Source organism: Hermetia illucens, chromosome 2 (genome assembly GCF_905115235.1).
Source record: "Hermetia illucens chromosome 2, iHerIll2.2.curated.20191125, whole genome shotgun sequence".
Classification (NCBI taxonomy): Eukaryota; Metazoa; Arthropoda; class Insecta; order Diptera; family Stratiomyidae; genus Hermetia; species Hermetia illucens.
In genome coordinates, this window is record NC_051850.1 from 3,396,621 (window position 1) to 3,540,799 (window position 144,179).

Genomic DNA, 144,179 nt, shown 5'->3' on the forward strand with positions numbered 1-144,179 from the left:
AATTGGCCTCACAATTCAATTCTTGATTGAAATTAAATTGAAAAAAAAGAAGATCAGCCAATACAAAGTATAAAGATGGCACGAGGCAAGCAAACATTGAAAAATTATCGATTGTATCTTGCCCAAAGTAAAGCTCGGTTCACCACATATTCATTCAATGCTCTCTATTCAAGAACGTGACGTTTTACAACTTACCGCATAAAACGTGGATAAAAGTAACTCAATAGAAAATTGAAAGAAAATGGAAAAATTCCGCTGATCTATATAATGGCATGACCAGCAACCTAAATAAACCCAGAAGGATACTTATGCATATATAAGACCGACCTAAGAGTAGCTTCATCAGTATCCATAGCTCACGGAACTCGAGCTTCAGATTCAACCGTGTAGGGTAGTTTTTAAGGGTGCCATCTTTAAATCACTCAAAATGGAACTGAAGTGCGTTACCGTCATTTTCTGCATATTGGGTGCTACTGCTATTGCTCTTGGTAAGAGGTTTCAAACGGCAAGGACGATCCTATTAAAAAGCCTTCAAAATCCCATAAAAACTGAGACTAGCCTCGGTATCGTCATGGAGCGATACGTGACCAGCAACTGAGGGAGGCATAAACAGGAGTATCGGGAGTTCTCCCAAAATAGATCCTTTTTTAACGCCACTTTTTAGTCCTTCTTATCCCGTTTTAATGACAGGCTTTACTAAGAAATTTTATTAATTTTCAGCATCAGTAGAAGAACCTCCGAAATGGCCCCCAGTTTATATAGTTGAAGGCAGTCTCCATGTTCCCACCAGTGATATTGAAGAACCTTTTAAAGCGTGGTATGACTCCATTGCTGGTCGCTCCCGCATCGATTACTACGGAGGAACAGTGAAAACTTATCAAGTACCTGGTCAGCCTCATGGAGAGATCGTACATATTGAAGTGATGCCAGTGAGTAATGGAACAGTGAACATTATGCATCAGTTCTACGTAGAAGACCCAGGAACTCTTGACATTCAACCAGCTCTACCAGAAACAAAAAATATGGAATTTGCTGGTAGTGAAACCTTCATGTCAGTCGAATGTGATCGATACACGATGAAAATAAAGGCGGGGAATAAACTGGAGATTAACACATTGTGGGTGCAGTACATTAATCCTGCAAATCAATCAACCTTACGTGTTCCAGTCCCTAAACGGTTTGATAGGAAAGTCTATACGGACTATAATGTTTTTGAACATTTTTACATCGATTATTACTACCTTGATCCAGGTCATATTCCAGCGGATGTTTTTGAAATCAGTATAGGTAAGTGTGGTTTCCTTAGTTTCCTTTCTGGTTCTTGAAACCAATTGTGACCTAAATTTAAAAATTCAACCTTATTTAGGAACTCGTCGTCCTGTGGAATATTATTCACTTGAAAAAGACCCAATCCTGGATCAGTGGATTCCTTCATAAAAGCAACCTTGGTTCATGCCTATGTACCAATTAACTTGTAATGAAATGAATGGAAATAGGTGATCAGGTCGATCATCCTGAGTGGCCGCTAACGACCTAGAGGGCAGAGCTATCCCAAAAATCTAAACAAATTGGCTAAATTGACCGTGAAGGTCCGCTCACAAAGATTGAAGCTCCATCAAAGTGCTCGCTCGACACGTTCTTGCACGCCTCTGTGCTAGCCAGGCTCGGAAATGTGGGGGGGTCCTTTGAGCGCTTTGATCCCTCACGCTTCATTACTCAAAACAACGTGCCTTTTCCGATGCATGGGTCCGCACCGGATTTTAAATTCGACATTACTACGAATTCCGCGACGGCCTATCGAAGGACAGCTGACGGGACTAGCCACTCGACAGTAGGCAGAGTGTCAGCTGACATCCTGGTGAGGTTTCGTGACCAATTTGCCACTTCAGATGAGTCCCCGTGCAGACTTGGGTCTGATCGCCCTAATTAGGCCTTTGGAGCATTCACCTACTGCATCACGGCCGGCAAGCCAAAGTGAGTACAGTGTCTCCCAGTGCCATCACTATCGAGGTTCTCCTCGGCCACATGGTTTTGGTTTGGCCGAACTGGCATGGGTTCCGTCCGCACCAACTACTGTACATGCCAAACCATCGCGTCTGAAGCCAGCACCCGACCTAGATCAAGAACAGATCATTGTCAGCACCCGATTTTGTATCACCAGATTATAGGTTTCAGGATTTCGTTCTTTTAGCTTGAGAAGTTCTTTGGGTGGCAAGAGGGGTCTTCTGAAACGGAGTGGTGGCTCCTTAGCCAAAGCAAAAATCTGATGCAAGGAGGTGCTCTGGTCAGCCCCAGGCATCTTCTCAGAATACAAGTAGATATTTTTTTTTTTTTTTTTGTTCTTACACGGAGGTGGAAAATCTTAGAAAGACACGTCCGCCGCAGCTCCGCCGCCCGAACGGCGGAACAACAGCGGGCGCGTGTGGGATTCACACCCACTAAAAACCACCCCCGGTCTCTCCAGCCCCAGCCCCGCGAGACCACCATTGAGGTATTACTTCGCGGGGTAGGTTTGCTCTTAGGCACTCATCCTTCTCCTATTTGCAGCTTTCCTCCTTCTTTGTTCTTTCAGCAACTCCTCCTGCATTTGGATGATTGCGGAGCTAACCGCAAGCCACTTCTCCTCGGACTCCAGCATCTCAGTAACCAAGCTCTTCGGGGTCCCGCTCCTGCCCAGCACCTGGTTTAAGCTCCTTCTTTCCATCGCAAATCGTGGGCAGTGAAACATCACATGCTCTGGATCCTCCGGTATGCCATCGCATCTGGGACAGTTCGGAGATTCATCCAACCCAAAGCGGTGCAGATACTGCCTGTAGCAACCACCGTGTCCCGTGAGGAACTGGGTAATGTGGTAGTTGGTATCCCCATGTTTTCGCTCAAGCCACACCCTAATGTTGGGAATGAGCCTGTGCGTCCACCGACCTTTCGCAGACTCGTCCCATCTGCATTGCCAGAGATCAAGCGACTCTGACCTTGCCGCATTTCTACGCTGTGCATGCCCCTCCATATGTCTTGCATTGTACAGGACACTCATTTCTTTGGCCAGAATGTCAACCGGGATCATGCCTGCCACCACCAATACTGCCTCATCTGATCTGGTTCTAAAAGCACTGCAAACCCTCAAAGCCATCCGCCGGTAAACCGCGTTCACCTGCTTCCGTCTCTGAGAGTTTGAAAGCGCCTCTGCCCACACAGGCGATGAGTAGAGCAAGATGGAACGCACCACACCGGCTAGCACCAACCTCCGGCAATGTTTCGGCCCACCAATATTTGGCAACATTTTTGTAAGTGCCGTGGTGGCACTGGCTGCCTTTTGGCATGCATACTCTAGGTGCTCCCTAAAACTCAATTTGGTGTCAATTACCCCCAGGTATTTGATAGCCGGCTTTGATGTCCACCGACCTCCACTTTTACAGTATTATTTTTCCTGCGTTTCGTTATCAAGACCGCTTCCGTTTTCGCGTCCGTCAAGGTCAGCCCGGCCTTTTCTAGCCAGGACTTTACCGCTCTCACTGTTTCCGTTGCGTAAACCTCCACATCTTCTGGGTGTTTTGCTGCAACAACCACAGCTAGGTCATCAGCAAAGCCGACGATCGTAGTCCCCTCTGGGACGGGAAGAGCAAGCACCCCATTATACATGATATTCCACAACAGGGGACCAAGTACCGATCCCTGTGGTACCCCGGCTGTGACAATGTACTCTTTGGGGCCCTCATCCGTCCCATACCAGAGAGTCCTCTCTGAGAGGTAGTTTTCCACCAAATTCGCTAAGTATCCGGGTACACCTGTGTCAGCCAACGCCCGTTTAATTCTATTCCAGTTGGCCGAGTTGAATGCGTTTTTGACAACCAACGCCACCACGGCACAGCAGCCGCCAGAAATCAGTGCACTTTTTACCAGGTTTACCACCATGCCAATTGCGTCCACCGTAGAGTGGGCGCGTCGGAAACCAAACTGGCGTTCCGACAAACCATTGTTGGCTTCGACGATGGGCAGGAGTCTGTTGTAGATGACTCTCTCCATCATCTTCCCCATTGTATCCAACAGGCAGATAGGACGATACGACGCTGGGTTTCCAGGTTGCTTGCCAGGCTTCGGAAGCAACACCAACTTTTGCTTTTTCCACTGGGCAGGGAATATTCCTTCTTTTAGGCACGCCTCGAAGGTGTTGGCGAAAAGGTCGGGCCTAGTCTTCACTGCCAGTTTCAAAGCTCGGTTGGGGATGCCATCCAAACCTGGGGCCTTGTTGTCACCGAACCTACCACATATTTCCCGCAGCTCCTCCACAGTTACAGGCGGTATTATGCCGTCATTTGACTGGACAAAAATTTGCCTTCCCCTATTTTCGTGGTGAGGGAACAGAGTGGTAACAATCTGTTTCAGGAGGCGCGGACAGGTCACCTGGGGTGATTTCCGCAGCCTTTTCATCACCACTCTGTAAGCCTCGCCCCAAGGGTTTATGTCGGCATGGTCGCACAGCTGTTTGAAGCAGTTCTTTTTGCTCCTCCGAATGGCTTCCTTTAGGCGGCCACGCAATTGCTTGTGTGCCTCCTCTCGACCGTCGCCACCGGGTTTTCTCCTGAGCCTCTGGCAAAGCCTCCTTGCCCGAAAACATGCGGCTCGCAAACTTGCGATTTCATTGTTCCACCAGTAGTTGGGTTGCCTACTGGGAACAATCGCCTTCTGGGCATAGTAGCATCGCATGCTTCCGTCACCCATCGAGTGATCTGGGTGGCTTTCTCTCCAGCCGTACCATTCAGGGATATGTCGGATTTGAGCACCGCGGAAAACGTGTCCCCCTCGAAAGCTTTCACTGTCCAGCCAAGCATACCACCCGGCATTTTGCGAAAACTCTTTTTCGAGCTCGATCCGCCCTTGATCTCTATGCAGATTGCCTGGTGGTCGCTGTGAGTATAGTCCTCACTGACATGCCAAGCGATTCTACTGGCTAAAGTGGCACTCACGTATGTCAGGTCCACTATAGACCCCAGGCCCCTTCTCCGGAAAGTGTACGAAGACCCAACATTCGCCAGTACCACGTCCAGCTCCGCGAATGCTTCGAGGAGAACACGTCCCCTCACATTAGTTATCCGGCTGCCCCATTCAAGAGCCCACGCATTGAAATTGCCTCCTATTATGATCGGCCAACGTCCTCTTGCATCCAAAACAAGAGCAGCAAGCATCCGCTCATACTCGACGAGTGTAGCGCTGGATGGAGCATAGCAGCTGTAGATGTGGATGCCCTTCACCTTCATTCTGATGAAGCCCTCCTCCGGGTGCTCCATTATTTCCTGGAAGGCTTGTTCTCCACAAGTCCACAGCGCTGCTTGGCCCGTTTGGTCTTTGACCCAAACGCTACCACCGCGGTTTCGGTATGGTTCACTTAGTATGGCCACATCGATGTTTCTCTCGCGAATGGTTTGCGCGAGTAGATCCTGCGCCGCCTCGCAGTGGTTGAGGTTGATTTGTATCACCCTCATCTGCGATTTGTGCTATGGGCTCTCCTGTATTCCGGGCACCTGCTGCTGCCTGCAATGTGCCGATGGTTCACACCCTCCTTTCCTTTGCACAGTAGACAATTTGGGTCAGCTCCGCAGTCCTTGCTGATGTGGCCCTCCACTCTGCATCTCCTGCATTGCTTTGACCTGTCATTTGGGTTAGTGCATGACTTCGCAATGTGACCAAAGCCAAGGCATCTAAAGCACCGTTTTAACGCCACCTGTTCCCTAAGGCGACACATAACCCAGCCTATTCTCACTCTCCCTGCTGCTAACAGTTTGAGTGTGTTCTCCACTGGTAGGCTGATGATGGCGGTTTGTGTTCCCCCATAGGCTTTCCTTAGAGTTTTTACCGCTGACTCTTGTAGTCCGGCAAGATCGAACTGTTTCTCCAACGCTTCGCGAACCTCCTCCTTCGTCGTGATTTCATCTATATCTTTGCAGATTATAGTGATCTCCGGCCTGCTAGCTCTTATGTCGGCTTCCTGCCCTAAAGTCTTCCCGATTTGGCTTAAGAATTTGTCCGCGGTTACATCCTTGGATTTCTTAAGTTCCAACATAAGATCTCCCTTCTGCGACCGTCTTATACGGCTGACGTTGTCTCCCAAATTGGTGAGTTCGGGGTCTGCCTTCACTTTCCTGAGTATGTCGGCGTATGACCCTTCGCCCCGTTTGGAAATGAAAATCACCTCCGGTCTAATCTTCCTCCGATAAATTCTTTTCCGCGGTTCTACCTTCCTCCAAGCTTCCGCATCCACCATTGAAGGTTCGATCCCTTTTCTCGAGGTAGCCACTGCAATATTTTCACTGGCAGCTTCAGACGTACTTTTCATGAACTCCGCCTTTTTGGGAGTTGAGTCCTTTTTTCTTTTCGGGGTTTGCTGGCCTGTTGAGTCATTCAGCTTCCCGCGCAGCCTCTTCCCCGGTTTCTCCCCTTTTGTGTTTTGAACCGGCGTTACTTGAGTTGCCTGGTTCACTTTTCCAATCGGCGACTTGCCTACTCGTTCATCCTGGGCCTTGCCGTACGTCAAACGGATGCCTCTTATCATGGCCCTTATATTTTGGTGAATGTAGAAGTAGATATAGAGTTAAGGTTATTTCCAAAGTATCTGGGCGGATTCTTAGTGGACGCAGCTCCATACTCTAAGATAGACCTTACGATCTATAGAGATTGACGGCCTTCTGGGGTGTGGGTCCCCAAGAGAAACCAGCTGCAAAATTAATCAGCCTGCCAGCCTTTAAGGTTTTCCGGATAATAGAGTCCAAATGATCTCTGGCCGAACAAATCCTCTTTATCTGCCTGCCTAAGAAGGTGATGGACTTGACATGAGCATCGTGCGATTATTTACTTTACTGAGCAGGGGTGTGACACCACTTCGCTTAAAGGATATATATTGCGGCTTGGGTATGATGATTGGTAGACCCAATCTGGGGGATTCATCAACAAAGAGATTAACCTGTCTTTGTAGTCATTTGGGGTTTGAGCTCCAATTGTCACCAGTTGCCAAAATAAGCAAATCGTCTGCCTATTGGTAAATCTCAATACTATCAGAACATTTATTATGTAGGCATGCTGTATCAAGGTTGAACAATATTGGATTTAAACGCATCCTTGGGGGATCCCGTTACTAACTTGAACGTTGTCCAGCCCTAGTTGAAGGCATCGATTGGACATTATCCTTGACACCCATAAAACAATTTCCGCAGGAAAACGGAAACAAGACATTGTGTCATACAGAGTCGCGAGATTCACCTTCTTACAGACATTCTTCACATTTAGCACCACAGCCAGATTTGCCTGAACAGTTGGCCGGCAGAACTTCATATTCATCAATAAAATTATTGATACGAACCTTGATTGTCAGTATCAGGGGCAGAGGCATGCTTGTGCTTGAGAAAAACGGCTGTAAGCTCTTCTGAAAGAAAGGCAGAGACACTATGGGATATCTGAAGACATGAGAAAGAGAAGGGGGCTGTACTGCCCAGCTAGATAGTCGAGATATTCAACATTCTTCCTAGGATCCCAAGTCAGGGGTCTGCTACTAAGATAGCCACGAAATCCCCGCATGGGTTTCCAGAAGGACATAATATGTTTTATCTTAGATAAATTAGACCAAAGTTCACGTCAATACTTCCGGTTAGCGTTCGCAACCACCATCCTCCTCAGTCGTCCTCCTCAAAAAGGAGTTGTAGTTATAGTGTTGGACCTACTCCTAAAACGCCTATACGCGATTTGTTCCCTTTTTAAGTAAAACCTAAACCCCGGGGATCACCATATCTTTGGTTGGCAAGTGTGACTAGGGCAAAGTCTAGGTTCCTTAGAGTAGGAATACCCTCTGAGGTTTTATTACAATTGAGGGTCATGTTTTCCCACTTGCCCACTTCCTTATTAAGGGCCCTCACTACAACAAAGTAAGTAATTGTTGAGGAAACAGACTGGAGAAGTCTGAAATCCAAGGATGAGACATGGAGACTGAAAGACGGAATCGATGTCGTTCCTCCTTATCCCGTCGTTAACGCAAAATCTTTACCTCGGAGCTGATTTTGTGCGCAAGTTCCATCTCGTACAGGACTTATTTGTACCGTCCGTTTGTTCCATCGAAAATGTTGAGAACGTCAATCAACACCAGTTGACGACACACCAGCGAGCAAGGCTCGAGGCTGTCATTGGCAGTTTTCCATCTTTCGAGTCGGAGGGCTTAGGACGTACAAGTCTCACGACACACGTCATCGATGTCGGCGGTAATAAACCGATTAAACAGAGACACTTATCAGTCTCTCCCGCCATCGAAAAGCTCCTCTACGAAGAGATTGATAGGATGCTGGCTTTGGGAGTCATCGAAGAATCGCAAAGCGCCTGGTCTTCGCCAGTTACCCTTGTGGTGAAACTTGGTAAAGTGCGACTTTGCCTTGATGCACGTAAAGTGAATAGTGTAACAGTGAAGGACGCTTATCCTTTGCCTCTCATCGAGGGGATTTTCAGTCGTCTCCCGAAGGCTAGATTCATTACGAGTCTAGATCTGAAGGATGCATTCTGGCAAATTCTTCTGGATGAGGCGTCCAAGGATAAGACTGCCTTCAGTCTGCCAGGTCGGCCACTCAGGATGATCGACTTGATCACCTATTTCCACCCATATCATTACAAACTCCTGCAAAGCTTCTTGCTTAGATTGACCACCTTTTCTCTATTTCTCGAGAAGCTTACACTCTCTCCTTATTGTTCTGCGAAATGTATTTATAGACTACGCTTCCCAAATCTACAAATTGGTCGGCGCCTTTTGCTGTGGAAGGAGATAAATAGGGCCGATTCAGTCATTAGCCCCAATTTGCCACCTTAGACAAAGCAAAAAAAGAACTGACAATCAGAACACGTCCTTCAAGGAGAATGCTGAACTTATGTTGACAGCCCTTAAAGCTAGCGATCGTAGTATCATGCGTAGAAGCTGGGCCGCCTGGCAAAAAGATACTCCAAACTAGGTTCTTCAATGAAATTGAAAAAGTAAGAAGGCAGCTCCAAACATTTCAATTTTGCACCAAGGTCCACCAATATCCTTAAAAACTGTCTGGCGCTCCGGCCTACGTCATAGTTCCATCTGAGGCACGATCTGCCAAGTCTTCCTTTTCAACCCGGGATAGATGATTCTCATCCATACGGATTAAGCGACTTGTCTACTGCAATCTGTTATACAGACTATCGGAACTGTCTATCTCCATGTCGGGTGCCAAAAAATTTTGGAGGATTCTTCTCTCGAACATGGCCAAAAGTTCCCAGTTTTTCTTGCTAAGAAAACAGGTTTCCGAGGAGTACACCATTGGCTTGTACACTAAAAAATTGGAGTCCCTAAGCTCTGTTAGCTGTCAACAACCGTACGCGGACCTCATCATCATAACTGTTCTCGGTTGTAATTTTTCATCCTAGATAAGGGAAAGTACCATCATTTGACATTTCTTTCTTCTTCTCTTTCTTCTTTGATTTACAAATCATTAGTCACTTTTTGTGGCCAAGTCTACTGGGCTACCCTGGAACAGTTTGTCACATTACTTCGGGCTAGCTCCCGAGCTTTCCCACCTTTTGGAGCCTTCGAATCAGGGAATACTTTCCACCAACCAGGAGGGGAGAGAAGGAACGGATCTGTTAGTTCCAGTCGCTCCACTGGTCAAGCTCTATCTTCTTTGCAACGAGAAGAACCCGAACCTAATGCACAACACGACTCCACCTGTCAGAGCCCTCAGCATATCCTCGACAATGTTGTCTGGAAACAGATCCTCTCCTCTGAAGAATCCTATTCCACCTTACGCAAGGAAACAACGTGTGATGGGCGTCGTCCACAACTCCATTGCAAAACACACAATCCATAGATCGTGCCCTTACAATCTTGTGCAGGTAAGACTGGAAACCTCCATGCCCACTTAAGAACTAGGGAAGGAAATAGTCAGTCTCACCATGTTTGCGATTCAGCCGCGCACCTAGGTTGTCAAAGAGCTGCGCAGTCCATCTGCCTCTAGTTTCATTTTGCCAATAGAGTTGCCTCTCATCTAGGATGCGTTGTTATTCTTCACGAGCAACCACCTCGCTTGGCAGTTCTCCCTTGCGCTTGACGCTCCTTAGCAAGAAGGGCAACGGAGATCACCATCACGGCTGGTTCGGAGACAGTGCGGTACGCAGATGCCACCCGCTTACCCGTCGCATGAATATGCCGAGTCTGCTATGCGCCATTTCGACAGTGCACCCAGCGCGTTATCATCTGCATAACCAGGAGCGACACTTTTGGCAACTTGAGTTTATGTAGACTATCATAGAATGGATCCCTTCGCTACGACCGACGTGACTTCCATCCTCCTCTGACCATTTAGCGTTTCATTGAGCAGTGAGCGATTCCTCAGATAGTCCTTCAATATCCGTAAGAGATAGTTCGGCATGTGGAAACTATTGTCTAATGTGCCTAGAATATCTTGCCATCTTACGGAATAAAAGGCGTTTCTGACGTCAAGCGTTACGAGGAACGCCACCCATCGAGCTCGCCGGCTACGCCCCTTCGCTCGACGAACGGCATCCACGACTTGCATGACAGCATCAACTGTGGATCTGTGCGAAACCGAACTGCCGTGGAGATAAGTCTCCGGCTGGACGTATCGCTTCAGCCAGTCTACTTTTGATGAGCTTCTCGAGCACTTTTCCAGCAGTGTGAAGCATACAAAGTGGGTGATTTGAAGACGGCAACTTAGGATCGCCTTACCCTTTGCTGTTCAGCGCAAACCTCGCCACTTTCCAACGAGAAGGGAAAATGGTCTCTCTCTGGCAAGCGTTGAATGCGCCGAACAGTAGGTCTGGCCGATGTTGGAATACCAGTTTTGTATAATTCTGCTGGAATACCATCGGGTCCTGGCGCCTTCTTGTGTTTCATAGAGAGGACTGCTTGTTCCAACTCTTTTATTGAAAAAAGTGGTTGGTCCTCGGAGCACTCCGTGCCGACGTCATCATTCAATACGGGGTACGCAGAGAATAGTGCTCGTCCAATGTGGTCCATTTATTCGGCCGTAAGTATACAGGGTTTTTGCATGGCCCCGATTTTTCGGGTTACCAAATTGTAACCGAGTCCCCACGGGTCCGCATTCACCTCGTCAACCAAGTCCTGCCAGCTTCGCGCTTTTGCTCCTGCTTATTGTGCTGGGGAGTCTCCTTTTGGCTGATCAGTACTCTGTCATTATGATACATGCCTCTTCCCGGTCGTTTGTTAAGAGGCGGAGTCTGTAGCACTCCTTCCGGAGTTCTGCAATTTCCGCGGTTTACTAACACATAGAAGGTTTGCCACGTCTTGATGCCCTCCTGCGCATGGAAGCTCCGCAAGCCGTTGTTTTCAGATTCATAAGTGAATTTACGACAGTATAAACTGCAGCGTCACCATCCCCAGGAGCACCCTCCAACATGGCCCCACTTGTTCCAAGAGTTTCGACAAACCTCCTGCTGTTCACCTCCGCGACGTTCTATGCACAGAAAGAACGCCGTTGTGTCGCGCACCGAAAGTTTGGGTCAATCATTTCTAAGGCAATGTATCGATGGTCGCTTGGCGAGAAATCTTCCAGAACACGCCACCCGTCCACCAGTAATACAAGTGATTCCGACGCGAAGGTTACGTCTGGAATGCTTCCCTCACAGTATGGGCGCCAGAACGTTGGGGTGGATCCAGTGTTTAAAATTACAAGTCCTGTTCTCGCCACCACTTCGAAAATTCAATTCCCTCTGGAGTCTGGATGAGGCATACCCTATTCAAGTGCCCTGGCATTGAGGTCACCCCCGACCAGGATCCGTCCCTATGTTGCGAAGATAGCGTATTCCACAGAGCATCAAGTCTGCGTTGAAAGTCCGGCATCGTCTCATTTGGTGTTAGACACTGAAAAACGTTACTCCTAAACACCGAATCCAGACAAAGTTGTCCCCTCAGTCTTGGGCAAGAACTCTAAGGTGGGTGCCTTCCCGAACCCGGATCACAGCGGTCCTGATATTTCGAGGTGTTGTGAAGTTGGGTCCTTATTTCATTTCGTCCTTTTCGTTGCAGGTATTTCCTTTATGGCCTCCCTGACCGCATTTGGGAATGTTGCCCTTTTGTCAGGTCCCCGATAGGTTACAGACGTGTGCCCATAATCCAAACGGGGTTATCAGCCCTACGAATTCCCAACTTGGAAGACCAGTTCGTACAATTTGCGGTCACTTGGAGTTGGATATAGGGTTTGGTGCCAATCCACGTTTCGTCCTTGGACCTAATATTACACTTTGACCACCGAAATCGTTAAACCATATGCCATGTGCTGTCTTATCCTTTCCAGGAAAAACTGAATATCAGACTCATCTACGTTGCCGTCAGGAATACCGCTTTCTAGGAAATCACAGAGCTGTTCGATGAACTCACTTAGCTAGTGACCCTACAGTCCTTATGTCACATGATCCGAGACTTTAAAGTCCGGTACTATGGCATGATAATTCCGTTAGAGACTGGATGAGGATGTTGTGCGGGTTCATTTGGATCCGAGTAACTTATCCAGTGAATGCCATAAGGTCGACTCAAATTGCGAGCCTTGGCCAGTGCTAGCAGAACGCTTCTCGAGGAATTTTTGGTCACCCATCTAGCAAGCAAATCGTAATCGCTGAGTAGACTGAGGCTCCAGTAATGTTCAGCCGGAGTGATATTTGTTGGCACTTGTGATGTTGATCCGGGCCCGTGTCAATTAAAAAGTTTGAGCCTGTTTAGACATCGAAAACATAAAGGGGATCTGAAGTGGTTTGCTGTCAACCAACGAATTTGGAAGCACTCTTAGTAGTTTCTTTCCTAATCCGCCATAAACATGGATCCAAGTGCACTGTGGTAAGAGCACCACGAAAGACCTTTAAATTTTCATCCTGGCATTTGCATGTTTAACAGTTGACAGCAGCGCTAATAGTGAATATGTGACTGTTGTACCTTGGAAAGGGGGCGGCCAAATATCGTATGTTATTTCTTTCCACGAATTCGAGTGCCACCAGGAGCCTCGTTGCGCTCAGAACCTCTTACTCCTAGACTTTGCCGCCAAGTGTTGATAAAAATTAATTTAACGTGATCGTTGGCAGAAAGCAGAAGTGCAGTCCAGGTAAGGTACCAGTCTGAGTTAGAACCCTGCTTGATTAGCCCGGGCGGTTAAGGTTGCCACCTCATGGGGAGGATGTGTGAAAGCTTTTTCAAAAACTTTTGCACTCTCTGGGGTCCTAGGAATCTCGAGGTACTAGAGAAGGAACCAGGCCCAAGGTTTTTCTAGGCTTCTTGGTATCCACTAGAATAAAGTCCACTAAAAAGGGGACCAGTTTATGCATTAAGGGCCTGACGAAGCATACCTTCTTTGCATACTTCAAGATACTAAATAATCGTGCGCCAACTTGGTGGATTTACTCTTCAGCCAATTATGGAAATCCTTATCGAAGCGAGGAACACTTATATTGCTTGACACTTGGGTACTAAGCCCCAAAAGAAGGGGGAGTCAAAATAGTGGACCAAGTCGCTCTGCATTTGGTCCCGGCTCGACATCGATCCCCTTGGTGTCTGACCGGACTTGATATCCCCAATGCTTGATGCTTTTCACAATTATAATATCTGAGGTATTATCCTTACAACAACAGTTCATACTTACTGAGGATACCAGCCTTAGCGGAGCATCAACTTGCTATTGGAGCTTACCACACTTAGACCTTGGAACTCCTAGGCCTTACGCTTAGTATCCTCCCACGTCTTGCTCCTAAATGGACTTGGAATCTGCTATGACGGAGTTAGTGTGTCTTCAGGGTAACTTGGTTTTGTTTGTGTTTCAGGAATCAGCGATTTACTTCATCAGTTCTGAAGCGCTTCCTAGAAATAGCACCAAAAAATAACTTGATTTTTTTTTTATTTTCATTTTAGAAAAAGATGGACAAATTCTCAATTCAGGACTCGACTTCGGTATCAATCCCATGGGGAACTACATTCAATATGATAGGGATCATCTGAGCCGGAGATTTCAACAGTTCCTGTTTGAATACAATAAAAGTTATACAACTGCAACGGAAGCTGAATACCGCAGAGATATCTTTTACCAGAACCTCCTCTACATCCAATCGAAAAACCGGGCCAACCTAGGGTACACTTTGGCAGTAAATCGTTTCGCTGACTTAACACAGGACGAAATGAAGGCTTTCCAAGGTCGTCGGCCTTCGACCAGGCCCAATAGTGGAAAGCCATTTCCCTACCAAAGAAACGAGGTGGAAGGTAATTTCCCGGAACAGTTGGATTGGAGAATAAGCGGAGCTGTAACCCCAATAAAAGGTAAGATACTTTTACAATAACGCAAAGATAGAAATCTAGTTAAAGTATTTAATTGAAATTTCTAGATCAATCGATGTGTGGGTCTTGTTGGGCATTTGGGACTGTAGGTGCAGTGGAAGGAGCCTACTTCATGAAGACAAACAAGTCGCTTCGGCTGTCGGAGCAAGCTGTAATGGACTGTTCTTGGGCCTATGGACCGCGTGGATGTTTCGGTGGCTCTGAAGTGGATGCTCTCTCCTGGATAAAAGCGGTTGGTGGAATTCCGTCGGACGAGGAGTATGGACCCTATCTAGCTATGGCTGGATACTGTCACCTATCAAATATGACTTTGAGGGTTCCTATTGCTGATTATTATATCGTTCCTCGCAACGACCCAGATGCACTTAAATTCGCTCTATTCAAACATGGACCAGTGGTAGTTGGTATCGAAAGCGCAAAGATGGATTTCTCGTTCTATAAAAGTGGGGTCTATTCAAGTGGCTGTTCAAATATGATAAATCATAATGTTCTTGCCGTGGGTTATGGGGTCTTAAATGGAAAACCATACTGGTTGGTGAAAAATTCATGGGGAATAGACTGGGGAAATGGGGGCTATATATTAATGTCCGCAGAAGGGAATACATGTTGTATTCTACGGCAACCAGTTTATGTTACTATGTGATGAAATAGTAAAGGAATCATTGTGATTAGCAGCGAATTAAATAAAATCAAAATTTTAAAAGGAATTGTTTCATTATTTAAACCACACCAAACCGCAATCGTTCGCAGTTACCTGACTTGCGCATCAGCTCCCTCCACCATTTCACGAGACGCCTGAACTCCATCTCTACTGTTCTACCCCAAGAACCTTTGGGACGATCCACTAGTCGGCCATTTTGAGAGAGTGGATTTCAGACAGATGTTCGCCAAGGCTTTGAGCTTTCGAGTAACAGTGTGGTTTACTTTCCACGCTTCCCATATAGCAACACAGAAAGAATATTAGAACAGAGGAGTCTCAATTTGATCTTGGTGTTGAGATGAGTGGATTTAGATAAAGCAGCGAAAGATAATCTTGCACTGTTAATGCGTCGGGCAACATCCAGTTCGATGCCACCGTCGGCAGAAACAACGCTTTCTAGATATACAAATTGGTCGACGCTTTCAATGCTTTGCTCATTAATGCCCGTCAGATTGAGAACCTTTGTTTTGGTGGCGTTTCCGTTTACGTCCAATTGCCTCCCTTTCCAAATCCAGAGCCATTTGGTCAAGATCCATGACCCTGTAAGAAACCAAACAGGCGTCATCAGGGTAGTCGAGGTGTTTGAGGAAAGATGTCATCGTCCATTGAATTCCCCCACATCCTCTGGACAAAGCAGCGTGAAGAACGTCACCGATGACAAGAAGAAATGCTATCGGTGACATAATCCAGCACTAGCGAACTCCGCTTCGAACCTCAAAATCCTCCGAGATTTTACCTCAGTTTAACACGTGACATTTTGCGTCATTATATATCGCTCTGATAATCGCTATTAATTTCCCCCGAATGCCCCTCCTGCGTAGAGCTCGCCAGATACACTCCCTATTCACGCTATTGAAAGCTTTCTCGAAATCGATGAAGAGTAGACGCTGCGAAGATCTAAATGCCGCGCACTGCTCTACGATAGGGTGTTGATGTGATGAAACCAGCATGCTCCTTGATGAACATGCCTTCGAGATGTTCGTTAAAGCGTTTCAGGATTATTTTAGTCATTATCTTTGCGATGGCACGCGGATACCCCTCCAAGTGTAACACTTAAAGTGGGTGGCCTTCTTTGGAATCTTAACGATCATCACCTTCTTTCACTTTCTGGAAAACGTGTTGGACTCCCAAGATTTTCATATAAGTGGAAGTAGCAGGTCTCCAGTAACTGCAGTTGCAGCGATAAATAACTCTGAGAGGAGATGGTCAAGCCCAGCGGCTTTACTCCGTTTGAGTGCATTGATGGGCGCAAAGATTTCTCTTCTGCTTGGAGGAAGAGTCCGTATCCGCATGTTACGGTGAGTAGCCATTTCATTCCCAAGAGGAGGAGCTTCACTGAATGCGATACGATTGAGAACCACGTCTTCAGTTGCTCGTCATCGGGGAGCAGTCGACCGTTGACGTCCTTCAGAGGACCATAGAAAGATTTGAGACCACAAGCTAGGTCTTTCGTGATAAAGTATACACTTCTGAAATCAATGCGTTTTACGCTTCCGCTTTCCTGATCAGCGCAATAACAAATTCTCTCTTGTCATGGCGCACACTACGCTGAATTTCTCGAGATTTCGCTTGGTATCGGAGTTCTGACGCGTCACACCCGCCATTGATGCGGTCAATAAAGCCTTCCACCGCTTCCGTTCATTGATCCGCTTGCACGATTCCGCAGTTAGCCTGATCTTATGACGCCCCTTCGGAACATTTTTGATCAAAGATCTTACTCATTACATCTACCGTCCGATCACCAAGATAGTCCTCCCACTGTCGACACTGTTGACACACAAATGTTCCATGTTGAACTTAGAGAGTCGCACCTCCTCAACCCTGTGAGAAGTGGCGGACCCAACACGTAAGCGACCATCAGATGGTGATCCTGTAGAGTTCAAGTGAGGCCATTTCATCCAATAAATTTAGATCATTTATAAATTATAAAAGAAAACAACATTATAAACGTTAATTATCATTCTCGTACGAACTCCGGACGAATCGTTGCTAATTAGCTACTCCACTCCCAATTCATACCGTACTTCAGTGATAAACCCGACTCCTGGTCCGCCAATTTTAGGGGCGTAGATCTTTGATCTCAATCACACGCCATGCACCACGCTTTCTCCCCGAAACCTCAGCTCCAGAGACTAAAGGTTTTAACCTGGACACGGAGATGTTCTTCAAGCCTAAAGTTCAGCACTTCATATAGACCCATATATGGTGGCTGCAAGGGCCTTCCGGAAGCATCCACGAGAATCAAGACATGTGTGCAGACACCCAGGTCCTTGGGGGTGTCGTCGAAGAATGACGGGATGGCGGGGGTGATTTAAACCTTGTCACGTGTCCCGAAACAAACGGAAAAATCCAGTGGTGGAAAGGGCCGGACTGGAATCGAATACAGAATCGCTGGGGAGTCTTAAATTCTACCACCGCCCCCTTTCCCTCTCCCAGCCTAGGTAAAACGAAAAGCAGGACTTGCGACCAAGAGGAATCATCTTATGTCTTGTGTGTATAGCATCCTCCAGTGCCTTATGTCAGCGTTCCAGCATCCCATTGAATTGCGGGTGGTATGCAGTTGTCCGGTGGCGTTTGAAGCCCACCAGTTTGTCCAACTCCGAGAACAAGGTAGACTGGAACTGCATTCCCTGGTCAGTAATGACTTCGACCGGAACTCAAAAGCGTGGGATCCATTCACGACAGAGGGCTTCGCCGCACAATTATGCGGAAATGTTGGTCAGAGGTATTGCTTCTGACCATAGCGATAACCTATCGTTGATTGTGAGGCACTACTTGAAGCCATGGGAATCTCGCAAAGAGTTAATAATGTCGATGTGGATCGTATCAAAACGCGCGAAAAGCGGCTGGAATATATGGCTTAGGCTTCTTTGAAGAGGTCTATTTCCGAGTTAATTGTTTAGGAGAAGTGAGGGATGCTAAGTCCACAACCACTTGTTGTTGGACCGGACCAAATGGAGAGCAACTTACTCCCACGTCTCTTTGGTCCGCGGATCCCTCGTTTGGGGCATTAAAAAATTATAGCACAAACGGTTTCGTCCAGGGTGAGCCAGCGTCTGACGAGTTGCCTCTGCCCTGGACGAAACCGTTTGTCCTATAATTTTTTTTCTATTTCCGAGGTTGAGCCGAAAAGGGGAAACTATTGAAATGGTTGGATTTGGAGTTGTCTCTGAGGCCCGGAAACACTGCGTCATCGTCATGCTTTGACGATTGCCGAAAAATCGACCGTGGCAGGGATTTTAACCTCTGAAACGCGTGGCAAAGTATAGGCAACACATTATCCTTGCCGAACCCATGCTGGATGTCCGAAGTAAACTGGCTTATGAAGCACAGGTACCGGAGTTGGCGAAGGGACGCTTTATCGGTCTTCTGCTTAAAAGCGACGGTAAAAGGCTTGTGTTCCATGAACACTGTGAATAGCCTGCTTTCTAGGGAGTATCCGAAGTATACGTGGCTCAGACCTACACCGGCTACCGGTTGTTGCGCCGTTGATGATGATGAGGTACGCGGCTAATTGCTCACGATTGTAGGTGGTGGATTTGTTGAGCTATATTCAATTTTTTAGAAAAGAAGCTCAACGACTGCCAGATTTTGTTCATCTTTTGGTGAAGAGCAGCAACTATCGTGATGTCTGAGGCATCCACGAACACGGCTAGGGGTGCATCTGTTTGAGGAAATGACAAGGGTGTAGCGTCATCCAGTTGTCGTTTGTCTAACTCAAAAGCCTAGACGGCCTCTGTAGACCACGCAATCACGTATGAGTTTTTAGTCTTGGGGCCAGACAAGTAGGCATGTGAGGATCCCTTGATGTTGTGCGGCTTTGGCCAAGAAATGACGATGGAAATTTAATATACCCAAAAACCTTCGCATATCCTTCACCGCCTTAGGTTGTGAGAAGTCTATGTTGGTCTGAACTTTGTCTTGTTTCAAGTGCTGAGATTTAGAGGAAGAAGCGACCGAAACATCATCAAAGTACACGAAACAAAAGTTAAGGTTTCGCAAGACGGAGTGGATGAACCTCTGAAAGGTTTGCGCTGCATTGCATTGACCGAAAGGCATCTGTATGAACTCGAAAATTCCGAAGGGAATATTTTCAGGAGCTACAGGGATTTGATGGTACGTCTTGGCTAAGTCCAAGCTCGTGAAAACACGGCAGTTAGCGAGATTGGATGAGTGGTATGGGGTAGCAGTCTGGGATGGTCTGAGCATTTAGACGTTTGTAATCGCAACATGGTCGCCATTCACTGTTGGACTTTGGGACTATGTGTATTGGAGAAGACCAGCAGCTATTTGACGGTCTTAGTTTAGTTTAGTTAAATGGGGGGAGCCGCAGCTCCGAGCACTCAGGCCATTATTAGGCCCATTGTACTATCCCCGTAAGTTGCCTATTCAATGGCTTCCCGCCTACGGTGTTCGCAGGCTTTAGCGAATCTGAGAACATTCTCAAGAGGCAGAGAGTGTGCAGATTCTTCATTGAAGAAAACCTTGCCAAGGTGTCTTCGTCTGAGATCTGAGGATGCCGGGCAGCTGCATAAAAAGTGCAGGGCTGTCTTCTCCTCCTCCTCACATTGGCTGTACACAGCCGAAACCACTACCCCAATCTTTTCCATATGGTAGTTTAAGGGGCAGTGTCCCGTCAAAAGCCCTACTAGGGTTTTCATGTCCCACTTCTTAAGGGACAACAAAAATGCCGCTCTAGTGGCCCTAGGCTCCTTCACAAGGATTTTCGCTTGCCGGCAAGAGTCTAAATTCCTCCACTCGGTTGCGTGAATCCTTGCAATTTCACCCTTCAGAGTAGACTTGACAGTAGATGGTCGGATTCCAAGAGCTGGTTCTGGCCCCACCATTGTGGATCCAGACCCTCGGCGAGCCAGTCTATCAGCCCCCTCATTACCGGCGATGTTAGAGTGCCCCGGCACTCACATCAGGAATGTTTCGTTCAGTCGGCCAAGTTTCAGCAGCACCTGATGACAACTCCACACCAACTGGCTTGATATGTTTGACGGTCTACAAATACACTGCTTTAAAAGTGTGTCAAATTCTTTATTAGCAACAGCGAGCTTCTGGGATGGTAATGGACGCACCTTCGAAAAGATATGAGAGCAAGTAGTGCGGATGTGGTGCCGTACATCATACTTAGTTGGCTACGAGAGATTACTTTCGGTAGTTATGTTGCTATATTTTTGAAGAAACGCACGAATGCGATACCTCTTCAAAAATTATGGTGGTGGCAAGTTTTCCTGAAGACCTGAGCGAAGTTACGGGATCTATAAGAGACCTATTCCGCAGATCCACTAGCAATCCATAGTGGCTTAGAAAGTCAGCGTCTAATAAGGGACCACTGATATCTGCTAAAACGAAACGCCATGAGAACCTCCATCGAAGTACTAGGCTTACGTCCATTTGTCTGTAGCCGTACGTCTATATGGTCGGAGAATTTGCCGCCGCTAATCTGGGTTGATACGGAATCAGTTTGTGATTCCGCGATACCGGGAGGACTGGGACGTCTGCGTTTGTGCCGCTTACTCAAAGGATCGAATATTGTTAAGCTGCGTTCTGGGTAGCTGCCGCCGGACCCCCCAACGAGTTTAATTTTTAGAAGCCGTGAGCGTGCACGGTCTGACACAATTCTTTGCTTTGTCGGCAAAGATACGGTGGTACCAGTAAATTGCAGGAATCGTTGGGGAGCTCGACGCACGACTATCCAATCGTCCATTTGATTTAAGGCACCGCGAACGAGTATCGGACTTACCACCCGAACACAAAGCTTCAACCGTTGCCACGGGGCACCCGTACACCTTGCGGATTTTGTCAGCAGCACATTCAACGATCCGGAATCCGCACAGGGCAAGATGCCATAAATGCTTTCCGGAAGTCGCTGCAACCACAACCTTATCCCCGCCAAACTGGTTCATCCCAGGCAGCAGTTGGCTCGGGAAACGATCGCCTAAGGTGAGCTCCGTCAGCAAGTGCTTTGCTGACTCACTTACCGACAGTGAGTCCTTGAGGGTTTAACGTGAGCACCTGTCTGGACGACTTAATCCCACGGCCTTCTTAAGACACGGATTGATTTTGTGACCACAATCCCGAGCCAGCGGAATGAAAACCAAGAGAACCCAACGGAGGCACAGAGTCAAAAATTCGAATTTAAATAATCAAATATTCAAAATAAATGAATAAAGAATCTAATTCAATCTATAAATGGTTGCAATCTACTTACGTAGTGATAAGCGCTGCACAACAGTACCTTCTTCTTCTTTTTCTTCAACATGCCTGATCTGGGGCTGCACAATAATACTTCTCCATACACGAATAACCTACGGGAATCTGCTTTCATAGCATGCACGACCAGATGCACACACTGGAAACCTGTACGATGTTGACGACGCCGATGCTTGCTGCTCCTCGAGCTGCTGTTGTTGTGAATGGCCTAAAAGCCGGTTGTGACCAAATATTGTAGGAGCAGTCCGAGTGCCTCGAAACCCTTATTAGCGTGCACTAAATGGAAATCTACGGGTACCTTGAATGAGTTCTGTCCCTACGTACTCGAGGAGGGCGATCAGACCCGAGTCTGCAAGGAACTCATCTGAAGCCTCACCGGAGGTTATCTGGTACCATGGGAACCGGGATGGCCCTCTGAGAGCATATGCTCCAGGAAAAATCCTGGAGGATGTGCTCTTGGCCCGGTTATTTGCGGTTGGCCCCCTAGTGGGAGTTTCATGGTGGTTGTGGTTATGCCTACATCGCGGGCAGAGCTCCTCGGAGTTCAAGCGTGGAGTTGCGCTGTACAACTCGGGTGCCGTACCCCTTAGTTGCGGCAGAGGTGTTAGATAGGCCTCGCATCCACTGGTATGAATGCTGAGCCTGCACTCAGTATAAACCAGGACCGCTGTGCTTGCATGGCGGGGCTCTGATTGTAGTCCCAAAATCAATCCGTGTCCGAAGAGGACCGTGGGATTAAGCCTTCACGGCAGGTACTCACGTTAAACCCCCAGGACTTTCGGTACCTTGAATGACTTAATTTACTGATGCTTTTGTTTCTGCTTATAAATTTGTTGTTGCTGAAGCACGACTGACGTTGGATTCACCACCGTATGTAGAGCACCGCAGCAACTGTTGTGCGAAATTCCGGCCAGAGATTGTGGCAATGAATTTCTGTTTCCTGTCTTTACTCCTCCACAAACGAGTGATGCTGGCGATAGTGAAGATGCCGTTGATGTTGGAGTTATATTTACTGTTGAAGATGCATTTCCTCTCCATCCTCTTGACAAACAGTGGTTTCTGTCGCGGTGTTTCTTTGATGATTTATTGCCAAACCTCAATGCATTTGGTTGGCCTTTTCTCGTCGGCTGCTGATTAATTTCCACTGGCTTCATCTGAATCGCCTGATCTTGAATCTGCCTTGAAAACTTGTCGAGAATCTGGCACGGAGTAGTATTTTGGGTCGCTATAATCATGGGGTCATTGGTGGATGGCGGCGATTGTTTTGTCGGTACCATCTTGAATTTGTTGGAATCAATGAAAGGAAGTGCTGTGCTGCTTCCTGTACGGTGTCACCAATCGTGGCTTCATTCAATTCTTTTTCACCGATCACTCTCTATGTTTTTCTACTTCAATGATTGCTCCGGTAATTTCGTGACTTTCAGCCCGCTACCCACAGGTAGGAGAGCCACTCAGGCAGGTGAGTTCCAGTCCGTGGTGAATTGCATCATTCTAGCCTGGAATCCTCCCTAATCAGGTTGCGCCTTCACACAGAAACATTGCTCGCGCTTTAGACGATATTCACCAGTTGTAATTTTAAGGACGATGGTTTAGTTGCAGGATCTATGGACCAAGTGACCGTAGGCTCGACGAACCCAAATTCAACTCCATCTTGTGTGCGCTAACATCAGCCTTATATTGGGATAGGGTATCAGTTAGCTGCTTAGTAGCTCCTATTCTGTCCAAGGAGCCTATATTTAATCGAAAAATGCGGTAATTATTTGTCCTTTTTCTTTGCCAAGTCCGTCATTGTGTATTCTAGTCAGTTTGGGGCACCTTCCTGTCGAATTAGTCAAATAAAATCCATTTGATTTCCAACATAATTTTATTTCTAACACTTAACACAATCATTTTTTTACAGTATCATGTTTACCTTGTATGTTCCCTTTTGTTTTAGAATAGAACGAAGATTGAACAGAATCCACAAATAAAAAAAACACAGAATAAATTTGAAGGCAATAGGAATACAATCAATTCTTTTGATTATTATCTCAACAACAAGACGCAGTTGCAGACTTAATCACAAAACCCCCAAGTTACAATTTCAACTTGCCCAGACCACCCTGAATTCACGCCTTGAATGTATCTTTCTCCTTCCTCAAAGCACCCATTGTCCGGATTGGATCCGTCTCCCCTGCATGGTTCTGTACACTCTTCTCATGTACACGCATAAAAGGATTTATCAACTTCTCATCACGAATCAACGATGGAACGGTTGGCGAGTTCTCAGCTCGTCGATGCTTGGCCCATTCAATTCGATCCAGGATATTTTTGTTCAAAGGTTCGACGTGTCGAGCGAAGGCTAAATTCTGCAATGTGTACTCGTGACCGCAAAATACTTGAGTTTCGTCCGGGAGACTGGAAAGTTTTTCACATAGTGCAGAGTACATTTGTTCGGCAGTGCCCTCGAAGAATCGTCCGCATCCTCCTTGGAATAAAGTGTCACCGGTGAAGACGGCCCTTTCGCCATTTGGAGATTCGACGTAGTAACAGATATGTCCGGTTGTGTGACAAGGCGTGAAAAGGCAAAGAACGTCCAGATTTCCGATTTTCAGTCTGTCTCCTTGTCCTACTTTCTTTGTAAGAGCACCAATGCGGTCGTCCCCTCCGTACACGGTCAGTTCTTTCTGAAATTTCTTAACAAGTTTCTCGTTTCCACCTGCGTGATCCCAGTGGTGATGGGTTGTGAAAACTTTTGTAAGATTGCAATTCTCTTCTTCGATTGCTTTCAGGACACTGTCGGGATCTACCGGGTCCACGATAGCGGCATCACGAGTTTGGGAGCATATGATCTGGGAATTGCAGGGTGGGTTGTATGGGGTGTTAATAAGGATATTTAGGCGTCAATCATTCAACATACCAAGTACATGTAGTTGTCTTGAAGTGCAGGAAGGATGACCACATTCATGTTGGATAAGTTCAATCGTTCTGGGCAGCTGTGAGATCCGTGTAAACCGACTGTGCGTAGTTTTTGTGCTAAAAAAGGAATAAATAAACTTTTCTTCAATTATTTTACTAAGAAATTATTCCCTTAATTAAACTGTTAAAAGGTTAAGAGGTTGACTGACGGTTTCGTCCAGGGCAGAGGCAACTCATCAGATGCTGCCTCACCTCTGCCCTAGGAGCAACGTGACCGAAAGTAACGACAGGTGGTAGTCGCTCCATTTATATATAATCGCAAACACGACATGAGTGCGAACTATATTGAAATGAAATCTGTCGTAATTTTGGACCTAAACCAGGCCGAAGTGAATTTTTTGTTGAGGATGCTGGGAGTATTGAGTCCGCACCCACTAGAGTATGGACTGGACGGGAGCAAAATATTTTATGTGAAGCGCTCTCGACTCCATTCAGATCAAGTCTATGACCGAGAAAAATGGGGTATTTGACCTAGTCTGGCCGACCCCTGCTTCTGACTGGATCAAAGGTCAAAGAAGGAGATTTATACAAAAAAGAGAATTGGCGGATTCGTCGATACTCTTTCCCGATGTCGATACGGTAATGTGAGCTTAGCTTTTGCCAAGGTAGTATTAGTCGAGTGTATTGGGGCAGCACTCTTGGGAATCTGATCGAGAAGTGTGCCTTGCACCGCGTTGCCCGGGCAAGCGTTGATTTGTCCGTTAGTTCCAGAAGTAATTAAGCATAGCTCATGGCTGTAGGAACTGTGGTAGAGGTTTTGTCCCAGAGGGTAAACCCGTTCTTCACTATTGCAGTGCGTTTCCTAGCACACCATGCGTTGGTAAAATCTCCTAAGGAAAACAGAAACAAAAAAAAAACCCAAAAAATCGATAAAGTAGCAGAGAAGGAGAAAGAGTAGTTGACTGCGTTTCGGGGTAATGCGAAAATGCGTTACTCAATGCAGTGCATAGTGAAAGAGGCAGCGAGGGCTGGATCATTGGATGAGACACCGGAGCGCTCAAATAAAGAGGAAGACTTGCAAAATGATGCGGTTGCTGCTGCGGGAACGGTAGTTCTAGTACCTTGTAGTGTTCCTGTTCCGGAAATCAGACAAAAACGCTAGACTTCAGCAGTTGGATTCGGATACGAGTCGAGTGAAAGTGCAATCGACTGCTCTAACTAGAGCTGAAGAGGGAAGGCTTATCGGGAAATAAGCGCCAGTGGTGAAGCGTATGCGTTTGACAATGTTTCTTCAGGAGAACGTAGGCAAAGGTATGAAAAGTGGGCTGAAAGAACCGGAGGAACTACTGAGAAAAAAACAAGCAAAGGAAGGCAAAAGGAAACAAGGTAAGAAGAATAGTAAATCACTAACGGAAAAGAAGAGCAAACGAAAAGGGACTAGATCGTCGGTTCTGTTCATTAGGCGGCATCTCAGTGAAACCCGCTGCAAGATGAAGCCCGAGGACAGCGTATCAGAAGTGTCTTCAATTCGGAAAATGAAGGGTGACGGATTCCTCGTTGAATTGGGCCTGAAAATAACTGTATGGATAAGTTCTGCGAAGCGGTCAAGGGGCTACTGGGAGAGGTTTTGGTTTCTAGCTTAGAAACTACGTACTCTCTGGAAATCAAAGATCTTGATTGCCTCACAGAAAAAGGCTAAGTGGAGGAGGTCATAAAGCGTGTGAATGCATATGGACATCCGTTTGGAACTTGCGAGGGACTCGACAGGAGGACAGCATGCTGTAGATGCGGTCAGGTAGGTCACCAAGCCAAGATTTGCAACGAAAAAGAGAAATGAGTTCTCATGGGAATCCTACTATGTAGTGGCGGACGCTGAAAATTGCCCCAAGCTACTTCTCTGACGATAAAGAGATGCTTAGTTGGTAGTCCGACGGCTGGCCAGCAGTGTGAGGGAAGTACAAAAGATCTATCTAAGAGCAAGCCCCTTGAAAGCCTTCAGTGTTTCAGTTAATGTGGGAACTACTGATCTGACTTTGGTTTTCACCACTTCCCTGCAAAAATTCTCAAATGCAGAAAAGAGCCTCTGCTCAGCAAGGTCCTCCGGCTGTAATGGCCATGTTTTTAGTTCAGCCATGCTTGCGTTTACCAGCCTCTGCCTTTCTCCATCGTAAACCGAACACTCATATAGCACATGAAGTGCCATTTCCTGTGCTCCGCAATCGCAGTAACTGCTTGTACTAAGCTGGAATTGCGTTAACTTTCACTTGAAGTCACCATGCCCTGTTAGAAATTGGCTTAAAAAATGATTGGTTATCATCCAATTCACTTTCAGCCTCTTTGCCATGTCTGGGAAGAATAACCTTGTAATTTGCCCCTTTTCAATGTTGTCCCATTCCCTTCGCCATTGTCTAGTCATGACTGCTCTCAGCTTGATTTTCACGCTTATGAAATGGTTTCCATTGAAAACATCGTCTTCCACCGAGAACCTGATCCCCTTCTTCAGCATGTACAAATAGAGCTTCTCCATTACTACCAGCCTTATCGGCAGCTGCCCTGCTAGAACGCAAAGGGCGTCAGTCGAATTAGTCCAATATGCTCCCGTAGCTGCTAGGGGCGTGGTAATATTGTCTGCGGCGTTCCGGGCAAGGTCTTCAATTTCACTCCGACTTTTGCCCTCGATGAGGATGAGAATGTCATCTACGTAAGCAACCGGGGTAATTTGTTCCGATATACTAGACAGCTTGATGACTAGTTGTACAAAGACAATGTTTCACAAACTCGGCCCGAGTATGGAACCCTGCGGGCAGCCTTTGCTAACTTTTTTTTCTTCCTTCTCGAAATTGTTTTCCATAGCTATCCTGTTGCGCTGACAGGTGGAACTCCTCCAAATGTCAGCAATGATTGTGGAAGTGGAGGATGAGCAAATTCTGCTCGAAATACTTTCGCCATCTATCCGTCGCGGCTCGACGGTTGGTAAGCAAAGTACCGTTCTTGTCATTAACGCAACAGAAGTATTCCATACCCTGGGTACGTTCGTTACGGCGTTGAGCAAATCTATACAGATCTCTCTCACCATCCCGAGTGTCCAGTTTATCGTAAAGATTTTTGTAATGTCATGAAGTCATCAGATGTAGAGAGGCTGATGTCTTACTGGGGTGTCTACTCCTCCTCCCAACAATACCTAGAGTCACGGGCCATACAGGCAGTGTTTCATAGAATCTTTTTTAAAACAGTTTTTTAAAAGAATTCGAATGTTCTCGTTCTTCTTCGAATGCTTTTCGGAATTTTTTGAAAACCCTTTTTAAACTTCCAATAGCGAAAGAGGCGTCTTCGATGGTATGGTCACGTAATTCGCGCTAACGAGAATTCACTTGCCAAGATTGGTCTGAACATTGAAGTCGATGGTAAGCGATTAAAAGACCCTCAGAAATAACGGTTGCTTGATACGCTGGATGGGGATTTAAAAGCCTCGAGATTGCATCCAGATCAGGTATTTGATAGAGCCAAATGGTGAAACCGATCACGACGAGCCGACCCCGCTTGTGAATGGGACAAAGGTTGAAGAATATTAAGGATATTTCTAGGATTATTTCGCTGAAGAAGGCAGCAAGTGGCTACCGAAATACGTGTTCGGAAAATAAACGAAAATCATTGATGTCATAGCGGAGCGCTAGTGGTCTCGTTCAAGAGGGGATACTGTAAAGTTTTGTCCCGACACGGTTCAGTCGCCATCATGCGTTGGAATAGTGAGGAGCGTGCCTTTGCCGTTGAGGTTTACTTTTCAAGCGGATGTTCGGTTATTGCAACACAGCGTGCATTTCGGAATCGCTTTAATTTAGCCCCGTTGGCTCCCGTCCCAGACCACAAATCAATTGTTACATGGGTCACTACATTCAGACAAACTGCAAGTGCGACAAAAGGAAGAACTGGAGTCCCTCGGCCCGTTAGATCACCTGAGGACATTGAAGCAGTAAGAGCGTCAATGTTGCGATCGCCACGGCGTTCTACGCGCAAACACGCATCTGCCCTTGGACTATCCGATCGTTCTGTGAGAAGAATTCTTCGTGATGATTTTCAATTTCATCCCTATAAGATGGCGATAGTGCAGGAACTTTCAGAACGTGACTTCAATTCTCGGATGAACGCGTGTGAGCTTCTTCTTGATGTCGTTCCCGAGGGTGTTATTGTTTTTTTTTTAACGATGAAGTCCATTTTCATTTGTGTGGGTCGGTTAACAAACAAAACATGCGCTACTGGGCTGACACCAACCCGCGAGAATTGCATCAAAAGCCTTTGCATTCACCCAAAGTCACAGTGTGGTGTGCAATTTCCTCAGCTGGAATTATTGGTCCCTGGTTTTTTGAGGAAAATGAGGTTACAGTGACAGTGAATTCGGACCGGTATGTAAACATGCTACAGAATTTTTTTTCCCACGGCTAGAAAATTTGCATTTGAGGGACACTTGGTTCCAACAAGACGGTGCAACAGCACACACTTCAAAAGCATCGATGGCTGTTTTGGGAGAACACTTTCCAGAGCGCCTTATCTCAATTAGAGGCGATTTGGAATGGCCGGCACGCTCTCCCGATCTGTCCCCTTGTGATTTTTTTCTATGGGGTTTTTTGAAATCCCGTGTTTATGTGAACCGTCCAAGAACCCTACAAGATTTGAAGACCAACATCCAAGATAGGTTACATTCAGTCGATGTTACTTTTTATTTCCATTTGTCCTTCGCTGGATGACGTTGATGGGCTCCACTGATGATATTATATCAATCATGAACCCTAGCTAGTTCTAGACTTGAAGAATGCAAGGAGAGGCGGAATATTGGAGTATCAACAAAACCATGGTTTCGATCTGACGGGTAATCACATTCTCCCTCGAAGGTGTGGAACAGTTTGTATATCGAGGAAGAATCCTTTCTGTTCACGGGGCTATTGAAATTGATATGATGAAACAAGCATATCACTGATAGTAGCATCGACCTGCCAAGATGTTGCGTTAAATCATTGGAATATCAAGCAATGGGGTTGTAACCATCCAACCAACCAAATTTGCGAGAGATGTCTCCAATGATTGATTATGTAATTCGCGCTAACGAGGGCTCACTAGCTAAGATTGGTGTAAACATCGAAGTTGATGGGAGACCAATGACCAAGGGGCCGATCTAAATAATGGCTTGATATGCTGGGCGGTGATTTGAGAGCCTCTCGACTCCACCCAGATGACCGAGAAAAATGACGCATTTCATCTAGTCGTGCCGACCCCGCTACTGAATGGTACAAAGCTTAAAAGGAGGAGATTTATAGAAAAAAAAATTGAGAATTCCCGGATCCGCCGCTACTTAGCTTGAATTTAGCTTTTGTCAAAGTGGTACTTGTGGCGTGTATCAGGCGCAGCACTTTCAGGAACCTGGTCGAAAAGTGTACCATTACACCACGTTGCCCCAAGCGAACGCTGATTCGTCTGCGAGTTCTGGGATTAGCTAATTGTAGGTCAGGCCTGAAGGGATTTTAAAGGAGGCCATAATATGTGAGTATCCAGAGGTAACCAATGCCCGAATAGGTATGAATCCTACGAATTCGTGAAGCTAAAAGCTCGCTCTAATGGAAGTTGTCGAACAATACGCGAGAAACTTTCAAAAAGTGGAAAACTTGCATCGAAAAGGATAGTCTATGCAGGGATCATGCGCGTTTGATGAAAGCGCGGCACATAATATAGACTCAGGGCAGTGTCCAGTCTTCAGAGCAGAATTGGAAAAAGTTAAGATGCGGTTGGCATGATTCGCATCCTAGAGATCAAGATGCACTGCACTGCAACCGCTCATGAATTGTTAGCGCAGTAAGATGCGGAGGTAAAGGCTGACCTAGTGCGCATCAGTTAATAGTAACAAAACAAGGACCCAACTTCTTGACATGGCATTGCACCCGCTTTAGTGTTCTTAACTGGAACTTCAGTTTTTAAAAAATGACCAGCAATATTTGCAGTTTAGTTAGCAACTACGATCAACAGCGTGGTTATTCAGAATTTCAATTAAAATAATAAGTGAACAATTGGAAATATTTTGTTAACAGGATAGAGAGTCATCTAAACGTGATAAAGAAAGCTTATTGTCACTCAGCCCGGAGAGTCTATAAGGGCAATATCTATCAGGACGCCAGACAGCTCTTAGGGATATCGAATTAGTGGACCTCGGCGCAAAACCGGAATGTCTGGAGTTCCTTATTGAGGCAAGCTTAGACCGGATACCGGTTGTTGCGCCGTTGATGATGATTGTCACTTAACCAATTGACATAATTTTCTTTCCATTTTGGTAGGAACTTTCGGTCCACTTTGTATATTTTCCTTCAGTTGAGCTAAAGGCATACCATCGAAGACGCCTCTCTCGTAGTTTTTCCACGATCGGTGTAAACCCATATCGGTCGCGGATATCCTCATTTCGTATTTGATCAAAACATGTCACACCACTCATCCGACGAAGATGTTGCGTTAGATGAGTGGCGTGACACGTTTTGACCACATCCGAAATGAGGATATCCGTGATCGATATGGAGTTGCACCGATCAAATCGAGCAAACCATTCACTTGAGTTTTCTCCATGAAGTCATCTTTGTAAACTGTCAACAATAAAATAGTTTCAGCAGCACTTTTACGGAGTAGAAAATAAGATTTCACAGCTACATGTTGCTCACTTAAACTTGCCATCATAAAAAAACGAAACAAAACAAAACGGGGCTAGGGAAAATCATCGTCGCAGATGATCAGATCAAATGTACACGGCCATGAGAGAATTCGGTATCCCGACGAAATTGATAAAACTGACTAGGCTGACCCTGACCAATGTGCGAGGCCAGATGAAAGTAGCAGTCTCACTCTCAAGACCATTCGACATCGATAACGGTCTACGACAAGGAGATGCCCTATCATGCGTCCTCTTTAACCTGACCCTGGAGAAAGTGATCCGTGATGCTGAGGTAAATGCAAGAGGTACGATCCTCTTCAAGTCCACCCAACTACTGGCCTATGCTGACGATATCGACATCATGGGGAGAACCACCCGAGACGTACAAACTGCCTTCATCCAGATCGAGCAGGCGGCAAATGGCGCGAGATGTGGGGCTGCACATCAATAAAGGCAAAACAAAATATATGGTGGCAACGTCAGCACCGAAGACGAATTAACCAACAACATCAAACCACACTGGTCAAGCAGGAAGAATAAGGATAGGAGACTACATCTTTAAGACCGTTGATTATTTCTCCTATCTAGGGTCGAAAATCACAATCGATAATAGCTACGATGATGAAATCCGCGCACGGTTGTTGTCAGCCAACAGAGCCTATTTCAGCTTACAAAGACTGTTCCGCTCGAAACGTCTCACCATAGGGTCAAAGTTCTTACTGTACAAGACAATGATCTTGCCAGTCCTCATGTATTCCTCGGAAACTTGTGTTCTTAGCAAGAAGAATTGCGAACTCTTGGCCGAGTTCGAGAGAAGAGTCCTCCGAAGAATTTTTGGCTCCCTACATGAGGATGGACGATTCCGTAGCCTACCCAATGACGAAATCTAGCGATAGTATGACCGTTCGGTTGTGGATAAAATCCGGGTCAATAGGTTACGGTGGGCGGGTCACTTAATCCGTATGGATGAGGATGATCCCACCCGGAAAGTCTATAAGGGCAATATCTATGGTAGAAAAAGAAGACGAGGCAGATCCTGCCTAAGATGGAGCGATGGCGTAGGTCAGGGCGCTAGACAGCTTTTAGGGATATCGAATTGGTAGACCTCGGCGCAAAACCGGGGTATCTGCAGTTCCTTATTAAGGCAGGCCTAGGCCGGATACCGAATGTTGTGCCGTTGATGATATTATTGTTACCTATTTCTGGTGCTCAGAGGTGGCGGCGAGGAAGATGGGGCGGCAACCCTATCGGCCAAACCAAAACCAAGTGGCCGAGGAGAATCTCCATAGTGGTGGCACCGGGAGACGCTGTAGTTACATTGGTTTGCCGGCCGTGATTCAGTAGGCGAATGCTCCAAAGACCTAATTAGGGCGATCAGACCCGAGTCTGCACAGGGACTCATCTGAAGTGGCGAATTGGTCACGAAACCTTACCAGGGGTATACTGGTACCATGGTACGATGGTATTCCAGCAGAGGTGTACAAACTGGTATTCCAACACCGGCCAGACCTGCTGCGGGGATTTATCTCCCCGGCAGTTTGGTTTTAGGGCAGGGAGATCGACAATTGATGCTGTCATGCAGGTCGTGGACGCCGTTCGACGAGCAGAGGCACATAGCCGCCGAACTCGACGGGTGGTGCTCCTCGTAACGCTTGACGACAGAAACGCCTTCAATTCCGTAAGATGGAAAGACATTCTAGGCACACTAGAGAATACCTTCAGCGTGCCGAACTATCTCTTACGGATTTTGAGGGACTATCTGAGGAACCGCTCCCTGCTCTATGCAACACTAGAGGGTCAAAGGTGGATGGAGGTCACATCGGGGTAGCACAGGGATCCATTTTAGGGCCGGACCTCTGGAACGCTACCTATGACAATCTGCTTAAACTCGACATGCCAGAAGAGTCGCGCCTGGTCGGCTACGCAGATGATGTCGCAGCGCTTGTTGCTGGACGCACTGTCGAACAGGCGCAAAGCAGACTCGACATATTGATGCGACGGGTAAGCGGATGGATGACTACTCATGGTTTTAACCTTGCACTGGAAAAAACCGAAGTAGTCATCCTGACTAAAAAGAGAATTCCGACCCTGCGTCCCATATCGTTCGGCGAGTCGATAATCGAGTCAAAATCGGCGGTAAAGTACCTCGGGTTGACTCTTGACTCAAAGATGAGTTTTTCTGAGCAAATCCAAGCAGCAGCGAACAAGGCTGCGGCTGGAGTTTCGGCGTCAAGTAGGCTAATGGCAAACATTGGGGGTCCTACGTCTAGTAGGCGACGTCTCCTGATGAGCTCAACGCAGTCTGCCCTGCTCTACGGCGCAGAGGTATGGGCTGGCGCTCTTAACAAGGAGGTATATCGTAGACGCCTCGCGCAAGTACAGAGACGGGGAGCTTTACGGGTGGCGTCTGCGTACCGCACAGTCTCTGAACCGGCCGTGATGGAGATCGCGGGAGTTATCCCCGTCGCCCTTCTTGCTAGGGAGCGTCAGGCCATATACAAGCGCAAGGGAGCTGAGCCAACGGAGGTGGTTGCTCGGGAAGAACGGCAACACACTCTAGACGAGTGGCAGCTCTCTTGGCAAAATGAAACTAGAGGCAGATGAACTGCGCGGTTCATCGGCAACTTAGGTGCGTGGCTGAATCGGAAGCATGGTGAGACAGACTATTTCCTTACCCAATTTTTAAGTGGGCATGGAAATTTTCAATCTTACCTGCACAAGATTGGAAAGGCGCGTTCTCCGGATTGTGTGTTTTGCAATGGAGTTGTGGACGATGCCCACCACACTTTTTTTTCTTGTGGAAGGTGGGATGGGGTTCGTCAGCAGCTCTATTTAAACACAGGGGATCTCTCTTCAGACAACATTGTGGAAGAGATGCTGAGGACTGCTGATAGCTGGAACCGTGTTGCCCATTACGTTCGGGCGCTTCTCGTTGCTAAGAAGATAGAACTCGACCGGTGGAGGAGCCGGATGGCAGGGGGTTCCTTGAACTGACAGTTCCCTTACTCCTCTCTTCGGGCCTCGGCGTGGTGTTGCGTATCAACACGGGTGCCGTACTCCATAGTTCGGTAGAGATTTAGGTAATTCTTGCATCCACCAGTATGAATGCTAAGCCATGCATTTGGTATAGACTGGTACCGTTGTTGCTTGTCTCAGCGGGGCTCTGATCGTGGTCACAAAATCAATCCGTGTCTGAAGAGGACCGTAGGATTAAGCCTCACGACAGGTGCCTACGTAAAACACCATGGGCTTCACTGTTACCTATTTCTTAAAAATGAAAATGATTTTAAAAACAAAATCAAAGCGATAGTGTTGCGATAGAGCGCGCAAAATCGTAGCTCAGCGGAATGGGGTATTGATCTGGTAGCTATAAGGTCTCCTTTCGCCATTGGGTAGCGAAGATCAACAGCTATTTGAAGTTTTGCAAATATTCTGTTTAAGAAGTTCTTTCCGCTCAACTGCCAGCTTCTGCGGTAGTAATGGACGCATCTAGCTCTCGTCATGTTCAGAGAGACTATGCTCGATAGTGACGTTGCGGTATTTTTGAAGAAGTACGCGAATGTGTGGATCCTCAACGATGGAAAGAGTGTTGGGCAGGTTGGGATTCTTCTAGATGACCTAAGGGAGGTTGTAGGGGCAATGTGTGCCTAACATGGGAGTGCTGATATCCACGATAATGAAGAGCCAAGAAAACTATCCTCGAAGTCTTAGACTCAAGTCTACCTGCCTGTAGCCATAGGTGGGGATCGACAAGGAATCTGCTGTTGCGGGTTTTAACGTATGGGAGAAGAACCGAGACTTCAGCGACTGTATCGACTCCTAACCAACCCAACCAACCCAGTGGTCGCACGTTGACCTCGTAGATTTTGTCCGTGGTGACGGCTAACGTGTCCAGGGATCTGGAATCCGCACAGGCCAGGGTGGCCTGTGTGTTCCCAGGAAGTCTCTGCAACCACAAAAAATGTAGCAGCTCGATTTCGACTTTGTCACCACCCAACGCTTCGTTCCGCGCAACAATTGGCTTGGCGTACGGTCACCAAGCGTTAGCTCTGTCAGTAGACGGTTAAGTTTGGTCGTCTTACCCGCGGGGGGTTTGAGGGATTATTTGAGAGATCGTTCTCTGCTTAATGAGATGCTTTAGAGTCAGAGGAGGATGGAAATTATACTGAGGGTAGCATAGGGATCCATCAAAAGGCGAAATTTCTGAATAACTTTCTATGAGTCTGCTAAGCCTCGACATGCCACAGGAGACGCAGTGCTGGACAGGCATGTAGCTTTCTGCAAAGATGATCCTGATGATGATGATCCTTCCCCTGTCTATTGGTCAAAGGAATTCCCTGACTTGAAAGCTCCTTAAGACGAGAGCGTCAGTCCGAAGTAATATGCCGAACGGTTCTAGGATAGTTCTCTGACAACAGAGACATATTTAGTTGGTAATCGTAGCGGGATTCTAACACTCAGTACGTAAATGCGTCCAGCCCTCGTGCGACGACCTTAGGGTTGGGAGGAGCAGCGGAGAAAGAGCTGATAATGTTGCCAAGCGGGACGAGGGGGGAATTTCCGTGTTTCGATCATGATTACGAGATAACACTCGAAGTTCTTCTTCAGGAGAACACCTGTAAGGTTTGTCGTTTGCGGATTCTATGTGGAAACACTTGATTCAAAGTTTTTCTATTCTAAAATGGTTGATCCTTGACGTTATTGATTATTCAATTCCTCCGCTTGCCTGGGAGCGAAAACAATTAACTTAAGTGCTTGTCCAGTTTTTGAATGTCGTCCCTAGGGAGGAGGTACGGACAGTTCACGAAAATCCTGGGGAAGGGACTACGTAAACAAGCACTTTATGGGAAAGAGCCGGACATTGTGCAAGGGGCATCGATGTCCTTGGGCGCCATCATCACTTCTTGTTGAAATTAATGCATAAACGATATCAAAGCCGCCGGCAGGAACGGCCTAATGAGCAATTTTATTCCAGTCGATGGAGTTCCAAGGGGAAACTAATAATAGCCGAAAGTCGCCCTTTTGGGGCTGCAAGAAGAGCCTCGTTCGAAGTCAATCGATAATCGTTCTTTTGAGCTGTAATTGCCAAATGACACGTGCGGAATATTAACCAAACTCACTTTTTACCCTCTTGGATTGCTTGTTCTCGCCGAGAAGGTGCTGGAATTCTACGCAAAACAACCACAACCGGCAAAAAACTTCAATCGCAAAATGACCTCTCAAAGTGACACCTCCAAACTAGGCCTCAACGCCGCCAGCTATCAACTAGCCAAACTAACTGACACCCACCCGCCTCCGCCCCCATTTCACCCTCTTCCCATAACCCACTTGTTTATATATCAAATTCCCAGCAATTCCGCTCGGCAAAGTTCAAAGACCACTCGAATCCCGGCAATTGCAACCTAATCCCGCCGCGAGTTGGCTACTTACCGCGGAAATAAGCCGCCGTGAGATTTAGCGCGAATCCGTTCGAGAGGCGTCCCCAGATCCGTGAGAACATTTGCAAGGCGGCCGCGGGCGCTAATCCCGACTCGGAAGACTTTTTGGCTGGCGGTTGGGTATCACAGGCGGAACAGGTGATCGCTGGACACTGCGGTGGGTTTTGGTCAGACGTCGTCTGTTGGTCGCGTTCACGTGTCTAATTCCACAATTGACCGGCAAAGCGAGTTTGAATGTTTCGCGGAATGAAAATTGTACGAATCGAAAAAACAAAATGAAACGAAAATGCTTGCGACCAGCGCGCGAGAATTTGTGCGAACGAATGGCACTGGCCGTGGGGATTGTGCGGGTGGACGTCAACGTGACAGTTGTTGGGAAGGTGGGGTGCGCCTGATAAGGATTCGTCAAGGTGTGGGGCTAGGCTCTTATCAGGGTTTTGGGGGATTGAACGCACTATTCGTTCCCTGAGAAGCTCCATTCGAAAATTCGCGAAGGTTCACGCCCGCGGTGCTATCAGTCGGCCGACTCTACCCGGTAATCATCGGCGTCATTGAACCAACTCGTTCGGTCCTCCTCGCAAGCCGCCTGGCGGACTGTCATTCAGTCGCGCGATTTCACGGTGGTTGGTGTGTTTTTGGACGTTCGTTTTGGTATCGGCGCAAAATTCCAAGTTTTCCTTGAGGTTGTGCAGTGTCGCGATTCGGAAATCGCGTAAATTGAATTAAACACTTGACGGCGTGACGGTCGGAAGTAGAGTTGGGTGTGTGGGACGCGTAATTACCGCTCGGAGACATGAAGAAGCGGCCAATCAGGTCTGGCACGGAGGATTCGGGCGGCGGTGGCGAAGTCTCTGACTTGGACGGGGGCCCGGCCGTGTACAAGACCACGGCCGACACCTTCATAATTATGAATGAGCGGCCCGTGGACGACATCTCGATGGAGTTCTTCTACAAACCGCACACAATTACGCTGCTGGCGGTGTCGATTGTGTCCGTGATGTACTTCGCCTTTGTCAGGTGAGTAGCCGTTGACTGGTGAGGGCCGCATGCTCCCCGCGGGCACAGGAGCTGCATCGCACACGCTCGGTGTCGCGTGCACTGCACTTGCCTGGCCGCCTCCCCGGGGCAGCCCTTCCGACCCATTATGCAACCTAACCTCAACCGCGTGCAATTTGTCAGCGCGACGACGACCAAAGGCAAAAGTGTGTGACCGGAGTTTTGATGTGAAAATAAATTGCGTGCATCGACAAACTTGCATTGTTTTCTGAATGTAACCCTAACTAGGACTCGCGGGAACGGGATGGCGGCGTTGTCACCGTTCAGATTCCCAAGGATCTGCTGAAATTCCAGGCCTAGGATGGTGCGAAAATCCCGACCGAAATGGACGAGGAGTAAGAGTTTGTTATGGAAATTGTGTTGGAGACCGAGCGGTATTGTCGGATTTTGCCCTGTCCGCGGTCGATTCGATGGTCACGGAGTAATTCGATTTGCGTAGCCTTTCCCAATCGTAATTCAATAAGTGGGACGCATTTCTGCAACGGTTGCACTCGGTGTTCGCTGACTGCACAAATCGATAGTTGGCCTCCCCGCGGGGGCTCTATTTTTGGTTTCCCAATCGGAAGTTGAGGCTGCATTTTGATTAGTTGTCGAAGTGTCGAGTGTGGTCGGAGGCTGTTGGTTGATTCCTGTTTGTTTGGTTCGAGCGAATGAGCGCGGACGAAGTATTCTTTTCGAAGTGAATAAATTCAGAGTTTCTTGCGATTTAATCAAAGTGGACGGTTGGCTTTTGTGCTTTTCTTGAGGGTGGTTCTTGTGGTGAGAGGTATTTAGGGAGTTCGAACCACCTATTGGATGCTGCACCCACGCCAAAATACTAAGAAGGACAAGCTCAGATCTTCCTTTCTTCATCTATGAAGCCCAAATTCATGAAATATCGAACGCCAATTTGTGTAAAATTTTCAAGTCTGAAGGGCAGCCACTAGCTTCCATGAATCAATGGGTTACTGAGGCTTGAAGTAGGGGTAGGACCTGAACAGTGCAGTGAGTCAGAGTGTCAACTAGAGGCTTTCCCGGAGACCTCAACAGTGGGGAAGTCCCGCTCTTTTGTGAAGTATGAGGAGAACATGGAGGTATGAAGTGGAAGTTGATGCCTCTTGGGGTGCACTCTCTGCTGATTTTTTCTCTCTGATTGTTCGTTCTGAAAACGTTCTGAAGGTCTGCAAGACAAAATTTGTCGCGTTGCCTGAACAGATGTTTTTGCAGTGACCGCGTCTACCCATGAACCTTTCCAATCCTGCGATGAAACCCTTTGTAGTCACGTTACTGACAATTTCAAGGTACATAGCCTTGGTTCGAAGCAACAGAAAACCGCGATATAAACCTTTTGTGAACGTTTGCCTCGAACATGGAAGAGTATCCAGACTGGCCCGTAGACATCGACGCTAGCATTAACAAAAGGTCACGGTCACGGTTGCACGCTGTTTGGGATAGGCCTTGTTATAATGCGCGCAGTTATGTGCAATGCTTTTCCTTTTATAGGTCAAAAATGCCGCTTATCATGGGTAGGAGTGCTTGGGGCCTTTTGGTTGTTCACCATCGACTTCGATGTTCAGACTAATCTTGGCAAGTGGATTCTCGTTGGCGCGAATTACGTGACCATATAATCGAAGTTTCAAAATCACCGACAATTCTGCCCCGCAAGCTGCTGCTTTATCGAGCACCAGCGTAGTCTCAGCTCCTGAGATGCCGCTGACTGGCTCTGTTTATACCTCGCCGGCGACTGCAGCCAACAAAACTGGCGCCATACCTAAGTCGCCCCGGTCGATTAATTCTAATTCTCTGCCTCTATCTGCCTCGCTTAATTCCAGTCTGTCCATAAAAGATGGTATCAACCCGAAGACGTCCGCTAGCCTACTGAAAAATCTTCCATCCGAGGGACAAGTTCCCTACGCAACATCGGATGCGCAACGAAGTTCTGGCGTTTATCCTACAGTCGCTACATTAGCACCACCGCACACCTCCTGTGTATCATCGACGCCCGCCACCGCTGAACCGCAGGCCCTTCCGGCCTCATGTCGTCCAAGCGGCCCCCAATTGAACGTCGCCTCGCCACCGAAACAGCTGTTCGTGTCAAGGCTAGCGTACTCCACTACGCCCGACGAAATTCTGGCCTATATCAGAAGCAAAAGCAACTCAACTTTGTCACCTCTTTCCTGTGTGAAGCTGACGAAGGATGGCTCTCCTGACCGAGTGATAGCTTCCTTCAAAGTGACATATCCCCATGACTTCGATGCTATCGTCCAATCCTCCTTTTGGCCACAGGGGGTCTTCGTTAAGCCTTATCAGAGGTCTAAGATTCGCGAAAATTTCCGGCCTGCCCGCCTGTCTCGCCGAATTTGAATGATTTGAATAACTATACGCTATTTTATCAAAATGTAAGGGGTCTAAGGACCAAGCTGTCAAGGGGTCTAAGGACCAACTGTCTGCCTTAGCATTCCAACATCATGTCATCTGCATTTCTGAAACCTGGCTGGATGACAGGATTTTAGATTCTGAGCTCCTCGAAGGTTACTCTGTGTTTCGTTGTGACAGAGACTGCGTTGCGCTTGGCAAGACAACTGGCGGAGGTGCCCTAGTAGCTGTTAAGTCCCCTCTCCGTGCCGAAATCATCTTTTCCTCCTCCTCCGACGATGTATGTCCCTTTATCATATCGTGTGTATATTTTCCCTGCCTAAGCCCGCCTTCTCTGTACGAGGATTTCTTCGACAGATTATCAGAGGCCCTAACCGTTTTGTTTCCCTCACTTCCTTTCATCCTCTGTGGTGACTTTAACCTTCCTATGCTCTCCTGGCCCGTTACACCTGGCCTTCCCTCCCACCCTAATAACTCGACCCACCCTTCCCTTCCTCTATCCACTTTCATGTACACCTGTGGGGCCCTCCAATTTAACCTTTCTAGAAACCAATTAGATCGCACTCTTGACCTTGTCCTCTCTAACCTTCCTGTACGTTATCTTTCCCAATCCCTTCATGCTCCGTTTTACGTTGCCCCTGACGCCCATCATCCTGCTCTCGAGTTCGATGTTCAGATATCCCGACTCCACTCTCCTGTCGCTCGCAAGCCTACCAAGTTCAACTTTCGTAATGCGAACTTCGAAGGTCTGAACTCAGCCCTGGCGTCAATCAACTGGGTCCCCATGCTCTCTCCATTTACATGTGATCAAGCACTCAACATTTTCTATACCATATTATCTGATCTTCTTCCTTGTTACGTTCCCTCCTCTCCTAAGTGCTTACGCTCTTACCCCGTCTGGTTCACCACTGAAATTCACAAAAAAACTACCTCAAAAACAGACTGCGAGAAAGAAGTTCCTGTCTTCTAGAAACGTTGCTGACTTAGTGTTTTTCAAATCCCTTCGTTCCTCGGTCAAATCTTTAATACGTAAGTCCAGACACGAATATTTGTCCAGGTTGGAAGACTCACTAAAGCGCGGAAATCTGAAACCTTTCTGGTCCCACATTCGCAACTCCCGCTGCCCCGCCCAGTTATCCCCTCCGTCCATTAAATTCTCTGGCTTCTCTGCTAACTCCCCCCCAACTATCTTGTGATTTACTCTGCCGCTACTTTTCGTCAGTCTATGTTCCTCCTCCTTTCTCCGAATCCCTCCCGATAGTAGATGTAGCCTGCCCCGCATCGCCTACCATTCCCCTTCTTACTCCTATCTTTGTCGAATACCTCATTGGCGAACTTGATGCCAAGGTCGGACCTGGCTACGATGGTCTTCCAAACCTCTTTTTGATCAAAACTGGTAAGTCCATCTCCCTTCCCATATCTCTTATTTTCAACAAAAGCCTTGAAGAGAATCATTTTCCCAGCTTGTGGAAAGAGGCTCTCATTATCCCCATTCACAAAAGTGGCGATCGTTCGCTTGCCGAGAATTACCGTCCCATTTCCCTCCTCTCCTCCTGTTCCAAAATCCTGGAAAGATATGTCAGCGACTGGTTGTCCGCCCACTTTGGCCAACACATAGTGAAAGAACAACACGGCTTCGTTAAACGTAGGTCTACTGCCTCCAACCTGCTTGACTTTACCAACTTTGTCGCCAAATGTCTAAATTCACGGCAAGAAGTGCATACCATTTACACTGACTTCGCGAAAGCCTTCGACACTGTAAATCACAAGATACTTCTATCCAAACTCTCGTCCTTAAACATTCCCATACCATTTGTTTTATAGCTTGCCTCTCACCTTTCCAACCGTACTTCCCGCTCCTTCTCCCCCTCTTCTGGCGTCCCACAGGGGTCTATTCTGGGTCCTTTGCTATTTTTATTTTTTATTAACGACCTTCCTCCCCTCCTTATTTGTCCCTGTTTGCTCTATGCAGACGACCTTAAGCTGTTTTCCGCTATATCGTCGCCTATGGACTGTGTTTCCCTTCAGAATAACCTGGACACTCTGGTTCGTTGGAGCTCGACTAATGATTTAGCGCTAAACGTCAGAAAGTGTCACTCTATGTGCTACTCCCTAAAATCCTCACCCACTTCTTTCTCGTACTCGCTTGACGGACATTCCTTATCCTTCTTAAATTCCACTCAAGACCTCGGAGTCACTTTCGACAATAAGCTCCGCTTTGACACCCATTGCCTCGATGTCATCAATCGAGCAGCAAAATTGTCAGGCTTTATTCTTCGCTCCTCCTCTGATTTTGACTCCATCCAACCCTCCTTAGCTCTCTTCAATTCCCTTGTGAGGAATACCCTCGAGTATTGCTCCGTGATCCGGTCACCCACTCGTAACTGTGATTGTCTTGCCCTTGAAAATGTACAACGTAAATTCACCCGTTCTCTCTTCTTTAAGAAAAGCTTCCCTCGTGTGGATTATCCCTCCCGCCTCCGCTTTCTAAACCTTCCCTTCCTACAACAGCGTAGATCCTATCTGGATCTATGTACATTCTTTAAACTTTCCTCGGGGCTGATGGACTGCTCCGCCGCTGACGAGATTACCTGCCGTCCTGCGTCTTATAACACACGTAACGCAGATATTTTCAACGTGCCTTTCGCGGAGCTCGAAGTCTATTTTCATTCCCCGATTCCCAGGCTTTGCCGAAATTATAATGCAAAACAGCTTGGTCCTTTTAACTTCCCTACTTTAAGTAGTTTTAAACGTAGGATAAGTTTTTTGCTTTCTCCTCCTCCTGAGGACAATAATTAATTGGAATTCTTTCTGTTTGTTGTCCATTTAATTAAATAAACTAAATAAATAAATAAGACGCCCCTCTCGAAGTTTTTCCACGATCGGTGCAACCCCATATCACCCGCGGATATTCTCATTTCGGATGTGATCAAAATGTGTCACGCCACAAGTTCAAAGCAACATCTTCATCTCTATTACCACAAGACGCCGTTCATTGTCTTTTATAGTCGGCCAACACTCAGAACCATTTGAGAGCGACAGAGCGGACGACATTGCGGTAAATTTTAGATTTGAGACATTCGTTGATACGTCGATCACAAAGAACACCAGTTGTCGAACGCCACTTCATCCAGGTCGCGAAGCAATTTCATAACGCAGTTCTCCATTGGCTGATAGCTTTGACCCGAGGTATTTAAATCGCTCAGTTCTGGGCAGGTCACTGCCGCTGACCGTGATTGTGTATGTTTCATGAGGATCGGTAGTCAAAAATTCAGTTTTGTTCAGATTCAATCTGAGACCGTGTTGCATGAGGCGATCATTCTATTTTTGGACAAGTTTTTCGAGATCATTTTTGCTATTAGATGCCAGGAAAACATCGTCTGCATAAAGCAGTGTATGTGAGGCTGGAACTTGAATGTCCCGCGTGACGATGTCCATAACAAGAACTAATAGGAATGGTGAGAGGGCGCGTTTTACTCTTTTTACTATAAAATGTAGGAAGATGAGGCAATCGTTTGATGAACCATGTGGTCATAAGTACAAGGTCATGGGTGTCCGGAAAATCGATTATACGCTTGCCACCCTCATTGCGTCCTCCAAACCCTTCCCCTCGTGGCATCTGTTAGTGTCTGCCTTTTCACTCACATGACCATTATGGTCGCCGGCAATGATGATATAGTCATCAGCAGGCACGTTACAAGTCCTTTCATCGGGAAGTTGCCAAAAGGCATCTTTCTCGGCATCAAGTCGACCTGTCTGGGGTGCATATGACATGAAGAAGTGAGCAGTGCGATCAGTTGATATAATAGTGAGTTTCATCAGTCGATCATCAAGTTCGCCTTCTTTAATGGCATCACGGAAACCGTTTGAGATGGCAATGCCAACACTATGTTGAGTGTGTGGGTTACCAAAATAGAGAAGTTTATAGCCATTTTTATTGCAGCTTTTGGCACCAGACCACCGGTTTTCTTGCAGAGAGCAAATATCAATGCGCCTTTTCCGAAGGGCTCTTACGAGTTCCTCGGTATTTCCAGTTAGGGTGCCAACATTTAGCGTGCAGACACGTATTTGTTTTGTTCAGACTAACTTACTTACGTCCTGACGTCCTCCATGCGTCAAGAGCCTTTACCGATTTCTCGACAGGACCGGGGCCCGTTCTGCCGCGTCGACTAAGGTGGACGCCCTAGTATTTTTCCGAGGCTTGTTACTTGATCCAATCATGTTGTTTTTAACCACTTGGATGCCTATTCTTGGTCGGCCTGTGGTGAGACCTGTCATCGAGGTCAGGCACGATTTAACATAGTGGAGTAACTCCAACTATACTTTATTTATCTCTTTTCCTGATCTCAGCATTTTATTTTTGTTTTACTGGGTACAAAGTATGTTGCCTCAAACCCTCCTCCTTTCTTGGGCTTGGGATCTGTGTAGGGAGGATCATATGGGATCAAAATTTGATGTTTAGCGTCATAAGACATATTAGCAGTTTGTAGGCGTCCTCCTACCCAAATCAGTCCATGTCCATCGAGGAGTGGATCTAAGAATGGGATGTTACTAGACTTCTCGACGCATTTGTGTTTTACGAGATTTTCTAGTTCTTAATAGAACTTCTGTCGTTGCATGTGCTTTAGGATGAATGTTGACACCTTATGTAGCTCTTGTGCCATTTCTATACTGTCCACTGAGCTGTCACCTTGCGGTTTAAAAAGTGGAGGCCAAATCTTGTTTGCCCCATGGAGAAACTTTGGCCCATGAAACCATATGGCATTTTCAGAGAACTTGCGTGGAGTCGTACCACGCGATATGATATCTGCTTCCATTGCGTTGGTGCGACCAACCTCTGTATGTCCGCAATTCTATTGGCGATAGATCTCTCGTATGATGCTGATGACGAGTTTGTCCAGGATAACCTGGTTTGTCAGTCGGACCACATGTTGACGGTTTCGTGGCTCAAGTTTAAAATTCTCCTGATTTTGTTGGCGAGGTCTGCTGATAATTTCGCCGTGCAGAGTTCCAGTTTGGGCAGCGTTTGTTTCTTTGTTGGCGTAAATAATGAAAGGTGATATACCTGTGCGAGGACTGACTGTGGGAACATTGGCCCTACGCGGTTAGCCATTGTGAAAGTACGGGATAGCTTTGATAAAAGGTTGGTTGAGAGGAGAATTACTGTCCGAGAGGAGAGCCTGCCTGAGTTGCCGTTGGCGTGGGTGATAAGTTTCCGGGAGGGAGGGGGATATCGTTGAGGAAGATGTTAAAAAGTTTAGGGCCTAGAATAGATCCCTGAGGGGCCCCTTAATTTACCGGGACGTCGATGGAGCGAAGCCCGCACGTGGCAAGTTCTGTTGGAGATGAAGTCTCCGAGGATTCTGAATAAGGGGAGGTGGCAATTGGTCTGAATTAGTTTGTAGAGCAAGCGCTCTTTCCAAACTGAATCAAATGCATTTTCATGATGTAAGGCGTAGACTCCGGTGCAGGATGTGGCCTTGCAGATACAGGATTGCCTGCTCGGTGGATCTGAGGTTTCCAAGCCAAATTGGTTAAGTAGAATGATAGGAGAGTAGTGTCTATTGGGGTGACTTAGTAGGATACGTTCCAAGATTTTTCCAATATTGGAAAGGAGAGAGATAGACCTCATATCTTTGAGATCGCCTGAGCACCCCTTCTTAGGAATAGGTATAAGGAGGGCTGATTTCCATGATATCGGGAAGTGTCCGTTGTTCAGGCAGTTGTTGGAAAGGATGGCGAGACGTTCATTGATGGTAGGCAGTTGACATTAGTGGCGACCACCTAGTTCCAGATGGGGTCCGCTGGCGATTTATCTCTGAATAAGTGGCTGAAGTAGTCTACGCAAGCGAATATTTTTTCTTCAGGGGAGTGAAACTGGAAGTTGCCCGGCTTGTTGCAGGAAGGTAGTGTAACCGGGAGCATGTTTTACGTTGGGGGCTTCCCCCAGTATGGTTTCGTTTAGGAGAGCAAGGTTAGGATCGGAATCCTCGAGGAGCTTGTGGAGAGCGAAACGTTTGTCGTGAGAAATGAGCGAATTAATGTTGAGTGTGAGCACCTTCATTTTGGTTGTCTAGCGTTGTTTGAAGAGTAATTGTAAGTACGTATCGGGCTGTGTCCAGGGGGGAGACGGAAATATTTGTGGTAGAAGTCAGAGATTATGTTTCACGGAGAGGAGAATGATATATTGAATAGGGACTTGGCGTATGTTGTTCAATTTCTAGTACTTCAAGGTCTCCTCTGAGTTGTTTCTCCACCAAATCAACTGGAACCTTCGATTGGATTCGTCGACTATGATCAGGCGAAACATTTTTTTTCTATTTCGGCGCTGAAGACGAATCTCGGCATTCTAAAGCGAATGAGCACTGCAAACAAGTCATTCTGGATTTTGGGTCCGGAGTGTAGAATTTCATTCAATGATACGCCAGAACTCGTGGTGGCAGCTGCTACGAACAAGACACGAATTTTGGTGGTAGTGCGCGAAATAATATGGTTGCTGAAAAGACCTGACGTATACCTCCTCTGTGTGCCCCAGGCGCTGGTATTCGTTCAAGAACTCGGCATCTTATTATTTAAGCTCAATGTTATGGTCTAGCTTGTGTTCCAAGACAAAGAACCAGGAGCCGCCCAGTAACTCAGGTTGTTTGCAGAAAGGGAGTTTTACGATGAATCGACCTGTGTCATCGCTTCGTCTGAATTCGAGCCTCACACTTTCTCTCATCCAAGGTCATTCTGGGATTACCATCCTCGACCGTTTCGAGTTGCCAGAATCGTTCAATCCTTTGAGTGAGGCGTCGACGACTGTAGTAACTCCGCCTGCTACAGTCCTGCCAACCAGAGCATTCTGCAAGTGGTGCGATTCTTTCAACTCTACACAACAATATCTCGATTTCACAGGGAGAATGGAAATCTGCATGACCAGGTTGTGGGGGGAGGGAGGGTTGACTTCGATCATGTGGGCTTCAATGGAGACTCGAAAACCACTGGTGCACGATTGTATGGTGAATTGTACGGTGTCCAGTGACCGTTGATTCTGTTGCCCTTTATTTATACACAATTTGGTCTTTCGAATGATGTTGAGTCTCTGGTTATGATGGGATGATCTCCTTGACATAAAGCGCATGATGGAGTTGCTGTAGAAACTATGGAGATCGGGTTCCTGTGCTGTTTGTTAGGGGTTCCCCTTGGTTTGATGCCCAGTGCTTCTAGCTATTGAAATCGTGTTTGTAAGAATTACTGTACAAGACTATGATCTTGCCAGTCCTCATGTATTCCTCGGAAACTTGGGTTCTTAGCAAGAAAAATTGCGAACTCTTGGCCGCGTTCGAGAGAAGAATCCTCCGAAGAATTTTTGGCCCCGTACATGAGGATGGACGATTCCGTAGCCTACACAATGACGAAATCTATGAGCGATACCATGACCGTCCGGTTGTGGATAAAATCCGGCTCAATAGGTTACGGTGGGCGGGTCACTTAATCCGTATGGATGAGGATGATCCCACCCGGAAAGTCTATAAGGGCAATATCTATGGTAGGAAAAGAAGACGAGGCAGACCCTGCTTAAGATGGAGCGATGGCGTGGGCCAGGACGCCAGACAGCTTTTAGGGATATCGAATTGGTGGACCTCGGCGCAAAACCGGGATGTCTGGAGTTCCTTATTAAGGCAGGCCTAGACCGGATACCGGTTGTTGCGCCGTTGATGATGATGATCTATAGATTGTAGTCCTCTGGGGTCTTGCAATGATTCTTCCCAGAGGGAATCTGAAGCTCGATCTAACTTCTTTGCTAATAAGAAGAAGAGATTGGGATCCCAGTTTTCCACGGTAATTTCAAGGTTTTTAAGTCCCAACAGACACTTCTGTACTCAGTCGTGAAGTGACCTGATAGCTGTGGCATTCTTTACGTTGATGTTTTGATGTGTTATAAGCTTGCTAAGAAGCGCGTTGACGAGTGAACACTTGTTCTTATAACGCTCGCTAATGATTTTCCAAGCTGCATAATTGGCGTCAGACGAAGTAAAAGGACAAAGGAACCGTTCTGCTTGCTCAGTTACACTGGATTTCAAATATCACAACTTGTGGCAGTCAGCACTGCTTTGTCTGTGCACTAACTCAATGAAAAATTCACGTAGTCACCATCAAACTTGGGCAATTCTACTCTCGGTAATTTCACTATTGGGCGGCCTACCTGGTCTGTACGCTGGAGGGTTGATCTGTCGATGGGTTAGGCTGTGATGCAGTAGGTTGCGCTTGGTCCTCAGATTTTTCGCAGATGGCGTTTCCAGTATCTGAGGACTGCAGAGTGTCAATTTGGGCTTGCAATTCGCCTGTTAGTTGGAGATAAGCCTTCTGGATCTCCTGGTAATGATCCAATATCATGATCGAAATATGGATGATCCGTTCTGGATTCATACTTGGTCCTGATGATATTGTCAGTTGTCTCGAAGTCGTCCCACAATTTCTGGACGAGGTCTAATCGCTTCGCTAGTGATGGTAGCGTTCTGCGCTTGCTGGATTCCTTCCTATAGTTGGTACGCTGATACCTGACAGATTGTCCTCGGGTCGCTGATTGAGGAGATTCCAGTTAGTGACCTTATAATTAGCACGGAGTTTGAGTTGGGTTTTGGGTAGCTGTTCTGAAAAGTTGGTTAGCAGCACCATCGTGGTCACTGAGGCTCGGGATGTTTGGAAGGTTAACAGGATCGGTAGTGCCATAGGACAGGATAAGAAGATTGTTGTTTACTAGTAGGAGATCGATGTTCGGACGGTGCAAAGACGGTCGGTTGATGCGAAGTAGGGTTAGTTGGAGGGAGAGGGTGTTTCGGGCTTACCAATTGGCACACCTACTGTCGTTCCGGTTCATGGCGGTATTGTACCATGAACTATGTTTGGTGTTTAGATCGCCATCTAATACGAGGGAGGTGAAGGGCCGATTTTGACGGGAGTATGAATTTGTTGGGCTTGAAGGGAAGTTACCACCAACATAGCAGTTCTTGCGTCTTCGCTTGCAGTTCAGTCGGAGCGAAATGTGGTGTAAGTTGGGATGTAAGACTTTGGTCTGGGTTTTGTTTCATAGGAGAAGAAAATCTGGTTTATCAATGTCGAGTAAATTGGATAATTCGTGACGTTTCTGCCTGCTGACTGCTCAGTTGACATTCGGCAGAACGACCTTAGCAGATATTTTCCGCGGAGACCGGAAGGAGGAGGGAGAGTAACCCTAGGCGCTTCTCTATTGGAGAGGAGAGGGTGTCGTAGGTGGGGAGGAAAGAGCTGAGTTGGGCGGCAGGTTGAGAGGTGGATGTATTGAAGAGGGCTTGGATCTCTGAGTTTATATTGAAAGCTGATGGGGAGCGAGTAGCTCTCCTTGCTATGGATGCACAAGATAGAGGGTGGTACTAAGATTTGGGAGCAGGAAATATTTGGCAGCGCCTGCACTGAGGGGTTGGTCTGGTGAAGGTGACAGGGCTAGGATTGAAAGGATGAAGGGATGGACGGAAGTCTAGGCTCTTTAGCGCTGGGAATGAGTTGTTACCGACTTCACTGCTGGTATCATTTCTATATATAATTTCGACTTATCCAATGGAGTATATTCGATTTATTTTTAGATTTCAAACCATGTTTCTTTCGGATTTTCATTGTAACATTGATTATACGACTAATAACCATTTCTTATCTCTCTTCATTTGGCAATGTTCCAATTATTGATTGATTTCAAATGAATCTTATCAAAATTTCGTTCAAAATACGTGAAAGAAAGTTTTCTAGAATAAATCTATGACTCTCTCCATAAGTTTCACTGTAGACATTAAAGCGACTTCTAGCAAAGCCAATGCTTATTTCCTTCTACTCCCGGCGTGCTGTGTTTTAACTGCTCTCACTCCAAATCCGCTTTTGGTTACTATGGACGTAATTTAATTGAAATAAATCACGAGAAGCAGTCATGAATGTTGATAACGTAGAAAACGCATTTGTTGGTAAATGAAAACCCGCATGTTCTATTTGGGCTCTCAATTCAGACGAGTATTTTAATATTCAATAAGTTGGCGTTTGAATCAGGAACGCATTATGGTAATATGATGAATTTATGGTTTGCTGGTCGTTGAGAGTCTGCTTGATTATTGGATAAATAATTCGAGGGCATTTATGGGTCGTTACGTTGTTAATAATTGAGAGAAATGTTGTAATCATAACTTTGAAGTGGTACTCTTATAGGATACCGCATAATGGAGTGGTGCTGCAGGAGCTATGGTTTTTACTTTTCAATGTATATTTTGCAAGGTTGGAATTCTCCGGCAAAATTGTTCTTTGCGCTCCCCTTTATCCGGGGGGAAGAGCGCCGTCACGATATCGAGCAGAAGATGCGGGCAGATCAGTTGTGGTGTTCGCTCTCTCATCTTCTTCATAACTATCCCGTACGCTGTTCCCCGGGGGCCTTGGTCTGCCTCTGCGCAAAGTTCCTTGAAGCATTCTCGCTTGCTGGTCCCTATAGCCTGCTTAAGCCTACCTCGAAGGTTCACATACACCAGCCGTTTCTCGTCGAAGTCCGGTCTTCCTCTAGATCGTTGGCAGATCCTTTTTGCTCGAAAACATGCATCCCGTAACACCGCGATCTCTTCATTCCACAAATAGTTTAAGCGCCTTTTTGCGAGAACTCGTCGCGCATCCCATCATTTCTCTAGTCGCACCACCGGGATTTTGGCCTCCCAATAACATCTCTATGAATGCATTCTCCTCGAACCTTTTCACGGACCAGCCCCGGTTTCCAGCTTCACGGGAACGTACATCGACGCATGGCCCATATTCGATCTGGAGGAAAATCGCCTGGTGGTCGCTGTGAGTATAATGCTCACTGACAAACCATGTCATTCTCCTCGCCAATGTGGTACTCCCATATGTCAGATCGACTATTGAGGCCGACCCTGTCCCACGAAAAGTGGAAACATTTCCTGTATTGGCAAGCACCAAGTCTAGCTCCGCGAAAGCCTCGAACAGGATATGGCCCCTGGTGTTCGTACTGCGACTGCCCCAATCCAGGGCCCACGCGTTGAAATCACCCGCTATGATTTTGGGGTTTCGATTTCTTGCATCCGAGACTAGCATACCTAGCATTCCTTCGAAATTTGCTATCGTCGCGCTTGGTGGAGCATAGCAACTATATATATAGATACCAGCTATTTTTGGGCTGACGAATCCAACTTCCGGAAACTCTATCACTTCTTGAATGGCTTGATTTCTACAAACCCATATTACCGCCTTGCCAGTTACATCTCCAGTCCAGGCACCGCTCTTATTATTGCGATAAGGCTCGCTGATTATGGCAGCTTCGATTACCTTCTCATAGATGGTCTGCGAGAGAAGGTCTTGCGCTGCCTCGTGGTGGTTGAGGTTGATTTGTATCAACCTCATTTCTTTACTGCATTCAAGGCTCTCCTAAACACTAGGCATCTGCTGCTGTCTGCAACGTGCCGACAGTCGACGCCCTTTTTCTCCTTTCAAAGCATACATTCAAGCTCAGCATTGCACTCCCTGAACATATGACCTTCTCCTCCACATTTTTTGCAACTTGTTGACCTGTCATGGTCACCGCTGCATTTCGCCGCTATGTGGACAAATTCCAAGCTTCTAAAGCAGCGCTTGAGGGACACCTGCTCCCTGAGTCGGCAAACGCATTTTTACTTTTCCAGCCGCCAGCAGTTTGAATGCTTATTCAGCTGGTAAGCTTATGATTGCCGTTTGCGTGCCTCTTCCTCAGTTCCCTGATTGCGGAATCTTGCAAGCCAAGTGGCCTGAACTGCTTTTCTAAGGCGTCGCGGATATCCTCCTTGGTCATGATTTCATCAATGTTCTTACATTGTATAACAATCTCCTGCTTTCTGGCCCGTACTTGTGTTTCTTCTTCTAAGGACGTCTCCACCTTGCCGAGGAAGTTTTCTACCATTTTGTCCGGAGATTTCTTCAGGTCCAGCATCAAATCTCCTCCTCCAAGGTCCATCAACTCAGGATCGGATTTGACCTTCCTGAGGATATCGGCGTAAGTCGTATCACCTTTTTTGGAGATGATAATTAATCTTCTTTTCTGTGTCACATTTTTCTTTCGGCCAACCTTGGTCCATGCTTCCTTTGTTCCTTTTTGGGGCTTTGCCTCCCTTGGGTCGATTGGAGCCGACGCCGCAGTTTCCACGATTTTGGTAACTTTGTTTGCCTTCCCTTTCGCAGGTGAGAGGCCTTTTTACCTTTTGGTGTCCTGTGAGGATCCGAAAGAATCGTTCGCGCCCTCTCTACTCCTCTTTTGAAGCTTACCGCCCTTTGGATTTTGAGGGGGTGCCACTTGTGTTGTGCCTGGGTGACACTTGATTTCTTCGAGGCATTTTTTTCGTCCTTGGCACCATTGTATAGTACACGAATGGTATGGACCATGTTTTTGATGGCCTGGTGCACATTGTGTTTGTCCTTTATAAATTCAGAAAACTCTACTATTTTACCTCCGAGTAGGGCAAACGATGATTCGTCCGGATTCTGACACAGCTCTTCTGTTTGGTTTTCCCACTGGGCGTTTACTTATTTATTGGTCTTCCGAGAGCTTCCCTGATTTCCTTTCTTCATCGATGTTGATTTCGCAGGAGATCGCAGGATCGTCGAGCTCTTCTCCTAAATGGATCAAACACTAAGTTCTGCGGCATGTTCTGACCAGGTGTAGTCACCCCACTGTGGGTTAATGAATGACCAGTTTGTGGGGCATCGGGGGCAACGGTAGCCAAGTAATCCACCACCGAGGCACTGCAGTTGAGGGATATCGACGGCCGGGAGCCTGTTTGCCCACTCCTAAAAGCCGCCTTGCACCGTAACTTTATTCTCCTTCTGTTCTCCATGTTTGGTTTTATTTCTGGGTATCCTTCCCATAGCCAATTTTTATCCACTGGTGGGCGTTTACTTGCCGCTTACCCGGCCCGCGCATAAGCATGCCCATACACGTACGCCTCCAAATGCGTACATGTGCATATTCCTACGCATCTGCCGAACGTTCGCTTATCTGCACGAAGGGACGCGCCTGATGGGAGATGTGGCAACTCCGCACAGGTCTGTCTTTTTTTTGAGGAGGTGGAAATCTTCAAAAGACACTGGCCTGGACACGCCAGCGTGTGGGATTCTTACCCACTAAAACCACCCCCGACTCCCTCCAAGCCCCGTGGAACCACCGTACGGTATTTCATCACAGGGCGGAGTCACCTCATTTTAGCTTCGTCACCTTTCGTCTCTACGCGGCGTACGTAACGGCGCTTTTCTGATCTCTGCCTTTCGCAGTTTGCTCTGGATAGATACGACCATGGAGTTGATCGCTTCCTGACATGTTAGCATTCTTCGCATCAGATTCTCTGGCACAAGCACCTCTCCTAGAGTCTCCTCTAGGCTCTTCCTTTCCTCCACAAACCTTGGGCAGTGGAAGAATACATGCTCTGGGTCCTCTGGGACTCCATCGCAGTTTGGACAATGGGGTGAGGTATCCAGTTTAAACCTGAACAGGTACTGGCGATATCCTCCATGCCCCGTGAGAAACTGAGTAAGGTTATAATTAATCTCACCGTGTCGTCTCTCCAACCACTCCTTGATGGCAGGGATGAGCTTGTGTGTCCACCGACCCTTTCCCGAGCGTTCCCAACGCTCTTGCCATATATTTAACGATCTCTCCCTTTCGGCGTTCTTCGTCTGCGATAAAGGAGAGATAGACTTCGCATTATATATATTCGTCATCTCGTTTGCCAAGATGTCAATGGGCATCATTCCAGAAATGACGAATGCTGCATCATCTGAGACAGTCCTGAATGCCGAGCACACTCTTAGGGCTGTTCTTCTGTACACTGAACTCAGTTTGTTACTGTTAAATGCAACCTGCAGTGCCTTTCCCCAAACTAGAGCTGCATTGAGCAGGATCGAACTAAGCAACCTGGAAGCATGCCGTGGCCCTCTCACGTTCGGCATCATTCTTGCCAGGGCCACACTCGCAGTGGATGCTTTGTCATAGACGTACTGCACATGTGCTTTATAGCTAAGCTTCCCATCTATCATCACTCCCAAGTATTTGATCGCAGGCTTAGAAGTGATGATATGATTGCCAATTTGAATACGGGCAAAATTTCTTTTACGACGCTTGGTGATAAGGACCGCTTCCGTTTTTTCCTCCGCAAGTGTCAGACCAGAACTCTCAAGCCAACTCTTAACATCACTGATCGCTTCGCATGAGTATAACTCAGCATCTTCGAGATGCTTTGCGACAACAACCAGTGCTATATCATCGGCGTAGCCCACTACCGTGGCTTCCTCCGGAAGGGGAAGATTAAGAACATCGTTGTACATGATGTTCCACAGCAGTGGGCCCAGTACGGAGCCCTGTGGGACACCCGCGGAGACAACGTACTCTTGGGGTCCGTTCTTGTAAATACCTGTTGATAATAGCTGCAAGATAAGCGGGAACACCAATCTTCGCCAAAGATTCCCGTATTAGGTTCCAATTGGCCGAATTGAATGCATTTCTCACATCCAGGGTCACCACTATGCAATATTTGCTAGTACTGCCCCTTCCGTGGATTGCATTTTCGGCCAAGCCAGTAACCATTTTGATGGCATCAATGGTTGATCTGGCGTTACGGAACCCATACTGCCGATCTGAGAGACCTCCCTGGCTCTCAACAACCGGGAGTAATCTATTATAGATTACTCGCTCTAGCATTTTGCCCACAGTGTCCAAAAGACAAATAGGTCTGTAAGAGGTTGGCTCACCTGGTGGTTTGCCAGTCTTAGGCAATAGCACCAACTTCTGTCGTTTCCATGATGTAGGAAATATCCCCTCGGACATGCACGCTTCGAACAACTCAGCGAACATGTCCGGTCTGGATTTCACGGCAAGCTTAAGGGCACGCCATCCAGACCCGGAGCTTTATTATCTCCTATCCTAGTGCAGATCTCCAGCAGCTCGTCACTGGTGACTGGCGGTATTGTCGTGTTGTTCAGAGGTCGCCGAAAGCTGTCTACGCCCTCCTCTTGCTGAGGGAATAACCCCTGGATGATTTTTAATAAGAGTGTAGAACACGTGATCTACGGAGATGATCGGCCTCTGAATCGCCCCATCACGATTCTATAGGCGCTCCCCCATGGGTTTACGTCTGCTTCTAAACAGAGCTCCTTAAAGCATTCCCTCTTGCTCCGTTGGATGGCGAGCTTGAGGGTTTTGCGGGCTTCCTTATAGGCGCGCTCTTTTTGCCCTTGGTCGATTCTGCCTACCGCTCTTTGAGCCGCTCTTCTGGCTCGGTAACAGGCTGATCGAAGGCTGGCCAGTTCAGCATTCCACTAGTAGTTTGGTTTTCTACTGGGGAATGAGCACCTCCTCGGCATGGACGCGTCACACGCTTCGCGCGATGCATTGGACCACATGGGCAGCTCTTTCCGTAGAGGCGCCTGCTTTATTAGGTTGGTCTAACCACACCTCCATGAAGGTCTGCTCATCCAGAGCTTTAGCGGACCAGCCTGACATCTTTCTCGGTTTCGGGCATGATGATCTTATATCCGGTGACTCCACCCATAGCCCAAAGAAGATTGCCTGGTGATCGCTGTGGGTGTAGTGGTTGCTGACACACCAAGACATACCACGTGCCAGTGCAGGGCTGACAAAGGTTAGGTCTACGATTGAGGTAGACCCCCCTTTCTGAAAGGTGTTTACACCTCCCTCGTTGGCCAGAACGACATCCAACTGTGCGAAAGTGTCTAATAGACTGCGGCCCCTTGCATTTGTTTCTCTGCTACCCCACTCACGGGCCCATTGAAGTCACCAGCTATCATCCTTGGACTTCGACCCCTTGCGTCGAGAACAAGGCTGTCAAGCATTTCCTCAAATTCGGGCAGTGTCAGGCTTGGTGGGGCGTAACAGCTGTACACATATACCCCGTTTATTTTCGCCCACACAAAGCCGCTGTATGTCTGATTCCCAGTACATTGGATGGCTTGTCGACCGCATGCCCATATCGCCGCTCCACCAGACGAATCTATAACCCACACGCCACCGTGACGGTTTCTATAGGGTTCGCTAATGATGGCAATTTCCACCTCGGATTCGCAGATGGTCTGCTCGAGTAAATCTTGAGCGACCCTACAATGATTGAGGTTTATTTGAATAAACCTCATTTTTTCATTGAAGTCAGTGCCTTCCTAAATTCCGGGTATTTAGCACTTCCGGTAATATGCCGGTAATCCCGTCCCTCACTTCCTTCGCATAATAAGCATTTGGAGTCCCTATTGCACGCTTTGGCAATATGACCTTTCTCCCCACACCTTCTGCATCGATCGGACCGATCAATGCCGCTGGTGCATGCCTTCACGAAATGACCAAACGCGAGGCACTTGAAGCACCTTTTTAGAGAAATCTGGTCTCTCAGACGGCAAACAACCCATCCGATTCGAACCTTCCCGCCCGCCAATAACTTTTGCGCGGCGTCCACTGGCAATCGCAATGTGGCCGTCTGAGTATTGCCATAGGCTTTCCGCAAACTCAAAATAGACTCTTCGGCAAGTTCCTCCAACTTGAACTGTTCCATCAAGGCAGTGCAAATTTCTCCTTTGGAAGTCACTTCATCGAGATCCTTGCACTGTATATAGACCTCATGTTTTTGGGTCCGTACTGTGACATTCTCCCCAAGTGAGCTCTTAACCTGAGCTCGGAAGCCATCAGTTTTCCCCAAGCTGTTTTTTTTTTCAGTTCAAACATGAGGTCACCCTTTTGGGTCCTTCGAATCTTGCGGACATTTCCGCCTAGATCTTTTAGGTCGGGGTCAGCTTTGACCTTTTTTAGTATCTCAGCGTAAGACGAACTTCCATTGCTGGAGATTACAATCGCTTCTGGGCGAATCCGCACTTTTGCCTTTTTCTTCGCCTTTTTCCTAACTACTTTGGTCCAACCACCTTTTTCATTCCCCTTGGATTTCGTCGAGTCGATTGCCGGAGCTCGCACTTGGGGGACCTGCTTTCTCTCTTCGGTGCCTTTAGTTCCGTTTTTCGGAACTATTTGTATGGCTTTTTTCCTCTTAGGCGCCTGTTGACTTCCCAGAGGATCCACATCTCCTTCCCGTACTCTCTTGTTTGGTTGCAGGCCGATTGCAACACGATTAGGTGTCACTTGGGTCGCTTGTGACACCGTTGGGGCAACAGATTTCGACTTGCCCTTGGAATTTTGTTCCTCCTGCTGCGATTTGTTGTAGAGCACTCTAATTGCTCTCACCATATTTTTTATGGCTTGGTGGACGTTGTGCTTGCCCTTGATGAACTCAGAGAGCTCCACTATTTTTGCACCAAGCTGTGTGAAGGGTAATTCCTCTGCTTCAGGGCTCTGCTCTCCATGATGATTCCTAACCAGATTACTACTTTTAAATACTCCTTCACATTTGGCATTCATTGACCTTCCCTCCGTTTTATCTTTTTTGATGTTTGGCATTGGCGGAGATCTCAAGTTGACGAACTTCTTCTGAATGGGTCCTTTTCCTGGTCCTAGAGTACCTCCCGTTGCTGCTCCTCTTGAATATGTACGGTCGATGTTGTTGCTGTTTTGTTGTCCAACGATCTGCTTTTAATTCACCCTTCTTCGGTTTTGTTACTGGTGTCCTTGGTAGAGTGATACTTCGCTTGAACACTTCCTTTTCCAAATCTAAAACACTTGTAGCATTAGATGCCACGGTGGCCAAGTTGTCCACCACCGAGGCACTGCGGTCGAGGGATATCGACGGCCGGGAGCCCACTTGCTCACTCCCAAAAGCCGCCGGTACTGGGGTTCCGAGCCCCTGCACCGTAACTTTACTCCTTTTTAATTCGTCCATATTGGTTTTATTTTCGGGGTGTCCTTTCCATAGCCATTTTGGTCCGCGCACCAGAGAGGAGCAAACACTAGCCCATGCACAGTCAGAAAAGAAAAGTGCATGAGCATATATTTACACATCAATAGGTATGCCCCAATCCGCCAGCTGGGGTCGCGCCTGATGGGAGATCTGGCCACTCCTCACAGGCGCACAGGTCTGTCTCTCTGTCCGTCTGTCTGTCCGTCGCACGCATTTTTCTCGGGACGGTTATAGCGATTGACACCAAATTTGGTAGAAAGGTGGGAACTGTGAACGCTCACACATACAGTGAGTTATATCCTTTTACGTTGAATTTAAGGGGGGGGGGGGGGTCCCCATACATGCAAAAGGGGGTGTACAATTTTTTTTTCATCAAATATTGTCATGTGGGGTATCAAATTAAAGGTCTCGGTTAGTACTTTCTGAAGCCGGGCTTAGTTTTGACATTTGTTGGAAAGGTGAGGAGTGCGGCGGATTGAAAGTGATCATTTCTTTAAGGGAAGCGTCCAGCTTCCGATTTCCCGACTTGTTTGAGTTTCACGTTCAAATCCAATCTATTTATGATATTCGATATATCTATAAACACATCTCTCTGGTTTTTCTCTTTACAGAAATGAAGGCGATCTTCACGAGAACATTTGGGCTGGAATACTATGCGTTGTGTTTTTCTTCTTGATTATTTCTGTTTTAGCATTCCCCAATGGCCCATTCACACGTCCTCACCCGGCTGTCTGGCGTATGCTATTCGGCATTTCAGTACTCTATTTGCTCCTATTGCAATTTTTCATGTTCCAAAACTACAAGACGATCATGGGAATCATATATTGGATAGATCCAAAATTGCAAGAGTTTCACATAAATATGGAAAAGGTAAGTTGAGAGATTAATTTGGCATTCACTGGACCAATATCAAATCGCCACACATTAATTTAGATTAGAAACCATTTAAAATCCGAGAACAAATTATCTTTTATTGTAGAAAATACGTCAATCAAGAATTCCAGAATATTTCTCGTATGTTATGTGGTGATGCAATACTATGACCATGGGAAAAAAAATCCTCCAAAAATCGGAATATCTCAAACATTTCTGGTTTTGAATCATTTATTTGTCGAAACAGTTTCCATGAATGAGTGGGACAAGGGTAATTTTCATGACGTTAAATTACTGCCCACCAGACAACAATCTGAACCCCGAATCCAAAGCTATCTCTCAAATTCGTTGCCGCTAATGACCTTTACTTATTTTGCTCGAATTTATATTTTTAAATCCTTTTTTATGCTCACACAATTGCCGGCGTCATAACTTTCAGTTCCGTGTGGTTATCAGACATTGATTTGTGCTACCGATGATTCTTGAACGAATTCGGGATTTAAATCTTATCGGGTTGGCTGTACATTATTAGTTTTTGTGATAACGCATTGAATGTATTGCAATCGAATCAAGTTTTGGTAATAAATTCAAAACATAGTTGAATGGACGGTTATCTGACTTGGAACTATCTCTTGACTAGCGTAATATTTGCAGGAAGCCTGCATTGGGAACATGAGCCCAGTCGAATGTAGATAACCATTTCGTTAATTATCAGTCGTTTCCCTCTTTGGGTTAATCGTAACAAATCGCATGATTATGGTCAAGGTTCGCTGGTCAGTGTTGATTATTATTACTGATAATGCTTCGTGTATTATAGGCAACTTTGTTACTGTCCTACCCCCTACGATTCGTCATGAATTATTGCCTAAGTTTTTGGAGACATAAATGGAGCTTGAACAGTAGCGAAGAAAAATATAAGACAATCTCATCATCATCAACGGCGCAACAACCGGTATCCGGTCTAGGCCTGCCTTAGTAAGGAACTCCAGACATCCCGGTTTTGTGCCAAGGTCTCACAATTCGATATCCCTAAAAGATGTCAGGCGTCCTGACCTGCACCATCGCTCCATCTGAGGCAGGGACTGTCACGTCTTCTTTTTCTACCCTTATAGATTTTCCGGGCTGGATCATCCTCATCCATATGGATTAACTGACCCCCCATCCGCGATACCATAACCGTCTGGTTGGTCGTTATAGAGGCTTTGGAATCTTCTCTCGAACGCGGCCAAGAGATCGCAATTTTTCTTGCTAAGAACCCAGGTCTCCGAGGAATACATAAGGACTGGCAAAATCATTGTCTTGTACAGTAAGAGTTTTGGCCCTATGGCGAGTCATTTCGAGCGAAACAGTTTTTTGTAAGCTGAAACAGGCTCTGTTAGCAGCCAGCAACTGTCGTAGCTGTTATCGGTTGTAATTTTCGACCCTAGATAGGAGAAACTTTCAACGGTCTTAAAGTTGTAGTCTCCTATCTTTATTCTCCTCGTTGGCCAGCGTTGGCGATTCGATCTTGTTTGTTTTTTGGTTTTTGGCGCTGATGTTTTTTTTTTGGTAATGGTATCATAGGCGGCTTTAAAGTCGATGAAAAGATGGTGCAACTGATGTCCATATTCCAACTGTCTTTTCATCGCTTGCCGCACAGAGAAAATTTGATCTGTTCCTGATTTGACTGAAATGAAGTCTTTTTGGTCGATGATGTTCTGGTCGTTTGGAGCTCTCCGACCTAGCAAGATAGCGGAGGTCAGGCTGATTGGTCGAAAGTACTTCGCGCGTTTGAACCAGCAGCTCCAAGGTTTCACTAGAAGATTCCGTCCAGGAGCCTTGCGACTTTTTAAGAAAGGATGGGCTCTGCTGTTCCTTTGACAGAATCTTACTGAGCCTCGCGGATTCACTGGTGCGATGTTCTGACAATAGTCCAGCCAAGATCGCTTCTTGGCGATCCTTCAGGCAGTCCTTGTATGGCTGCCTATATTTATGCCTGTAGCAGATGTTGGAAGATTTCTCTGGTCAGCTTCCTGAGACTGGAGAAATTTTTATTTCACCACACGAGATTTTAAAGGCGGTATCGAATGCCTTTTCCAGAGCCTCCAAGGACCTGCTCCTCCCAACCGTCACAGTTCTCCGAGCTGGGGAAATGGAAGGTTGGTGTATTGCCACTGTTACACACCGATAGGTTTGAAGTAATAATAACATCAAAGAATGATTCACCCCTCTCGTTGATTTTCGAGCTGCCCCAAAGCATATGCCTTTGATTGGTGTCATAGCTTATTAACAGGTTGGTCTTCCTTGGTGTTCCTATGGTGTTCGTCAGATGTTGTAGTTTTTTTGGCGGAGCAGTTCGGCCGTGAGCCATGTAAGCCGAGGAAATATACACGTTCTCTACCCCTGCCTGCTCCAGCTTGATCACGACTAGGTCGCTGGAACTCAGGTCCGGACATAGAAAAGCGTGCAAACTCTTCCTCGCGAGAATACATGCTCTAGGTCTGTCCTGATTAGCGTCGCTTATGCTGGGGAATAAATTAAAATATTTGTTTTGAAGCCTTTTGATGGTTCGGTCGCCTCCGATCCAGGGTCCTGTATTAGTGTGATGTCGGTGTCTGCAGATTTATCTGCGTTACCTTCAGCATGATCTACTTGCGTGGAGGGTTCGTCAGTCCCGTCGGACCGTCGATCGTCATCTCCTCCAACAGCGAGTTGGTGGCATCGATTGGATCAAGGTCGCCGTCCGGTTTTGCAGAACACTTTTTACCTTTGCGTCTGACTTCTGACTTCGAACCGCACTTTATGGTGGACATTTTTCAGTGCCTCCAGGCAACCTTCGTTTATACGGAGTAGAAAAGGTTCTTCCTTCTTGATAACAACTCAGTCATCCATGGGAATCCTGAGGTTTTGAAGGCGCGGATCTTCTTCTTAACCAGATCCTGGGAATCTCGTCGTAAGGGATGACATTGGGCTTTACGTCTTCCTAGGCGTCGCTGATCTTAGCGATGCATAAACCGAGAAATTTCTCAGAAAAATGGTCCTCGCAAGCTATAACGTGGAACCCACGGACCACTTGAGAGGAGTCAAAGCAGGGGATCAATCCCGTGTGTTTGCCTTTGGTGTTCAGAAGATGCTCAAAATCCATCCCTGGCCTCAACACTGGTTTACTGCTGTGGCGCTAGCAGAATTACCATCCGCCAGCGTCATACATAAGTGGCTCCTGACCACGTCGCTGAAGGGTTTCGTGGCCCGTCGGCTGACTATTGCTGCGCATTTTTCTTCGGATGTTGTTTAGCGTCTGAGCTCTTGCCCACTTTTCTCCGCTTGTGATCTTGTTCGACCTTGCCTTGAGATCGATTGCGTTTCAGAGCGATGGGCTTCGTCTTCTGCTCCTTGCGGTTGGTTTCAGCATAGCGGTGCTGCGACTGGCAGCGAATGTACTGCTCTTGACGGCTACTGTCTCCTGGCTGGAAGCCAGCAACTCGTCCTCCGATTATGCGCCTTCTTTGTATTTTCAAAATTGAGCCCATGCCTTGGTCCCACGAGTAGTTGAAGTTGGGTAAGGAAGTAATCAATCTCATCGTGCGTTCTGTTCAACCATGGGTCTAATTTGTCGATGAGCCGCGTAGTCCACTTGCCCCTTGGCTCATTTTGCCAAGAAAGTTGCCACTCGCTAAGGGTGCGTTGACGTTCTTCACGGGCAACCCCTTCTCTTAAGTTTTCGCCCTTACGGCGATAGATAGCTTTGCGCTCCTTGGCAAGGAGGGCAACGGGGATCACTCCCGCAATCACCATCACATCCGGTTCGGAGACGGTGCGATAAGCAGACGCCACTTGCAAAGCTTCCTGCCTCTGCACTTGAGCGAGGCGTTTACGATGCACCTCCTTGTCAAGGGCATCGGCCCATACCTCCGCACCATAGAGAAGGACGGACTGCGTTGCTCCCATGAGGAGACGTCTCCTAGTTGATATAGGGCCGCCGACATTAACCATTAGGCGACTCAAGGCTGCGACCCCTGCTGCAGCCCTGTCCGCGGCTGCTTTGATTTGCTCGAAGAATCTCATCTTCGAGTCGAGCATTAAACCAAGGTATTTAATCGCTGGTTTTGACTCTATAGTCAACTCGCCGATCGATATGGGACGCAAGGTCGGGATTGTCCTTCTGGTCAGGATGACTACTTCGGTTTTTTTCCAGCGCAAGGTTGAAACCGTGAGCAGTCATCCATCCGCTTACCCGTCGCATCAATATGCCAAGTCTGCTTTGCGCCTGTTCAACAGTGCGTCCGGCAACAAGTGCCGCAACGTCGTCTGCATAACCGACCAGGCGCGACTCTTCGGGCATATCGAGTCTCAGCAGACTATCGTAGGAAGCGTTCCATAGGTCCGGCCCTAGGATGGATCCCTGTGCTACTCCCGACGTTATTTCCATCCTCCTCTGACAATCTAGCGTCTCATAGAACAGGGAGCGGTCTTTCAGATAATCCCTCAATATCCGCAAGAGATAGCTTGGCACGTGAAAGGAGTTCTCTAGTGTGTCTAGCATATCTGTCCATCTTACGGAATTGAAGGCATTTCTGACATCAAGCGTTATGAGGAGCACTATCCGTCGAGAACGGCGGCTGTGTGCCCTGGCTCGATTAAACGCACCTACGACCTCCATAACAGCATCCACTGTAGATTTCCCTGTTCTAAACCCGAACTGCCTTGCGGATAAGTCCCCGGCAGCACGGATCGCTTCAGCGAGTCTACCCCTGATGAGCTTCTCGAGCACTTTTTCGGTCGTGTCAAGCATACACAGCGGTCGGTATGCAGACGGGAGCTCCGGGTCTCCTTTCCCTTACTGATCAACGCGAGTCTGGCCACTTTCCAGCGACAAGGAAAAATGCCCTCCTTCAAGCACTTCTTGAACGCTTCGAGCAGCAATTCTGGCCGTTGGCGGAATACCAGTTTGTAAACTTCCGCCGGGATGCCATCAGGACCTGGCGCCTTCCTGTTTTTCATAGTGAAAACCGCTTCTTCGAGTTCTCCCATTGTGAAAAGGGGGCAATCCACGACTCTTTCCGCGCTATTTACATCAACTCGTACAGGGTGTCTGGGGAACAATGCCCGCACAATGCGGTCCATCTGGTCGGTGCTCAATATGCAGGGCTTCCGCAGAGCCCCGATTTTCCGAGTGACAAGCTTATAGCCAAGTCCCTACGGGTTATCATTCACCTCATTAACAAGATTTTGCCAGCCGCGAGCTTTGCTTTTATTTATAGCCCTCCGGAGTCTCCTTTTTGCTGATCTATATTGTGCATTTATGGCACATGCTTCCTCGTTGGCGTACAAACGTTGTGCCAAACGGCGGAGCTTATGACACTCCTTCCGTAGGTCGGCAATTTCCGTCGTGTTGGTGCTCGCCGGCAAGTAGCGTCAAACACTTCGAACGCAATGTACTGATGATCACTTGCTGAGAAGTCTTCTAGGACTCGCCACCCGTCCACCGATAATGCCAGAGATTCCGACGCAAAAGTGATGTCAGGAATGCTTCCTTCACAACCTGGGCGCCGAAACATTGGCGTGGATCCGGTGTTTAAAATTACGAGCCCGGTTCTCGCCATTTCCAGAATCCGTTTCCCTCTGGAGTCTGATTGAGGCATGCCCCATTCAAGAGCCCTGGGATTGGTGTGGACTTACGATTGTCGACCGAGTACATAATTAAGGATGATCCTATATTTGTCTGCGAATATGGAGTAGACAGGCCGTTCTCAGGCTTTTGTTGTTAACATTTTTAAAGATGAGGGGGTCGTGGGCAGTACTATGGCCTGGTTGCGCCAGTTGATTTTTTTATTGTTCCCGGAAAGGATGAAGAGCTCGACAGGGAGTAATTTCTTTGATAGAAGAGAAATGTAGCGACGTGGCCGGATCGAAAAGGGTAGGAATTCAGATGGTTGCTTGTGAGGCTTGTGGCATGTTGGCTTACAGTCCTTTCGGTAGTTAGGTCGAATATGTAGGGGGTGGTGTGATTGGCTTTTAGTAAGATATTTCCAATCTGATTGGTTCCTGTTTCGATGGAGTTGTCCACGGAGTGTGCTCCGGAGAGGAGAACTTGATTGTACTGAGGATCTGGGAACGAAGGATGATTACTCCTTGGTAGTTCATACAACTTAGTGGGATAGTTTGATGGCATACTGCCTGAGCTGCTTCCGCCAACATCAGGATAACGTTGCCAATCTGTACAAAGGGTGGGACGGGTTGAAGGTGGATAACCAACAGTCTATCTGCTAGTCTATGATTGAATAGGTTCTAGTTTGTTGATGCCTAGCTCGGGAGAAGTTTGGGTTGGGTTTTGAGGAGCGGCTCAGAGGTGTTGACATTGAGTACTACACTATTCTGGTCGCTCAGGCCAGGAACCGAGAAGGGTCCTGTGGGGCATTATAAGGTGGAATTGGTTTATAAGATTGTTACTTACGAGCAAAATGTCAATGTATGAAAGAATATTTAAACAATGAAATGTAGGCTGGTTTGGAGGTAACGGGTTAGTTGATGTCGGAATGAAATTTGGGAGTGTCAGTTGGCTACCGTAAGTGATGTTTGGCTTTTAGTCAGACTCGTTTGTTTCAAGTCGTCGGGAGGGGAGCTGTTGTGTTAGTTTCAAAGTCTGGATTTGGAGATTAGTTAGGACACTAGAAGTTACAGAGGAATATAATGGAGGTTTCGTCGATGATTGACACGACTTTTAGTTCGAGCGTTGGTGCGATGACGGAAGCGGGTCTTCCTCCTTATCCCCTACGCGGTCTGTCCGGAATGTGGTATAGTTTTGGGATGGAGATTATAGGATGCCTAGGATTCAATTTAAGAGCCCTTGCATCCTAGCATTAGCAATAAAAGAACCTATGCTTGCGCTGAAGTTGACAATATTTTCAAAAAAAAAACTTATTGAATCCATTTATCAAATGTTGTTCCCTTTAAAAAAGTACTTAATCCTCTTTTATGAATTTCACCATAACACCTTGACCATTTTCAACAAATTACACATTCTCCCTCAAACAACTAATATCTAACCAAAATACTTTTACACATTCCAGGAATACGGTGTAAATTGCTCAGACGTAACGGCAGAACGTATTTGGTCACATGTCGACGTATTCGCTTGGGGCCATTTTCTCGGTTGGATGTTTAAGGCAATTCTCATTCGCCATATGGGAATTTTATGGACTATTTCAGTGATGTGGGAAATCACCGAAGTGGCTTTTGCCCACTTACTACCAAATTTCATTGAATGCTGGTGGGACGCTCTTATTCTGGATGTGATACTCTGCAATGGTTTCGGAATATGGTGTGGATTAAAAATTTGTAAAATTTTAGAAATGAGAGAATATAAATGGACAAGCATAAAGTAGGTTTGGAGTGAATTACTTTCTTCAGAGTTTGGGGAATAAGATTTTGTTGTAATTTGTGTATTTTAGAGATATTTCCACCACAACTGGTAAAATAAAACGGGCTGTGCTTCAATTTACACCAGAAAGTTGGACTCATGTACGATGGCTGGATCCGAAATCGACTTACATGAGATTTGCGGCTGTGTGTCAGTTGGTGATATTCTGGCAGGTAAATGGCTTTTACACTTGAATCAATAGCTCGGCGTTACCCTTTTCCCTTCTCTCTTGCATGTCTACAACAGGTGACCGAATTGAACACGTTTTTCCTGAAACACATATTCGAAATGCCACCTGATCATCCCATTGTGATTATTCGTCTCATATTTATAGGTTTATTTGTAGCTCCGTCTGTAAGGTAAGTTACTCTGCCAATGGATCAGTTTACGGTTTGACACTAATAAGGAAAACTCTCAATCTTTCAGGCAATATTATATTTATGTAACAGATACGCGTTGTAAGCGTGTCGGTACCCAATGTTGGGTATATGGAGCTATTATGGTGTCCGAAGCCATTCTCTGTATTAAGAATGGAAAGGAACTGTTCGAAAGGACGCAAGCTATTAATATTGTGGTTTGGCTTATTGTTCAAGTCCTTATGTCTATACTGTTTGTGTATGGATGTGTGCTGTGGCATCGGTTTATCGAGGTATGAAATTTATTAGATTGTGAAGTTCTGAGGAGGTTTTAAATTGGCGCTTGTTTTTATCCTTTATAGTCGCCATTAACAAATTCAAACAAGTCATCGTCGCATGCGGCGAAACGGGCTGCAGCAGAGATCCGAGATTCAGCTGTCTTGAGAGGAGACTCAAAAGGTAAGAGAGTTCAATTATTGGGTTCATATTTAACTGATTTGTTGTGTGTATAGTTATTGGTGTGGTTTTTGATAATCCTTGATTCATTCATAACACCAAATTGAGTTGTCACATTAATAATGCTTCCAATTTAAACGAGACTAAATAATTTGAGTTAGCGAAGGTTAGCAGGGTTTCAAACAGAAGCCGGTACTTCAGTTATGATTTTGTAGTGTATTAGGTCATTTGTTATGTTTCTGGGTACTTATTCTAAAATTTGTTTTTCATCATCATCATCAACGGCGCAACAACCGGTATCCGGTCTAGGCCTGCCTTAATAAGGAACTCCAGACATCCCGGTTTTGCGCCGAGGTCCACCAATTCGATATCCCTAAAAGCTGTCTTTTGTTTTTAGATCGCTCAAAATGGCTTCGACAATATTTTTATTGCATTCTTTGATTAGGAAGTCCACTGCCTCTTGAGCGGCTGTAGGACTCTGTCAGCCTAATATAGTTGTGAGTTAGCACATGGCCTGTGTGTTCGATGTGAGGCTTAACTCCCCTTATACCTCGATGTTTTATCCTGAATCTCTGATGTTAGTTTACCGCTTGATTTTCCTTGTGCTTATTAATTGCTTTTCGCTTTTCAGCTCAAAAAGGTATATTGTGTCAATATACACAAGAATTGTTTAATTTAGATCGACATTGAACGTGAACTACCATCTTGGTAGTAACTTTCGGGCATCTCGGACACCGAGGCCCCAACGAACAAAAACCGCTTCTATCTTCTCTCTGATAACGAGCATCGCCCCGAAGCGACGCACGCACATTCCGGAAATCTGGCGACACGGCCAACCCACTGCTAATTAAAGATAAAAATAGAATTAGCTTTCCCCCTCCGATTTTTCTGTATACTTGACTACCTTGGCACTGGACCTTGCAATCATTGACAAAAATGCCAAATTTGAGATTACAAACCTACCGGTCGACAGGCTCAAAGTCCTGCTTATTTGCCCCAATGTCCATAAGAAACTCTTCCACCTAATCAAAATCACTAAACTGGGAGGTCATTCCTTCATCCTGAAGGAGGAAAAGAAGCCAACCCTCATCCTAGAGGAGTCTCCCCTCTCGATTTCACTCCCGAAGACGGAAATTAAGGAGTTAACGCAGATTACGCCGATCCGCGTATCAAGGCTATCCACCCCGTTGTCACGAGCCAACGACACCAACCTGAGCCTCTTCCGTGTGACCCTCAATTCTGAAAATTCTGAGAAAATGGGACGTCACCCAATGTTTCAACGTTGCCTCAAACTCCGGATACGACCGCATATGTGTCAAGTGCGGGCCCACACGCCTCTAGGGACTGCCCCCCTTCGTCTGTACAAAACAACGCCGATAAAGAGTCAGCGGCGCCCCTCAAATAAGCAAACTATGACCAACTGGATCACCCAGCCAACTTCTCCAAATGCCCCCGTAGGCTGAAATCAATCCAGCACAGGTTAAAAGTTAAAAGCTTCCCGCACTCTCGATCTGCTGCGTTCTTCCCAAAGGGGTGGAGGCGTCCTCCGAGTTCTAATCGACTCTCTCTACTTCCCAGGCGGAAGAGGTTCTCACCTCACTTCCATTCTGTCCGAACTCTCTTTGGCAATCCACTCCGACCATGATGCCCTCAGCCCCTCTCTGCATCAACAGAAAATTCTCCCTTCACTCCACCATCCGCATAAATGCAAATCCTTCAATCTGAAAAACTAGGATGACTTCCAAGGCGACTTATTCAGTGCACTGGGTCTGGACAAATCGCGCATCCACTATAATGTTGAGCTAGATACATACATCTGGAAAGTCAACTCTACCTTCGAAACTACAGTTGACAAACACGTTCCAGTTAAAGAACCTGGTTCCTGGTTTCCATCTCAATCCTCCTCTTAGCCCGCGATAAAAACAGACTACTACAGCGCAGGAAACGATTATTTCGAGATCATTAAAGACCTGTCCAGCAAAATCAACGGAGCTATTCGATCTGAACTGAATGCATCTTACAGGAAACTCCTCAAATCCCTCAAACCTGGCCCACAAGTTTTCCCAATAATTAATCAATTGGCTGGAAGAAAAAATCTTCTCTTATCGTCAATACCCAATAAAAATAGGTAACCTCCATTTTCACTCCCCTGAGGAAAAATATCCGCTTGCGTAGACTACTTCAGCCACTTATTCAGAGCCAAATTGCCAGCGGACCCAATCTGGATCTCTCGCCACTACTGTCAACGATAAAAGGTTGAGTTAGGAAGGGTCTTATTTTTGCTCTTTTTCCCCCAGCTGATCTGCTGATATGCTCAGAATAGGCCCGTTCGCCTCCTTCTTCTTTACCTCACTGGAACAAGTCAAACTTGCAATAACCCAGTCCAACAATAAAAAATCTTCGGGCCCCGACGGTATCTCTAACTTTGTCCTGCGGAAGTGCGCGTCTACTGTCAATGAACGTCTCGCCATCCTTTTCAACAACGGACACTTCCCGATATCATGGAAAACAGCCCTCCTTATACCTATTCCTAAGAACGGGTGCTCAGGCGATTTCCAAGATATGTGATCTATCTCTCTTCTTTCCAATATTGGAAAAATCTTCAATCACCAGGAAAACAGGCATTGCACCGTATCCTGCGCCTTAGACTTTGAAAATGCATTTGAATCAGTTTGGAAAGGGGCTTGCTCTACAAACTAATTCAGACCAATTACCCCTTCCCCTTATTCAGAATCTTCGAAGACTTAATCTCCTACAGAACTTACCATGTGCGGGCTTCGCTCCATCGACTTCCCGGTAAATTCAGGAGTCCCTCAGGGATTTATTCTAAGCCCCAAACTTTTTAACATCTTCCTCCACGATATCCCTCTCCCTCCAGTAAATTTATCACCCATGCCAACGGCAGCTCAGACAGGCTCTCCTCTCGGACAGTAATTCTCCTCTCAATCAACACGCCTCCCCTCCCTCTTTCACTCCGCCCCCCTTTTATCAAAGCTATCCCGTACTTTCACAGAGGCTAACCGCGTAGAGCCAATGTTCCGGCAGTCACCTTTCATTATTTGCGCCAACAAAGAAACAAACAAACAAACTGGAACTCTGCGCGGCGAAATTAGCAGCAGATCTCGCCAGCAAAATCAGGAGGATTTTAAACTTGAGCCACGAAACCGTCAACATGTGGTCCGACTCACAAACGAGGTTATCCTGGACAAACTCGTCATCAGCATCATACGAGAGATCTATCGCCAATAGAATTGCGGACATACAGAGTCGCACCAACACAATGGAAGCACGTTTCATCGAAGGACAACCCTGCAGATATATCGCGTGGTACGCCTCCACGCAAGTTCTCTGAAAATGCCATATGTTTTCATGGGCCAAAGTTTCCCCATGGGGCAAACAAGATTTGGCCTCCAGTTTTTAAACCGCAAGGTGACAGCTCAGTCGACAGTATAGCAATGGCGGTCGCCAAAAGTACGCATCAGAACAATCTTTTTGATAGTATCAATCACCGTAATTCTTTCGCGTTGCTTCAACGAATAGTGGCTTATATTATACTGCATTATGCAAACATCGCCAGCAAAACACAATCGAAAAAGTCCCAGCCATGGTTCACTACATAAGGCGTCAACATTCATCCTAAAGCACATGCAACGAAAGAAGTTCTAGATCTAGAAAATCTCGTAAAACACAAAGGCGGCGAGAAGTCTAGTAACAACGTATCCTTAGATCCATTCCTCGATGACCACGGTTTGATTTGCATAGAAGAACGCCTACAAGCTGCTAATATCCCTTACGACGCTAAGCATCAAATTTTGATCCCATGTGATAATCCCTACACAGATCCCAAGCCCAAGTAAAACAAAAATAAAATGCTAAGATCAGGGATAGAGATAGAGTATAGTTGGAGTTATTCCACTATGCTAAATCCTACCTGATCTCTCTTGGCGAAAGGTCCCGCGACAGGCCGACCACGAATATGCATACAATGTTGCTAAAAACAACATGATCGGATCGAGTAAAAAGCCTCGGAAAAATACTAGGGCCTCCACCTTAGTCGACGCGCCAGAACGGGCCCCTGTCGAGAAATAGGTAAGGGTTTTTTGACGCATGGACGACGTCAGGACGTAAGTTAGTCCGAACAAAACAAATACGTGTCTGCATGCTAAATGTTGGCACCCTAACTGGAAATACCGAGAAACTCGTAAGAACCCTTTGGAAAAGGCACATTGGTGTTTGCATTCTGCAAGAAAACCGGTGGTCTGTTGCCAAAAGCTGCAGTAAAAATGGCTATAAACTTCTCTATTTTGGTAGCCCACACACTCAATATAGTGTTGGCATTGCCATCTCAAACGGTTTCCGTGATGCCATTACAGAAGGCGAACTTGATGATCGACTGATGAAACTCACTATTATATCAACTGATCGCACTGCTCACTTCTTCATCTCATATGCACCCGAGACAGGTCCACTTGATGCCGAGAAAGATGCCTTCTGGCAACTTCCCGATGAAAGGACTTGTAACGTGCCTGCTGATGACTATATCATCATTTCCGGCGACCTTAATGGTCATGTGAGTGAAAAGGCAGACACTAACAGATGCCACGGGGGGAAGGATTTGGAGGACGCAATGAGGGTGGTAACCGTATAATCGATTTTCCGGACACCCATGACCTTGTACTTATGACCACATGGTTCATCAAACGATTGCCTCATCTTCCTACATTTTATAGTGGAAAGAGTAAAACGCGCCCTCTCACCATTCCTCTTTGTTCTTGTTATGGACACCGTCACGCGGGACATTCAAGGTCCAGCGCCCTATACACTGCTTTATGTAGACGATGTTTTCCTGGCATCTAATAACAAAAATGATCTCGAGCAACTTGTCCAAAAATGGAATGATCGCCTCATGCAACACGGTCTCAGATTGAACCTAACCAAAACTGAATTTTTGACGATCGATCCCCATGAAACAGGCACAACCACTGTCAGCGGCGGTGATTTGCCCAGAACTGAGTGATTTAAATACCTCGGGTCAACGCTATCAGCCAATGGAGAACTGCGTTATGAAACTGCTTCACGCATTAACGCAATCTGGATGAAGTGGCGTTCCACAACTGGTGTCCTTTGTGATCGACATATCAACGAACATCTTAAATCTAAAATTTACCGCAATGTCGTCCGTTCTGTCGCTCTCTATGGTTCTGAGTGTTGGCCAACTATAAAAGGCAATGAACGACGTTTTGCAATAATGGAGACGAAGATGTTACGTTGGACTAGTGGCGTGACACGTTTTGATCACATCCGAAACGAGGATATTCGCGATCGTTATGGGGTTGCGAGAGAGGCGTCTTCGATGGTATGGTCAGGTAATTCGTGCTAACGAGAACTCACTTGCCAGCATTACTCTGAACAGCGAAGTCGATGGTAAACGACCAAAAGGCAGGACGAATCAACGATGGCTTGATACGCTGGATGGGGATTTAAAAGCCTCAAGACTGCACCCAGATCAGGCACCCGACTAGCCGACCCCGCTTGTGAACAGGAAAAAGGCGGAAGAAAAAAGAAGATTAACGAAAAAGAATCATGAAACATAACAAATTGCTTTCTTTCTCTAATAATTTAACAAATCAGCGAACATTATTAATGTGATAACATTATAATTCTCACTTTATCCACATTTATTTCCAATTGGCAACATTAGCTTTAGTGTTTGTTAAGTTTTCAAAAAAATGTTTGCACACAGTTTACATGACATGACTAACAGTCTTCCTGACGATAACTTTCTCTTGTATCTGTCTCCTTCAAGGTCCTATATACTATGTTCATCCAAAAATAGTAGCACATGCACATGGAAAGTTAAAACCACGCGAAATAGTTGACACAAGTTATGATATAAAAATCAAAATTGTCTAACAGTATTCTTAACATTTATTAATTCTTTATTGACTTTTATAAGAATTTTCGTCTTTCTCTGAAATGTTTTATTCCGATTTGTTTACTTTCAACAAAGTCTATGAACTCCACTAAAATAGACTCTCAATTTTCAGTTTTGAGAAATATTACGATAGTTTGATTGACAGTTTTGTTTGGTATCATGAAATTGAAGCGATAAGTAATCCTTCAAAACATTCAGTATTTTCCGTTTGCATGTGTTATTTGACATTGATTTTGCAGCAATGTTTGGCTAAGTTTTAATGGACTTTTGCTTTGTAGCTAGTTTTTGGAAGAGTTTTTGCTTAGGAGAAAACTGTTTTGCATGTGCCTATCATGAGTGTTGGTTATAACTCGATCTGTGATCTTTGTGTAGACCACTGCAAGTATGCTGCACTTTATAGCTATTCTAAGTATTGTAAGATAGATTTTGGAACTGTGTAGAGTTTGATAAGTTTGTAATTGTACAATTAGAAGCTTTGGCCAAAGAATTTAGAGAAAAAAACAAACCTGTAAGATTTTATTGTTTGTCGTGCGGTGAAATTCTCGGAAAGTCGTGCCAATTCGTCGTGATCATTCAAAAAATCAATGTATCTTCAAATTTGTACCCCTTTCTCTTTAATGTGGTACAAGTTTTGTTAAGGCTGCCGACTGAGTGTGAGGACTCAATGATTTGATGTCGATAGTTTTCGTGATCTATTTCATTTCTATTAATTTAGCTTTAGAGGTTCAATCTTACAAATGACCATCAGTTCGTTTGCTGTATTAAATGCTGGGAAGAGCAATTTGTCGGGTCTACAGGTTGGAAATTCGGGAGGAGGCAATATTCGGTATTTCGTCGATCCATACTAGTTCGGCTCCAACTGATGTGATTTGAAAATTGGTGGGAGATTCAATAATGTCCAATGAGGTTCGGGAAACAGAGCAGATATTGCATCCCTTTTATTGGGCCTTCTATCTACTACTAAATGCTGTATCAAGAGCATACGTACGAAAACGGGATATACAATTTTTCATTCGGCAAAACCGCTTTCAGCTAACTGAGTTTGTTCAAAGCAGATATTGCCCCTCATGACTGGTAAAATCATGGTTCACGTATATAAAGATTGCTCTTACCTCTATTGTAATTATAATTGTGGGACTAAGAAAAATTTGAGTCGGGGTGAATATTGTTCCTTTTTAGAGTATCGGGCATCCACAGAGTCTATTCGTTGTTGCAGATATTTGTTTTCTACATTTACTTTCAATGAGCCTTTGCTTCAGTTTCACTATCATCTGGAGGTGCACAAAACGTTACCTTAGTAGATAATGTGATATCATATCACTTTTTAAAGAGGTGATATTACAAAGTGAAGGATACGACAGCATCAAATGAGTACCATTGAAGAAGAAATAAACCTTTCATGCAAGAGGAGAAAAAAAAAAATAAAAGATGCTATAAGGAGCTGACCGAGGGAGCAGATTCGCAACTTATAGTTGATATCAGCACTCGATAGTCGCCTCGGTCGCTTATACTAGGAAATATTACGTAGCCTAATCCTCATTCCCATGTGCGCATGCAACCGAAATAATTCTTTAGCTCAAAGCCAGTCCGAAACAGGTCCAAAAGCCAGCCAGAAGCCAACCTACAGCAAGCCCAAATAATAATAATAATAATCTTTGGCGAAACAATCCAGCTTGAAGTGTGTTGGACTACTTCATTCAAGACCGTAACGGTACACTACAGGATTACAATAGCCTGTAGAGGGGAATTTGGTCAGCTATGTGCTCGCCCAAGATTATTATCCTGATTTGGATCAGGTACTCATTCATAGCTGAATCGACTGGCGTCTGACGTCAAATTATGATACAAATTCCACTGCCTCCAATGAGATTTGAAAAGCGACCTTCCGTGCGACTGCCTTGTGCTCTAACCACTGAGCTATCCGGACAACAAAACAAGCCCAAAACCAACCCGAAAATAGTCCAACGCCAGCCTGAAGCCAATCTAAAGCAATCCCAAACCCAACCCGAAAACAGTCCAGAAGTCAGCCCAAAACCAGCCCGAAGCGAACCTAAAAAGCTCAAAGCCAACCCAAAAACAATTAAAAAGCCAGGCCAATACCAGCCCGAAGCCAACGTAAAGCAAGCCCAAAGTCAACCTGAAAACAGTCCAAAAGCCAGCCCAAAACCAGCCTAAAGCAAGCCCAAAGTCAGCCCGAAAAAAGTCAGAAGGCCAGTCCAATACCAGCTCGAAGCCATCCTAAAGCAAGCCCGAAGCCATCCTAAAGCAAGCCCAAAGTCAACCTGATAACAGTCCAAAAGCCAGTCCAAAGCCAACCTGAAGCAAGCCCAAAGTCAACTCGAAAACAGTCCAAAAGCTGAGCCCGAAGTCAGCCCAAAACCAGCCCGAAGCCAACCTGAAGCAAATCGAAAGCCAGTCCGAAATCAGTCCAAAAGTTAGCTCGATGCCAGCCCAAAACCCGCCGATAGTCAACCTAAAGTAAGCGCAAAGCCAGCCCGATACTCGGCGTCGGCATTGACAACTGGCGCTATATTACAATATCACTTTTGGAATGATACTTGGTAATGGCATGATGCTTGGCAATGGGATGGTGCTAGGTAATGCGATGATGCTTGGCAATGGGATGTTGCTAGGTAATGCGATGATGCTAGGTAATGCGATGATGCTAGGTAATGCGGTGATGCTAGGTAATGAGGTGCTGCTTCGTGATGTTGTATTGTTTTGCCCACGCTCGGTGATGATAAGACAATATCATAATTTAAGATGATATCACTTTTGTAATATTACATACATCACCTACCCATCTCTACTATCATCATACTTAATGCTGTGCAAGTGATAGGCTTACACCAGCGCAGATAAGCGCAAAAATAAACACAATATATTCATGACGACTGTAATGAAATTTATGGAATTGCGATGGTCAAACCATCCTGAGTGGCCGAAGACGACTTAGAGAGAAGAGCCAACCCAAAAACCTAAAAAGTTGACGAAATTGACCGTAAAGGTCCACTCGCAAATACTGAAGCTCCATTGGAGCGCTCGGTCGACACGTGTTTACACGCCTCTGTGCTGGCCAGGCTCGGAATGTGGGGATCCCTTACGCGTCATTGTTCAAAATTCACGTATCTGTATCAGTGCGTGGGTCCGTATCGGTTCTTGAAAATAACTACACAAACATAGGAATTCGCGTAAGCCTAACGATTTAAACCAAAATGCGAGCTGAAACCTGAAAAATGAAAATTAAAGAAAAAAACGATGGCTCGACCCTGAGTGCTGAGTGCTGATATGTTGAAATCGGCCCTAGCTTCCATGAAAAAACTCTGGGGATGGAAGATTGTAGGGGTAAAAGTGAGGTGTGGATTTCGCGTCTTACCCGTTCTCTGGCAACTGCTGCGTAAGGAGGCGTCAACTTGGAAAGGCTAATTCAACTAGGATGAGGCAAAAGGGGTCGCGGGCTGAGAAGCGTCTATTGGGGGGAGGGAGAGGCTGGGTTGGGACATTTGGAGAAATTGGCCGGGTTACCCAACTAGTTAATGTTTACGCATTTAAGGGGCGCCGCTGACCCCCTAGTGGCCTTGTCTTGAACATGGAGCGAGGAAATTTCTTGGAGGCATATGGGCTCGCGCATTTGACATATTGTAGCCACAATTTCCAGATACTTGGCCAAATTTTTGGCAGCACAAGGGCTGAGTGACGTCCCTAATCTGTGTTTCTCCCAACTGATTCGCTGATGTAGAACGGTCTTTAGTTTGGAGGCTTTGGTGACATCTGTTTCGTTATTGAGAGTTACACGAAAGAGGTTTAGATTAGTATCATTGGCCCGTGATCACGGGGTGAGCATCCTCGAGATGCGAATCAGCGCAATGTGGACTGAATTTCTGATTTCCGTCGTCAGCACTAAAGTCGTGAGGGTTGGCTTCGTCTCATCATTAATGGTGTATGGTGGTCTTCTAATTTGGAAGTCTTAATGTTAAAGAGTCTTTTGTGCGGCTTAACTGTCCCGACTTTAAGCGTGTTGGCGGGTCGGTTAGTGATCTGGAAGTATACGTTTTTATCTAGGTTTCTGAAAGCTAAACCCAATGTCCTGGTAGTCAAACCGCACAAAAAGAATGGAGGTAGGAAACGAATTTCATTAATGTTTTTGTTGTCGGGCGATCGGGCTGATTCAGCTGAGTTCGATATTCCGGGGCTACATGTGCAGCTTCGAGGCAATGTTTCATTATTCGAGAGGAGATGATATCGATTTTTTCTTGTCGATGTTTCGGTGTCCGAGTTGCGGGAAGCCACTTGTTTGTGTTTATAAATTGTCTTACTTCAGGCTAGTTGGAATGCGCCATGGAGTCCGTGGGTGAACTTGATCATAGCACGACGTTCCAAACGTCCAGCGGCTCCCTTGTAAGGAAGCTCTGATCATGTTCAGTGGTGATAGGTAGACAATTTTCGGTACTCATTTCTTCAGCAATTACGGCCGTGGTGGTCACGACGGGAAACCTGTTCCGATTCCACTATTATCAGTGGTTTAAATATCCGAGTACCCCTAATTTATCGTTAAATCAACTGTACAACCGAAAAAAAAAACATTATAGAGAAAAAAGAAAAGATTTACTGACAGTTTCGTCCAGGGCAGAGGCAAATCATCGGACGCTGCCTCACCTCTGTCCTGGGAGTAGCGTGACTGAAAGTAACGATAGATGGTAATCGCTCCATTTATATATAATCGCAAACATGTAATTGGTACGAATTATATTCAAGTAAAATTCGTCATAAATTCATGGTTCGGTCCGTCACCAGGTGGGTGCGGACTCAGGACTCCCAGCATCCTCAACAAATTATAGAGAAAATTAAAAGCAACGTAAGAGAACGTTCCAAACTCAGGCGCAATCTATCCACAGAGCGAATCATTTGCTTTGACGGTCACAAGCGAACTTGCAGAAATTTTATCCTCAAAGTCCATGATCGATATATCGCTAAAATGTTTGCGGAGTGTTACATAGACAAAGTATCATCACTTTAAACTCGAAGAGTCCAAGCGGGGAGATGACTGTGATTTGCGCGATCTCTTCCGGTAGGACTGGTATTTGATGGTACGCTTTTGCTAAGTCGACCGTTGAAAATATTTAGCGTCCAATTAATTTGTGTGAAAATTTATTCATATATATTTTTCAATAGTGTTATTGGCATTCACCATTCATCTCACCATAGGGTCAAAGCTCTTACTGTACAAGACTATGATCTTGCCAGTCCTCATGTATTCCTCGGAAACTTGGGTTCTTAGCAAGAAAAATTGCGAACTCTTGGCCGCGTTCGAGAGAAGAATCCTCCGAAGAATTTTTGGCCCCCTGCATGGGGATGGCCGATTCCGTAGCCTACACAATGACGGAATCTATGAGCGATACCATGACCGTCCGGTTGTGGACAAAATCCGGCTCAATAGGTTACGGTGGGCGGGTCACTTAATACGTATGGATGTGGATGAACCAGCCCGGAAAGTCTATAAGGGCAATATCTATTGTAGAAAAAGAAGACGAGGCAGACCCTGCCTAAGATGGAGCGATGGCGTAGGTCAGGACGCCAGACAGCTTTTAGGGATATCGAATTGGTGGATCTCGGCGCAAAAATGGGATGTTTGGAGTTCCTTATTAAGGCAGGCCTAGACCGGATACCGGTTGTTGCGCCGTTGATGATGATGATGATGAAGATGTTATTGGCATTCAGACAAGGATAATTTCGGCATGGTCCTGATTGTCTGCCAAACTTGATGAGATTGTCCATTGACTATTTGAGAGTCAGCATATACCCTGATGAATCATGTAATCGAAGTTAATTTTTGCTCCGCGAAATCTTTCGGGTGTTAATCGTTTTGTTCTTGCGGCAAATATTGATCCTTTCATGAGAATATGGTGATAAATGGCATGGGTCATAACTTTCTTCATGTCAGAAATCATGGAACCAATTTCAAAGTCATAACGCATAAAATTGTCTTTTCGGTGACTTCCGTAATGTAGGATAAGTTCGTCTCTTCATCGATTAGTCTCCTTCCTCATGGATTCACTATAAGACCCAATTGCTGCAACAGATCAACACCGATCCTTGGTTGTCTGACATCAGCGGTGAATAATTTCTACGTGAATGGTTACATATGCCGAGGTTGAGAATGATTCATGATTCGTTGTCGGTAAATTTCAACGGGTGTATCAACAGCAGTGTAAAACGAAACTGCGCAGATGTAGGCTGATTTTTAAGGTTTTGTGTAAAACAAAACCTTATTAAAATCGATTCAATGTCTGTCTGTCTGTCACACGCATTTTTCTCCAAAACGGCTAAACAGATCCGAACGAAATTTGGTGGACAGATGGGAACTATGAAATCCCACGCATACAGCGAGTGGCATAAATTTAGGTGGAGTTTAAACGGGGCCCCCCCATACATGCAAAGGGGGGATTCAAAAAATTTTTTCACCGGATATAGTTGTGTAGGGTATCAAATGAAAGGTCTCGATTTGTACTTTCCGAAACTGATATTAGTTTTGACATAAATTGCAAAGTGCGTAAGGAGTCAAAATGTACGCACTTGAAGTGAGACAGGACTCATTTTCGCAAACTACCCAACCTAAAAATCCAAAAAAAATCAGGGTGGTGCGCCTAGATGAAATCTAGGCCTCAAAATATGTCCCATTCCGATATCTGCTCAAATAAACTTACTAATAATATATTACTACTTTTTAGAAATTTACTGAAAAACCTCCCTTAAGTTCATCCTAGGACTTCCGAATTTTGTACCAGCATAGGGGACAATATTTCGTATATACGTGCTAAATTTCATGGAAATCAGGCAATTAACGCCAAAGTTGTAGCAGTTCAAACTTAGCAATTTCGCACGAATTTACCGCTTCCAAAGCCATGCAAATCAGATGCTGACGTCATAATCACCCGGAATAATTGACATTCGCGTAGAATATTAAAGTCACATTTATGAAGAATCTATTTATCTGCAGCCCTTTTTAAGGTTTTGTGTAAACCACTTATGTAAAATCTAATCTTCGAGAGATGTCCCATTCCGGTATCTGCTCAAAAAATTTACTAATAGTATATTATCAACTTTTAGAAATAGACTAAAAAACTCCCCTTAAGTTCATCCTAGGTGTACTAAATTTTGCACCGACATAGAGGACAGCCACATGCATACACATGCCAAGTTTCATGAAAATCCAACTATTAATGGGAAAGTTATAGCAGTTCAAACTTATCAATTTCGTGCTAATTAACAGCATTCTAAGTCATACAAATAAGATGCTGACGTCATAATTAACGAGAATAATTGAAATTCGAGTGAAATATTAAAATTCCATTCAAGAAGAATCTAATTCCATCCTTTTTTATACTTATTTGATGTTGGTTGAATTGTTGGCATTTGTTAATAATATTAAACTCAGAGTGTGAAGCGTATGAAGGTGACCATTATCAACACAGGGCTTTCCATCAAATGATTTATTTAAATCACTTTCTAGAAAATAGAGGGCAATGGAATTTTTAGCTATATTACACGGAGCTGTCATGCACTCGTCGCTCCTCACATCTTTTTCTTTTTGTTCAGCCATCAGTTCACAAGCGGGGTCGGCCTGTGGTGATCGGTTTCGTCATTTTATTTTATCAAATGCCTGATCAGGATGTAATCTTGAGACCTTTAAATCCCCATCCAGCATATTAAACCACCATTGTTTTGGCCGGATTTTTGGTTGCTTACTATTGTTTTTGATGTTGTGACCAATACTGGTCGTTGAATTCTCGTTAGTGTGAATTACGTGACCACACCATCGAAAACGCCCCTCTTGCAGTTTTTCCACGATCGGTGCAAACCCGTTCGATCGCGGATATTCTCATTTCAAACCTAATCAAAACGTGTCACGCCACCAGTGCAATGCAACTTCTTCGTCCCCATTACCGCAAGACGCCGTTCATTGACCTTTATAGTCGGCCAATACTCAGAACTGTAGAGAGCGGCAGACGGACGACATTGCAGTAAATTTTAGATTTGGGACGTGCGCTGATACGTCGATCACAAAGAACACCAGTTGGGGAATGCCACTTCATCCAGGTTGCATTAATGCTTGAAACAATTTCATTACGCAGTTCTCCATTGGCTGATAGCGTTGACGCGAGATATTTACATCGCTGAGTTCTGGAAATGGCAGTAACCTGCCCTTCGAGATACTTAAATCGCTGAGTTCTGGCAATGGCAGTAACCTGCCCAGAACTGAATGATTTCAATAACTCGGGTCAATGCTATAAGCCAATGGAGATCTACGTTATGCTCCTCACATAGGGAAACACAAAACCTTTTATACCTGAAGCGTCAAGCTTCCGGTTTCCCGACTTGTTTAATAGCAGGTTTGCATTCAGCCAAAAAATTTTCCACTCTTTTAACGGAGTCTGACAGTGGGTCCTTCCTGATGTTGTGAAACTTACTTTCCTCTAACTTTTTGCGTACTAAGTCGTCGTCCTTTGCCCATGATGACCACTGTGTTTCCTTTGTCTGCTTGTAAGTAGTAAACGGGGTTTTCTTTAAACTCTTTAATGGTTTTGTGGTGGTAGGACGATGTTGTTTTCCTTGTGGCCATTTGCTTGGTGGAGGTCAGTAGCCGCCTAATTTCTTTTAGGATGCCGGCTTTTTCCTCTTGTGATGTATATTTGATTCTCGCCTCGATGCCGATTACGATGTCTTTCGTGACGAAGTTCAAGCCTTTATGAGAAGTGAAAGCTGTTCCTGGGTAAAGTGTTAATTGGATTTGTTGATCACATAGTTGGATATGAATTCTTCCTTCGGTTTCTCTATTTCACCCTGGCCCGCTTGTGTTGTGGTGAGCGCCTTTAGTTTATTTTCCAGTATGCTCTTCTTTCTGGCCTTTTCGGTGGTGTGGGCCCTATTGATTTTTTCCCATTGTCGGTCACATCGCCCTTTCTTCCATGGGTGTTCTTCCTGATTTTTAAATGTGCGGAATAAGCATGGAGTGTGTTATATTCTAGCCTCGTGTAAAGTGTCTTATTGCTTTGTGTTATGGCCATCGTTTCTGTCTTCATTCTTTGGAGTTTGTATTCAGAAGATAAAACACGGAAGAAGGGGGCAGTTGGTCCCCGAAATACCTATTTGTGTACATTATAAAATACATTTAGCCAATAAAAAAGAAAATATCTTCAAAGGTAAATCTATCACTTAAAATTTCGGTTAACTACTTCCTAATTCAAACCAAAGACGAAGGTAGTTGTTATAGACGTCAGAGATTGTGGCCCAGAAGGAGGCGAAAGTGAGCTGTATATTTCGGCTCTCTGGCACAGAAAATGGTTCTGGAGCAGGAGGCTACCTCTCGAATAAAAACGAGAAGTGGGCTTTTCCTTCGAGACAATACACAACGGTCTGTCAGACTGAAGTGTATGCGATCCTGAGTGCGGCAACCTGGATGATTGACGAGCGGGGGAAGGACAGGCGCATCGCAATCTGTAGCGATAGCCAACCTGCATGACGGGAATGAATATCACTTTGATCACTGCAAAAATCGTTCAGGAATATAGAAACCTAGATTCAACACGGTGAATTTACCCTGGGTACCTGGTCATTATGATGTAGAAGGAAACGAAATCTCGGATGTCTTAGCAAAAGAGGCTTCAACTTTTTCCATGCCCGGACCGGAACCAGCAATTGGGGTGTCGGTAGCATTGGCTGATGGTGTTATCAAAAACTAGGAACAAGCTTCCCATTATGACAGGTGACGAAGCCTTACTGCTGCTAGACAGGGGGTGGTGGTGGCGAAGAGAAAGGGCGGGAGTGAGAAAGAGAGTTGCCTCAACCATTATTTTTACGTTGAATTTATTCCATTCTACGGGCTGATTTAGAGAAATTGGTGAGGTGATCCAGCTTACCAAAGTTTACGCGTTTGAGGGGCGCGTCGACTCTCTATGTTTTGAACAGTGGAGCGGGGACATTCCCTGGAGGGATATGGGCCCGTGCATTTAACACATTGTAGCCAAAATTTCCAGATAGAGGACCACATTTTTTACAGCTCAAACACTGAACGACCTTCCCTTACCTGTGTTTCCCCCAACTGATCAACTGATGTTGAAGGGTTTTTAGTTTGGAGACACTGGTGGCATCTGCCTCGGAATTGAGAGTTACACGAAAAAGGCTTAGGTTGGTATCGTCCGCCTGTGACCACGGGGTGGGGTGCCTCGTGATGCGAATCGGCGTAATCCTGACTGAATCCCCGCTAAAGTCGTGAGGCGACGTTCGCCTAAGTGAGAGGGCTGGCTTCCTTTCATCATTAATATTGTAGGAGTGGTGTTCTAATTTGGAAGTCTTAATAAAGTGACTTCGGATTTTAAGCTTGTTGGCAGGCAGGGTTAGTCATCTCGCATTTCATGTTTTTATCTAGGTTCTTAATAAATAAACCCAATGCCCTGTCAGTCAAATCGTACAAAAAGATTGGCGGTAAGAAACGAATTTTATTATTATTCTTGTCGTCCGGCGATCTGACTGATTCAGCTGAGTTCGATGATTCGGGCGTACATGTGCATCTTCGAGGCGGTGTTTCATTATCCAAGAGGAAATTATATAATTTTTTTCTTGTCGGTGTTTCTGGGTCCGAGTTGCCGGAAGCCGCTTGTTTATGGTTATAAACCGACTTACTTGAGGCTAGTTGGAATGCGTCGTGGAGTCTGTGGGTGAATTTGATCGTACGATCTATATCGACGTTCCAGGCGTCCATTGAGTCCCGTGTTTGATCATGCTCAGTGATGTTAGGTAGACAACTTTCGGTGCTTATTTCTGCGGAAATTACGGCTGTGGTGACCAGATAAGGGGAACGACGGTGATGCTTGCTCCGCGCCCTTTTTACCCAGGGCTTAATGTCTCTCGTGTAAAGCTGGGTGTCACACTCGCGGCAGTAAGCCTGTTCTGATTTCACTATGATCGGTGGTCGGGAGCCGCCAATTTACCCTTAAACCAGCAAAACAAACGAAAAACGATATGGAGCAACTTGGTAACAACGCATTAGTATGTTGGGCAGCCGCGATATATCACTTAGTTTGTGAGCAGGATTACTCAGATGAGGGATGAAGTATTTGTTAGGAGTGGTATTTGCATTCAAACAACGATAATTTTGGCATGGTCTTGATTGTCCGGTCTATTTTCGCCTTAATTGCTATAGGCCTGCCCATGGGCTATTTTAGAGCCGGCGAATACGCTGTTGGAGCATGTAATCGGATTCCGTTTTCACCTCACGGAATCTTCCGGGTGTTGTCTTGCACTTTCGACAACTAATGACTCTTTTGTCAGAATATGATAGATTGCGTGAGTCATAACTCTCTTAATGTTAGACAGAATCGTGATGTCGACGAATTCCTTGTATAGATCATGATACTGGTCATTCGGTTTCAAATTCATCACGTAGTAAATCGCTGCATCGGTGAGTTTCGCAATGCAGAAAAAGATCATTTTCCATCGACTAACTTCCTTAATTGTTGACTCTTTATAAGATCAAAAGGCTGCACCAGATGGACGCCGATTCTTGATTGTCTGACATTTGCGGTGAGGGATTTCCCCGTGAATGGTTGCCATAAGCTGCAGTCAGTGGCCATAATGCGTTGTCTGTATGTTTTAATAGGTCTATTGGTTGAAACGTAAGGATGAAACTGCCCACGTGTATGTTGATTAGTATCCTTTGGCAAGGCAGATCAATACTGATATTAACCAACGAATTTCACACTTTCGATCAGAAATTGGTAATCGGCTAGGTAGAAGTAGAATGTTCTCTGTCGCCAACGTACTTAGTTTCCTGAATTCACTTTTCCATTGTCGTGGCAGTCGGGGGTTGGGTGCGCGGTGAAAAAAATAAAGCTGTCTAGTTCGCAAATTTGAGTAATTGTGTCCTATTATGGGATTGGATATGAATTCTAACTAATTAGAATTAGAATATTCTAATTCTGACTGAAAATTTGGGTTACTAAGCTACATACCTCGGTAGCCTTCTGATGCGAGGACATTTCTATCACTCAATTCACCATTTTGAGCAGCTTATCGATGTCCTTTTCAGTTCCGACAATTACAATCGTAATATGGCGCCTGTTCTTTATTCTTCGCCAGTATTTTTGATATCCAAGACCTTGGCCTTTTCCCTTCTAGGTTTTTTCCCTGGAAAAGACTTCTTGCGCTCGGCAGACTCTGCCAATGCTTCCAGTATTCGTTGTTTCAAGGGTTCGTATTTTTTTGACTCCTGGAGAGTGGAATTGAAATAATGTGTGGCAGGATCTTCGGGTCGGCGTATTGGCTCACATGTTTAAAGTTTGTTTCATCTTGTATGATCCTGGTTCGTTCCGAATGCACCTTCAACTTGCCTAAACCAAAATATCGGGTCGGGACGAGTAGGTATCGACTTGTTTCTGGCTGGTTTTTGGTGTCTCCCTTGTACTAAGATTGGCCACAATTTTTGAAATTGCCTCTAGCTTTGAGTCTTCCGATTCAATTTTGATGCAATGACCCAGTTAAGATATTACGAAATTGGTTGGAAAAAGTACGAAATTGGCTGATAAAATACCAATTTGACTGGGAAAGTTTTCTACGAAGAGATTTGTTGTTTGTTGTTTGCCTTTCTGGTGTCGTGCTGTGTCGGTGTATATAAACACAAAACAATTTATTGTATCCCCCAGTCACACATGAATACAAAGTTGTTGCTTTATGTCAGCAGCAATATAATTCGTTTTTAGTAAGGTTTAATGCAGAACTCTGGGTTTGAAAAGGACCCAAGCCAAACACAATCTTACCAATATTTCTGGGAACCAAATAAAATTTTGTTTGCATGGATTTTGTGTTCTACTGCTTTTGATTTCAATGACTTCCGTTTGAGATCGGGAAATTGCTGTGCAATGCTGCTTGTTTTGGTTTGTTTTAAGATATTTTGCTTAAGATTTTTTGCTTCGCTAACAAATACACAGGCATGTTTTGTCCAAGCTTCTGTCTTTTAGCTTCCTTAGTTCACTAACACCTCTTGTAAGTTAATCACTTAAAGAAACCACTAAAATAAATTTAGATTACAAAACCGTTCATCAATGATTTTATCTTTTAATTTTACAATCACTTTTAGCGGATCTATCGCGAAAGCATGCAAACAAACCACAAAAAGATGAATAAGGAATAAGCTTCAATCTACTGACAAAAATTGTAAAATAATTAATTATGTAATTATGGAATTATGTATGAAAATTATACATGCAAGTGATGTAAAAATGATGACTAAAGTTAAACCATCTATGAAGGAAGTAAGTTAACTTTACAGACCTTCAACTCCATGTTTAGTCAGATAGTTTCATTCATTGTACTTTATTCAGGTAATTTAGATTTTAGGCAGCTCAGAAATATAGTCATATTATTAGTGGTAATATGTTCACTGATTGTAACTGTTTTCTATATATTTTTTCGTTGGAAGTAATTTTATCTTTTGAATTTTCATTTATTTAGATAAAATGATGACGCAACATTTTGTAAAATTTTGTTTCCTTTTGAAGTTAAGAGTCATAGCTTATCTCCCACGATAGCCTTAATTTTAAGGCTAGCTTTTGGCAAATAGCAGAACAACACTCGACGTAATCTTAAACTTTATTCGGAAATTTGAGATACATAAGGCGCGAAGAAATGAAATGAAAAATAGTCCAGCAAATTTGTAGCTTTAAGTTAGCAAAATTACTTGAGGAAAGAGAATATTATCTAAAAACTGAAATTTGTCTAATTAAACCCGAGAAAAGGTGAACAAGAAATAATATGAGAACATGAACAATCTAAACAGTTAGATAGGTTGAGGAACCTTTTAATGAATATAAGTTACAATTTGCCATAGCATATATATGGTTCATATTGGGTTGGGGAAAAAGTAATGTTGTATTTGTGATCGAATTTTAACGCTTGATTTAACGTACTTAGAATTATCCAATTTAAGTCAAATATGCGCCGTTTTATTCGCAAACTTGTTGCCATTTAGAAGGCAACTCCATTATCCCCCTCTAATAACCCCCCCCCCCCTCCCCCCTCCTCCCTCCTTATTTTCAAAAAACTCAGACAGCCAGTTTTCGCAAGCCTCTTTTGAGGCGAACTTAGTAGCACTAAGAGCGTTTTGCATGGACCGGAAGAAATGGCAATCACTTGGTGCCAGGTTCAGACTATACGGTGGATGCGATAGGACATCCCATCCAAGCTCCCGTAGCTTCTGGCGGGTCATCAAAAATGTGTGAGGCCGAGCGTTGTCCTGGTGGAACAGAACACCATTCTTATTGATCAATCCTGACCGCTTCTGGTCAATTGCCTGCTTCAAACGGTCGAGTTGCTCACAGTAGAGGATCGAATTGAGGGTCTGGCCATAGTTGAGCAGCTCATAGTGGATGACTCCCTTCCAATCCCATCAAACACACAGCAAAACCTTCCTGGCCGTCAATCCGGGCTTGGCGATGGTTTGGGCCGGCTCGCCGCGCTTCGACCGCGATCTTTTTCCCTTGAGATTTTCGTACGTAATCCACTTTTCATCACCAGTCACCATCCGCTTCAAAAATGGGTCGAATTCGTTCCGTTTCAGCAGTGCATCACAGGCGTTGATTCGGTCCAAGAGATGTGTGGCACCCAAACATCCAGCTTTTTTTTGCAATCCAATCTTCTGCAAATGGTTCCAAACGATTTTATGGTCCTTACCCAGTTCCTGGCCAATCGAGTGAATGCTCACATGCCGGTCTGCTTGGATGATTTCGACGATTTTATCCAGTACGGAGAGTATCTTCGACATCCACTACACCAGAACCAAATCGATTGAACCAACGCTGTGCGAATCGTTACAGTATCGGACCCATATTTGCGGAGGAAGAAACTAAATGAGTCCTTATCGCGAAGTGTTGGAAAAACATTACCCCCATATTAAAATTGGCAATGGTACCATCACTTCTAAGTCGCCTTTAAACACTTTCGCGAAGTCAGTACAAGTTCAATCTAAAGAAAGACAGTCCTAACAGAGTGCTTCGTCTTCATAATTCTCTCAGATGAAGCAGCGTTCATTATCTCGAAAATGATGCTGATTGACATCTTGGCAGATAAGATGATGAACATATACAATGTGAAGTTTCGCCGAAAGGGATAGATTTGTAAATAGATTGCAATGGAATTGGTAATGATCGGGAAAATGTCGGTAGATACATAACATGAAGAAATGGTTGGAGAGACGTCATGAACAAATTAATTATAATCTTAGTCAGTCTCTCACGGAGCATGGAAGATATGCGGTACAGACTTAAAACATCCATTAATCAGGTGTACAGGACGTCCAAAATCCTGGCATAATTGCCTGTTTAACAACTACCAAGTTGAGAACGGATCACTCTTTGCGAACTCACCAGCCTTTTTGCCCCTCGAACAGAATGTGTTCTCGAGGTGCGCATTGACTATTCCACAGTTACGGTGGTTCCGCGTGAATAAGTCTAACCCTACGGTCTTCTAAAGACACGTATTTGTTGACTACAAGCAGAGCTCGGCGTTGACAAGCCCAACGGTACTAGTGTATACTGAATGCAGGCACAGTTTTCTTATTGGTGAATACGAGACCTACCTAAAGCCTCAACCGAACTAAAGAGCTGCAAATGCAACTCCACACTTGAGCCTAGAATGACACTGTTCGCGATGTGGACATAACCACAACCACCATGAAAGTCATACAAGTGGGCTAACCGGAAATAATCGAAACAAGAACACATGTCCTAGAAATTCTCCTGAGACATATGAACTCGGAAAGCTATCCTAGTTCCCATGGCACAAGGTCAGGCTTCGTGGCCGAACTTATTTCAACCAAGTCCCCGGGCAGACTCCGGTTTGATCGCCTAACGACTTGGAGCGTTTAGCAACTGCTTCATGACCAGCAAGTCAATGTGAATCCAACATTTCCCGGTGCCATCACTTGGCAGTTCTCCTTGACCACTTGGTGTTGATTCGGTCGACGGGGTTACTGCCCCCCGCCCGCGCTATCTTTGAGAACCTGACTTTTCCACAAATGTTATAAAGGACTTAATGCTCGGCTGGTTCTTTGATTACGTTACTTTCTAAGCACGTCTGGAACGACTTTCTCCGTATCGTGGTACGATTGCATATGGCAAGAAGTCTCAACTTAAGTGTGTCAGCAATTTAAACTACGGATATTTCTCTGGGAATAGCATAGTTGGTACTGCATCTGCCGCTGCACTTTATTTTCCATCCGTCTAGTTTGTTTGGCCGCCTTCGTTGCAGTTTTACCTCTCACGTAATAAAAATGTAAAATATGACGAATTTCTTTCTTGGTGGACTCCATCTTTCACGCGCTATAACTTGAGACTGAAACGTACGATCATAAAACTGTCAAAGAGACACCTGTAGCCCAGATTGTCGTCTTCAAATCGCCGTATAGTATGACCCGATGCGATAAGTACAACACAAGATATGTTTAAGTGTCGCCATCTATTAACAAAATACGACATTACTTTTTCCCCAACCTAATATTCTAATTGGTGCAACCTAAACAATGGCAAACAATCTTTAGATTTATCGATTCATAGTTTTAGATGGAGCAGAAAACCTCCAGCATTATCACAATTTCAATATTTTGTTGTAATTTGATTTTAAAACCTTAAAAAAATCAAACTAAATTTTCCGGAATATGCATGAAAACTCCTCAGGAATGGAAACAATTGGTTGGTGGAGAGTGAAAATTGCGTTGATAAGTTGCTATTCATCTGACGCATTCGATTTCCCTTGATTTTTTGGAAGGTTGCATATGCTTCAATTTGAAGCTTGAAAGAAGCATGCAGGGCACTTCTGTAATGAAATTCATCAACAATGGGGGCAAGATTTCCTAAGGAACATTGACTAAGCTACTTTGAGAGCAGTTTCGCAAAAACATTTCGTCGGCACAATTTGACCAGTTTGGAAAACATTCAAAGGAATCATTCGCTCAATTCTGGAATAGAGAATGATGAGCACAAGTTCGAAACTACGAACCTGGATGAGAAGTGCTATACAGTGACCAAATTGAAGACATCCCTTGAAAAACCTTGATATTGTAGTTCAATAGGAATCATGCGGAACATGAAATCTAATCCAATGGCTATAACACATCGTTCAATAAGTCCCGGGACTAACTATGAAAACAACATTTTATCGGCAAAATTCTTTATTATTCATCAACATAATCTTCTTCAAGTGTAATACAGTCATTCCAACACTTCTCTAACTTTTCAATGCCATGTTTGTAGAACGATTTGTCTTTTGACTCAAAATGAGCCTCAGTAGCAGCGATCACCTCCTCATTTGAGCCAAATCTTTTTCCCTGGAGCATTTTTTTGAGATCCGCAAAGAGCCAGTAGTCGCTGGGGGCCAGATCCGGCGAGTACAGAGGATGAGGAAGCAGTTGGAAGCCTAATTCGTTGAATTTAGTCATCGTTTTGATTGACTTGTGGCACGGTGCGTTGTCTTGATGAAAGATGATTTTCTTCTTCTTCATGTGTGGGCGTTTTTTTGCTATTTCGGCCTTCAAACGATCTAATAACACCATGTAGTAGTCGCTATTGATGGTTTTTCCTTTTTCGAGGTAGTCAATGAAAATTATACCATTCGCATCCCAGAATACGGACGCCATCACTTTGTCGGCCGACTGTTGTGTTTTTGGACGCTTCGGGTGGCTTTCACCGGTCGTACGCCATTAAGCTGACTGACTGCCGACTTGACTGCGGAGTGAAATGGTGAATCCATGTTTCGTCCACTGTCACATATCGACGCAAAAAATCCTGTTTATTGCGAGTAAACAGTGCCAAACAGTTGTCCGAATCATTGATACGTTGTTGCTTTTGTTCCATTGTGAGCAAACGCGGCACCCATTTGGAAAAAACCTTTTTCATAGTCAATTTTTGGTGCAAAAAAGTAAATGCATTACCAGTTGATATGTTCACCATCTTAGCTATCTCGCACACTTTCATTTTGCGGCCACCCATCACGATTTTCAATACTTGCTTGGTGTTTTCGGGAGTTACTGCCTCATTTGGCCGACCCGAACGTTCCGCATCATTTGTATCAGCACGACCGCGTTTCAAGTCAGCATACCACCGACAAATGGTTGTTTTCGACGGAGTAGAGTCCGGATAACGTTTTTCAAGCCATTGCTGAGCTTGAACAGTGTTTTTTCCCATTAGAAAACAGTGTTTTATCAACACACGAAACTCGTTTTGGTCCATTTTTTTACGATTGGAAAGGTAGCGTCACTTTAACCACTATAGCTTTCTTGGTTATGTTTCGAATTACATCAAATTTTGACAAATTTTATCTGAAGGTTGGTACTTCTGAACCTTGGTATATAAATGGCATTATTAGCGCCATCTCTACGCTAGTCCCGGGTCTTATTGAACGATGTGTTAGAATCAGTCATTGGAAAGTTCTCGTCCACTTTTTAGGAAAACTTACCTTTCCGGCTTAGTGAACAAAGCGTATCTTATGTGTCGACAGAATTGTACCACAAAAATGAAAATAAACTTCCCCCACTTTACTGTAAATTGTCAGATTATTAGTCCCCAAGAACAAGATATAAGTCAAAGCAAGCATGAGGGTATTAGGAAATGTTATGCACCACAATGGTAGAATACTTGAATAAGTACCTACAAACTACTGTTTCGAATCTCAGAGCCTCTTCAAAAAACTTGCAGTAAATGTATTGATCTTTCGTTGTTTGAGCCACATTTCCTGAATTGTCCTAGTAAAAGTTGACATCTTTCAGGAGTTGTTCAATTGCAAAACAAATACAAACTTTGAGGAGTGCTAGCAAAAAAATTCTTGAGAGTTCAAATTCTACTCGAATCATCGTCGTTTCTTAGAATTTCAGTTCCATTAGTTTCTTATTTCCGATTCCAGTTGTAGTTTGAACTTTCTTTCGTTTCGACAACTAAAGGATGTTTTTCGAATTGAGATTTCATTGGCATTTATTACCATATATCAACCGCCAACCTTAAGAGACTGTCATATCTTCTTTTCAATCGAATGCAAATGCACTTCTTCGATACGATAAAGTGCATATGAATGTACCCAAATTGCTTTAGTCCTTCATCTTTCAAGTCATCATTTATTTGCAAAGTTACGAATTCATCCATACCTTACTATGTTTTCCCTCTTGAACAAGTTGATGCATTTATTCTTTGACGATATTCTGATAATGCTTTAAAGGTCTAAACGTTGACCATTTAATTGCCAAAGATATTGATGGAAACATGAATAAATTTTAAGGTTTCGCTAATAGTCAAATATTTTGCGTCTAGTCTATTGAAAGTTTAATTGAATGTAATAAAGAGAATTTGAGTTGTTTTTATGTAAGCTCAATAAATAGGGAAAAGACATAATAATGTTAGTGGCTAAACTATATGCATTAGAAATGAGCAATGATACAAATGCTTGTGCGAGTGATTATGAGGATTTAGGATAATATTGAAACTTAAAGTCTAAGTTTAGTTAGGATCTAAGTAAGTGAGTTATTTTAAATAAAAATGAAGGAAAATGAAAATAATGTGTTTTATTTGGGGATTAGTATCACTGTAGACCTCCTGGTATGTAATGGTTTCTGTAGAGGAGAGTATCTGGTTATTAGACCTTTCAAGTCCTCACTCTAAGCTTATTTGCCTCGCATCTCACCACTACCTCCAGTCCGGCTAGTTACCTAAATTCCCAGTCGTGTCGAGTTCTCACTGCTACTAGCTATTACCCTTGCTAATTCCATTTCTTTCTGTAAATTTGTCTACTCCTTTATTGCCATCAAAAAATTCATCCATGCACCTTAGCCATACTGCGATTTTGACCTCAGGGTTTCGAGATTTCGCTGGTATTTCATTTTGGCTGAGATTTGAGACGATACGGTACGGAATAATGTTTGACAATCAGAGAGTATATGGATTTTAGCCCGTTTGGGAAGATAGTGCTGTTCTAGTGGTCGTGCCTTCGATTCTTTCCATGTATCGCAGTCCCAGTTCCCTTCAAGATTAATTGGTCACGATCTTTTCAAGAAAACGATTAGATAAGCAAAATCGCGCTGTTAGTGCAAGATCTCCAATCCTGAGTGTATGTACTTCGACGAATGAACACCACTAAAAACAATAACAAATTTTAGTGTTGTTACTCGAGCAGTTAGTTTGGCGTAACTGAAAAAATTGCAAAAGTCAAAAATAACCTGAATCGGCCGAAGATGAGTGCGCCCTTCCCGGAGGGCACTTTCACCGTCGTGACGTGCAAAGAAAACGCCTTAAGATCGGCGACACACCACCTGTGGCTCCGACGAGGCGGTTAAGGGCACACCGATTGCTAGTCTGAGATACAGGAGTCAGTTGCACTCAAAAAGCAAAATAGACGCCTAATAAAAAAAATCGTTGAAACGCTCGCGAAAAATAAATCGCATGAAGACGTTCGGCGCAAACAAACTACAGACAGTCGCGGTACCCGCAGCAGCGACCGAACATATGGACCTCTCACAGGAAGGTGAATGTAGAAAGGAATGGAACTTTCAGGACTGTCAAGTTCAAGATCGTTCACGCACTCCCCAACAGTTACCTGATTAAAAGCCAAGAAACACAAACAACACACACCTGGTGCAGAACCGGAGCAAGTTCTTCAACTAAACCCTTTCTTCCCAATACAAATTTCTCTGCTCAGGAGTTCGAAGATGAGCTGAAACTGAAGAACCCTCAAGCGCCACGACGTCTAACAATGCAAACCTCGAACTGTGGCTAGTCACATTCGACGTCTCTTTAATTGAGGATCAGATTAGCTCGATAAAATCGTTTAAACAACACCATCGTTCGCTTCGAGCAAATTAGGAATAAACAGGTTATCCAATGCAGAAACTGTCAGCGAGTGAGCTACTCGGCAACAAACTGCCACCTAAGCTACCGCTGCGTTAAAGTGACCAGCTTTGTGGGTCAGGCGAGTGCCTGCAGTCCCGGGAGCAGGCATCTAAGTGCGTAAATTGTGTTGAAAACGACCACCTCACCAACTACTGCAACTGCCTGGCCTTCATCCGTGTCGTGGCGAGGAGAAACGTGCAAAAACCTACACCACCCTCCCGTCCCGCTGCCGACTAAAGCCTCCGAACCACCGGCCGCCCAATAACAACCCCGGCGCTTACACATGACCATCCTTTGCAACGCCCTAAGTATCACTTCCGCGCGCGTCAGGAAAGCTAGAAATTCCTACAGATGTTTATTGGGATGGTCGATATCCTGATTTCCAACCATGGACGTTAGGATAAATAAGTTAAACATCAACTCCAACTTGCAGGCACGAGTTCTTCTCTTGTGTGAAATCAGGCTGAACTATAGATACAACCCGTTCTCCAAATTTCAACTTTTTCTAGTCGGACTGACCCCAACCCTACCCCCAAATCATAATACATGCGGTGGCACGGCCATTCTTGCTTTTGGGAAATTTCTGTTCTCACAGTTTCCCCCTCATCTACTTCCAAACCCCGTCTTTCACGGTCTTTGTAGCATTCATCTACTGCCTCGATTAGCTTTTTGACACCAAGGACACACACAATCGGCAAGCCCTAGATTCTTATAATTGACGGAGACCTGAACGCTAGACAACAGTCCTGGTTTGATGTACGGGCGAACCCGAACTATACTTGCCTCTACAAAATTTTCAACAATTCGCACCTCAGCATCAACCTCTCCCACTTCAGCGAAAACCTTCCCATCTTCAATAAAAGACTCGCTCGTATTAATTGGATTTGAACTGTCATTCGATTTCAAAGAGCAGAAGACTTTCACTCCCTCCTTCCTAATCCCAAATCGTATTATAGACCCGTTTCCCAATGCTATTAGGCCGTCTCTAGGGGTCTTTCTTATTAAGACCATCCAGTCAGCGTAGACGTTAGACAGGCTTGTCCCTCTAAATATGTTAGTCAAATATGAGCAACAGGTCTTAATTGCAATAATCTCATCATAAAGGATTAACTTGAGCTTTGCACTTGTCCAGGTATCGCGGAACTTAGCGATCCGTAAATTGAAAAATTCCCGGTAGAACTGGTTCTTGTTTGCTACGACCTAGTACCCACGCGTGAACTGAATGGAGAAAAGTCTGAAACATTTCCTACCGCTTTATTGCATTGTCGAGTATATACATGATGACCATTTGAGATAGTTTAGCCTTTGTCGAGAGTTTTTCATTAATACGGTGACCACTACTTATAAGTTATGCCTGACCTCACTAACGAACTTTGGCAAGGATACGCCGTTGAGCGGCCGATGTTGTTTTGTTTGGTATTGAGGTTACTCAGTTTTCGGACCCTTGCAAACTCTACTTCTATTGCTTGCATTCTCTACCTACTTATGAGATCGGTTACGTTCTTCGCTTTTTGGTACTGGTTCAGAAAATCTCCAGTGGACTGCTGCCCTTTCAGTGATTTCTAGTTGTGGATAATGGTGTCCTTTTCTGTGTTTGTTCCAAAAAAAGTCCCCGACTTCGACGCATATTTCATCTTTGTATATTGGATAGCATTCTATTAGCTCCTTTTAGGGCAGACAATAAGGGTATTTCAGTGAATCAATGCCTGATGACTGGGAACGAGGCATTATCTGTCTCATACATAAAAAGGGAGATATCACACAGTGCAGCAATTATAGAGGTATCACGTTGCTGAGTACCATCTATAAGATATTCTCCACTATCTTGCTAGGCCGGATAGCCCCATACGCCCAGAACATCATTGGCCCATACCAAAGAGGCTTCACTCCAGGCAAATCAGCAACAGATCAGATTTTCTCTCTGCGGCAAGCGATGGAAAAACTGTTGGAATATGGACAACAGTTACACCATCTGTTCATCGACTTTAAAGTCGTCTATGATAGCATAGCCAGGATAAAACTGTATACGGCCATGAGAGAATTCGGTATCCCGACGAAATTAATAAGACTGACTAGGCTGACTCTGACCAATGTGCGAGGCCAGATAAAACCAGCAGGATCACTCTCAAGACCATTCGACATCAGCAACGTCTATGACAAGGGGATGCCCTATAATGCGTCCTCTTTAACCTGGCCCTCGAGAAAGTGATCCGTGATGCTGAGGTAAATGCCAGAGGTACGATCCTCTTCAAGTCCACCCAACTACTGGCCTATGCTGACGATATCGACATCATGGGAAGAACTACCCGAGACGTACAAACTGCCTTCATCCAGATCGAGCAGGCGGCCATTGAGGCGAGATCTTGGGCTGCACATCAATGAGGGCAAGACAAAATATATGGTGGCAACGTCAGCACCAAAGACGAATCAACCAACAACATCAAACCACACTAGTCAAACAGGAAGAATAAGGATAGGAGACTACATTTTTAAGACCGTTGATTATTTCTCCTAGTTACGATGTTGTCAGCCAACAGAGCCTATTTCAGCTTATAAAAACTATTCCGCTCGAAACGTCTCACCATATGGTCAAAGCTCTTACTGTACGAGACTGTGATCTTGCCAGTCCTCATGTATTCCTCGGAAACTTGGGTTCTTAGCAAGAAAAATTGCGAACTCTTGGCCGCGTTCGAGAGAAGAATCCTCCGAAGAATTTTTGGCCCCCTACATGAGGATGGACGATTCCGTAGCCTACACAATGACGAAATCTATGAGCGATACCATGACCGTCCGGTTGTGGATAAAATCCGGCTCAATAGGTTACGGTGGGCGGGTCACTTAATCCGTATGGAAGAGGATGATCCCGCCCGGAAAGTCTATAAGGGCAATATCTATGGTAGAAAAAGAAGACGAGGCAGACCCTGCCTAAGATGGAGCGATGGCGTAGGTCAGGACGCCAGACAGCTTTTAGGGATATCGAATTGGTGGACCTCGGCGCAAAACCGGGATGTCTGGAGTTCCTTATTAAGGCAGGCCTAGACCGGATACCGGTTGTTGCGCCGTTGATGATGATGATGATGAATTCCCCTTGAAGCGTAAGTGTTGTCCCGTAGAGCATCTTCGCACTGCATCCTCCGTTCCTTGTTCGGTAATTCAAGTAAAATCGTTGGGAGTACATCGGCCCACGCTCGGTTCTGTTCGTACACATTATGGAGGTCTCAAAAGACCGATGCCAGCGTTCAAAAATTCCGTTCGCTGTGAGGTGATAGGGGGTTGTGCAGCTTCTTTCAGAGCCCATTCGCTTTGTTAGGGCAAAAAAGTGTACTCAAATTGTGTCCCCTGATCTGTAGTCACTGCGTGGGACGCTAAACGGGGAAATCCGACTCGAATGAAAAACTGCTCCAACGGATGCGGCCATTTGAGTACCGATCCATAATGGTAAGACAATACCTGAAACCATTTAATGATATCATCGGGCCGACTATGTCTAAGTGCATGTGTTGAAATCTGCCGTCTGGTACGGACGGTTGGATGAGTTAACTGTGTGTTTTCTGATTTTGGAGCGCTGACGTACCCTACGCAGCATGTCCTTGTGCATTCTAACCCAAACGACAGTGCGATTATTTTGCACGTTGCGCGTCCGCTAGGATGTGGTCGCTCGTGAAAAGTATCGAGGAAGTGTCTGCGCAAGGTTCTCAGAACAAAAGGTCGAGCTAGTCCCAGGGAAGTGTCGCAGTCCAAGCTTCAGAGACGTTCTGTTTGATTTTAAAACCGCTTGGAGTTTAGGATCCGCTTGTTGTTCCCTGGTAAATTCCTCGGCATTGATTGCCATAGGTGAGATGATTGCTTCTACCCTCGTTAACGCATCAGCCGCTTTGTTTTGACACCGTGAATATGTTTTATATTGTTGGTGAACTTCGAGATGAAGCTTAGCTGCCGGGTTTGTCGCAGTGTTGCTTTTTCTGTTTTCTTCTGGAATGCGTACGTTAGAGGCTCTTGATCCATCTGGACTGAGAAATTTCTGCCGTCTAGGTAATGTCTGAAGTGTTTAATGCTATCATGAATGGCGAGCAGCTTCCTATCATAAACGCTGTAACGTTTTTCCGTACCAGGAAGCTTGCGTTGGAAGAAGCTCCAAGTAATGTCTGAAGTTTTTGATGCTGTCCTGATTGAAATCATAAACCCAGTAACGTTTTTCTGTACTAGAACACTTGCATTGGAAGAACCGTCCAACGATTGTCTTGTAGCTGTTATTCCACTGAACCGATTATGGTGTCCGATGCATTCGCTACTAACGAGAGAGACTGATTTTCCTTGTGGTGGACGGGGAAGGTTGCTTTCGCCAGCGATTCTTTTCAGGCTAAGAAGGCTTTTTCGGACTTAGGCGTCCATTTTATTGGTGCCTTATCGTCTTTCTTCGCGTTAGCTGGGTACCCGTTCAACGGCACTTGAAGGTGTGCTGCATTTTGTTAAAAAGTCTATAGAAGTTCAGTTTTCCGAAAGTTCTTCAAAGTTCTTGAAATTGCGTACCGCTTCGACGCGGGACTCTGGTTGACTTATGCTGCCTTGGCTTATTGTGTGCCCCAGGTATTCTATTTTATCAACGCCAAAAGCACATTTCTCTACATTTATAACGAAATTAAGTCCTTTTAGTACCTCATATATGAAGCGTTCAAAGGACTGAGCAGGGTCTTGGAGGCCAAAGGTCAATACCATGAACTCATAGACCGCAAACGGCGTTATTACCGCTGTGTCAGGAATGTCCTGTTCTGCTGTCGGAATTTGATGGTATGCGCCGACTAGATCCAATTTCGTGAAGATTTTTTTATTAATGAGGTTAGCCATTATGTGTTCGATATGTCGAAGTGAGTAGTGATCCGGTTGTGTGACTGCATTAAGGCGACGAAAATCACCACATGGGCGCCAGCTTCCTTTCACCAAATGTAAGGAGCTTGTCCAAGGATTCGATGACGAATCCTCTGTTTAGCATGAACTTGAACTCCTGTTGTGCCATTTTCAATTTGTCTGGTGCCAATTGGCGTACTCCTTACCAGGTCGTAGAATTTGCTGGTACCGCAGACGTGCTTCATTTGAAAGACAAAGTTGACCAGGTGCGGCCAACAGGGTTCCGCAGTCGACAAGTTTCTTGTTTTTCAGATCAACCAATAAACAATAGTGTCTTAAAAAATCTGCGCCGGCGATACATCTGCTACCCGGAATTTCCAGTTAAAAATGCATCGAAGTCCTAGGTTGACTTTAGGCAGTTTTTCTCCATATGTCTTGATCTCTGAACCATTTGCGGCATAGACTTTTAAAATGCTAGTCTTGTCTTGCGGTGGTACATGCGAAGGTATACTGATAGTTCACCCGTACCCATAAGGAAACGGAACGGGCACATTTTGGGCTGCTAAATAAATTATACTTTTTATTTTAAAGCATTTTTACTGCCAAAACTCATCCAATTCAGGACTCATGTATTAATGAAATGGTGATATATTCCTCCGTGAGAGAAACCAGCAGATTAGCTAAGGCACATTTTGGGTGCTTTAGGTCGATCTGAATTATCATTAACACTGTCTTCATACGAACGTGGTTGAGGGAATGCCATTGGAACGTCAATTTTGAATAGTTTCCAAATTTTGTCAGCTGTGTTAACTGGATTTAAATTGCGGTTCAGTTTCGAAGAGCAGAAAGCCTTAAATCATTCTTTCTTAATGTCAAATCTCATTTTATTGTCCCCCTTTCCAATGCCTACAAGCTGCCTTCATTTAAGGCTGTTGAAATAGGTTTTATATCCCATCATATGCATTAATTTTAGTTTTACGCTTTTCCAGGTGCCGCAGTCGACGGTTTGTTTGTAGATATACTATGGTTGGTACTCGGTGATTCGTTTTGAAGGGCAGTGTTTGTGCAGGATTGGCAGTTGCTTGATTAGAGATAAGCACCTAACTCCCCGTTGATGCGACAGACGTTCTCTCTTTCTAATGCTCTTAAAAGTACAGAGGTTCCATGTTTACTGCCAAGAATTTTCAGCAAAAAAAATCCCACTTTAGATAGTTTTACTACCAGTTTTTAGGGTTGAAGAAGGACAATCCTTTAGCTGTTGTTGTTGTTCACCTAACTGCCAGTTCGACATGCCCTTAAAACATGACCATAATCTAAGTCCGGATGGCTCAAGTGGTTAGAGCGCTGGGCTGCGGAGCATTTTCCTGTTAAAAACTGATTGATTACTTAAAAAATAACAAGTAACAAACACTGAACCGGATGCCTCCACGGAGATAAGATTTAAATTGCTCGTTAGATGGCATCACCGTGTTTTTTTTTTCCGCCTTGCTAGAATTCAATTTTTAAACCATTATAATTAACGAATGGGCATTACGAATTGGTTTTTTCAACGGATATGGTAATTTGGCACGTGAAACTACTATTTCGGTGTAAAAAACATGTAGTCATTTTCTAATGCGGGAAGTCTATTGTTTCAATCCCGTTAGGAAAAACGAATGATATCTTTACCGTCCATCTAGTTACTTATAGTGGCAGCAATAGCACAGTATTGTATCAAGCGAAAAGAATTATAAGTAAAGATTTATTTTTTTGAAGTTGAATCTTAATAGATTTTATGGGGTCGTGAGGCTGAAAAATATTCTCGAATAAATTTTAGAAAAGAAATATTGAGAACGTAAATTTTACTAGTTGTCGGGTGTAGTGACCGCGGCTGCGCGACGGGAGCGGAATCTCATTCGACTCTTTCTTAATTAATTTGCTCCAACAATGCATTTAATAGTGTGCAATTGCCTTAATGTTCGCCGCAGATTGCACATTATTGAATGCATTCGGGTGAATTGATCTTGACAAGAGGCGAATGATTTGCCGCATCCGCAGGCACATGCGCATGTTGCCGCAACATTGCCTAGCGAGTGAGAGAGGCGATGTAGCGGGAAGTGAAGCGGTGCAGTGAAAAAGAACAGGGAGTTGTGCTTGGTCTTTGTTGGAGGACAGAACGAAATAAGGAGTTTTTTTGTTTGGAATCGAAGGAGAGGACAAAGAAGTTTTTGGGATCGAAGGGAGGAAAAAGGAGTTTTGGAATCGAAGGCAGAGGACAAAGAAGTTTTGGAATCGAAGGCAGAGGACAAAGAAGTTTTGGGATCGAAGGCAGAGGAAAGAGAAGTTTTTGGATCGAAGGAAGGAAATAGGAAGTTTTTGGATCGAAGGCAGAAGGAAATAGTAAGTTTTGGGAGCGACAGACAAAGGAAGTGAAGTTTTGCAGAAGAAAGGGTTGAACGCCGGCTTCAAAGAGTGCATGAAGGGTCGTGAGCGTAGTGGAGTGATTTGCCAGTTGCGTTGTGATTCCGTAAGATACTTAAAACTTCACCTCGCCTACTTATAGCGGAACCGCCAGAACAGTTTGTGGGAATAACTGATTCGATACGTTATTTTATGGATGAGCGGAACTTTCGCTGAGTGAATTCAGTGATTTTGCAAATGTTTGACGGGGTCCATTCCAGGACTATTCGTGGACTTGCTAGCACTCCCTCCTTGAAGTGAACGGGGTGCAAGTTGAACGCTCCCAGAAAACAAACGAAAATCTTGTGTAGTTTTGAGTTTTCCCACCTACATTTTGACCAGGACGGAATTCCAAACTCAACTTACAAAATCTCTCGTCCTGTCCTGTTGCAGTCGTGCGTAGGTTGGTAATTCACTTCTTTTTGCACAATAAGTTCGAGCTTTCAATTGGAGGACGCACGCAGATCTGGTTTTTGCAGTACTGTCCTCCCCAGTCATTTCAATTCCCTGTACTGAGGCTTGGAATTTTGATATCTGGATGAATATTCAGTAAAAGTGTTTCGTGTACTTCCTGGCGTCAGGACGACTTCAGTGTGCTGCTGTTCATCTGCATCACATAAAACTAAGGTTACTAGAATAAGAACATAATGTAGAAAGGCGTCCAAGCAATTACTTAAAAATAGAGAGTAAGCAACTTTGAACAAAGTAAACCAGCATCAATCCGAGCTCGGAGTGACACCTGGGTAAGTCATTGTTTTTATTATCTATTTTCTTTTTTTTCTATGATTTTATTTCTTTAAATTTTACATATTGTTTATTTTTATTTTCATTTTTTTTTTTGTTATAATTAATGTAATGAAGTTTGCTTGAACAACGAACAATGGTGCTTGACTAATCTAATTGTAGTTTCAGGACTTCCTCCCTTTCGTTCCTCCTTACTCCCGGGGGTCCGGAGACTTACGGCTCCACGCGCGCGGTCGAGCCGGTTTTTTTTTTCTCTTTTCTATTTTCCAATTTAGTTCGCGTTCTGTTTGTCATTCGATAGGCCGTCGCGAAATCCTAATTAGTGTCGAGTTAGAATCCGTTGCGGACCCACGCATCGGAATAGACACGTTGGTTTTTAGTAATGAAACGTGAGGGATCAAAGCGCTCAAAGGTCCCCCCCACATTCCCGAGCCTGGCTAGCACAGAGGCGTGCAAGAACGTGTCGACCGAGCACTTTGATAGAGCTTCAATCTGTGTGGGCGGACCTTCACGGTCAATTTAGCCAATTTGTTTAGATTTTTGGGATAGCTCTGCCCTCTAGGTCGTTATCGACCACTCAGGATGATCAACCTGATCTCCTATTCCCACTCCTAGCATTACACGGGGTAGGTAGGATGGATGAAGGTGAAGATAATCGGTAGAATGCTAAGCTGTAAGACGGGAAGGTATACAGCTAATTAGATATGAGCAGCGGCCCGCAGGGTCGTAGAGAGAAAAAATTCTGGCCTGGGTTGAAAATTATCCGGAAAAGCTGAGCCCGCGGTGCAAATTATGTGAAGCATGAGCTTCCGAGAAAACTGCAGATCCGAGGAAGCCCCTCTCCCCCCTTATCAGGTCTACGGACCGCAGAAAGACGTGTATTTTCTGTGGAATTATGAATTGACGTTACTAAAAATTTCAAAGGGTATATATATAAACTTACATAACTAATCTGAAATTCTAGAAAAGTTCCTACTCCATCTACAGTTTAGCAATGAAAGAATCAGGTTTTTTGATCCCCAATTTATTGTACACATAGTAATCGCATTCTACTTGATTACATATGCGTAGTGGCATAGGAGTCCTGTTTTCCTAAATGTGTGGTTGCAGATCATGTGCCGCTATGTTGCAAAAGTAACACAAATTTCATAATCCTAAAGTCGCTTTATCGTGTAAACCTTTTATTGCTACCGAAATCTCTGTTTTCCTCTTTCACTTCTGGAGCAAGGATCTATTATTTTTGGGTGTATGATTAGTACCAACCCTGAAAGTCACGTACCAAGGATTTACTGCCAACCAATTAGAAATATTTCCAAAATACCAAGCCATAAAGCATACACACACCATACTAAGTACGAAATCTTTCCATCCTCGACTTCTAGTTAACAGTAAATTTTCCCTTACATAAATCAACCTAAAAATAATGCTATCTCCATTATATTTAGGAGAGTGGAACGGAACAGCATATTTTAAATAAACTCAATCATAAAGTACACACCATTCCCTGTAAACACAAATATTCCCCTAATTTTATAGACAATATTCCCTCAATAAACACTCACAAGCCCCCCAATCCACCCCGCTCAAATAAGAGCCAAAAACTTGTTGCCTCTGCTTCTTTGCAGGCTACAAATATTCCAACGGCTCGCTGTTTCCTTTACCCTCGTATTTGGTTGCTTCCTCCTTATTTTCTACAAATTCCAATTCGAGTAGGACGAGCCACAAGGATATATATGCGAGTATTACACCTCAGAAAAACAACATAAGGAAGTTGACTGCTCTGTAATTTCGCTACCTCGAAATGGATGGAATATTATTTGGGCTGAAGCTGTAAAAGTCCTGAGAAGAGGAGAGTTCATGAATTTCGTCCTGTCAGCTTTTTACTTTAAGGTGGTTAATGTAAATATGGATGTATGCGGAGTTACGCTGGGGAGCTAACAGGGTGCTTTCTGTTTAAGAGGATAACCGGGTTTCAAGTCCTTAAGGGAGCCCTTTCAAAGGTGACTTTCACTTTTGTCCTTGGTATTCGCGTTCCTTGGTATATCGTCAGCGAACTACACTTGTGCAGGCTCCATCTGATTAAATGTAATGAATCCTTCTTCAGACATCTAACATTCGCCGTCAGACTTTTTGTTAAGGACCAAACCCAATTTTGTTTTACGGTTTTCATTTGTTAAAAGTGGAATTGATTAAGCCGCTCCTTTCCAGCATTCTGGGCCGCTTCAAAAGGTTTCATCCAATTAGGTGCAGGCCTTTGTAACGGAAAGTTTATTCATTTATTTTCAGTTTACTTTATTTAAGAGAGTATCTTCGGGAACTCCTTATCCAAAATGTTACCATATCCTTGCGAGCACCCCGCTTACTCCATGTTGGAACAACCCATCATTCGTCGTGTTTTTAGAGCTCGTGATATGCGCGTGGGTGTTTAAAAATGTATCAGTTTACCTTCTACCTTTTCAAAGGTAGTAAATTATTCAGTAGATTGAGTATCTTCGGTTACGAAGTAACTGCAGTAGATGTATGCTTGTATGTCCATCATGCAGAGCGCTTTTTAATTTCAACCATGTTCCTGGGATGCTGAAAAGACTTTTTTTCGAATTCATCTAATGTTGCAGTGTTCACTAGAGCCTTGCTGGCTAATAGTACAAGCATACGTGCATCCTTGTAATCCATCTTGGAAACCTTGTTAGGGACTATGGACTATGCACACAACCGTTGGTTCCACTTTGATACAATAATTCCTTTCTAACGAATTCTTAAAAGTGTTCAAGGTATTACGGCATATTATGGACCCCCGAAGCCGGAGATTAAATGGATCCGAAAAGAATGAAAAGGTCAAACATGCTTAAGGAAGGTTAAGGTCAAGATGTGCGACAAATAACAGGCGAAACTGTGAATGGTTTCTCTTATGAGCTTATTTTGTTGGCTCTGAGCCCATTTCAGCTAAAGATTAATGAGACAAATTAGCTATTGTGGTCATTAAATTGGGTTAAAAATTGGCTTCCTTCGAAGGATGTAGGTCGAAGGTCCTGCAGAGAAGTAGTTTGAAAATGGTAATTTCAGTTGTGACTAAATGATTACCTCCGTCATACTTCTAGATCCTATTTATATTTGAAACAAGTCGGGAAACCGGAAGCTAGACGCTTCAGGTATGAAAGGTTTTGTGTATTTCTTTTATAAAGAGATTTGAGTGTGCATTTGTCCCATTAGCTTGTAGCACGTGAGATATGCATATATTATGTGAAAATATCCACTTTCAAGTGATATTGACATTCATAGTCTTGAATTTCCAGGGGAGCGACAGTTTTGACCTAGTATAACTTTGTTAGTAATAGTGCGATTTTCACCAAACCTAGCAGGATCATGCTCTATGCTGTAGCCTATATTGCTGTTTTGTGATTCTAGGGTGAACTTAAGGGGGGTTTTCCTTTCAATTACTAAAAATTATAGTAATGTACTATTATTAACTTTATTTGAAAAGGGACCGGTGTGTAAGGTATTTCGGAGCCTATGCACCATATAGTGGCAGCTTCTGAGAATGGGTTCGTTATGGAAATGATCACTTTCAACCCCCCGCACTCCGCATCTTTTCAATAAATGTCAAAACTGAGACTGGCTTCGAAAAGTACTAACCGAGACCTTTAATTTGATATCCCACATGGCTATATTTAATGAAAAAAAAAAATGTACACACCCCCTTTTGCATGTATGAGGACCCCCCTTAAATTCGACATAAAAGAATGTAACTCACTATCTGCGTGAGCGTTCACAGTTTCCACCTTTCTACCAAATTTGGTGCGAATCGCTATAACTGTCTCCAAGAAAAATGCGTGTGACGGACAGACAGACAGACAGTAAACCGAACCTGTGAGGAGTGCCAGATCTCCCATCAGGCGCGACCCCAGCTGGCGGATTGGGGCATACCTATTGATGTGTAAATATATGTTCATGCATTTTTCTTTTCTGACCATGCATGGGCTAGTGTTTGCTCATCTCTGGTGCGCGGACCAAAATGGCTATGGGAAGGATACCCAGAATATAAAACCACCATGGAAGACAAGAGAAGGAGTAAACTTACGGTGCAGGGGTTCGGAACCCCAGTACCGGCGGCTTTTGGGAGTGAGCAAGTGGGCTCCCTGCCGTCGATATCCCTCGAACGCAGTGCCTCGGTGGTGGACAACTTGGCCACCTTGGCATATAATGTTACAAGTGATTTGGATCTGGAGAAGGAGGTTTTCAAGCGAAGTACGACCTTACCGAGAACACGAATAACAAGAGCAAACAAAGATGAACTAAAAGCAACTTTTTGGACAACAAAAACCGTGACAATACCCACCGCACACGTTCAAGATGCTCGACAGCAGGAGGTGCTCCAGGAACAAGGAAGTGATCCATTCAAAAGAAGCTCGTCAACTTTGAGATCTCCACCAATGCCAAAGACGATGAAGGATAAAGTACAGGCCAAAAGTGAAGGACCATGTAAAAGGAGTAACCCTGCCGGAACTTATAAGGAGCAGAGTCCCGATCCGGAGAAATTACCCTTCACCCAACTTGGGGCAAAAATAGTTGAGCTGTCCGAGTTTATCAAGGACAAGCACAACGTGCACCAAGCCATAAAGAATATGGTGAGGGCTATTAGAGTCCTCTATAATAAATCACAGATGGAGGAAAAGAATAATAAGAACACGCCGAACCCCGCTGTGCCAACAGTATCACAAGCGACCCAAGTGACGCCTAACCGTACTACCATCGAATCCCTGCGAAATAAGCGAGTACGTGAAAAAGAGGGGGATCCTTTAAATAATCAGCAGGCGCCTAAGAGAAAAAAAGGCGGACAGGACATCCTGAAAATCAACACCAACAGCTCAGAAGGAGGAAAGCTTACAGCGAATCTAGGAAACTCGACCAGCGTTGCGAAGCCCAAAACGAACGAAAATGATGGATGGACTAAAGTTACCAACAAAAAAGCGAAAGGAAAAGCAAAATTGCGAACCCGTCCAGATGCGATTGTTATCTCCAGTAAGGGTAATCTGTCCTACGCGGAGATACTTAAAAATGTCAAAGCAGATCCCGACCTAAAAGATCTGAGCGGAAATGTAAACCGAATCCGAAGAACCCAGAAAGGGGATCTCATGTTCGAGCTAAAAAGATTCAGCGGTGGCAAAACTGATGACTTTCGAACTCAAATGAAAAACTCACTTGGGGAGAATGCCGCAGTGCGTGCCCAAAAACATGAGATCTATATACAATGTAAGGATCTCGATGAAGTTACATCGAAAGGAGAAATTTGTACTGCTCTGAAGGAGCAATTCAAGTTGAAAGAACTTACCGAGGAGTCTGTTGTCGGTCTACGGAAAGCCTATGGTGACACTCAAACGGCCACAATACGAGTGCCAGCGCAGGCAGCGCAGATGTTGTTAGATGCCGGAAGGGTTCAAATTGGATGGGTTGTCTGCCGTTTAAGGGAGCAAATTTCACTAAAGAGGTGCTTTAAATGCCCCATGTTTGGGCACTTGGCGAAGGCATGCACCAGCAACATTGATCGGTCCGATCGATGCAGAAGGTGTGAGGAGAAAGGCCATATTGCCAGAGAGTGCAATAGGGACCCCAAATGCCTATTGTGCGAAGCAAAAGAGGGACAGGATAACCGGCACATTGCCGGAAGTGGCAAATGTCCGGAATTTAGGAAGGCGCTCACTGCAATGAGAAAATGAGGTTTATTCAAATAAACCTCAATCATTGCAGGGTCGCTCAGGATTTACTTGAGCAGACCACGTTCGAATCTAAGATGGAGGTTGCCATCATAAGTGAACCGTCCAGAAACCGTCACGGTAGCGTATGGGTCACAGATTCGACTGGTGGAGCGGCGATATGGGCTTGTGGTCGACAGGCCATACAATGTACTGCAAGTCAGGCAGGCAGTGGCTTTGTGTGGGCGAAAATAAGTGGTGTATATGTATATAGCTGCTACGCCCCACCACGTTTGACACTGCCTGAATTCGAGCAAATGCTTGATAATCTTGTTCTCGACGCAAGGGGACGAAGTCCAAAGGTGATTGCTGGTGATTTCAATGCTTGGGCCCTAGAGTGGGGTAGCAGAGAATCAAATGCTAAGGGGCGCAGTCTATTAGAGGCTTTTGTGCAACAAAGGTGCTGTAAACACCTTTCAGAAAGGGGGGTCAGGCTCGGTTGTAGACCTGACCTTTATCAGCCCTTCCCTGGCGCGTGGTATATCCTGGTGCGTCAGCGAGCACTACACCCACAGCGATCACCAGGCAATCTTTTTTGAGACATGTGTCGAGCCACAGGGCAAAGAGCTATCATGCCCGAAACCGAAAAAGGTTTCAGGCTGGTCTGCAAAATCTTTGGATGAGCAGATCTTCATACAGGTGTGATTAGATCAACCTGATAAAGCAGGCGCCTCTACGGAAAGAGCCGTCCATCTGGCTCAATGCATCGCCAAAGCATGTGACGCGTCCATGCCTAGGAGGTGCTCATTCCCCATTAGAAGACCAAACTACTGGTGGAATGATGAACTGACCGGCCTTCGATCAGCCTGCCACGGAGCCAGAAGAGCGACTCAGGCGGCGGTAGGTAGAGTCGATCAGGGGCAAAAAGAGTGCGCCTATAAGGCAGCGCGCAAAACTCTCAAGCTCGCCATCCAGCGAAGCAAGAGGAAATGCTTTAAGAAGCTCTGCTCAGAAGCGGGCATAAACCCGTGGGGGAGTGCTTATAGAATCGTGATGGGACGATTCAGAAGCCGTTCCTCTCCGCAGATCACGTGTCCCACCCTCTTGCTGAAAATCATCCAGGGGTTATTCCCCCAGCAAGAGGAGAGCAGCGACATATTCCAACCATCTATGAATGTGATGGAAATTCCTCTAGTCACCAGAGACGAACTGCTGGAAATCTGCGGCAGAATAGGAGACAATAAAGCACCTGGTGCTTTACTGGACGGAGTACCGAAGGCCCTTAAGGTTGCCGTGAAATCCAGACCGGACATGTTCGCTGAGTTGTTCGAAGCGTGCATGTCCGAGGGAATATTTCCAGCGGTATGGAAGCGGCAGAAGTTGGTGCTTCTGCCTAAGCCTGGTAAACCTCCAGGTGAACCATCCTCATACCGACCCATATGTCTTTTGGACACAGTGGGGAAAATGCTAGAGCGGGTAATCTATAATAGATTACTCCCGGTTGTTGAGAGCCAAGGCGGCCTTTTAGATCGGCAGTATGAGTTCCGCAAAGCCAGATCAACCATTGATGCCATCAAATTGGTGACTGGCTTGGCCGAAGATGCAATTCACAGGAAGGGTAGTTCCAGGAAATATTGTGGGGTAGTAACCCTGGACGTGAAAAATTCATTCAATTCGGCCAATTGGAATCTAATACGCAAATCCCTAGCGAAGGTTGGTATTCCCGCCTATCTCGCCGCAATTGTCAATAGTTATTTAACTGAAAGGAGGCTCTGGTATGACACCGATGACGGAGCTCAGGAGTACATCGTTTCCGCGAGTGTCCCACAGGGCTCCGCATTGGGCCCACTACTGTGGAACATCATGTACAACGATGTACTTAATCTTCCCCTTCCGGAGGAAGCCACAGTGGTGGGTTATGCTGACGACATAGCACTGGTTGTTGTCGCAAAGCATCTTGAAGATGCTGAGTTATACCCAAGCGAAGCAATCAGTGCTGTTAAAAGTTGGCTGGAGAGCTCAGGTCTGGCACTGGCGGAGGAAAAAACAGAAGCGATCCTCATCACGAAGTGCCGGAAGAGAAACTACGCCTGTATAAGAATCGGGAATCATTTCATCACTTCCAAGCCGACCATCAAATATTTGGGGGTGGTGATAGACAGGAAGCTCAGTTATAAGCAACAGTGGAGTATGTTTGTGATAGATCGTCCACTGCTTGTATGGCCCTGGCGAGGATGATGCCGAACGTGGGAGGGCCACGGCATACCTCTAGGTTGCTTATAGCCAGGTTGGTGGTCTCAATCATGTTCTATGTGACCCCAGTTTGGAGCGAGGCGTTGCGGATGTCAGTTAATACTAGCAAACTGAATGCAGTCTACAGGAGGACAGCCCTGAGGGTATGCTCTGCCTTCAGGACTGTCTCAGATGATGCAGCATTCGTCATCTCTGGAATGATGCCGATTGACATCTTGGCAGATGAGATGGCGAATATATACCATGCGAAGTCAATCTCTCCCTTATTGCAGACGAAGAACGCTGAGAGTGAGAGAGATCCATAAATAGATGGCAAGAGCGGTGGGAATGCTCGGAAAAGGGTCGGTGGACTCACAGGCTCATTAATGTCATCAAGGAGTGGTTGGAGAGACGACACCGCGAGATTAATTATAATCTCACTCAGTATCTCGCGGGGCATGGAGGATATCGCCAATACCTGCACAGGTTCAAATTGGAGACCTCATCCGACTGTCCAAATTGTGATGGAGTCCCAGAGGACCCAGAGCATGTATTCTTCCACTGTCCGAGATTTGTGGAAGAAAGGAGGAATCTAGAGGAGACTCTAGGAGAGGTGCTGGTACCAGAAAATCTAGTGGCGAAAATGCTAGCAAAACGAGAGAATTGGGATGCGGCCAACTGCATGATCGCATCTATTCAAGATAAATTGCGAAAGGCAGAGGAAAGGAGTAAAGCGCGGTCACGTACGCCGCGTATAGAAGAAACGGGATTAAGCTAGAATTAGCTGACTCCGCCCCGTGATGTAATACTTTATGGTGGTTCCGCGGGGCAGGGAGGGAGTCGGGGGTGGTTTTAGTGGGTAAAAATTCCACATGCTGGTGTGCCCAGACCAGTGTCTTTTGAAGATTTCCACCTCAAAAAAAAAGACACATTCAACGTTGAAATTGCATAATGTGCCAACTCATGAGAAAATGTCCTTTTTCTCTACATAAAATCCCTTCCAAGAAAACACAAATTATTGCCAGTGTACGCACTTTAATCTCGTGGAAACATCTGAACAAAAACTTCAATCAAACATCCGTGCCTCCTCCTGAGTTTCCTTAAAGACGAAAGGATCTAACAAAAACCAAACTCCAATCAGATATCGTTGAAAGGAATCACGTGTTATCGTCTATTTAGAAACGGCGAAAAGTTAAGGATGGGGTCGAGAACAAAAAGAATAATGATGACATTTTCGCACATCCACTTAAGATAAAAACGTTTTGGTGTTGCTCATTCTTGCGGGTTTATCGGGAGTCTGTTGTACATGTGGACGCAGTGAAGGTTTTATTATAAGAAAAAGCTAAAATAGTCGGAATTACGAATTAGGGAAATTTTTTTGAAATTCAGTTCAACTTCAATATAGTACTGCGGATAATCGGCGGGAGTCGTTTGATTTAGTGACTGGGTTGGCCTCTTGGTGTCGAAACGATGAAGTGCACTGAGGAAATGAACCTCCTTATCATCCACTTCAACTACGAAATTGCAACGATGGGTTCAGGTATAACATTCCATATCCCTTATTTTCAACAAAAGCCCCGAAGAGAATCATTTTCCCGTCTCGTGGAAAGGGGCTCTCATCATTCCCATTCACAAAAGTCGTCGTATGCTCGCTGAGAATTACAATTCCATTTCCTTTCTCTCCTTCCGTTCCAAAATCTTGAAAAGATATGTCAGCGACTGGTTTCCGCCAGGCTTTATACTTCATTCCTCCTCTGATTTTGACTCCGTCCAATCCTCCTTCGGTCTCTTCAATTCGCTCGTGAGGAATACCCTCTGGTCACCTTCCCGTAACTGTGATTGTCTTGCTCTTGCAAATGTGCAACTTAACTTCACCCGTTCCCTCTCTCTCCCGCCTCACTTTCCGAACCTCCCCTTCCTATCTCGATTTATGCACATTTTATAAACTTTCCTCGGGTCTGATCGACTAACCACTTACGAATCCGCGATGGAGATTGTTATCCTTAGTGAACCGTACAGAAATCTTGACGGTAGTGTATGGGTCACAGATGCGACTGGTGGAGCGACGATATGGGCGTGTAGTTGTCAAGCCATACAATATAGCATGGGTCAGACGGCTTGTGGCTTTGTGTGGACAAAAATAAGCGGTATATACGTATACAGTTGTTATGCCCCACCGAGCCTCACACTGCCTGAGTTTGAAGGCCTGTTAGACAATCTTGTTCATGATGCAAGGGGACGAGGTCCAAAGGTGATAGTCGGTGACTTTAATGCGTGGGCTATCGAGTGGGGCAGCAAAGAAACTAACGCAGGGGGGGCGGTGCTTATTAGAAGCATTTGCCCAGTTGGATGTAGTTATAGCCAACGAAGGTGATGTAAATACTTATCGGAAAGAAGGAATTGATTCAATTGTAGATCTGACTTTTGTCAGCTCTGTACTAGCTCGTGACATCATCAACGGCGCAACAACCGGTATCCGGTCTAGGCCTGCCTTAATAAGGTACTCTTGACATCCCGGTTTTGCGCCGAGGTCCACCAATTCGCAGGTGTTCTCCTGAAGAAAAACTTTCAATGTTATCTCGTGATAATGAGCGAAACAAAACAAAACAAATTCCCCTCTCGCCCCGCTTGGCAACATTATCAGCTCTTTCTTCGCCACTCCTCCCGACCTTAAGGTTTGCAGAAAGCTTCACGCCTGTCCAGCACTGCGACTCCTGTGGCATGTCGAGGCTTAGCAGACTCTCATAGAAAGTGATTCAGAAATTCGGCCTTATGATGGATCCCTGTCCTACCCCCAGTGTGATTTCCATCGTCCTCTCACCCTCCAGCGTCTCATTGAGCAGGGAAAGGTCTCTAAAATAATCCCTCAACCCCCCGTGTATGATACGACCAAACTTAACCACTTATTGGCAGAGCTAACGCTTGGTGACCGTACGCAAAGCCAACTACTGTGCGAAACGAAGCAGTTGAGTGGCGACAAAGTCGAAATCGACCTGCTACAGTCTTTGTGGTTGCCAAAAACCTCCGGAGAACCCCCGTTCTGGCCTGTGCGGATTCCGAATCTCTGGACACATTACCCGTCACCGTAGGCAAAACCTGAGAGGGCGCGAATCCTGTTTGGCGAGTCGATACGAACGCTGAAGTCTCGGTTCTTCTTCCATTCGTTAATACCCGAAGCAGCGGATTCATCATCAACGGCACAACATTCGGTATCCGGCCTAGGCCTGCCTTAATAAGGAACTGCAGATACCCTGGTTTTGCGCCGAGGTCTACCAATTCGATATCCCTAAAAGCTGTCTGGCGCCCTGACCTACCACCATCGCTCCATCTTAGGCAGGGTCTGCTTCGTCTTCTTTTTCTACCATAGATATTGCCCTTATAGACTTTCCGGGTGGGATCATCCTCATCCATACGGATTAAGTGACCCGCCCACCGTAACCTATTGAGCCGGATTTTATCCACAACCGGACGGTCATGGTATCGCTCATAGATTTCGTCATTGTGTAGGCTACGGAAGCGTACATCCCCATGTAGGGGGCCAAAAATTCTTCGGAGGATTCTTCTCTCGAACGCGGCCAAGAGTTCGCAATTTTTCTTGCTAAGAACCCAAGTTTCCGAGGAATACATGAGGACTGACAAGATCATAGTCTTGTACAGTAAGAGCTTTGACCCTATGGTGAGACGTTTCGAGCGGAACAGTCTTTGTAAGCTGAAATAGGCTCTGTTGGCTGACAACAACCGTGCGCGGATTTCATCATCGTAGCTGTTATCGGTTGTGATTTTCGACCCTAGATAGGAGAAATTATCAACGGTCTCAAAGTTGTATTATCCTATCTTTATTCTTCCCATTTGACCAGTGCGGTTTGATGTTGTTGGTTGATTCGTCTTCGGTGCTGACGTTGCCACCATATATTTTGTTTTGCCTTCATTGATGTGCCGCGCAAGATCTCGCGCCGCCTGCTCGATCTGGATGAAAGCAGTTTGTACGTCCCATGATGTCGATATCGTCAGCATAGGCCAGTAGTTGGGTGGACTTAAAGAGGATCGTGCTCCTCGCATTTACCTCAGCATCACGGATCACTTTCTCGAGGGCCAGGTTAAAGAGGACGCATGATAGGGCATCCCCTTGTCGTAGACCGTTGTTGATGTCGAATGGTCTTGAGAGTGATCCTGCTGCTTTTATCTGGCCTCGCACATTGGTCAGGGTCAGCCTAGTCAGTCTTATTAATTTCGTCGGGATACCGAATTCTCTCATGGCCGTGTACAGTTTTACCCTGGCTATGCTATCATAGGCGGCTTTAAAGTCAATGAACAGATGGTGTAACTGTTGCCCATATTCCAACAGTTTTTCCATCGCTTGCCGCAGAGAGAAAATCTGATCTGTTGCTGATTTGCCTGGAGTGAAGCCTCTTTGGGCCAATGATGTTCTGGGCGTATGGGGCTATCCGGCCTAGCAAGATAGTGGAGAATATCTTATAGATGGTACTCAGCAACGTGATACCTCTATAATTGCTGCACTGTGTGATATCTCCTTTTTTATGTATGAGACAGATAATGCCTCGTTGCCAATCGTCAGGCATTGATTCGCTGTCCCATACCTTGAGCACAAGTTGATGAACCACTTGGTGTAACTGGTCGCCTCCATATTTAACCAATTCGGCTGTAATTCCATCGGCTCCTGGCGACTTATGATTTTTTAACCAATGAATTGCACGGACTGTTTCTCCTAACTTGGTGGTGGCAGTATTTGTCCGTCGTCTTCAGTTGGCGGGACCTACAACTCGCCGATGTTCTGGTTATTCAGTAGCTCATCAAAGTACTCAACCCATCGCTCTAATATGCCCATTCTGTCGGAAATCAGATTTCCCTCTTTGTCTCGGCAGGATGAGCATCGAGGTGTATAAGGTTTCATCCTGCTGACTTGTTGATAAAACTTGCGCGCCTGGTGCGGTTGCTCCCTGTACTTTTCTAGTTCACAGACTTGTTGGTTCTCCCAGGCTTCCTTTTTCCGTCTGTGAAGTCGCTTCTCCGCTCGACGGAGTTCGTGATAAGTCTCTGCACGTGCCCGCGTTCTTTGACAATGCAACATTACTCGGTATGCGGCATTCTTCCGTTCCTTTGCTAGCTTACATTCGTCGTCAAACCAGCCGTTCCGACTCCTTTTGCGGCTGGGGCCAAGTATGTTTGGGGCCGTATCCATGATAACGTTCTTCAGGTGCTTGTGAATATCATTTGTTGATGCTTCATCTCCAGGTCCTCTGTTGACTGCGGTTATTGCGGCATCCATTTCCCTCTTATAGGTTTCGCGGAGGGTTGTGTTGTGGATGGCTTCAGTGTTCACTCTCTCCTGATTGTCAGAGGGGATTCTAGGTGGTATTGTTATTCGAGTTCGGAGCACCATGCCAACGAGATAGTGATCCGAGTCTCTATTGGCCCCCTTATATGTTCTGACAATCATCAAGGCTGAGAGGTGGCGGCGTTCGATCAACACGTGGTCAATTTGGTTGAAAGGGGTCCCGTCTGGAGAGGCCCACGTATGTTTGTGGACCGCTTTCCGCGCAAATCAGGTACTTCCAACAACCATTTCGTGTGACCCTGCTAATTGAATAGTCCGCAGTCCGTTATCATTTGTTTTTTTGTGTAAGCTATGGGAGCCAACGTATTGCCTGAATATGGGCTCCTTCCCTACTTGGCTGCTAAAATCCCCAAGTATGATTTTGATATCATATCTGGGACAGGCTTCGAGGGTTCGTTCTACTGCCTTGTAGAAGGTATCCTTCTCCGACTCTGCAGTCTCCTCTGTAGGGGCGTGAACGTTTATGAGGCTTATATTTCTAAACTTGCCTCGCAAGCGCAGAGTGCATAGCCGTTCGCTTATGTTTTCAAAGCCGATAACAGCAGGTTTCATTTTTTGGCTGACTAAGAAACCTACTCCGAGCACATGGTTTACTGGATGACCGCTATATATATGGTGTAGTGGCTCTTCTCCAGGAAACCGGTCCCTGTCCATCGCATCTCTTGCAACGCTGTTATATCAGCCCTATATTGGGACAGGGTATCGGCTAGCTGCTTGTCAGCTTCATCTCTGTACAGGGAGAGCACGTTCCATGAGAAAATGCGCAAATTGTTATTCCGTGTTCGTTGCCGGGTCTGTCGTTTTAAAATCCGTCCTGTCCGAGGCTCCTGTTGTGGCTTCGTAACAAGTTGTTTTCCGTGTAGGGTTGCCCTACCCAACCCCCAACCTGGAGGACCAGTTGGTACAATTTGTCCCGTTTTTAGGCTCGTGACATGTCCTGGAAAATTAGCGAGGACTTCACGTACATCGACCACCAGGCAATCACCTTTGAACTAAGGACGGAACCACTAGATAGGAGACCCGCATCCCGGAAGCCGAAATCCAAAAGCGATGGATGAGTAAACATTTATGGAGGGGTAGTTAGACTTGCCGAACAAAGCAGGCACCTTCACGGGTAGAGCTCTCCATGTCACATAAAGCATCTCTAAAGCATGTGATGTGACGATGCCTAGGAGATGCTCATTCTCCACAAGAAGACTCAATTATTGGTGGAATAGTGAACTTGCCAGCCTACGATCGATTTGCTAGACTGAAGGCTCAGAGGCCAATAGCTAGGATCAAGGGGAAAAGGTGCATGCCTATAAGGAAGCCCGCAAGAGTAAGAGAGAATGTTTTAAGGAGCTCTGCTCGGAAGCGGACATAAATCCGTGGAGTAGCGCCTATGAAATCGTGACAGGACGATTCAGAGGCGGATCATCTCCCTATGCTGGGTTATTTGCCCAGCAAAATGGGGGTACTATAACTTTCCAGTGCCCCCTGAATGTGACGCCGATTCCACCAGGGATGAGCTGAAAGAGATCTGCAGTCGAATAGGTGACAGCAAAGCCCCGGGTTTGGATGGCATACTGAATAAGGTCCTCAAGCTTGCCGTCAAATATAGACTTGATATACTCGCGGAGCTGTTCAAAACGTGCATGTCCGGAGGCATCTTTCCTGCACCATGGAAGCGGCAAAAGCTCGTGCTGCTGCCTAAGGCTAGCAAACCTCCAGGGGAACCGTCCTCCTATAGACCCATATGTCTAATAGACATTATGGGGAAAGTGCTGGAGTGGGTAATTTATAATAGAGTACTCCTAGTCGTCGAAAGCCAAGGGGGTCTTTCAGATAGGTAGTATGGGTTCCGTAAAGTCAGACCAAGCAATGATGCCATCAAAATGGTTACTGGCTTGGCTGAAAATGGAATTCAGGGAAGGGGTTGTACCAGCAAGTATTGTGTGGTAGTGGCCCTGGATATGAGGAATGCATTCAACTCGGCCAATTGGAACCTTATACGAAAGTCTCTGGCGGCGATTGGTGATCCCACCTAACTCGTTGCTATTGTCAATAGCTCCTTGCAAGAGCGGACACTCTGGTATAATACCGATGATGGACCCAAGGAGTACATTGTCTCCGCGGGTGTCCAACAGGGCTTTGTACTGGGCCCACTACCGTAGAACATCATGTGTAATGATGTACTTAACCGTCCGGTTCTGGGGAAGGCCACAGTGGTTGGTAACGTCGACGTTATAGCACTGGTTGTGGTTCCAAAGCATCTCTGCTGAGTTGTACTCAAGGTTTGGTTAGGGAATGCTGGACTGACATTCGCGGAGGGTAAGACGGAAGCGGTCCTCATCACTAAGCACCGCAAGAGAAATTACACCAGCATTCGAATCGGGAATCGTATCATCACTTCCAAGCCGACCATCAAGTACATCCGGGTGATGATAGATGGAAAACGCAATTTTAAGCACCACCAAGCAAGCATACTTGCGAAAAAGCATCCACTAAGAATATGGCTCTGCAAAGATGATGCCGAACGTAGGAGGACCGTGGCATATTTGGAGGCTGCTCATAGTCAGGGTGGTGAGTTCTATCTTCTTGTATGCAGTCCCAATTTGGGAAAAGCGCTACATGTTTTAAGCAATGCACATAAACTGAGTACGGTCTACAAAAGAACAACCCTAAGAGTGTATTCTGCCTTCAGGATCGTCGTAGATAATGCAGCGTTCGTCATCTCGGGAATGATGCCGACATCCTGGCAACCGACATGATGAACATTTATAACACCAGGTCCATCTCTGCCTAATCGCAGGTGAAAAAAAGCCGAAAGGGAGAGATCCATAAGCAGATGGCAACAGCGATGGGACCAGTCAGAAAAGGGTCGTTGGACTTACAGGTTGATCCCTTCCATCGGGAAGTCGCTGGAGAGAAAGCACGGGGATATCAATTATAATCTCACCCAGTTTCTCACCGATCATGAAGGAAACCGTCAATACCTGTACAGGTTTAAATTGAATACCTCACCTAATTGTCAAAACTGGGACGGGGTCCCAGAGTACCCAGTGCATGTATTGTTCCAATGTCCTAGATCCTGGAAGAAAGGAGGAACCTAGAGAAAACTCTAGGTGAAGTGCTATCACCGGAAAATTTTGCACGGAGAATGGTAGCTTGCCAGGAAGACTGGGATACGATTAATTCCATGATCGCAGTAATCCAGGATAAACTGCGAAAAGCAGAAGAAGTGAGGAAGGCGCGGTTACGAATCCTGCGGGAAGATGGAAGGAGACCTAGCTAAAGTAAGCTGACTCCGCACCGTGATGTAATACCTAAAGGTGGTTCCACGGGGTATGGGGAGGTGGGGATGGTTTTAGTGGATAAAAATCCCACACTCTGGCGTACCCAGGCCCGAGTCTTGAAGATCTCCAACTCTTTAAAAGAAGAAGACCGACAGACGGACAAACACACAGACAGTGAACATTTAGGTAGACCTTATGATTTTTTTTTGTAAATATTACATTTAAAAAGTTCAATGAAATACTGTTTGTGCAGATTTTAGCTTTTTCCGACTTTCGAACCGTCTCCCCTCGTACAATCAATTTCCCATATGTTACACCATACATGCTGGCAGCTTCGCTCCATCTGATCGCCTATTAAGTTAAGATGTTCCTTTGATAGGTATTGATTAAACGAGTGAGATTTATCCTGGGAAATACAAATATTTCGCGCTGTTGCGATATCGAACGCCACGAAGGGAAAAGTTTCAGGTCGCGGAGATAGGGCAATTTCCAATCCTTCCCTTAACATGTTCCCTGTATATTTGGGCTACAAGGTTCCGATCTATTCTGGTTTTCGCACTAATCCATTTATTATGAGCTCCACGAAATGATTATGGGAAAGAAAATGTATTTTCGATGTTTATCAATAGGTTCTTGATAATGGAGAGTGTGTTGACGAAAGCAAATTGTTCATATTAGCGTTCGGTGATTGGGCTATCAATGTCGAAGATTAATCGGTTCGATGGTGATTGACCTGGAAGGAATAATGATGGCGCTGGGAGGGTTCGATGATTAGGACGAATCTTTGGGAAGGAAATCAGCAGAATCAATTGGAGTGAAAACTTAGAGGAGCAATTCAGGCTGAGATTGCGGTGATAGGATTAGGATAGGGTAGGGACGGTGATATTCCATCTTTTAAACCCACGGGGTTGTAAAATCTTCGTTGTGGCCTTAAAGCTATTCAGGCCTGGGTAGTTTGTTTTTTACTTCCATGAATGTTGTAAAGTGACTTGAATATTGCCTAATCAGCGCCTTTATAGTCCGCGTAGGTGTCGTGACAACATTATGCCGCGAAGTCCTGTCTCAGCACTTTGAACTGACGAGTAGCGATGGCGCTATCAAATTTATCTGTCCGACGAATAAAAGACAACACCCAATTTTAATGTTCCAGCATAACTTTGTGTAGGGTTCCAAGAAACCATAAATGATTCTTCCAGACAACAAAAAACTTTTCTTCTCGCCCAATAAAGACGATAATTTATTGAAAAACGAGTACGAAAGTTTCGTGTTAACCTTCCAACCATAAACTCCTTACAGCCGACCTTCAAGTTAACTGAATTGAATTTTATTGAAATTCCAAAGCCCGCATCACACCCCATCGCTGTTGCATGGAAAAAAAACTTTATTAAAATAATAAAAGGAGTTAATTAACTGGAAATGTGGGGGAAACGAGGAAGGAAGGAAAAAATAACAAAGAAAATGTTCCATTCGACCTTACATAAGTTTCAAGGCTGCACACCTTGTTTCTTGTACTTGACTTTCGGTCGCATGACATGGGCCATATCAGGCGATGTGCCCTTGGTCAATTCTTCGGTGACCCTCAATATTGTTAAATAAAATGATGGCGTAATTATGGTCATGTACATGTTCGCCGAATATTGGATATTATGAGATCGAATTTCATTTGGGAAATGGTCTGTACGGGGGTAGTCGGGGGGTGTTGTCCTTTGAGAGTCGATTTTGAAAATGTGTTGCATTGTGTGAGTTGGAGATGATTCGGTCAAGAAGAAAATGTAGCTGGGGTGGAGCGAAATCTGAAAAGTAAGGATAATGAGGAGGTTTCCGACTTTTACATTTTTAATGCTGAACATTGGAAGTGGACCGTATCAAACTCTCACTCTCTTTACGGTTTTGTGTAAAGCAGACGTGTTCTGCGTCCTCTGCAATATTTGGGCACTTTGGGCAATATGGCGAATCATTACGCCCAAAGCGATAACGTGAGTACCTGCCGTGTAGGCATAATCCCACGGTACTCTTCGGACACGCATTAATTTTGGGACCAAAATCAGAGCCTCGCTATACAAGCACAGCGGTTCTGGTTTATACTAAGTGCAGGCTCAGCATTCATACCAGTGGATACGAGGCCTATCTAACACCTCTGCCGCAACTAAGGAGTACGGCACCCGAGTTGTACAGCGCAACTCCACGCTTGAGCTCCGAGGAGCTCTGCCCGCGATGCACCACCATAAAACTCTCACTAGGGGGCCAACCGCAAATAACCGGGTCGAGAACACATCCTCCAGGAATTCTCCTGGAGCATATGCTCTCAGAGGGCCATCCCGGTTCCCATGGTACCAGATAACCTCCGGTGAGGCTTCGTGGCAGAGTCACTTCAGACTCGGGTCTGACGGAACTCCCCAACGGGTATGGATTTCCTATATGATTTTGTGAGTCCAGCGGCCTTTTTTTGACTCGTCCCACCTCTCTTGCCATTCCGCGACAGTTTCAGTTCGTGCAAACTGTCGCCGACGGGTAGGAGATTTTCCGGTGAGGTACGTTCGACCGTAAAGTCCTTGTATTTCTTTCCTCAAGATTTCAATCGGGATCATTCCTGCTATTACGCAAGCTGCTTCATTGGATGTTGTTCTGTAAGCGCAACATGTTCAGAGTACACTTATGCGATAGGCAGCTCCAATCTTTCTCTTATTTGCTATATTTTTCAGTGCATCTGCCCATACTGGTGCTGCATACAGTAGGATCGAACTGACCATCTTCGAAATAAGGAGTCGACGGCTCGGCCTTGGGCCACCTATTTTTGGTAGCATTCTCGGAACCAGCGCTTGGCTGCTGAACCCTCCACATGCAATCTGAAATTTAGCCTCTGGTCAATCATTACACCTAAGTACTAAAGTGCAGGCTTGGAATGAATTGCTTGCGTTCCAACTTTGATCTTCATGGAAGTCCACTTTCTCAGCTTGATAATAAGTACTACTTCCGTCTTATACTCTGCGAGCTGTAGACCACCATTCTCTAACCAGGATTTAATCTCACAGACTGCTTCATTTGCATAAAGCTCGACTTCTTCGAGAAGGCGGGCAATCACCGTCGCACCAATATCGTCTGCGAAACCAATGGAGGCCACATCAGTAGGAAGGTCTAGGGTCAGTACCCCGTTATACATAATAATCCACAGGAGGGGCCTTAGGACAGAGCCTTGTGGAACTCCGCATGTCGTCCATCTAGCGGAATTGAAGGCATTCTTCACATCAAGTGTAATCACTGCACAATATTTGCCCTCGTCAAGTGGGGTCTTAGCTGTGTTAACTACTAGGACAAGTGCATCCGTTGTAGACCTCCTCTTTCGAAAACCGAATTGATTTTCGGAGAGGCTGCCATCCTTTTCGGCAATTCGAATTAATCTGTTATAGATTACTCGTTCGAATAGTTTGCCAGTATTACTTAGAAGGCATATCGCCCAGTAGGACGAAGCTTCACCCAAAGGTTTGTTTGGCTTGGGGACTAGTATTAATTTCTGCTTTTTCCATTGTGTAGGAAATCATCATCATCAACGGCGCAACAACCGGTATCCGGTCTAGGCCTGTCTTAATAAGAAACTCCAGACATCCCGGTTTTGCACCGTCTGGCGTCCTGACCTACGCCATCACTCCATCTTAGGCAGGGTTTGCCTCGTTTTCTTTTTCTACCATAGATATTGTCCTTATAGACTTTCCGGGCCAGATCATTCTCATCCATACGGATTAAGTGACCCGCCCACCGTAACCTATTGACCCGGATTTTATCCACAACCTGACGGTCATGGTATTTCTCATAGATTTCGTTGCTATGTAGGCTACGGAATCGTCCATCCTCATGTAAGGGGTCCCAAAAATTCTTCTCTCGAACGCGGTCCAGGTTTGAGGGATTCGAGGAGTTTCCTGTAAGATGCATTCAGTTCAGATCGAATAGCTTCGTTGATTTTGCTGGACAGGTCTTTGATGATCTCGAAATAATCGTTTCCTGCGCTACAGCAGTCTGTTTCTATCGCGGGCTAAGAGGAGGGTTGAGGTGGAAAGGTACCCGTGTTTGTAGTAACCAGGTTCTGTAACTGGAACGTGTTTGTCAATTGCAGTTTCGAAGGTAGAGTTGACTTTGCAGATGTATGTATCTATGATAGCTCAACATTGAGTAAGTCGCCTTGGAAATCGTCCCAGTTTGTCAGATTGAAGGATCTGGTGGAGTGAAGGGAGAATTTGCTGTTGATGCACAGAGGGGCTGAGGGCATGATGGTCGGTGTGGGTTGCCAAAGAGAGTTCAGACAGAATGGGAGTGAGGTGAGGACCTGTTCCGCCTGGGAAGCAGAGAGAGTCGATTAGGACTCGGAGGACGCCTCTACCCCTTTGGGGAAGAACGCAGCAGATCGGGAGTGCGGGAACTTTCTCTTTGCGCTGGATTGATTCCAGCATACGGGGGCATTTGGAGACGTTGGTTGGGTGATCCATTTGGCTGCAGTTTGAACATTTGAGGGGCGCCGCCGACTCCTCTTTATCGGCGTTGTTTTGTACAGAGGAACGGGGGCAGTCCCTAGAAGCGTGAGGGCCCGCGTAATTGAAACGTTGAAACATTGGGTGACGTCCCCTTTTCTGGGTTTCTCATAGCTAATCCACTGATGAAGTAGGATATTTTGTTTAGAGACCAAGTTTTCATCTGCCTCAGTGTTGAGGGTCACACGGAAGGGGCTCAGGCTGGAGTCGTTGGCTCGTGACAATGGGGTGGATAGCGTCCTGACCTACGCCATCGCTCCATCTTAGGCAGGATCTGCCTCATCTTCTTTTTCTACCATAGATATTGCCCTTATAGACTTTCCGGGTGGCATCATCCTCATCCATACGGATTAAGTGACCCGTCGACCGTAACCTATTGACCCGGATTTTATCCACACGCGGACAGTCATGGTATCGCTAGATTTCGTCATTGTGTAGGCTACGGAATCGTCCATCCTCATGTAGGGAGCCAAAAATTCTTCGGAGGACTCTTCTTTCGAACTCGGCCAAGAGTTCGCAATTCTTCTTGCTAAGAACCCAAGTTTCCGAGGAATACATGAGGACTGGCAAGATCATAGTCTTCTACAGTAAAAGCTTTGACCCTATGGTGAGACGTTTTGAGCGGAACAGTTTTTTTAAGCTGAAATAGGCTCTGTTGGCTGACAACAACCGTGCGCGGATTTCGTCATCGTAGCTGTTATTGGTTGTGATTTTCGACCTTAGATAGGAGAAATTATCAACGGTCTCAAAGTGCGGTTCGATGTTGTTGATTGGTTGGTTCTTGGTGCTGACGTTGCCACCATATACTATGTCTTGCCTTCATTAATGTGCAGCCCAAGATCTCGCGCCGCCTGGTCGATCTGGATGAAGGCAGTTTGTATGTCTCGGGCGGTTCTTCCCATGATGTCGATATCGTCAGCATAGGCCAGTAGTTAGGTGGACTTAAGGAGGATCGTACCTCTTGCATTTACCTCAGCATCACGGTGTGTAGGAAATGCTCCTTTTTTGAAGGCAGTTGGTGAACGCCTCGGCAAACATATTTGGAGCTATTTTGATTGCTGCCTTGAGAGCTTTATTGGGGATGGTATCCAAGCCAGGTGCTTTATTTCAAACAATTTTATCCTCAGCTTCGTGGACCTCCTTTTCACTTACCATGGAAACTTCGGCGGTGTCCATGTCGACAGTGGGAAGGTTAGCGGTACTCACGTTCTGTGGGAAAAGATCCTTAGAGTAGAGCAAGAAATCGGTGGGGAGCGTTTTATAGGCGCCACCCCGGGGGTTCGTGTCAGCTTCTTTACACAGTCGCTTAAAGTGTCCGCTATTTTTTTTGTTATGGCCACATGTAATTTCTTTCGAGCGGTTTTGTATTCTTCATGTAATTGCTCGTATCCAGATCGGTTTCTATTTCGCTCACTGCGCTTTCTGGCCTTGAGGCAGGCCTTGCGGCATTCTCCGATATCAGAATTCCACCAAAAGTTCGGAACTCGCTTCTGGGATACAACATACTTTGGCATGGATGCCAAGCTTTATTTCTGCGCTACCTTCAAGCGCTGTATTTTGCTGCAGAACTTCTTCGAAAATCTCCTCGTCAAACTTATTAGCTGCTCACCTTTCAGCTCTCGCTCGAGACCATTTCATTCGCTTACCAGGCCTGATTTCAAAAATGATGGCCTGGTGGTCGCTCTGTGTATATTCGTCACTGACATACCACTGCGGATCCTTAGCTAAAACATAGCTAACAAAAGTGACATCTAACACGGACCCCATTTCTTTTTTATGGAAAGTGTTCACGCATCCAGTGTTAGCAACCACAAGATTCAGACGAGAAAGAGCTTCGAGTAATATACGTCCTCTTGCGTTTGTTTCTCGGTTGCCCCATTTTTCAGCCCATGCGTTGAAATCGCCAGCCGCTATCTTAAGACTTATGGTTGGTTGCATCCATTGCTAGCCTTTTCCCCAAAGAATGGAACTCCTCTCTTGTAAGGCTTGGAGCCGTATAACAGCTGTAAATAGATGTTCCGCCTGTTTTTACTTTAGTGAAGCCACTCTCGAGAATCTTCGTGGTTCCTTCTATGACTCAATTTCCGCATGTCCATATCGCTGCTTTTCCGCTCTTATCCGCGACCCAAACTGCACTGTTTAGATTTTTGTACTGCTCGCAGATAATAGCAACGTCAATTTTGTTTTCAAATATCGTCTGGGAGGGCAGGTCCTGAGCCGCTTGGCAATGGTTCAGGCTTAGCTGTAGGAACCTCATTTGCGCATAGTGTCGATCGCCTTCTTATACACCGGACATGTGCTGCTGCCTGTGATATGGGTGCTGTCAATGTCGTTTATTTGCCTGCAGAACGGACATTTGGGATCTTCTTCGCAGACTTTTGCAATGCGGCCTTTTTCCGTATTTATGACACAGGTCAGACCTATCGTGAACGCTAGTGCATTTTTTCGCCACGTGCCCAAATTCTAAACACATGAAGCATCTTTTCAGAGTTATCTACTCTCGTAGTCGGTGGACGACCCAGCCAATCCGAACTTTACTGGCCGCGATAGCCCTTTTGGCCGCTTCAAGTGTTAGACTTATGGACGCAGTTTGTGTGCCGTCATATGCCTTCCTTAGCCGTAGAATATCTCCCTCCTGGACCGACTGTATTCCCAGTTGGGATCGTAAGGCTTGACAAATTTCTTCCTTCGTTGGAATCTCCTTCAAGTCTTTACACTCTGGTTTAAATTCCAGCAATAGGTCGCCTTTCTGCGTTCGCTTTATGCGGTTCACACTTTCACCTAGCTCTATTAACGAGGTGTCTGTTTTGACCTTGCGCAGAATATCAGTGTACGCAAGTTCATTTGTTTTTGTTATTATTAGCGCATCGGGCCGGTTTCTCTTCTGCAGCTTTTTCTTCTTTTTCACCTGTTTGTCTGTCTGTCTTTTTTTAAGGAGGTGGAAATCTTCAAAAGACTCTGGCCTGGGAACGCCAGAGTGCACCCCGTGGAACTACCTTTAGGTATTACATCACAGGGCGGAGTTAGCTTACTTTAGCTAGGTCTCCTTCCGTTTACCCGTGGGGTTCGTAACCGCGCCTTTCTCACTTCTTCTGCTTTTCGCAGTTTATCCTGGATTACTGCGATCGTGGAATTGATCGCATTCCAGTCTTCTTGGCAAGTTACCATTCTCCGGACAAAATTTTCCGGTGGTAGTACTTCACCTAGATTTTCCTCTAGGTTCCTCCTTTCTTCCACGAACCTAGGACATTGAAGGAATACGTGCGCTGAGTCCTCTGGGTGAGATTATAATTGATATCCTCATGCTTTCTCTCCAGCCAATTCCTGATGGAAGCGATCAACCTGTAAGTCCAATGACCCTTTTCTGACTGGTCCCATCGCTATTGCTATCTGCTTATGGATCTCTCTCTTTTGGCTTTTTCACCTGCGATAAGGGAGAGATGGGCCTCGTGTTATAAATGTTCATCATTACCTAAAACCTGCAGCGCATTTCCCCAAACTGGGACTGCATACAGCATGATGGAACTCTCCACCCTGGTTATGAACAGCCTGCAAGTATGTCGCGGTCCTCCTACGCTCGGCATCATCCTTGCCAGAGCCATACTCGTGGTAAATGCTTTTTTGCAAGTATGCTCTATGTGCTGTTTAAAATCGAGTTTTCCGTCTATCATCACCCCGAAGTATTTGATGGCCAGCTTGGAAGTGATGATACGATTCCCGATTCTATTGCAGGAGTAATTTCTTTTGCGGCGCTTACTGATGAGGATCGCTTCCGTCTTTTCATCCACGAGTGCCAGTCCAGCACTTTCCAACCAAGCCTTAACAACACTGATTGCTTCGCTTGAGGACAACTCAGCATCCTCGAGATGCTTTTCGACCACAACCAGTGCTATATCATCGGCGTAACCCACCGCCGTGGCCTCCTCCGGAACCGGAAGGTTAACCACATCATTATACATGATATTCCACAGTAGTGGCCTCAGTACAGAGCCCTGTGGGACACTCGCGGAGACAACGTACTCCTTGGGTCCATCATCGGTATTATACCAGAGTGTTCGCTTGAGGTTCTTGCGGGCTTCCCTATAGGCATGCTCCTTTTGCCCTTGATCGATCCTAGCTATTGCCCTCTGAGCCGTTCGTCTGGCTCTGTGGCAAATCGATCGAAGGGTGGTAAGTTCATTATTCATTCGGTCTTCTAATGGGGAATGAGCATCTCCTAGGCCTTAGAGATGCTTTGTGTAACATGGAGAGCTCTATCCGTGGAGGTGCTTGCTTTGCTAGGCAGGTCTAGCCACACTTCCATGAATGTTTGCTCATCCATCGCTTTTACAGACCATCGTGGTGTTCTGTTAGATTTCGGCTTCCAGGGTGCGGGACTCCTGTCTTGTGATTCCGTCCTTAGTTCAAAGGAGATTGGCTGGTGGTCGCTGCACGTGAAGTCCTCGCTAATTTGCCAGGACATGTCCCGTGTCAGCGTAGGGCTGACAAAAGTCAGATCTACAATTGAACCAGTTCCCCTTTTCCGATAAGTGAGGCTCGGTGGAGCGTAGAAGCTGTATACGTATATACCGCTTATTTTTGCCCACACAAAACCACCAGCCGCCTGACGCATGCTATATTGTATGGCTTGACGACCGCATGCCTATATCGCCGTTCCATCAGTCGAATCTGTGACCCATATACCACCGTATAGATTCCTGTACGGTTCACTAATGATAGCTACCTCCATCGCGGATTCGTAAGTGGTCTGCGCAAGCAAATCTTGTGCGACCCTGCAATGATTAAGGTTTATTTGTATTAACCTCGTTTTTTCACAGCAGTTAAAGCCTTCCTGATTTCCGGACATTTGTCACTTCCGGCAATATGCCGGTTATCCCGTCCCTCCTTTCCTTCGGCAAACAACCCATCCAATCCGAACCTTCCCTACGGCCAACAACTTCTGCGCTGACACCACTGGTAGTCGCATTGTGGCCGTTTGAGTACCACCATACCCTTTTCTTAGGCTCAAGATAGATCCTTCGCTGAATTCCTCCAATTTGAATTGTTGCTTCAAGGCAGTGCAGATCTCTTCTCTGGATGTTACCTCATCGAGATCCTTGCACTGAATATAGGTCTCATGTTTTTGGGAACGAACCGCGACATTCTCCCCAAGTGAGTTTATAACTTGATTACGAAAGCCGTCAGTTTTCCCCACGCTGGATGTTTTCAGCTCAAACATGAGATCCTCTTTTTTGGTCCTCCGGATTCTGCTGACATTTCCGCCTAGATCTTTTAGGTCGGGGTCAGATTTCACCTTCTTCAATATCTCCGCATACGTTAGATGTCCTCTGCTGGAGATTACAATTGCCTCCGGACGAATTCGCGCCTTTGGTTTTTTGTTTCTTTTTTTGTTCATGACCTTAGTCCATCCTTCGCTCTTATTTTCTTTCGCTAGCCGACGTTCCTACTTTGGGCACTTTTGGCCCTTCTGAACTTTTAGTTCCATTTGTTAGACTGGTTAAGACTCCTTTTTTCCTTTTTGGTGCCTGTTGATTCCACAAAGCTTCCCCCTCTTTGCCTCGCACTCGCTTACTTGATCGAAGATGGATGACCTTGTGCTTTGGTTTCATTTGGGTCGCCTGTGACACTGTTGGGGCTGGGATGTCTGGGTTTTCCTTAGGCTTTCTTACATCTTCCTGTGACTTATTGGCTCTCACGCTAAGCGATTTAAATATCTCGGGTCAATGCTATCAGCCAATGGAGAACTACGTTTTGCTCCTCACATAGGGAAACACAAAACCTATTATATCTGAAGCGTCAAGCTTCCGGTTTCCCGACTTGTTTGTGGTTATTGACGAGGCATTGTTTACAGAGTGAGCCATCCACTTCTTAAACTTTCAGGCTTCCTTCCTAGTTCCTAGACACGTTGTAGTTTAAAACTTTAAAACTTTAAATTACCTTCGTTAGATTGCACTCGAAAATGGACCAGTAGCTATTTAACTCCCTGAGTAGACTAACTTACCTATCCGAATCACCTTATCTAAACCTGACCTCAATGTTCAGTACAGGTACAAGCTCTTGTTTGAAGCTAGACTAGAGAAATTTTCCTTCATCTGACTTTTAATTAAAGTCGACCGTGCACTTCAAATTAGGTGAAAACAAGGACTTACACTAGCAATTCTTCTATGCGGGGCTGAAAGTGTGAATGAAACTTTCTCTTTGGTCCTTCGTCCTTCGTCCGTGCAAGAATTACCAAAAGCTGCAAAGTTGTCAGGCTATTGTTATTCTCAAGCTAATTTCCCATGGTAATAGTAAATTGGTTATAATATGTATGTATGAAGGTATTAACCCTACTATGAAATTTGACGCCATGAATAACTTTAATGATGAGACTGGGAATAGTGGGCTAGACTTGGAACTAAATTGACTGTGTGTCCTTTTAGTGGAGTAATTAAATATTTCACAGTGCTCAAGGTTGTTTAGGAGGCCAGGAAAAATGTCGCTTTCATGATTCGTTTAAATATATTTGAAATTATCCGGAAGATGAGTCCGAGGGGCGGGTTATTATCCTTTTATTGGTTTCGAGCCAAACCACACACACATGACTGAAGGAAGTTATAAATGCCACAATATTATCTTACTATAGTTCGGAGGATGCAGCCTTTGTTTTTGGAAATTTAGGCTTTATTTGACAAAAATGAGCCCCTAAATTTGTGGGGCTTTTTTGGGGGAGTAGGATAGGTGAATGCGTTTACGCACAGAGTGTTGGACTCCCGCAACAGTACGCTGTCGGACTACCAATTAAACACCTCCCTATCATCAGAGAACTAGTCCGGAACCGTTTGACACATTACTTCGGGCTAGCCCTCCCGCTCTCCCGGCTTCAAGTTAGGGAATCACCAACGGGAGGGGAGGGAAGGAAGGGAGTTATTAGTTAAGGGAACCCCTTACCATCCGATCTCTCCGGGGGTCGAGTTAAATCTTCTTCGCAAAAAGAAGAGCCAGAACATAATGTGCACCACGATTCCAGCTGCCAGCGCTCTTCAGAATCTCTCTGACAATGTTGCTTAGAGAGAGCTCCCCTCATCTTCGAGTCGAGCATTAAACCAAGGTACTTAACCGCTGGTTTTGACTCTATAGTCAACTCGCCGATCGATATGGGACGCAGGGTCGGGATTTTCTTTCTGGTTAAGATGAATACTTCGGTTTTTTTTCCAGTGCAAGGCTGAAACCGTGAGCAGTTATCCATCCGCTTACCCATCGCATCAATATGCTTTGCGCCTATTCAACAGTGTGTCCGGCAACAAGCGCCGCAAAGTCGTCTGCATAACCGACTAGGCGCGACTCTTCGGGCATATCGAGTCTCAGCAGACTATCATAGGAAACGTTCCAGAGGTCTGGCCCTAGGATGGATCCCTGTGCTACTGCCGACGTGATTTCCCTCCGCCTCTGGCCTTCTAGTGTCCCATAGAGCAGGGAGCGGTCTTTCAGATAATCCCTCAATATCCGCAAGAGATAGCTTGGAACGTGGAATGAGTTTTCTAATGTGCCTAGTATATCTGTTCATCTTACGAAATTAAAGGCATTTCTGACATCAAGTGTTATGTGCTATCCGTCGAGATCGGCGGCTATGTGCCTCGGCTCGATGAACCGCATCTACGACCTCTATAATAACATCCACTTTGGATCTCCCTGTTCTGAACCCGAACTGCCTTGGGAATAAGTCCTCGGCAGCGCGGATCGCTTTAGTGAGACTACTCCTGATGAGTTTCTCGAGCACTTTCCCAGGCGTGTCAAGCATACGCAGCGGTCGGTATGATACAGGTCTCTTTTACCCTTGCTGATTAGCGCGAGTCTGGCCACTTCCCAGCGAGAAGAAAAAATCCCCTCCTTCAAGCAAGCATTGAACGCCTCAAGCAGCAATACTGGCCGTTGGCGGAACACCAGTTTGTAAACTTCCGCCGGGATACTATCAGGACCTGGCGCCTTCTTGTTTTTCATAGTGAGAGCCGCTTCTTCGGTCTCCCTCACTGTGAAAAGGAGGCAATCCTCGATGCTTCCCGCGCTATTTACATCAACCCGTACAGGATGTCTGGGGAACAATGTCCGTACAATGTGGTCCATCTGATCGGTACTTAGTATGTAGGGCCTCCGCACAGCCCCGATTTTCAAGCAAGCTTATAGCCAAGGCCAAGTCCCCACGGGTCCTCATTCACTTCGTTGACCAGTTTCTGCCAGCCGCGAGCTTTGCTTTTATTTATAGCGCTGCGGAGTCTCCTTTTTGCTGATCTATACTGTGCCTTTATGGCGTATGCCTCGTCGTTGGCGTGCAAAAGTTGTGCCCAACGGCGGAGCTTATGACATGGACGCGATGTGCTGGTTAACACTTGCTGAGAAGACTTTCTTGGACTCCCCACCTATCCACTGATGATGCCAGAGATTCTGATGCAAAAGTGAGGCCATGGATGCTTCCTTCGCAGCTTGGGCGCCGAAACGTTGGCGTAGATCCGGTGTTTAAAACAAGGACCCCGGTTCTCGCCGCCATTTCCAGAATCCGTTTCCTTCTGGAGTCTGACCCTTGCCCCATTCAAGGGCCCTAGCAATAAAATCACCACCTACCAGGATTCGTCCCTCCGTGCTCGAAACGGCGTCCTCCAAAATATCAAACCGGCGCTGAAAGTCTGGCATTGCCTCGTTCGGCGTCATCCCTAAACACCGGATCCAGACAAACCCGTTCCATCGGCCTTCGGCAAGAACACGAAGTCGAACGTCGTCTTGAACTCAGATGGCAGCGGTGCCCGATAAGTCGAGATGCTATGAGGCCGGGTCCTTGTTTCGGTATTGCTCGCTAATTAGCACTAGATCAACATTTACCTCCGCAGCAAATTGTGCTAGCAACTGGTGAGTGGTTGCACTCCGGTGCATGTTAATTTGTAAAATGCGGATCATGCCATTCGCGCCTTAGCCCTTTTCAGTTCTACCCTAAACTTTCAACACCGTCCCGGACCCCCAGTGTGTGCGACGCTCTCACCAGACGCGCCACGCTCCCTGCAGAGAATGCAACTCTCGCTTTCATTGCAGGTCTTCGTTTCATGACCTACTTGGCCGCTTGTCCGGCATGCTATCCTCCTGTCCACTCTCTTGCAAGCTGCGTATGTCCATAGTCCAGATACCTGTAGCACTTGGTGGGGACTATCATAATTCGTATCCTGTATACTACCCATCCAATTTTGATTCTCCACTGTTAAGTAGTTTCCTCGCATATTGCTTGGGCACTTCTACCACGGCGAGCTTTTGGCCTCGAGTATTTACAGAGGTGATACCTATCTGGGCATTGGTCGGCTCCTCCACTTCGACCTTTTCTGTGAGGCAGGCAATATCCCGGATTTCTGGAAAACACATGGGCTCTAGGCTAGAAACAAAAGCCTTCTTCCCCAATAACCCCTGAACTGCTTCGCAGAACGTACTCTTGCTAGTCGTCTTCGGGCCCAGTTCGACGAGAACTCCGCAACTCCTCGTTTTCCGTATGGAAGACACCTCTGCTCCGTTGTCTTCGGGTTTCATCCTGTAGCGGAATTCACTAAGGACTTCCGCAAATGTTTTGCCTTCCGTCGGCTTAATGAGCAGAGCCGACGACCTAGTCCTTCTTCGTTTCTTCGTCTTTTCTGCTCCTGGCGTTTGGTTTGCAGCCTCCTTGTCTTTAGACAGACGTGTCTCTGGCAGCGTAGTCAGTTGTTTCCTTTTTTCCTTCTTTGCCTTCTTTTATTGGACCCTGGCCGCAATAGTCAGGAACAGGTGTTCCCTTGTGGAGACAGCTTCTACCATAGTCCCCTGAGGCCTGGCCTACGTTTAGCTGATCCCGGAATCCACGGACGAATCAGCACTCGCTCGGGGCAACGTAGTCTGCGAACACCGGTTCAATGCACACTACCCGACCAGGGCCCCGAAGGGGCTGGCTCCTGATACACGTCACAACTACCACCTTGGCAGAGCTTCGTTCACATCACCTCATTGACAGCTCTCTGTCGACGGCTCCGGAGACTCCCAGTGTGCCCCGACGTGTACCGGTCATTCCCGGTTCGCTCTTCACCGAGAAGCTTTCTCGAGGCTACTAGCTAGGATGCAGGTATACTGACAGCTAGGGGGTCAGAACTACATACTTACTCGGCACCTCGGAGACGTCACACCCCGTATCGTAAACGACCCGTAAAAGACCGTTGACGACCCCTGAGGGGGATGGGGGGGGGGGGGGGGGGTGGCTTGTCGTCGAGAGAAGTGTACATGCTGGGTGGATAATTGTAGTGAGGGAATTAATCCGGGTAGGTAAGTAAGTTTTCGATGTCGGCTTCCTCGAAATTGTATTTTTTTTTACTAAAAAGGCAGCGCCCGCTTTTTAATGTCGGATAGTTTTGTGTCCGTCAAAGTTGACATTATGTCTGTGATTAAGGTAGGTCTCCGAAACGTAGAATATGTCTGCTTTTAGAGTGTCAATCAACCCTTGGGCAGTGGCACGTTGGGCGTTTGAGATCAGCGGCGCCGAGTTGAAGGTAACGATGTTTAACTCCATTAGATTTATTATTAATTTGATTACAGCGAATTACCACCGTTCATTGGTGGAGGCCGTCGCGAGGAATTGCACCAATTCGCGGAATGTGTTTGGTAGGGAGATGCTACTCTTGATAGGTAGTTTTTGCCAGCTTGTTCGTATGATCCGCCAGGACTAGCCAAGTTTTGTGACAACTGCGTCACCGTGCGCTCAGCTTGGGAGCTTTGTCCATGTTGTGGTGTTACACCCTTGCTTTTTTATGAGCTCGAGGACATTGGTGTGTTCTTTCTCCGTCTTCGTAAAGATGAGGGTTCTATCCGCCTTCGCTAAAGCTGACAGATATCCAATTTAAACCGTCTACGATGATGCTTAGGGGTAATTGACGCGCTATGTGTCAGGTAGAACTCGTTGGTGTTGTTCTATAGATTCTTTGAGATCTTCACTAATTTTCCTTAATTTAAAAAAAAAAATCTTTTTTTGTATTACCTGAACATTAATAGGGACTTTATATACAACACTTTCTGGGGTTAAAAAACTATTGTTCGAGGTCACAGGAACCAACCGAAAGAAAGGACGCTTTCAATTTGCTTTCTAATAGCTTTCCTTGCTGTCGCGAAAAGCATTGAATCCCTTGATGACGTGAGAATGGGTTTGCGAAAGCGGTTTCTGGATTTTCCGTGCTGAGTTTGTTGCGTGTAGATAAATAGATCGTAAAGTGTTCTTTTCTACATTTTTACATGGTTTTCCTTTGCGGTTAAAGGAAAATTAACTCAGCTGAAGGTCCTTTATTTATAAATAAAGGAAGAAAGATCAATAAAGAGGTAAGCAAGCTGTGAGCAAAAGTTAATTTTCGGTACGAATTCGATGGAATGAATTTATGATTTGGCCCGTCTTACTGGTATATACAAGCAACCTTGAATGCAGGAGGGTATCCGTTATCCTTTTAGGAGGATATTTAGTGTGTAATGGAAAAATATGTGCTAACACCTTGTCGGAGGTTTCAAGTCAACAGACCCCTAAAGTTTGATGTGATCTAAAAAATGAGATTGCTAATGTATCTGACATTGAAGGGCGAGAAGAGATATTGAGTTTACTGACGTTGGGAGATATGGATCGGATATCGGACAAAATATCCATATTCAAATAGAGGGGTTGTCTGAAAGTGCACTGTGAAAGCGTGCCACATTATAGGTTGGAAAAATAAGATGAACTTAAAGGGGGCCTGCAGGTAGGTGCTACTGGAAAATCGTAGATTGAAATGAAAATAGGGACAGGAATCCTTAAAGCTTTAAAGGCAAATTCATGAGCGATGTTGGTTCTTCAAAATAATTGAGCTAGAACCTATCTATCATCATCATTCAAGTACAAGAAGAAGGAAGATAGATGACTTACGATTCCATCCCCGACAGAGGCAACTCCTCACATGCTGCCTCGCCCTCTGCACTGGGAGTAACGTGACCGAAGTGGTTACTAGGTGTTGCTTCTTTCCAGTTGTCCAATCCGCTATAAAAACCGCTTTATAATCAGACCTAAACTGAAATGAAACAAAATCTGTCATATTCGTGGAATTCGGGAGTAGAAGTAGAGTTCGTGCTCCGTGATGAACACTTCGAGAAGAGGAGGCATCGGGTGAATTTGCATTAAACTTTTTCAAAGGTAAGGCAATCCCAGATGTGTTCAGAGCATTAGATCAAGGAGGAACACTGAAGTTTGAAAAGTGCTAAAGAGGATCGGACAGAGACACAGTCAAAAAAGGCAAGCAATGTATAGCCCGACACTCTGAGAGCATGATTGGTGACACCAATGCAATGTGGTTGACACCAATGCAATGCTTGGACTTAGTCAAGGCATTCGATCAAATCCCTGTAGCTCCCGAAAACATTCCGAAAACGGCAATATGCACACCTTTCAGACTCTTCGAGTTAACTACGATCACTATTGGAGTGTACAACGCCACGCAAACCTTTCAAAGATTCTAAAACTCTGTCCTGCGCCTTTTGTTTCGTTTATTTGGATGATGTTCAGTCACATCTTCATCTGAGTCGGACCATTTAGGACACCTCGAATGCATTTTTCAATGTCTCCTTCATGCCGGTCTAGTTCTTAATGTTAAGAAATGCAAATCTCTATAATCACAGCTGAGATTCTTCCGCCACCTGATTACCTCTGGAGGTATCCAATCGGACCCAGTCAAGGTACATTTCGAGCTTCCTGCTTCCAGAAACGGTTAAGGATCTGAGAAGGTTCTTGGGCATGTTAAACTTCTATCGTCGTTTTTGCTCAAGGCCGCTCACCATCAATCGATCCTTAACGTCTTCTTGTCTGGGCCGAAAACGAAAGACTGCCGTTTAATTGTGTGGTTTCCGGAGGTTATCCTGGCGTTTGAGACAACCAAGCAACAGCTGGTGGATGCTAAACTTCTGGCATTTCTTCAGCAAGATGCACTCCTAGTCGTATTCTTTGATGCCTCAGACATTGTCGTAGGTGTTGCTCTTCATCAAAAAGTGAACCAAATTTGGCCGCCGTTGAGTTTCTCTTCCAAACAGCTCAATCCCGCTCAAAGGGACTAGAGCACCTATGATTGTGAGTTACTTGTCATGTACCTTGCAATTAAATACTTTCGGTATTCCCTTGAAGTCAAGCCGTTCACATTATTCACGGATCATAAGCCAATCACTTTTGCTTTAAAACAAAAGCCCGACAAAGCATCCCCTCGCCAACTTCGGCACTTGAGCTTTATTGGAAAGTTGAGAAGATAACGCGGCTGCTGACGCTTTGTCACTTGTTGTAGAGGTCAAGATCCCCGCCACTGTCGATTTTCCGATAATTGTCGAGGCCCAGAAGGACGACGCAATGCTTTAGAGCTTGAGGACCAATTCCACATACACATTTCGGCTCAATATCCAGTATATACTGCAAGACCGCAAACAAGGGATCAAAACCATATATTCCGGCCGATTTCCGAAAGGAAGTATTTCACGCTGTTCACGATCTGGCGCACCCAGGCATTCGGGCTACGAATCGGTTAGTCACCGCAAAGTATTTTTGGTATTCTTGGACCAGACAGTGCATCGCATGCCAGAAGTGCAAAACCGAAAAGTATGTGAGGAAAGCATGTTCCCTTGGTTCGCCAAGCGTTTCCACACAATCCACCTCGGCATTATTGGCCCTTTGCGAGGCTCGCATGGTTTCAGGTATTGGCTCACAATTATCGAGAGGTTCACGCAGTGGTTTGAGGCGATACCTCTGGAAGACATTGCTGCACAATCTTGTGCAGAAGTCGTCTGTCAAGAATGGATACCACGTTTTGGTGTGCCGGCAATTATAATCACCGACCAGGGAATGCAGTTAGAGTCCTCCCTTTTCTCAGATTAGGGCAAACTCCTCGGCTTTAAACATCACCGGACAACCGCGTACCACTCACAGTCCAATGGGATGCTCGATAGGTGGCGCAGGACGGTGAAGGCGGCTATAATGCCCCAAGACGAGCCTTCTTGGTTGCAGGCCCTGCCCATTCGTTCTTCTTGGCCTCCGAACAACCAATCGCGAAGGATTTGCTGCAAGCACCACGGAGCTGAGTACCTGAGACTCGCTAGCGACCCTATCTATCCCTATCTATCTGTTACGTCTGCTCAAGGACGCAATGTCAAAGTTGAAGGCGTCACCGTCCGCCAACTACGCGAAAACCGTGGCTGACGCGGCCAGGGATCTCGAATCCAGTACATATAACCTAGTTAGGACGGACGCTCCTCGGAAGCCACTACAGCCACCTTATGAGGGCCACCTTGCGACCCACAGGCACACCTCTCACAACACTTCTTCTATGATGTCCCTCATAATGGTGGAAAATATCGCTGACACTAATATCACCAAGTTGTCGGCATACGCCAAATTTCGTCCATTACTATTAGCCAGAGCATCGAAGAGATGGCGCCAGTCTGGGGCGTGCCTCCATTCACAACTATGGTCAAGTGGTTGCCTCCTAGATCCGATTGGATTATCCTGGCACTATATAATATATGGATATAATTCAATGCGCAAGATACCTCTCCAATCCAATATTGGTCAAGGCTTCCTTAATGGCGTTGGTACTAACGTTGTTGAATGCTCCCTCTATATCCAAGAAGGCAGCTAGGATATACTGCTCAACCGTGCCAATTACCTTGTGGAGGGCAGTTGCTGTGGATTTTCCTTTGAGGTATGCATGCTGGGATTTAAAGAAAGGCATTCTCTCCATAATCGTGATTAAGTGGATGTCTGGGACGCGCTTTAGGGTCTTCAGCACGAAAAAGGTGAGGCTGATTGATCGAAAGTCATTCGCGGACTCATGACTACGCCTGCCCGCTTTCGGTATGAAAACCCCTTTGGCGCGTCTCCAGGACTGTGGTACGTATCCTAAAGAGATGCAGCTCCGGTAAATCTCAACAAGTCACGGCACAACCCTTTCCTGCTGCTTTCGTAGCATGACTGACCTTATGCCATCTGGGCATACCCGCATATATGCGGAGAAGCTGTTTATAGCCCGGCTGATCTTATCCTCGGTAATTACCGATTTCATAGCCTTGTACAGCTGGGGTGGCAGCAAACCCTCCAAGCAAGGTTCTGACTTACTGTCCTCCTCGCTGGCGAGAAAGTGCATTTGAATCAGCAGCTCCAGGGTTTCACTAGAAGATTCCATCCAGGAGCTTTCCTACTTTTTAAGAAAGGATGGGCTATTATGTTCCTTGGACAGAATCTTACTGAACCTCGCGGATTCATTGGTGCTTTCGATGTTCCGACAATAGTCCAAGCAAGACTGCCTCTTGGCGGTCCTGATGGCCTACTTGTGCTTCTTCAGGCGGTCCTTGTATGGCTGCCAATATTTATGCCTGTAGCAGATGTTAAAAATTTCCCCGTCCAGCTTCCTGAGGCTGGAGAAATCTTCATTCCATCGGTTGCAGTCTCTTCTTGCTGTACTTAGTAGAGCACGGGACTTTAAAGGCGGTATCGAATGCCTTTTCCAGAGCCCCGACTTTGGACTCCAATTCGTTTGTCGTGCTAATCTTACCAATTTGCGCACCGGAGAGTTTGTTCTTAATTACTTGACCATACTTTTTTCAGTCGATCCTCCTGGGGTATCGGAAGGGTTTGGAGGCCTCTGCGGCGAGATCTAGATTGAAAAGTATCCAACTGTGATCCGAGAAGGATCTATTGTTAGACGCTCTCCAGTTCTCCACTCTAAGAATCCCAACGTTGGTTAGTGGGATGATATCAAGAACCTCCTCCCAGCCGTTACAGTTCTCCCAACTGGGTGTACTGCCCCAGTTTATAATAATAATAAAATCAAAGTCGCAGCCTATCAACAGGTTTCCTTTTTTGTTGCTATGGTGGTCCTCAAATGTGGTACTTCTTCTCGCGGTGAGCCATAAATGAACACGAGGAAATGTACACGTTCTCTGCCCCTGCCTGCTCCAGTTTGACCACGACTAGGTCGCTGGAACTCAGCTCTGTGTCCGGGAAAAGCGTGCAAACTCTTTTTCGCGAGGATACATGCTCTAGGTCTGTCCAGATCAGCGTCTCCTGTGCTGCGGAATAAATTAAAATATTTGCTTTGGAACCCTTTGATTGTTGTGTCGCCTCTGACCCAGAGCTATTGTATTAGTGCGATGCCAATTTCTTCCTCTAGGAGGAAGACAAGTAGGATGATCTGCTTGCGTGGGAAGTTCGTCAGCCCCCGTTGGACCTTCGATCCTTATTTCCTCCAACAATTCGTCGTAGGCGTCGACTGGATGCAGGTCGTCGTCCGGTTTTGCAGAGCGGAACACTTTTACCTTTATATTCCTGACTCCCAACCGCACTTTATAGTCGACCTTTTCCAGTACCTCCAGGCACTCCCCCTTTATACGAAGCAGAAAAGGTTGGCTGTTTGTTGATAACAATCCAGTCGTCCATGGGAGTGCTGGGGTTTTGAAGGCGCAGGGGTTGGATGAGCTTGTCCTTGTTGATGCGCATTTTCGACACTCAGATGCGAGCGACCGGTCTCCTGGGAATCTCGTCGTAGATGATAACTTTGGGCTTTATGCCATCAGTAGAACTGGTCCTCGTAAGCTATAACGTGGAACCCACGGACCACCCGAGAGGAATCAGAGCAGGGGATGAATCCCGTGTGTTTGCCTTCGGTATACAGGAGATGCTCAAAGACCATCTCCGACAGCTGGCCCTCAACACTGGTCCACACCTCCGGCGCTAGTTTGCCGCTAGCAGAATTACCATCTGCCAGCGCCATTCGTCGCAGAAGGGTTTCACAGTTCGTGGCCCATCAGCTGACTGTTGGCGCGCGCTTTCCTTCGGATGTTGCTTAGCGTCTGAGCTCTTGCCCACTCTGCTCCGCTTATGATCTTGCTCGACCTCGTCTTGAGTTCGATAGCGTTTCAGAGCTCGTCTGTCAGGCGTTTGCTATTGTATTCCTCGACAATCGCCTGGTATTTAGCGAGGTTCTTTTCATCCTGCTCGTCGACAGTACCTCCTAATTCTTAGCAATCTCGGTGGGAATATGTATGGCCTTCTAGTACTGGGTCTTGAACAAGACATCAGTGGACCTTCGCTTCTTAGTAGGTTTCCGGCAATTGACGTTCTTGTCGGTTTTCCCTTTCGAAGGATCCCCCTCCGTCGAGGGTTTCGGGTTAGGAGTACTATGTCTGTTACTCGCTACACCCAGTTTGACGGCAATGGATTCCTGGGTGGAAGCTACTAGTTCTCCTGGCCGTCACGCTCCAGGAGGTCCCTGCGGTTGGTTTTAGCATAGCGGTGCTACAGATGGCACCGGGTTTACTGTTCTCGACGGCTACTATCTGGCTGGATGCCAACTGCTCGTCCTCCGATGATGCGCCTGGAATCACCTCTTGTTCTTCTATCGTTTTTTTTTGTATTTTTAAAATTGGGTCTATGTCTTGGTCCCACGGGTGGTTCGGGAAGAATGTTCACCATGGCTAGCCCGGCCAACAGGGTAAGGATTTCATTTAAAACTGAAGGTGCCCAAGGTATTCAAAATTTCGCATACTAAAGGCCAAGCTCCCCATTGACCACGCTGCCCTTGGCGTATACTGTTCCACCTTAGCTTGGGGTTCTTTTCGCATCTTCTCCAGTGCAAGGAGGATGATCCCCAGGCTGTTGCCTCGGTCCATCCCCCTGCCAGATCTACTTACCCCTAACACATGACTGGCAGACAAGCAGATCCTCGTCTGTAGGATGAGCCTACTCCCATCCTGGCCCTACACACTCTCGATTCCTCCAAAGACGATTTCCAGCGGTCACCATGAAGAGGTCGTGTGAGGACTTGCCGAATTATGCAACTTCAACCTGAAGCATAATCAAATCAGGCCGCCAAACATGACAAGGGTGCGAATTATATTCAACGTAAATTCGCCCACAGTTCAGACCAAAGCTTGGCTTGAGCTAGACCATTTTTTTTTATGGATGGGGAAGTCCTAAGTCTGCATCCAGTTGATGCCGGACCGGACCAAATCGAGAGCAACTTGTTCCTACTCTTGTCGTGTTTTGCGAATTATAGAAGGGAGCGTATAACGTCTGCGAGCCGCTTCGGTCACACTCCTCCCAGGGCAGAAGTAAGGCAGCGTCTGGAGAGTTGCCTTTGCCCTAGAAAGAAACCGTAGCCGTCTTCGTCCTTCTTGTAATTTTCGAAACTTTAGCGTTAAACTCAAAAAAGAGGACCATCAAGAGTGGGAGCAAGTTGCTCTCCATTTGGTCCGGTCCGGCATCAAGGGGATGCCGACTTAGGACTCTCCAATCCCTAAAAAAGTCATTCAGCTATCAGAAAGGAAATAGCTGAGCACTCGCTTTGTTTAAACACATATTACAACCCTCTCCTTCCCTAAAACTAACAAAAGGATCATAGAAAGTAATAAAATCAAATACTTCAAATCGTTTCGTCGGGAAGTACATTAAACGTGAAATTATTCGACGCTCACGCAAAACAAGCCACCCCTGCCAATTTTGAACCCCACTTCCATTTTGATGTACGCTCACATATATGGTCATCATTTCATTTTTAACAACCAACAAACAGACAATTGGGATACATATTCCCAGATCAACATGTCTCCTATTTTGACTACTGTAACATTCTACCCTAAAACACGTTAATACCCCAACAAAGCACCCTCTAAACATTTCACAATTGTAATAAAGGTTTACCACAAATCCCTACTGAATCCCAATTTCCAACTGCCAATCCTTATTCTATGCGTAGCCCACGTTCACTCAGACTTCGCCTGAAAACACCAAACAATGTGAAATGTCACCCCCCCCCACCTCCATCCCTTGTTCATTACAGAATTACTCCTAGCATTTGTTCAGCTGTCAGGACCGAAAGAATGAGGTATACATTCCTGGAGCAAAGCAAAGGAATTTGTTGTCGTGTTTTTCCTTGTTGGAAGAGAATGAGCCACCCAATAGGGTATTCCTTGTAAGAATGTTGGAGATTCATTACAAATTAGCATATCATCCCATTGTCACCTCCCACTTATTGTTGTTCGAGTGGTATTTCAGTTCGATTGGAGCCTTAAGGATGGGGGGGGAGCATGCAAAAATGTTGTTTGCCTCTGTAAGGATCTCCCAGACGAAACGGATGGAATAGAATCGTGACACGCAATGAGAATGTTATTCTGGAAGCATTTGGTATTTGGAAAATATTTTATTGCTTGCGCATATCATGATTGATTTGAGTGGAGGGTAGACCAGGTTGGAGGGTTGAGTAGGTAAAAGAGTTGCTTCCTTCTTTGCAGAGGGTGGCTGCCAAATCGCGATTCTACTTAGGTGGGTCTGAGTGCCTGTTGAGATCATAGATATCCTTATGCAATGCCCTAACTAATCCCAATTTTATTCCACATCTCGAGGTATCCTTCCTACTCTGGTAGCAGCCCTGCTATATCCTTTCAAAATCCGATCGAAATTCAAGGACGAAACATTTCTAGGTAAATGTTGATTCTCTCAGTCGTCGGCTTTTACTATAAGCTTGGAACAATCGCACAAACAAACTGTGAGACATAGACATCAGAAGGCTTTCCCGACGCTCCTTTCTCCAGGATTCAAGGCGAAATAGGAGTACGAGGAGACGAGTTAAGTTTACCGCGAAGTATGGGAAAGAAAATTCTGTGGGTTATAAATATTTCTGATCTTTTTCTGGAATTTATCAATGGAATTTCCGACGGTAACTTATATTTTCCAGGTAGGAAAAGGAAATCCTTTCATCTCCTTTTGAGCTTTGGAAATATCTTATATACTTATTACCGTTTAAGTTGGTTGGTTGGAATGGAGTTCGAATTTCAGGGAGTTTTGAGAAGAAAGGCAAGGACGAAATTTTTGAAATCCAAGGGAAAGGACCTTGTGTGGGTTCCAACCAATTGTGCTGCAGATTTATGTCAGGGAAAGCACACTGAAAGTTTTCAGACATTATTAACAATGGCAGTGCTCACCAGTAGTAAAGGATTATGCATTATTATTATTCTGTTAAGGGCAAGTTGTACCGTGTCCTTGAAGAACTATTGTGCCCCTTTTACTGGTTATAGTGTACTTATAACCGTTAGGAACTTTAGTATGTTCTCTACTTCCAGATCTTTCAGCTTTGAATTTGGTATTAAGTGTTCTCACAGATGCCTCGACCTACTTTGCACAAGTGCCGGACACTGTCCCAGGACGTGTATAGAGGTTTCGTCCTCCTCCTCACAAAACCTGCTGGCAGTGTCCGTAGATATCCCAAGCTTCCCTAGGTGATAGTTCAGCCGACAATGACCAGTGAGAATTCCCACTATGATTCGGAGGTTCTTTTTGGTGAGGTTTAAGCAATCCTTTGTGCGCATGGGTTCGTATCCTCCAATAAGCACTCTAGACTGCTCCATCCCTGGTAGGCCCGGCCAGTATAGTTCCCTCAACCGTTCCTCTTCATTTCTTAGATGTATAGCCATGAAACCGTTTCCGATTCAACAGAAGGATTCTGACCCGTGTAAAGGCGTGCCTGCTCCCTTCTTGGCTAGTTCGTCCGCTGCCTCGTTGCCTTCCAACCCAGCATGGCCTGAAACGCAAAGTATCCAGACCTTGTTGGACGAGCCGAGTGTATTTAGTCTCTCAAGGCATTCCCATACCAGTTTAGAGTTCATCTGCTTGGACCTAACGACCTACGCTCTCCCAGTTTGCCTTGTTACTCCAACGTGTTTCAAACTTCTTATCGAAGTAAAACCTCGTTGTCATGTTATCCCTTGGTATCAGCAATTCGGGATACCGTCTAGAAAAAATATCGACCTTCCTTCGATTTAGGCAGCTTCCCGCCTCACTCATACTACCGGCCATCCTGAATATTGATCTCCTTGCCTGCATCTGTATGTGCAGATGGAGAGGGGTTAATCCCAGAAGGATCTCCAGGGATGCCGTTGGACATGTTCTCATTGCCCCACTGATACACATGCAAGCCAGCCTTTGGAGCTTATGTAATTCCCTGGCTTGTGTGCTGAGTTCGGTTCTTTCTGTCCAGATTACCGCTCCATAGGTAATCATTGGCCTTACTATTGCAGTATATATCCAAAGTAGTATCTTCGGGCTGCAACCCCATTTTTTTCCTGCTATGGATCTGCAAGTCATCAGAGCCCTCGTGGCTTTCCGACAAGTGTTTCCGACATGTGTCTTCCAGAGTAATTTTTGATCTAGCGTAATTCTTAAATATTTGACCTCTGTTCCTCGTTTCACCTCCATGTCATGTAATGTTATGGCTTTCAGGTGATCCAGCTTACGCCTCCTAGTGAATGGTACTATGGTGGTTTTGACTGGGTTGATCCGCAGTCCCACCTTCCTGCACTAGGCACTAGTAACCCTTAATCCAGTTTGGATTCTATCACATAGGGTATCTTCATATTTGCCCCTACAGATTAAAACAATGTCGTCCGCGTAACCCTGGACTTGTATTCCAGTATTTATTAACACGTCCAGGAGTTCACCCACTACCATACTTCACATCAGTGGCGATAGTACCCCACCCTGTGGACACCCTTGGGTGGTATTCA

General features: G+C 45.6%; 3 protein-coding genes across 7 annotated transcripts; 2 read left to right on the forward strand and 1 right to left on the reverse strand.

Moving 5' to 3' along the window:
* The first annotated feature begins 295 nt into the window (after window positions 1–295).
* Window positions 296–15,048, forward strand: LOC119650288 (digestive cysteine proteinase 2-like). The gene is made up of 4 exons (XM_038052918.1): window positions 296–488; window positions 721–1,287; window positions 13,922–14,323; window positions 14,389–15,048. The coding sequence occupies exons 1-4, from the start codon at window positions 428–430 to the stop codon at window positions 14,982–14,984; spliced, it is 1,626 nt and encodes a 541-aa protein (XP_037908846.1). The 5' UTR covers window positions 296–427; the 3' UTR covers window positions 14,985–15,048.
* Window positions 15,049–23,108: 8,060 nt separating this feature from the next.
* On the reverse strand, window positions 23,109–36,643 carry LOC119647832 (hydroxyacylglutathione hydrolase, mitochondrial). Of its 3 annotated transcripts, none has more exons than XM_038049073.1 (3): window positions 36,274–36,643; window positions 24,163–24,278; window positions 23,109–24,094 (listed from the first exon to the last, which is right to left on the reverse strand). In XM_038049073.1, exons 1-3 carry the CDS (start codon window positions 36,341–36,343, stop codon window positions 23,372–23,374), a joined length of 909 nt encoding a protein of 302 aa, XP_037905001.1. In that variant the 5' UTR covers window positions 36,344–36,643; the 3' UTR covers window positions 23,109–23,371. The 3 variants fall into 3 exon arrangements, with proteins under 3 accessions (XP_037905001.1, XP_037905002.1, XP_037905005.1); XM_038049074.1 differs by lacking the exon at window positions 36,274–36,643 and adding an exon at window positions 35,964–36,119; XM_038049077.1 differs by lacking the exon at window positions 36,274–36,643 and adding an exon at window positions 35,964–36,089 and having other exon boundaries at window positions 24,163–24,298.
* A 197-nt stretch (window positions 36,644–36,840) lies between these two features.
* On the forward strand, window positions 36,841–86,599 carry LOC119647831 (phosphatidylserine synthase 1). 3 transcript variants are annotated; one of them, XM_038049070.1, is made up of 8 exons: window positions 36,841–37,298; window positions 58,177–58,435; window positions 65,488–65,798; window positions 65,869–66,010; window positions 66,084–66,196; window positions 66,264–66,486; window positions 66,556–66,652; window positions 85,717–86,599. In XM_038049070.1, the coding sequence occupies exons 1-8, from the start codon at window positions 37,075–37,077 to the stop codon at window positions 85,761–85,763; spliced, it is 1,416 nt and encodes a 471-aa protein (XP_037904998.1). In that variant the 5' UTR covers window positions 36,841–37,074; the 3' UTR covers window positions 85,764–86,599. The 3 variants fall into 3 exon arrangements, with proteins under 3 accessions (XP_037904998.1, XP_037905000.1, XP_037904999.1); XM_038049072.1 differs by lacking the exon at window positions 36,841–37,298 and adding an exon at window positions 37,456–37,672; XM_038049071.1 differs by lacking the exon at window positions 36,841–37,298 and adding an exon at window positions 37,927–38,016.
* The last annotated feature ends 57,580 nt before the right edge of the window (window positions 86,600–144,179 follow it).

Bases quoted from the DNA above. Each gene is read 5' to 3' on its own strand.
- LOC119647831 (XM_038049070.1), top strand. From the start codon at position 37,075: ATGAAGAAGCGGCCAATCAGGTCTGGCACGGAGGATTCGGGCGGCGGT. The intron at 37,299-58,176 runs GTGAGTAGCCGT...TTCTCTTTACAG, and splicing joins ATGTACTTCGCCTTTGTCAG to AAATGAAGGCGATCTTCACG. The intron at 66,197-66,263 runs GTAAGTTACTCT...TCAATCTTTCAG, and splicing joins TTTGTAGCTCCGTCTGTAAG to GCAATATTATATTTATGTAA.
- LOC119647832 (XM_038049073.1), bottom strand. From the start codon at position 36,343: ATGTTCTCACGGATCTGGGGACGCCTCTCGAACGGATTCGCGCTAAAT. The intron at 24,279-36,273 runs GTAAGTAGCCAA...TTCCTTTTTTAG, and splicing joins CACGGCGGCTTATTTCCGCG to CACAAAAACTACGCACAGTC. The intron at 24,095-24,162 runs GTATGTTGAATG...TGCAATTCCCAG, and splicing joins AAGACAACTACATGTACTTG to ATCATATGCTCCCAAACTCG.
- LOC119650288 (XM_038052918.1), top strand. From the start codon at position 428: ATGGAACTGAAGTGCGTTACCGTCATTTTCTGCATATTGGGTGCTACT. The intron at 489-720 runs GTAAGAGGTTTC...ATTAATTTTCAG, and splicing joins TGCTACTGCTATTGCTCTTG to CATCAGTAGAAGAACCTCCG. The intron at 14,324-14,388 runs GTAAGATACTTT...TGAAATTTCTAG, and splicing joins AGCTGTAACCCCAATAAAAG to ATCAATCGATGTGTGGGTCT.